We start from the raw sequence: 125531 nt of genomic DNA, 5'->3' as shown, positions 1-125531 counted from the left end.
GTCGCCCGGCTAGTTTTTTGTTTTTTTTTTTTTGTTTTTTTTTGAGACAGAGTCTCGCTCTGTCACCCGGGCTGGAGTGCTGTGGCCGGATCTCAGCTCACTGCAAGCTCCGCCTCCCGGGTTCACGCCATTCTCCTGCCTCAGCCTCCCGAGTAGCTGGGACTACAGGCGCCGCTACCTCGCCCGGCTAGTTTTTTGTAGTTTTTAGTAGAGACGGGGTTTCACCGTGTTAGCCAGGATGGTCTCGATCTCCTGACCTCGTGATCCGCCCGTCTCGGCCTCCCAAAGTGCTGGGATTACAGGCTTGAGCCACCGCGCCCGGCCGCCTGGCTGTATTTTTAGTAGAGATGGGGTTTCACCACGTTGGTCAGGCTGGTCTTGAACTCCTGACCTCAGGTGATCCCCCTAGCTCGGCCTCCCAAAGTGCTGGGATTACAGGCGTGAGTCACCACGCCTGGCTGTATTTTTAGTAGAGACGGGGTTTCACCTTGTTGGTCAGGCTGGTCTTGAACTCCTGACCTCAGGTGATCCCCCTGCCTCGGCCTCCCAAGGTGCTGGGATTACAGGCGTGAGCCACCACGCCTGGCTGTATTTTTAGTAGAGACGGGGTTTCACCTTGTTGGTCAGGCTGGTCTTGAACTCCTGACCTCAGGTGATCCCCCTGCCTCGGCCTCCCAAAGTGCTGGGATTACAGGCGTGAGTCACCACGCCTGGCTGTATTTTTAGTAGAGACGGGGTTTCACCTTGTTGGTCAGGCTGGTCTTGAACTCCTGACCTCAGGTGATCCCCCTGCCTCGGCCTCCCAAGGTGCTGGGATTACAGGCGTCAGCCACCACGCCTGGCTGTATTTTTAGTAGAGACGGGGTTTCACCTTGTTGGTCAGGCTGGTCTTGAACTCCTGACCTCAGGTGATCCCCCTGCCTCGGCCTCCCAAGGTGCTGGGATTACAGGCGTGAGCCACCACGCCTGGCTGTATTTTTAGTAGAGACGGGGTTTCACCACGTTGGCCAGGCTGGTCTTGAACTCCTGACCTCAGGTGATCACCCTGCCTCGGCCTCCCAAGGTGCTGGGATTACAGGCGTGAGCCACCGCGCCTGGCTGTATTTTTAGTAGAGATGGGGTTTCACCTTGTTGGTCAGGCTGGTCTTGAACTCCTGACCTCAGGTGATCCCCCTGCCTCGGCCTCCCAAGGTGCTGGGATTACAGGCGTGAGCCACCACGCCTGGCTGTATTTTTAGTAGAGATGGGGTTTCACCACGTTGGTCAGGCTGGTCTTGAACTCCTGACCTCAGGTGATCCCCCTGCCTCGGCCTCCCAAGTGCTGGGATTACAGGCGTGAGCCACCACGCCTGGCTGTATTTTTAGTAGAGATGGGGTTTCACCACGTTGGTCAGGCTGGTCTTGAACTCCTGACCTCAGGTGATCCCCCTGCCTCGGCCTCCCAAGTGCTGGGATTACAGGCGTGAGCCACCACGCCTGGCTGTATTTTTAGTAGAGATGGGGTTTCACCACTTTGGCCAGGCTGGTCTTGAACTCCTGGCTTCAGGTGATCCCCCTGCCTCGACCTCCCAAAGTGCTGGGATTACAGGCGTGAGCCACCACACCTGGCTGTATTTTTAGTACAGATGGGGTTTCACCTTGTTGGTCAGGCTGGTCTTGAACTCCTGACCTCAGGTGATCCCCCTGCCTCGGCCTCCCAAAGTGCTGGGATTACAGGCGTGAGCCACCACACCTGGCTGTATTTTTAGTAGAGATGGGGTTTCACCACGTTGGCCAGGCTGGTCTTGAACTCCTGGCTTCAGGTGATCCCCCTGCCTCGGCCTCCCAAAGTGCTGGGATTACAGGCGTGAGCCACCACGCCTGGCTGTATTTTTAGTAGAGATGGGGTTTCACCACGTTGGTCAGGCTGGTCTTGAACTCCTGACCTCAGGTGATCCCCCTGCCTCGACCTCCCAAAGTGCTGGGATTACAGGTGTGAGTCACCACGCCTGGCTGTATTTTTAGTAGAGATGGGGTTTCACCACGTTGGTCAGGCTGGTCTTGAACTCCTGACCTCAGGTGATCCCCCTGCCTCGGCCTCCCAAGTGCTGGGATTACAGGCGTGAGCCACCACGCCTGGCTGTATTTTTAGTAGAGATGGGGTTTCACCACGTTGGTCAGGCTGGTCTTGAACTCCTGACCTCAGGTGATCCCCCTGCCTCGGCCTCCCAAGTGCTGGGATTACAGGCGTGAGCCACCACGCCTGGCTGTATTTTTAGTAGAGATGGGGTTTCACCACTTTGGCCAGGCTGGTCTTGAACTCCTGGCTTCAGGTGATCCCCCTGCCTCGACCTCCCAAAGTGCTGGGATTACAGGCGTGAGCCACCACACCTGGCTGTATTTTTAGTAGAGATGGGGTTTCACCTTGTTGGTCAGGCTGGTCTTGAACTCCTGACCTCAGGTGATCCCCCTGCCTCGGCCTCCCAAAGTGCTGGGATTACAGGCGTGAGCCACCACACCTGGCTGTATTTTTAGTAGAGATGGGGTTTCACCACGTTGGCCAGGCTGGTCTTGAACTCCTGGCTTCAGGTGATCCCCCTGCCTCGGCCTCCCAAAGTGCTGGGATTACAGGCGTGAGCCACCACGCCTGGCTGTATTTTTAGTAGAGATGGGGTTTCACCACGTTGGTCAGGCTGGTCTTGAACTCCTGACCTCAGGTGATCCCCCTGCCTCGACCTCCCAAAGTGCTGGGATTACAGGTGTGAGTCACCACGCCTGGCTGTATTTTTAGTAGAGATGGGGTTTCACCACGTTGGCCAGGCTGGTCTTGAACTCCTGGCTTCAGGTGATCCCCCTGCCTCGACCTCCCAAAGTGCTGGGATTACAGGAGTGAGCCACCACACCTGGCTGTATTTTTAGTAGAGATGGGGTTTCACCACGTTGGTCAGGCTGGTCTTGAACTCCTGACCTCAGGTGATCCCCCTGCCTCGACCTCCCAAAGTGCTGGGATTACAGGCGTGAGCCACCACGCCTGGCTGTATTTTTAGTAGAGACGGGGTTTCACCTTGTTGGTCAGGCTGGTCTTGAACTCCTGACCTCAGGTGACCCCCCTGCCTCGGCCTCCCAAGGTGCTGGGATAACAGGCGTGAGCCACCGCGCCTGGCTGTATTTTTAGTAGAGATGGGGTTTCACCACGTTGGTCAGGCTGGTCTTGAACTCCTGACCTCAGGTGATCCCCCTGCCTCGGCCTCCCAAGGTGCTGGGATAACAGGCGTGAGCCACCGCGCCTGGCTGTATTTTTAGTAGAGATGGGGTTTCACCACGTTGGTCAGGCTGGTCTTGAACTCCTGACCTCAGGTGACCCCCCTGCCTCGGCCTCCCAAGGTGCTGGGATTACAGGCGTGAGCCACCGGGCCTGGCTGTATTTTTAGTAGAGATGGGGTTTCACCTTGTTGGTCAGGCTGGTCTTGAACTCCTGACCTCAGGTGATCCCCCTGCCTCGACCTCCCAAAGTGCTGGGATTACAGGCGTGAGCCACCGCGCCTGGCTGTATTTTTAGTAGAGATGGGGTTTCACCACGTTGGTCAGGCTGGTCTTGAACTCCTGACCTCAGGTGATCCCCCTGCCTCGGCCTCCCAAGGTGCTGGGATAACTGGCGTGAGCCACCGGCCTGGCTGTATTTTTAGTAGAGATGGGGTTTCACCACGTTGGTCAGGCTGGTCTTGAACTCCTGACCTCAGGTGACCCCCCTGCCTCGGCCTCCCAAGGTGCTGGGATTACAGGCGTGAGCCACCGGGCCTGGCTGTATTTTTAGTAGAGATGGGGTTTCACCTTGTTGGTCAGGCTGGTCTTGAACTCCTGACCTCAGGTGATCCCCCTGCCTCGGCCTCCAAGTGCTGGGATTACAGGCGTGAGCCACCACGCCTGGCTGTATTTTTAGTAGAGATGGGGTTTCACCACGTTGGTCAGGCTGGTCTTGAACTCCTGACCTCAGGTGATCCCCCTGCCTCGGCCTCCCAAGTGCTGGGATTACAGGCGTGAGCCACCGCGCCTGGCTGTATTTTTAGTAGAGATGGGGTTTCACCACGTTGGCCAGGCTGGTCTTGAACTCCTGGCTTCAGGTGATCCCCCTGCCTCGACCTCCCAAAGTACTGGGATTACAGGCGTGAGCCACCACACCTGGCTGTATTTTTAGTAGAGATGGGGTTTCACCACGTTGGTCAGGCTGGTCTTGAACTCCTGACCTCAGGTGATCCCCCTGCCTCGGCCTCCCAAAGTGCTGGGATTACAGGCGTGAGCCACCACACCTGGCTGTATTTTTAGTAGAGATGGGGTTTCACCACGTTGGCCAGGCTGGTCTTGAACTCCTGGCTTCAGGTGATCCCCCTGCCTCGGCCTCCCAAAGTGCTGGGATTACAGGCGTGAGCCACCACGCCTGGCTGTATTTTTAGTAGAGATGGGGTTTCACCACGTTGGTCAGGCTGGTCTTGAACTCCTGACCTCAGGTGATCCCCCTGCCTCGACCTCCCAAAGTGCTGGGATTACAGGTGTGAGTCACCACGCCTGGCTGTATTTTTAGTAGACATGGGGTTTCACCACGTTGGCCAGGCTGGTCTTGAACTCCTGGCTTCAGGTGATCCCCTTGCCTCGACCTCCCAAAGTGCTGGGATTACAGGCGTGAGCCACCACACCTGGCTGTATTTTTAGTAGAGATGGGGTTTCATCACGTTGGTCAGGCTGGTCTTGAACTCCTGACCTCAGGTGATCCCCCTGCCTCGACCTCCCAAAGTGCTGGGATTACAGGCGTGAGCCACCACGCCTGGCTGTATTTTTAGTAGAGACGGGGTTTCACCTTGTTGGTCAGGCTGGTCTTGAACTCCTGACCTCAGGTGACCCCCCTGCCTTGGCCTCCCAAGGTGCTGGGATAACAGGCGTGAGCCACCGCGCCTGGCTGTATTTTTAGTAGAGATGGGGTTTCACCACGTTGGTCAGGCTGGTCTTGAACTCCTGACCTCAGGTGATCCCCCTGCCTCGGCCTCCCAAGGTGCTGGGATAACAGGCGTGAGCCACCGCGCCTGGCTGTATTTTTAGTAGAGATGGGGTTTCACCACGTTGGTCAGGCTGGTCTTGAACTCCTGACCTCAGGTGACCCCCCTGCCTCGGCCTCCCAAGGTGCTGGGATTACAGGCGTGAGCCACCGGGCCTGGCTGTATTTTTAGTAGAGATGGGGTTTCACCTTGTTGGTCAGGCTGGTCTTGAACTCCTGACCTCAGGTGATCCCCCTGCCTCGGCCTCCCAAGGTGCTGGGATTACAGGCGTGAGCCACCACGCCTGGCTGTATTTTTAGTAGAGATGGGGTTTCACCACGTTGGTCAGGCTGGTCTTGAACTCCTGACCTCAGGTGATCCCCCTGCCTCGGCCTCCCAAGTGCTGGGATTACAGGCGTGAGCCACCACGCCTGGCTGTATTTTTAGTAGAGATGGGGTTTCACCACGTTGGTCAGGCTGGTCTTGAACTCCTGACCTCAGGTGATCCCCCTGCCTCGGCCTCCCAAGTGCTGGGATTACAGGCGTGAGCCACCACGCCTGGCTGTATTTTTAGTAGAGATGGGGTTTCACCACTTTGGCCAGGCTGGTCTTGAACTCCTGGCTTCAGGTGATCCCCCTGCCTCGACCTCCCAAAGTGCTGGGATTACAGGCGTGAGCCACCACACCTGGCTGTATTTTTAGTACAGATGGGGTTTCACCTTGTTGGTCAGGCTGGTCTTGAACTCCTGACCTCAGGTGATCCCCCTGCCTCGGCCTCCCAAAGTGCTGGGATTACAGGCGTGAGCCACCACACCTGGCTGTATTTTTAGTAGAGATGGGGTTTCACCACGTTGGCCAGGCTGGTCTTGAACTCCTGGCTTCAGGTGATCCCCCTGCCTCGGCCTCCCAAAGTGCTGGGATTACAGGCGTGAGCCACCACGCCTGGCTGTATTTTTAGTAGAGATGGGGTTTCACCACGTTGGTCAGGCTGGTCTTGAACTCCTGACCTCAGGTGATCCCCCTGCCTCGACCTCCCAAAGTGCTGGGATTACAGGTGTGAGTCACCACGCCTGGCTGTATTTTTAGTAGAGATGGGGTTTCACCACGTTGGTCAGGCTGGTCTTGAACTCCTGACCTCAGGTGATCCCCCTGCCTCGGCCTCCCAAGTGCTGGGATTACAGGCGTGAGCCACCACGCCTGGCTGTATTTTTAGTAGAGATGGGGTTTCACCACGTTGGTCAGGCTGGTCTTGAACTCCTGACCTCAGGTGATCCCCCTGCCTCGGCCTCCCAAGTGCTGGGATTACAGGCGTGAGCCACCACGCCTGGCTGTATTTTTAGTAGAGATGGGGTTTCACCACTTTGGCCAGGCTGGTCTTGAACTCCTGGCTTCAGGTGATCCCCCTGCCTCGACCTCCCAAAGTGCTGGGATTACAGGCGTGAGCCACCACACCTGGCTGTATTTTTAGTACAGATGGGGTTTCACCTTGTTGGTCAGGCTGGTCTTGAACTCCTGACCTCAGGTGATCCCCCTGCCTCGGCCTCCCAAAGTGCTGGGATTACAGGCGTGAGCCACCACACCTGGCTGTATTTTTAGTAGAGATGGGGTTTCACCACGTTGGCCAGGCTGGTCTTGAACTCCTGGCTTCAGGTGATCCCCCTGCCTCGGCCTCCCAAAGTGCTGGGATTACAGGCGTGAGCCACCACGCCTGGCTGTATTTTTAGTAGAGATGGGGTTTCACCACGTTGGTCAGGCTGGTCTTGAACTCCTGACCTCAGGTGATCCCCCTGCCTCGACCTCCCAAAGTGCTGGGATTACAGGTGTGAGTCACCACGCCTGGCTGTATTTTTAGTAGAGATGGGGTTTCACCACGTTGGTCAGGCTGGTCTTGAACTCCTGGCTTCAGGTGATCCCCCTGCCTCGACCTCCCAAAGTGCTGGGATTACAGGAGTGAGCCACCACACCTGGCTGTATTTTTAGTAGAGATGGGGTTTCACCACGTTGGTCAGGCTGGTCTTGAACTCCTGACCTCAGGTGATCCCCCTGCCTCGACCTCCCAAAGTGCTGGGATTACAGGCGTGAGCCACCACGCCTGGCTGTATTTTTAGTAGAGACGGGGTTTCACCTTGTTGGTCAGGCTGGTCTTGAACTCCTGACCTCAGGTGACCCCCCTGCCTCGGCCTCCCAAGGTGCTGGGATAACAGGCGTGAGCCACCGCGCCTGGCTGTATTTTTAGTAGAGATGGGGTTTCACCACGTTGGTCAGGCTGGTCTTGAACTCCTGACCTCAGGTGATCCCCCTGCCTCGGCCTCCCAAGGTGCTGGGATAACAGGCGTGAGCCACCGCGCCTGGCTGTATTTTTAGTAGAGATGGGGTTTCACCACGTTGGTCAGGCTGGTCTTGAACTCCTGACCTCAGGTGACCCCCCTGCCTCGGCCTCCCAAGGTGCTGGGATTACAGGCGTGAGCCACCGGGCCTGGCTGTATTTTTAGTAGAGATGGGGTTTCACCTTGTTGGTCAGGCTGGTCTTGAACTCCTGACCTCAGGTGATCCCCCTGCCTCGACCTCCCAAAGTGCTGGGATTACAGGAGTGAGCCACCGCGCCTGGCTGTATTTTTAGTAGAGATGGGGTTTCACCACGTTGGTCAGGCTGGTCTTGAACTCCTGACCTCAGGTGATCCCCCTGCCTCGGCCTCCCAAGGTGCTGGGATAACTGGCGTGAGCCACCGGGCCTGGCTGTATTTTTAGTAGAGATGGGGTTTCACCACGTTGGTCAGGCTGGTCTTGAACTCCTGACCTCAGGTGACCCCCCTGCCTCGGCCTCCCAAGGTGCTGGGATTACAGGCGTGAGCCACCGGGCCTGGCTGTATTTTTAGTAGAGATGGGGTTTCACCTTGTTGGTCAGGCTGGTCTTGAACTCCTGACCTCAGGTGATCCCCCTGCCTCGGCCTCCCAAGTGCTGGGATTACAGGCGTGAGCCACCACGCCTGGCTGTATTTTTAGTAGAGATGGGGTTTCACCACTTTGGCCAGGCTGGTCTTGAACTCCTGGCTTCAGGTGATCCCCCTGCCTCGACCTCCCAAAGTGCTGGGATTACAGGCGTGAGCCACCACACCTGGCTGTATTTTTAGTACAGATGGGGTTTCACCTTGTTGGTCAGGCTGGTCTTGAACTCCTGACCTCAGGTGATCCCCCTGCCTCGGCCTCCCAAAGTGCTGGGATTACAGGCGTGAGCCACCACACCTGGCTGTATTTTTAGTAGAGATGGGGTTTCACCACGTTGGCCAGGCTGGTCTTGAACTCCTGGCTTCAGGTGATCCCCCTGCCTCGGCCTCCCAAAGTGCTGGGATTACAGGCGTGAGCCACCACGCCTGGCTGTATTTTTAGTAGAGATGGGGTTTCACCACGTTGGTCAGGCTGGTCTTGAACTCCTGACCTCAGGTGATCCCCCTGCCTCGACCTCCCAAAGTGCTGGGATTACAGGTGTGAGTCACCACGCCTGGCTGTATTTTTAGTAGAGATGGGGTTTCACCACGTTGGTCAGGCTGGTCTTGAACTCCTGACCTCAGGTGATCCCCCTGCCTCGGCCTCCCAAGTGCTGGGATTACAGGCGTGAGCCACCACGCCTGGCTGTATTTTAGTAGAGATGGGGTTTCACCACGTTGGTCAGGCTGGTCTTGAACTCCTGACCTCAGGTGATCCCCCTGCCTCGGCCTCCCAAGTGCTGGGATTACAGGCGTGAGCCACCACGCCTGGCTGTATTTTTAGTAGAGATGGGGTTTCACCACTTTGGCCAGGCTGGTCTTGAACTCCTGGCTTCAGGTGATCCCCCTGCCTCGACCTCCCAAAGTGCTGGGATTACAGGCGTGAGCCACCACACCTGGCTGTATTTTTAGTACAGATGGGGTTTCACCTTGTTGGTCAGGCTGGTCTTGAACTCCTGACCTCAGGTGATCCCCCTGCCTCGGCCTCCCAAAGTGCTGGGATTACAGGCGTGAGCCACCACACCTGGCTGTATTTTTAGTAGAGATGGGGTTTCACCACGTTGGCCAGGCTGGTCTTGAACTCCTGGCTTCAGGTGATCCCCCTGCCTCGGCCTCCCAAAGTGCTGGGATTACAGGCGTGAGCCACCACGCCTGGCTGTATTTTTAGTAGAGATGGGGTTTCACCACGTTGGTCAGGCTGGTCTTGAACTCCTGACCTCAGGTGATCCCCCTGCCTCGACCTCCCAAAGTGCTGGGATTACAGGTGTGAGTCACCACGCCTGGCTGTATTTTTAGTAGAGATGGGGTTTCACCACGTTGGTCAGGCTGGTCTTGAACTCCTGGCTTCAGGTGATCCCCCTGCCTCGACCTCCCAAAGTGCTGGGATTACAGGAGTGAGCCACCACACCTGGCTGTATTTTTAGTAGAGATGGGGTTTCACCACGTTGGTCAGGCTGGTCTTGAACTCCTGACCTCAGGTGATCCCCCTGCCTCGACCTCCCAAAGTGCTGGGATTACAGGCGTGAGCCACCACGCCTGGCTGTATTTTTAGTAGAGACGGGGTTTCACCTTGTTGGTCAGGCTGGTCTTGAACTCCTGACCTCAGGTGACCCCCCTGCCTCGGCCTCCCCAGGTGCTGGGATAACAGGCGTGAGCCACCGCGCCTGGCTGTATTTTTAGTAGAGATGGGGTTTCACCACGTTGGTCAGGCTGGTCTTGAACTCCTGACCTCAGGTGATCCCCCTGCCTCGGCCTCCCAAGGTGCTGGGATAACAGGCGTGAGCCACCGCGCCTGGCTGTATTTTTAGTAGAGATGGGGTTTCACCACGTTGGTCAGGCTGGTCTTGAACTCCTGACCTCAGGTGACCCCCCTGCCTCGGCCTCCCAAGGTGCTGGGATTACAGGCGTGAGCCACCGGGCCTGGCTGTATTTTTAGTAGAGATGGGGTTTCACCTTGTTGGTCAGGCTGGTCTTGAACTCCTGACCTCAGGTGATCCCCCTGCCTCGACCTCCCAAAGTGCTGGGATTACAGGCGTGAGCCACCGCGCCTGGCTGTATTTTTAGTAGAGATGGGGTTTCACCACGTTGGTCAGGCTGGTCTTGAACTCCTGACCTCAGGTGATCCCCCTGCCTCGGCCTCCCAAGGTGCTGGGATAACTGGCGTGAGCCACCGGGCCTGGCTGTATTTTTAGTAGAGATGGGGTTTCACCACGTTGGTCAGGCTGGTCTTGAACTCCTGACCTCAGGTGACCCCCCTGCCTCGGCCTCCCAAGGTGCTGGGATTACAGGCGTGAGCCACCGGGCCTGGCTGTATTTTTAGTAGAGATGGGGTTTCACCTTGTTGGTCAGGCTGGTCTTGAACTCCTGACCTCAGGTGATCCCCCTGCCTCGGCCTCCCAAGTGCTGGGATTACAGGCGTGAGCCACCACGCCTGGCTGTATTTTTAGTAGAGATGGGGTTTCACCACGTTGGTCAGGCTGGTCTTGAACTCCTGACCTCAGGTGATCCCCCTGCCTCGACCTCCCAAAGTGCTGGGATTACAGGCGTGAGCCACCACGCCTGGCTGTATTTTTAGTAGAGACGGGGTTTCACCTTGTTGGTCAGGCTGGTCTTGAACTCCTGACCTCAGGTGACCCCCCTGCCTTGGCCTCCCAAGGTGCTGGGATAACAGGCGTGAGCCACCGCGCCTGGCTGTATTTTTAGTAGAGATGGGGTTTCACCACGTTGGTCAGGCTGGTCTTGAACTCCTGACCTCAGGTGATCCCCCTGCCTCGGCCTCCCAAGGTGCTGGGATAACAGGCGTGAGCCACCGCGCCTGGCTGTATTTTTAGTAGAGATGGGGTTTCACCACGTTGGTCAGGCTGGTCTTGAACTCCTCACCTCAGGTGACCCCCCTGCCTCGGCCTCCCAAGGTGCTGGGATTACAGGCGTGAGCCACCGGGCCTGGCTGTATTTTTAGTAGAGATGGGGTTTCACCTTGTTGGTCAGGCTGGTCTTGAACTCCTGACCTCAGGTGATCCCCCTGCCTCGACCTCCCAAAGTGCTGGGATTACAGGCGTGAGCCACCGCGCCTGGCTGTATTTTTAGTAGAGATGGGGTTTCACCACGTTGGTCAGGCTGGTCTTGAACTCCTGACCTCAGGTGATCCCCCTGCCTCGGCCTCCCAAGGTGCTGGGATAACAGGCGTGAGCCACCGCGCCTGGCTGTATTTTTAGTAGAGATGGGGTTTCACCACGTTGGTCAGGCTGGTCTTAAACTCCTGACCTCAGGTGATCCCCCTGCCTCGGCCTCCCAAGGTGCTGGGATTACAGGCGTGAGTCACCGGGCCTGGCTGTATTTTTAGTAGAGATGGGGTTTCACCTTGTTGGTCAGGCTGGTCTTGAACTCCTGACCTCAGGTGATCCCCCTGCCTCGGCCTCCCAAGTGCTGGGATTACAGGCGTGAGCCACCACGCCTGGCTGTATTTTTAGTAGAGATGGGGTTTCACCACGTTGGCCAGGCTGGTCTTGAACTCCTGACCTCAGGTGACCCCCCTGCCTCGGCCTCCCAAGTGCTGGGATTACAGGCGTGAGCCACCACACCTGGCTGTATTTTTAGTAGAGACGGGGTTTCACCTTGTTGGTCAGGCTGGTCTTGAACTCCTGACCTCAGGTGACCCCCCCTGCCTCGGCCTCCCAAGGTGCTGGGATACAGGCGTGAGCCACCGTGCCTGGCTGTATTTTTAGTAGAGATGGGGTTTCACCACGTTGGTCAGGCTGGTCTTGAACTCCTGACCTCAGGTGACCCCCCTGCCTCGGCCTCCCAAGTGCTGGGATTACAGGCGTGAGCCACCACAGCCTGGCTGTATTTTTAGTAGAGACGGGGTTTCACCTTGTTGGTCAGCTGGTCTTGAACTCCTGACCTCAGGTGACCCCCCTGCCTCGGCCTCCCAAGTGCTGGGATTACAGGCGTGAGCCACCACACCTGGCTGTATTTTAGTAGAGATGGGGTTTCACCACGTTGGCCAGACTGGTCTTGAACTCCTGACCTCAGGTGACCCCCCTGCCTCGGCCCCCAAGTGCTGGGATTACAGGCGTGAGCCACTGCACCGGCCAATCACCTTTTTCTTTCTTTCTTTCTTTCTTTTTTTTTGCGACGAAGTCTTACTCTGTCACCCAGGCTGGAGTGCAGTGGCGTGGTATTGACTTACTGTAACCTCCGCTTCTTGGGTTCAAGCAATTCTCCTGCCTCAGCCTCCCAAGTAGCTGTGATTTCAGGCATGCGCCACCATACCTGGCTAATGTTTTTTTTTTTTTTTTTTTCAGACGGAGTCTGGCTCTGTTGCCCAGGCTGGAGTGCAGTGGCGCAATCTTGGCTTGCTGTAACCTCCGCCTCCTGGGTTCACACCATTATCCTGCCTCAGCCTCCCGAGTAGCTGGGACTACAGGTGCCCGCTACCACACCCTGCTAATTTTTGCATTTGTAGTAGAGACGGGGTTTCACCTTGTTGGTCGTGCTGGTCTTGAACTCCTGACCTCAGGTGACCCCCCTGCCTTGGCCTCCCAAGGTGCTGGGATAACAGGCGTGAGCCACCGCGCCTGGCTGTATTTTTAGTAGAGATGGGGTTTCACCACGTTGGTCAGGCTGGTCTTGAACTCCTGACCTCAGGTGATCCCCCTGCCTCGGCCTCCCAAGGTGCTGGGATAACAGGCGTGAGCCACCGCGCCTGGCTGTATTTTTAGTAGAGATGGGGTTTCACCACGTTGGTCAGGCTGGTCTTGAACTCCTGACCTCAGGTGACCCCCCTGCCTCGGCCTCCCAAGGTGCTGGGATTACAGGCGTGAGCCACCGGGCCTGGCTGTATTTTTAGTAGAGATGGGGTTTCACCTTGTTGGTCAGGCTGGTCTTGAACTCCTGACCTCAGGTGATCCCCCTGCCTCGACCTCCCAAAGTGCTGGGATTACAGGCGTGAGCCACCGCGCCTGGCTGTATTTTTAGTAGAGATGGGGTTTCACCACGTTGGTCAGGCTGGTCTTGAACTCCTGACCTCAGGTGATCCCCCTGCCTCGGCCTCCCAAGGTGCTGGGATAACAGGCGTGAGCCACCGCGCCTGGCTGTATTTTTAGTAGAGATGGGGTTTCACCACGTTGGTCAGGCTGGTCTTAAACTCCTGACCTCAGGTGATCCCCCTGCCTCGGCCTCCCAAGGTGCTGGGATTACAGGCGTGAGTCACCGGGCCTGGCTGTATTTTTAGTAGAGATGGGGTTTCACCTTGTTGGTCAGGCTGGTCTTGAACTCCTGACCTCAGGTGATCCCCCTGCCTCGGCCTCCCAAGTGCTGGGATTACAGGCGTGAGCCACCACGCCTGGCTGTATTTTTAGTAGAGATGGGGTTTCACCACGTTGGCCAGGCTGGTCTTGAACTCCTGACCTCAGGTGACCCCCCTGCCTCGGCCTCCCAAGTGCTGGGATTACAGGCGTGAGCCACCACACCTGGCTGTATTTTTAGTAGAGACGGGGTTTCACCTTGTTGGTCAGGCTGGTCTTGAACTCCTGACCTCAGGTGACCCCCCCCTGCCTCGGCCTCCCAAGGTGCTGGGATACAGGCGTGAGCCACCGTGCCTGGCTGTATTTTTAGTAGAGATGGGGTTTCACCACGTTGGTCAGGCTGGTCTTGAACTCCTGACCTCAGGTGACCCCCCTGCCTCGGCCTCCCAAGTGCTGGGATTACAGGCGTGAGCCACCACACCTGGCTGTATTTTTAGTAGAGACGGGGTTTCACCTTGTTGGTCATGCTGGTCTTGAACTCCTGACCTCAGGTGACCCCCCTGCCTCGGCCTCCCAAGTGCTGGGATTACAGGCGTGAGCCACCACACCTGGCTGTATTTTTAGTAGAGATGGGGTTTCACCACGTTGGCCAGACTGGTCTTGAACTCCTGACCTCAGGTGACCCCCCTGCCTCGGCCTCCCAAGTGCTGGGATTACAGGCGTGAGCCACTGCACCCGGCCAATCACCTTTTTCTTTCTTTCTTTCTTTCTTTTTTTTTGCGACGAAGTCTTACTCTGTCACCCAGGCTGGAGTGCAGTGGCGTGGTATTGACTTACTGTAACCTCCGCTTCTTGGGTTCAAGCAATTCTCCTGCCTCAGCCTCCCAAGTAGCTGTGATTTCAGGCATGCGCCACCATACCTGGCTAATGTTTTTTTTTTTTTTTTTTTTCAGACGGAGTCTGGCTCTGTTGCCCAGGCTGGAGTGCAGTGGCGCAATCTTGGCTTGCTGTAACCTCCGCCTCCTGGGTTCACACCATTATCCTGCCTCAGCCTCCCGAGTAGCTGGGACTACAGGTGCCCGCTACCACACCCTGCTAATTTTTGCATTTGTAGTAGAGACGGGGTTTCACCGTGTTAGCCAGGCTGGTCTTGATCTCCTGACCTTGTGATCCGCCTGCCTCGGTCTCCCAAAGTGCTGAGATTACAGGTGTGAACCACCCCGCCCGGCCGCCTTTTTCTTAAGACAAGGAGAACGACCCCGTCTTTTTCTAGCTCGGACGTGCACTCCTCGGGTCTTCTCTGTTGCTTTTTCTCCCAAAATTAAGCCCAACTGGCTTGTCCGTGCGTTTGTATGAGGAACTGAATTGTTGTTTGTATAGACAAATGAGAGACTGAGTTTTCTCAGCTCCAGAAAGAAAGGCATTTTGCTCCTCCCAGCTGAAAGGCGCCCCTGGGCGACTGAGCCAAGCGGGTGTGTCTTGTGGGCTGATCCCCCTGACATGCAGCAGCCCCCCCCGGGCCCCCAACGCAATCAGTTTAAAGGCTCATCCAGGAGATGCAGGCAGGAGCTGCTCACTCCGTGTTTTGAGTCCTCTCAGAGGTGTTGGACTTATAGAGAGAGAAACTGAGACACGTAAGAGGGCGAGGATGCCTCAGTGGTGACACACTGTGGAGTCCCGCCCACGACCCGTCCACAACCGGCACCCTCAACCCGCTCCACAAAACCCCGGGCCACAGCCCAGTTCCTCCTTTCAAGAAAAAAAAAGTGGGAAATAAATAATGTAAGGCTCAGGAAAGACAGGGAACGCCCTCCTTCCAGTCACCTGCCGGTTTTATGGCGCCTCTACTTGCAAGTGTTGATGTAAAACTGAAAATGTCAAGGGCATGCTGGGTTTCCTAGTGCCCCAGCTGGCTTCATATTATGGTCTTTTGGGGCACATTTTAAACTGACGGGCAAATTCCATCCAGGAAAATTTCAGAGCCTAAAGGTCAGCCTGCAGCTACAGAACTACAGAGTTCCTGGCCAGGTGCGGTGGCTTACCCTGTAATCCCAGCACTTTGGGAGGCCAAAGTGGGCGGATCACCTGAGGTCAGGAGTTTGAGACCAGCCTGGCCGACAGGGTGAAACCCCATCTCTACTAAAAATACAAAAATGAGCCGGGCGTGGTGGCTCACACCTGTAATCCTAGCTACTTGGGAAGCTTAGGCAGGAGAATAGCTTGAACCTGGAAGGCGGAGGTTGCAGTGAGCCAAGATCATGCCATTGCACCCCAGCCAAGGCCACAAGAGCAAAACTCTGTTTCAAAAAAAAAAAAAAAAAAACTGTAGAGTTCCTAAGTTCTCTACCTCTCTGTTTCCTTTGCTGCCTGCTTTAAAGTTGCTGTTATTTTTTTCTTTTTTGAGACAGAGTCTCACTGTGTCACCCAGGATGGAGTGCAGTGGTGTGATCTTGGCTCACTGCAACCTCTGCCTCCAGGGTTCAAGCTGTTCTCCTGCCTCAGACTCCCAAGTAGCCGTAGCCGGGATTACAAGTGTGAGCCACCATGCCTGGCTAATTTTTGTAAATTTAGTAGAGACGTGGTTTCACCATGTTGGCTAAGCTGGTCTTGAACTCCTGGTCTCAGGCAATCCGCTCGCCTTGGCCCACCAAAATGCCAGGATGACAGGTGTGAGCCACTATGCCCGACCAGTTGTTACTTTTCTTTTTTTTTTGAGACGGAGTCTCGCTCTGTCGCCCGGGCTAGAGTGCATTGGCCAGATCTCAGCTCACTGCAAGCTCCGCCTCCCGGGTTTACGCCATTCTCCTGCCTCAGCCTCCCGAGTAGCTGGGACTACAGGCGCCCGCCAACTCGCCTGGCTAGTTTTTTGTATTTTTTAGTAGAGACGGGGTTTCACCGTGTTAGCCAGGATGGTCTCGATCTCCTGACCTTGTGATCCGCCCATCTCGGCCTCCCAAAGTGCTGGGATTACAGGCTTGAGCCACCGCGCCCGGCCCAGTTGTTACTTTTCTACTGAGATGACATCCACAGTTTGCATCTAGATGTTTCTTTCTGTTATTGTTTTTCTAACCAGTGACTTTGTGTTGATATGTCATGGTTAGAGGTGTAAAGCAAAAGCTGTAGGATTTGTGTATGAGTGTGTATGCGTGTTCAGATATGTTTATGTGTACGTACGTGGATTCTGTTATATGTTTTGTGGCCATAAGGTACCAAATTGGCTTAAGTTAAGGAGTACTCATACATTTAGTACATAATAGCAAATTTCACGTGACTTAAGTAAAATCTTTTTTTTTTTTTTTTTTTTGAGATGGAGTCTCGCTTTGCCCCCAGGCTGGAGTGCAGTGGCATGATCTCGGCTCACTGCAAGCTTTACCTTCTGGGTTCAGGCCATTATTCTGCCTCAGCCTCCTGAGTAGCTGGGACTACAGGCGCCCGACACCACACCTGGCTAATTTTTTGTATATTTTAGTAGAGACGGGGTTTCACCATGTTAGCCAAGATGGTCTTGATCTCCTGACCTCATGATCCGCCCGCCTCGGCCTCCCAGAGTGCTGGGATTACAGGCATGAGCCACTGTGCCCAGCCAAAAGTATTGGTAAAGTAATATAAAAAGTGTCTTTAAAACTGTCAGCATACATTTTTGTTTGCATTTATTGATTTATAAGGGGTCAAAACTTGACATAAGCATTATAAAACTCTAAACCCAGCTGAATGCCACGCATGGTGGCTCATGCCTGTAATCCCAGAACTTTGGGAGGCTGAGGCAGATAGATCACCTGAGATCAGGAATTTGAAACCAGTCTGGCCAACATGGCAAAACCCCATCTCTACTGAAAAATAAAAAAATTAGCCAGGTGTGGTAGCGCATGCCTGTACTCCCAGCTACTCAGGAAGCTGAGGCACGAGAATCACTTGAACCTGGAAAGGGGAGGTTGCAGTAAGCTGAGATCGAGCCATTGCACTCCAGCTTGGGCAACAGAGTGAGACTGCATGTAAAAAAAAAAAAAAAAAAAATTATAGGAAAACGTTCTTTCTACAAAATTTCTTATTAAAAGGTAAATAATTTTGTCTAATTCAAAGCTTATTTAAAGTTTATGTATAAAATGAAGTAAAAACAAGAAAATAAGGGAGACTGAGGAAAGTTATAGATATAAAGAGGTCTTTTTGTTAAGTAAGGTTAAAAGAAAAATAATTTTATATGAGAAAGAATCTTGTATGGTAAATGTCCTTAAATAAATGACTGGTTGTTTTGAAAAAAGGGATGTTCAGAACAAACTAGAAAGTCCACATGTCGTGAATGGTCTGTGTAAGCTGCAATACATTTAGTAAAAAAGGAATTTATAAAAATGTTACATGATAGATTGGACATGGTGGCTCACGCCTGTAATCCCAAAATTAGCTAGGTGTGGTGGTGCATGCCTATAGTTCCAGCTGCTCAGGAGGCTGAGGCAGGAGACTCAGTGGAACCCGGGAGGCGGAGGCTGCAGTGAGCCGAGATCAGGCCACTGCACTCCAGCCTGGGGGACAGAGTGAGACTCCATCTAAAAAAAAAAATTGTTTTAAGGGGTAATGAATGCCGGGCCATGTCCATTCCTATCTGGCCTAGAAATTTTAATGGGCTGTAAATCTTTTAACTATAAGTCCCTGGGTCGTAGGGAGTCCTACTGAGGGGCAGGATTGACCCAGGGTAGGCAGCCATAGCAGCCCAGCAATGCTGTGAGACACAATAAAGATTTGGTAGCCATTGATGTTGCCTCTGGCAAAGCTTGGCCAGAAGGGGTGAATGCAAACCAAAAATTAAACCCTAAGGCTCCCCAACCATCCGCATGGAGCCCTCCTCTCAGCCAAGGACATTCCAATGTTAACCTGGAAACTTGCTCAGGCCATGGTGGGAGGGGGTCGTAGGTCATGCCTCCTCCCTTTTGGAATTCAGGAAAAGCCGACCAGCATTAACATCAACATAGGCCTTAAGTCTGATAGCAAACATTTACAAGGTATTCTCTCTGAAGCTGGAGACCCGAGGCTTCAGCTGCATGGAAAACCACAAACCCTTGCTGAAACCCAGACATTCCTTTCTGTTGATAATAACTCTTTCAACCAACTGTCAATCAGAATCATTTTGAATCTACCTATAACCTAGAAGTCCCCCCACACCACCCCAACTTATCCTGCCCTTTCTGATTGAACCCGTGTAAATAAATCATGTCTCCCTAACATGTATAAAAGCAAGCTGTGCCACAAGCACCTTGGGCACCTCCTGAGGCTGTCATGGGTGTGTTCTTAACCGTGGCAAAACAAACTTTCTAAAGGGACTGAGACCTTCCTCAGATGCTTTTGGGTTTGCACCCTCCAGGTTGGGATTCTCTGTCCCTCAAGCCCCCGCCGGCCAGCCAGTCCCTGCTGTTCAGAGGCAGCCAAGGCTTTCTGGTCCGACCCTGGGGGCTGGAGGAGGTGGGGGCAGGAGGTGGCAACTGGGTTGGGGGATGTTTCATTGGGTCCCCAAAGCAGAGGGTGCCCCCCACTGCCCAAGATGCTGAGGGTGGTCCCTGTTGTCCTATTCCTGAAGCTGCCAGAGGAAGCCCCTCCTGAGCGCCGGCCCACAGCAGAAGGGCTGCTCCTGCCCTGGGAGGGCAATCTCAGGGTTGAGAAGGTTACAGCCACCATCTGCCACCAACCTGGCTGCTTGTGCCAATCCCACTGGCTAAGGCCATTGGCTCTTTGGCTAGAGGCCTGGGCAGCCTGTGTCTTGCTTACCAGAAGGCCACAAATGCGGGTGGGTGGGGTAAGGGCCATGGTGGGGTCTTGGCAAGACATGCTGGCCACACCTGTCCCGGGCCCCTTCTCCCTGGGGTGTGACTCAGCCATGCTCCTGAGCAGGATCCTCTGAGCTGAGCCTCACTGCCGCCTTCCCACCTGCAGAGTCCCCAAAGGTGCGCTCTCATCACACACTACTGAGGAACAAAGAAAGCAGGGCGGGCCTCCATCTGCCACGGGCCACAGCTGTGAGCGTGCCAGCGAGTGGACATGCTGGTGCCTGTATCTGCAGCCGGTGTGGCTTCCCTTACATAACTTTCCATGCTGTAAAAACAGCTCGGCCCGCCCTGCATGGGAACGGCAGAGGCCTGAGAGGAGGCAGAGGAAGGAGGCTGGATGCTGAGCTGTTTTCCGAAGGTGGTGCCTGTGACGTGCGGAATGGAGGCAGGCTGGATTCCCACGGGCTGAGGCTGCGTGGACATTCCTCCTGGCTTCTGCCCCAGGACCTGCAGCAGCGTCTCAGATCCCCACCAAGGTGTCTGGGAGGGGCAGAGTCAGGCTGAGCATGGACACAGCCTGCCCTCTGCCCGTAGCCACAGCGGGACCGACCCTCAGTGTTCAGCCACCTTGCTGACCTGTGGTTGTCCCTGAGAGGCCATCAGGGTTGGGGCAAAGGACAGGGCCACAGGCAGCCAGTTGGCGAGGTCCACCTCCCGATCCCCCACCAGGGGACTACCCTCAGCTCCCCGCTGTCCTCAGCTGCCTCTCGGGGAGGCGGTGGGCTGTGTGCCTGCCCTCAGCGTCCTACCCCAGCGCCTGGCCACCTACGGCTCCCTCCCAATGTGTCTGGGGTCAGAGAGAGGTGGAGAGGACGCCGCGCCCCGCGCTTTCTGCAGTCTGTCCAGAGGGAGGTCAGGGGCGTCCCGGGGCTGGGCCAGGCACCTGCAGGGGGAGGGTGCTGGGGCGGGGGCGTCCCGGGGCTGGGAAGGCTCCCGCAGGAGAGGGTGCTGGGGCGCGGACGTGGGTTGCAAAGCGATCCCACGCGTGTCACTCTCGGGTCCCTGAACGAGCCAGGCCTCCAGGCGCCCGGGACGCTCCACGCCGGGGCCGCGCCGCGCCTCCTCTAAGGGCCGGGTGGGGTGTGGGAGCGGAGGACAAGGCGGGAGCCGGGAGGCGGGAGGGTCGGGGTCCTTTCTCCACCGGGGTCGCCCTCAGCCGGGCCTGCCGCCCTGGGCCGTGGCACGTGGGGACGTAAGCACGCGGCTTCAGGGGCCGGGGCTCTAGCGCCCACTAACGGTGCCCGGAGCCGCCCGCCAGTGCGCACGCGCCGACCGCCCCGCCCTCCCCCCACCCCTCCCTCCCCCGCCCGGCGCCGGCGGCGACAGAGAGTCGTGGGCGCGGTCCTCCAGGCTGCCTAGAGCGGCCCCCTCCCACCAGGGACCGCGCACCGGAAGCAGAAACTAGGCTGGTTCCGCCCCGCGAGCGGCCATCTTGGAGGTTGAGGCGGCGGCGGCCCTGCGACGGGTTCGGTGGGCCCAGTCCCGGCGCGGTGTGGCTGTTTCGGGCGCGGGCCCCGCTTTTCCGCACCCTGCTCCGGCCTCGACCACGGCGAGCCTGAGCGCGGCGGCGGCCCACGCGCAGCGACAGGGAGAGGTGAGCGCGCTCGCAGGACTGCGCCGGGTCCTCGGGCCCGCTCGTTCGCCCCGCCGGAGCCGGCCACAGCGGCGGCCCGGGGGTGCGGGAGACCCTGCGCGACGCTTCTCCGTTCGCGCCCGCCGCCCGCGGGGCCCTGGCCCTAGCCTGCGCGGAACCCGAGGTCGGTTACGGCGGGTTCCCGGAGCTCCGGGTCAGGGTCAGGTCGGGGACTTGACCACTAGGCCGGGTCTCCCGTCAGTTGGGACACTTGGCGGCTGCCCCAGGACCGGCAGCCTCGATCCTGGTTTGTCAGTGGATCCCGGGAGTCTGTGTCGGGGGAGGGCTGCCGTTGAGCCCGCCGCCGCCTCGCCCTGAACTGTTAGACCCCACACTGCCCCATAGACACGAGCGTGCCCGGGACGGTGCTCAGGGCCAGCGTTTCTGGGAAACCCGGGCGGTGACAGTGGGAGACCGGAGTCTGGCTCCACCGCCGGCCGGCGGGAGTAAGACACGAGCCCGGAACAAGTCCCTGAGCTGCACCGGGCCTCGCCGTCCACACCTGCCAGTTCCCCGCATCCTCTCAGCCCCTGGCCAGGTGTCACCTCCTGGCCTCCTTTTCAATGCGTGCCACTCAGTGCGTGTGTATTTAACTCAAGTCCGGTTGCCACCCTCTTGCCAGACCCAGATAGGAAGCGGCTGAAAGGTCGGGCCTCGGTCCGGTGGGAGGGCAGCGAGGAGTGCACAGCAGGCTTGGCTGGGCAGGTCGGTGGCCCCGCGTCCTGCCCCAGGGGAAACAGACGGTGTAATCTGGCGTCCGAAGAAGTGAGTATCTCGCTTGATCCAAAAGTCCAGCACCTCAGCCTAGGGCGTGGTTGGGTCTGGGTGCCCGGAACTCGCAGTCCGTCATCTGCACGGCCTGGCACCGCTGACCTCCTTAGCAGCTCTGCTCTAGGCAGGTACATGTGCGAGTGACAGGCAGGTGAGTGTCCCACCTCCATCGGCCCGGGTTTCCATCCAGCCTTCGGAGCAGTCTGGTGGAGAAGGCAGAGACTTCCGTGGCAGTTCTGGACCTGGGCGTGCCACGCGCCTGGCGGATGGGTCAGGCTAAGGTTTCCTGCCACATCCCTAAGCAGGAAAGAGCTGTCCAGACAAAGAGGGATGGGTGAGGGATGCTGGGCAGCCACTGTCTCAGCGCCTGGGCACAGCTGCCGTCGGTGATTCACGCTGCTTTAATGCAGTTTCCATGTAAACGTTTTTTTCTGTACCTTTTTGTTTTAAAATCGCCAGCTCTTTCTCTCAGCAGGATGATGTGCTTGGTGCCCCTTGTCTGTGGGGATGTTTGAAGGGAACCCGAGGCACATATGCTTCAAACTCTGTTCGCACAGTTTGCTTCCTTTGTGGATTTTTTTTTTTTTTTTTTTTTTTTTTTTTTTTGAGACAGGGTCTCTGTTGCCCTGGCTAGAGTGCAGTAGCATGGCATGATCTCAGTTCACTGCAACCTCCGGCTCCCGAGTTCAAGTAATTCTCCCACCTCAGCCTCTAGAGTAGCTGGGATTACAGGTGCCCATCACCACACCCAGCTAATTTTTTTTTTTTTTTTTTTGAGATGGAGTTTCACTCTTGTTGCCTGGGCTGGAGTGCAATGGCGTGATCTCAGCTCACCACAACCTCCACCTCCTGGATTCAAGCGATTCTCCGGTCTCAGCCACCCGAGTAGCTGGGATTATAGGCATTTGCCAGCACGCCTGTCTAATTTTGTATTTTTAGTAGAGACAGGGTTTTACCATGTTGGTCAGGCTGGTCTCGAACTCCCGACCTCAGGTGATCTGCCCACCTTGGCCTCCCAAAGTGCTGGGATTACAGGTGTGAGCCACCGTGCCCGGCCTCTTTATGGATTTTTATTTTCCTTGTCCTTCCTGCTGTCATATTGGGATGAGATCAATTGGGGGAAATAGCCCCCTGGCCCTCTGGGGGACGTGAGAACGCTGTTCTGTGTGAGGCTCAGGAAGGGTGTCTGGGGAAACAGCAGTTGAATTGTGAACATGATTTTAAAAGCCTCTCCAAGCAAGTATGGGAGGGAAGCTTGCTTGTGACTGACTTGATGGAATCTATTTTATTTTTGCGTGGCTGTCCATGAACTTTCATTAAACCTGCAGCCTGGCCACTTAGCTAAGCCCAGACACACCTGTACTTGAATTGTCCAGTGAGTTATTTTGTATATGGCAGAGTGTTAGCTTCAGGGTGAGCGTTTGAAAGGACGGCCTGTGTGGAGGTGCTGCTTGGGGTCATTGCTGTGTCCATCACCAGGTGTTGGCCTGAGGGGAGATCCCTGGCCCATTGGCTTCTTGAGCCAGGAGCTGGGGATGCCACTGTGTGGAAGCACCTCCTTCCCGGGCAGGACTGGAACCCCGTTCCTAGTAAGGGCCCTCCTGGGGAGGCACTCCTTAGGCAGAGGAGCCCGCCCTTGCCTCTGCTGGGGCCCGAGAGGGCCCTGCATGGTGTGTGGGGTCACATGGAGGCCCGTGATGTGTGACAGAGTGGGAGGCATTTGGCAGGGAAATCAGGGAGGCCTCTGAAGGCGGTGGCCCAGAAGGGCCTAGGGGAGTTTCCAGTACAGTCTAGGCTGGGAAGCAGCTGTGAGAAGGAGTGTGTCGGTCAGGGGTTTGGAGTGGGGCCTGGGCTGTGCTGGGTCTTGGGAGTTGGAAACGAGGAGGGCTGACTGGGGCTGCTCTGTCAAGGGGCTGGCAGGCAAGAGGAGGTGTTGATTTTTCTTTGCTTGGCTGTGGAGTATCCTGAAGGGTGGTTGGGGGAGTGGGTGATCAGAACAGTGTGTTGACTTAGGAGTACAAGAGGGCCTTGAGATGGGAAGAGACTAGAAGCTCAGACCTTCTGGACTCACGGAGGAGTTGGGAGGCTGCTGTGGTGCTGATGGAAGAAGTGACGCCATTCTGCATTAGAGAGGATAATGGGAGTGGGAAGGATGTGGTGAACAAGGATTGCAAGAGTCGGGGACCCCAGAACAAGACGCAGGGTCAGGGGTGGTGCTTCGGCTACACATTTGGGAGCACGCTGTGGGTGCCCTGGCTGAGCTCTGCACTCCAGGCCCTGGGTGTGTGGGGTGAGCAGCCAAGCCCTGGCCATCGCCATCCTCAGGTTGGGAACAGACACTGAACAGGCCACTGGTGATGATTCGCTGAGAAGGAATAAACCAGTCAGAGAGTCCAAGTCTGGAGATCTCTGGCAGGCGGAGACTGAAGGGAGGTAGAGTGTGTGGCTGTCGGCAGGTGTGTGAGTTGGTTCTCACGCTGCTATAAAGACGTACCCGAGACTCAGTAATTTATAAAGAAAAGGGGTTTAGTGGACTCACAGTTCCGCATGGCCAGGGAGGCCTCAGGAAACTTACAATCATGGCGGAAGGGAAAGAGGCATGTTTTACACGGCAGCGGGCGAGAGAGTGGGCAAGAGCAGCGAACACTGCCTTGTAAACCGTCAGCTCTCCTGAGAACGGCTTGGGGCAAACCACTTCCACGATCCAATCACTTCCCACCAGGTCCCTCCCTCAACATGGGAGATTGTGGGGATTACAATTCAAGATAAATTCCCACCAGGTCCCTCCCTCGACATGGGAGATTACGGGGATTACAATTCAAGATCAGATTTGGATAGGGACACAGCCAAAGCATATCAGCAGGGAGGCTGGTGGAGTCAGCTTCAGGTTTGTGGGAACTGGGAGGTCAGGATGGAGATCACTGGTCACTGGCCATTATTGATGACCAGGGACTTTATTAAAGCGTGTGGCCGTGGCTGGGCACAGGGACTCACGCCTGTAATCCCAGCACTTTGGGAGGCTGAGGTGGGCAGATTACCTGAGGTCAGGAGTTCGAGACCAGCCTGACCAACATGGTGAAACTCTGTCTCTACTAAAAATATGAAAAAAAATTGCCTAGTGTGGTGGCAGGCGCCTGTGATCCCAGCTGCTTGGGTGACTGAGGCAGGAGAATCGCTTGAACCTGGGAGGCAGAGGTTGCAGTGAGCGGAGATCATGCCACTGCACTCCAGCCTGGGCAATGAACAGTGAGGATTCTGTCTCAAAAAAAAAAAAATAGAAATAAAAGAGATTTGAGTTGGAGCTAGTCTGATGCAGCAGGGAGTCCTGTTTTCATCACCACCCCTCTCCCCAGCCTCGGGCATGGCTGAGGGGCCTTGGGGTCCCTGATCCAGCCTCTTCTCTTGCATGATGGTGCCTCACGCTCCGTGCTCGGCCTGCAGTGCTGTCTGGAATGTCCCACCTGGAGCCACCAGAGTGACCTTCCTAACAGAAGATACGATCTGCCTTAAGGCTTGGACCCAAAACCCCTGCGGGGCCCAGGTTGCAGTGGCTCATGCTTGTAATTGTAGCACTTTGGGAGGCTGAGGCGTGAGAATCACTTGAGGCCAGGAGTTTGAGACTAGCTTGGGCAACACAGTGAGATCCCATCTCTACAAAAAATAAAAAATTAGCTAGGCGTGGTGGCACGCGTCTGTAGTCTCAGCTACTCAGGAGGCTGAGGTGCTAGGATTGCTTGAGCCAAGGCGGTCAAGGCTGCAGTGACTCCAGCCTGGGCGACAGAGCAAGACCCTGTCTCACAAAAAATAAGAAAATAAACCCTTATGCCCTGGCTCCGCCTCCCTGGCCAGTCTTATCCCTGCCCTCACTGTGCTTGGACCACTGCACACTGCACTTTCTCAGGTGTGGCCTGTTCACCTGTGGCCCCCTTCTACCAGGAAGACAGCTGCTCCTCTGCCCAGCGAGTGCCTCGGAGTCTCCAGAGTCTTCGTCACTCCAGCCGCAGAGGCTCCCCCATTCTGCGACTCCTTTTGCTTGTGGCCAGTGGTAAATGTTGGGCAGCAGGCTTCTGGGTGCAGTGGAGGGGCTGGCGGTGGTGCCTGCCCATTTCCATGGTGTGGATTCTCCATCAGTGAGAGGTCCTTGAGCTCAGAGTTGGAAGGTGCGAGTAGCTGCCCTCAGGAGCTGGTCTGAGGCTGTGGCCTTAGCACCACGTCAGGCCCCGTAAGTGTATACCTATGTGAGTTCTTTGAGGACGGGAGCCAGGCTTTGGGTTTCTCCTCATCTTTGTACCTGAGCTGTACGTTGTGTCAGTGAAGGCGGTGGCGGGACAGATGGGAAAAGAGAAGCCGCAGGGCCTCTGGGTATCTGGGCGGGTGGCAAGTCAGGGTGACCTGTGAGCTGTGACTCTGGGTGACTGGGCTGAGGTGTGTACATTACGGCTGGGCCCTGAATGAGTGGTGGGCTGCAGAAACGGCAGTGGAGCCGCGTTGGGGGGAGAGCTGTGGCCAGCACCACTTTTCTTCGTCAGTGTAGACATTGTTTTTAACAGATGAGCAGCACCAGCAATAAGAGGGCTCCAACCACAGCAACCCAGAGGCTGAAGCAGGACTACCTTCGCATTAAGAAAGACCCGGTGCCTTACATCTGTGCCGAGCCCCTCCCTTCGAATATTCTCGAGTGGTAAGGCTCCGCGCCACTGATCACCCTGCACTGACTGTCGCTGCCACGCAGGCCTCTGCTGGCCTGGCTGGGTGAGCCTGGTGCCCCAGTCATGGCATTGGCAAGGTGCTCCTGCACCTTCCCCAGGGGTGAGTGGGTGCCCAGGGGCCGGTGGACACTCTCCGGTCTTCTCCCAATGGATGCATGCTGGGGACATCACAGAGCCCTGCTTGACTCAGTCTGGGGCTGGAAAGAATCTCCCGTGTGGGGTCCTTGAGGGGGCAGGGTCCAGGTTGCCTCAGGTTGGGGCTGGAGAGAATCTCTGGTGTGGGGTCCTTAGGGGAGGGGTCCAGGTGTGCAGGGCTCACAGCTGCTGCTGATGTGTGCTCCAGGCAGTTAGAGGAGAGACTGCCTTTCTAGACTCTGGTCTTTGCTTCTGGATACGGGAATTAGCCTATTTTGGCTTGGAGTATTTGACAGGACTAGGGTCCGATACTCCTGTCCCTGGCACTGGCATGGGCCTGGTGCCCCGACCCTCAGGCTGACAACTTAGTTTACCTCATGGTGACTCTCCCCCTTGTTGAAGTATAGAGTGTGAGAGTGCATACCGCTCTGTGGAAACACTGCCGTGACAGGTCTGCTAGTAATTTGGTAAGAAATAAAGTGTGAGAGGCCGGGCATGGTGGCTCACGCCTGTAATCCCAACACTTTGGGAGGCTGAGGCGGGTAGATCACCTGAGGTCAGGAGTTTGAGACCAGCCTGGTCAGTATGGTGAAACCCTGTCTCTACTAAAAATACAAAAATTAGCTGGGCGCGATGGCATGCGCCTGTAATCCCAGCTACTCGGGAGGCTGAGACAGGAGAATCTCTTGAACCTGGGAGGCTGAGGTTGCAGTGAGCCAAGTTCATGCCACTGCACTCCAGCTTGGGCAACAAGAGTGAAGCTCTGTCTCAAAAAAAAAAAGGAAAATGTGAGGATGTTTTATATTTTGAGCTTTAAAAAAAATAGTTAGTTATGGCCGGACGCGGTGGCTCACACCTATAGTCCCAGCACTTTGGGAGGCTGAAGCGGAAGCGGGCGGATCACGAGGTCAGGAGATTGAGACCATCCTGGCTAACATGGTGAGATCCCGTCTCTATTAAAAGTACAAAAAATTAGTCGGGCGTGGTGGCGGCGCCTGTAGTCCCAGCTGCTTGGGAGGCTGAGGCAGGAGAATGGCATGAACGCGGGAGGCAGAGCTTGCAGTCAGCCGAGATCGTACCACTGCACTCCAGCCTGGGGGACAGAGTGAGATTCCGTCTCAAAAAAAAAAAAGAAAAGAAAAGTTATTTATTTATTTTTTAATTATTTATTTATTTTTTTGAGGCAGAGTCTAGCACTGTCGCCCAGGCTGGAGTGCAGTGGTGCGATCTTGGCTCACTGCAAGCTCCGCCTCCCGGGTTCACGCCATTCTCTGGCCTCAGTCTCCCGAGTAGCTGGGACTACAGGTGCCTGCCACCATGCCCGGCTAGTTTTTTGTTTTTGTATTTTTAGTAGAGACGGGATTTCACTGTGTTAGCCAGGATGGTTTCAATCTCCTGATCTCGTGATCCGCCCGCCTCGGCCTCCCAAAGTGCTGGGATTGCAGGCGTGAGCCACTGCATCCAGCCTTATTTATTTTTTTGAGACAGAGTCTTGCTCTGTTGCCCAGGCTGGAGTGCAATGGCATGATCTCGGCTCACTGTGACCTCTGTCTCCCAGGTTCAAGCAATTCTCCTGTCTTAGTAGAGATGCGGTTTCACCATATTGGTCAGGCTGGTCTCAAACTCCTTATCTCAGGTGATCTGCCTGCCTCAGCCTCCTAAGGTGCTGGGATTACAGGCATGAGCCACCATGCCTGGCCTAATTTTTTTTTTTTTTTTTTTTTTGAGACGGAGTCTGGCTGTGTCGCCCAGGCTGGAGTGCAGTGGCCGGATCTCAGCTCACTGCAAGCTCCGCCTCCTGGGTTTATGCCGTTCTCCTGCCTCAGCCTCCCGAGTAGCTGGGACTACAGGTGCCCGCCACCTCACCCAGCTAGTTTTTTGTATTTTTTAGTAGAGACAGGGTTTCACCGTGTTAGCCAGGATGGTCTCGATCTCCTGACCTCGTGATCCACCCGTCTCGGCCTCCCAAAGTGCTGGGATTACAGGCTTGAGCCACCGCACCCGGCCCCCTGGCCTAATTTTTTTAATTCCAGAGAAAAGATACTTCAGTGAGTTGAAAGGAAGTGTGTTTCTGCTTGGTCAGGGGTCCACCTTCTCTGGCTCACAGAGGAGGCCCAGCCCAGGCAGGTGGAGGATACCCAGGGTGAGGCAGAGCCCCTTGGCCACCAGAGTGCTCTCTGCCCCCAGTGGTGAAAATCAGATGCGGCTCCCCAGGACATTGCTGGCAGGTGCGAGGGACAAGTTCCACGGTAGCCGCCGCCTCCCTGGTTGCGAGGACGCCTTCATTGTGTGGGGAATCGTTTCCCACAAGTCTGTGGGTCAGGCATCCCCAAGACCCTGTGCAGGTTGGATGATTCACAAAGAATACTCACCATTAACATTACGGAGAGAAGCTGGATGCGGGGGCTCACGCCTGTAATCCCAGCACTGTGGGAGGTCGAGGCAGGTGGATCACGAGGTCAGGAGATTGAGACCAGCCTGGCCAACATGGTGGAACCCCTTCTCTACTAAAAATACAAAAAGTAGCCGGGCATAGTGGCGTGTGCCTGTAATCTCAGCTACTTGCTACTTGGGAGGCTGAGGCAGGAGAATTGCTTGAACCCAGGAGGTGAAGCTTGCAGTGAGCTGAGATCGTGCTAGTGTACTCCAGCCTGGAGAGAGCGAGACTCCGCCACACACACACACGCACACACACGCACACGCATGCACACAAACAAATTATGGAGAGAAAACAGCAGTCAGCCAGTGAAAGAGGCACGTGGGGCAAAGTCTCTGTGCTCCATTCCCAGCAGCAGGCTTGGGTTTGGACGGCACGTGTGGAATGTTGACCAGAGAAGCTCATTGGAAACTGAAACCTTTTAGGGGAAGGCCCAGGGACTTTATGGGGCTGGTCCTAGGCGTCCTCTGCCTGGCACCTGCCAAAATACCAAAATACCGGACTTCCAGGAGAGCAGGGGCTCAGCATAGACCACGTTGCATGTACTGTTGAGGCAGTAAGCCCCTGTTGTCAGGTGGTGGCACCTGACCCGGGACAGCAATGTCAGTGTCAGGCCTGTGCTGCGGGAGCTCCTGGCAGGGCCTCAGCAGGTGTCTCTCCCCTCCCTGAGAAGCTGCCTTCACAGAAAAGGCCTGTGGGGTGCGCTGTGGGCCACATGGATCCCATCTTGTCTTGGCTGCCCCAAGGCTCTGGTCTCTGTCTGAGGAAGAGAGCAACTTCTTTATTTCGTCCCAGTGTTCGCAGCTTGGGCACAGGAATTGGGTACAGGAACAACTTAAGGCCACACTCTTGGGTGCATCGTGTGCTGAGCTCGGAGTCCCTGGGTTCCTGGGCCACTGACACATGATGATGGCATTTTTTGAGGAAAACATATCAGCTGGCAGATGGCATGCATCACATCATCCCATTAGTATTTTCTTTTGAGTATTTTTGTCACTCAGGCTGGAGTGCAGCGGCGCGATCTCGGCTCACTGCAACTTCCATCTTCCAGGTTCAAGCAATTCTCCTGCCTCAGCCTCTCGAGCTGGGATTACAGGTGTGCGCCACCATGACCAGCTAAGTTTTGTATTTTTAGTAGAGATGGAGTTTCACCATATTGCCCAGGCTGGTCTCGAACTCCTGACCTCAGGCAGTCCGTCTGCCTCGGCCTCCCAAAGTGCTGGGATTACAGGTGTGCGCCACCGCGCCCAGCCTAATTTTTGTATTTTTAGTAGAGATGGAGTTTTGCCATGTTCACCAGGCTTATCTCAAACTCCTGACTTCAGGTGATCCACCCACCTCGGCCTCCCAGAGTGCTGGGATTACAGACGTGAGCCACTGAGCCTGGCCCCTGTTAGTTTTAAAGTGATGGCATGTCCTGGGGGAGAGCAAGGGGAAGATGATGGCTGGTGTTGGCAGTCGCAGCTGTGTCTGCTTTCTGGCATTTCTGGTTTTACTCTCATCTCTGCGCGCTTCTGTTTGGTTTGGGAATCTGTAAAGCCCAGACACCTCTTTACGTGAAGCAGAAGCCTTATTTATTTGTGTGGAGGAGTGTATAGTCGATAATGCTGCTGCCCCTGGGCTGAGGGTGAGCTCTGTGTGGGGACTGTGGTTTTGGGGACAGTCACGGTAGTTCCTGTTCCTTCTGCTCCAGGACAGCTGCTTAAGTCACTTATGGTTTTTCTAGGAGCATGAAAAACGGCTGGGGCACAGAGCCGGCCCCACATCACTAGCTGTGTTCTGTTTAGCCTGCGTGTGTGATACCAGAAAACACATTATGTATAAGTACATTTAAGAATATACATTTTAAGGCCGGGCGCAGTGGCTCAAGCCTGTAATCCCAGCACTTTGGGAGGCCGAGACGGGCGGATCACGAGGTCAGGAGATCAAGACCATCCTGGCTAACACGGTGAAACCCCGTCTCTACTAAAAAATACAAAAAACTAGCCGGGCGAGGTGGCGGGCGCCTGTAGTCCCAGCTACTTGGGAGGCTGAGGCAGGAGAATGGCGTGAACCCAGGAGGCGGAGCTTGCGGTGAGCTGAGATCCGGCCACTGCACTCCAGCCTGGGCGGCAGAGCGAGACTCCGTCTCAAAAAAAAAAAAAAAAAAAGAATATACATTTTAAAAGTACATGGTTTTTTCCTTGGAGATAGGGTCTCACTCTGTTGCCCAAATGGGATGTGGTAGCAGTCATAGCTCACTGCAGCCTGAAACTCCTGGCTCAGGCATCCTCCCGCCTCAGCCTCCTGAGTAGCCGGGACCACAGGCATGCACTACCACACCTGGCTGTTTTTTTTTTTTTTTTTTTTTAATAAAGGTGAGGTCTTGCTATGTTGCCTAGGCTGGTGTCAAACTCCTGGGCTCAAGTGATCTTCCCACCGTGCCCTTCCAAAGTGCTAGGATTACTGTCTTCAAGTACGTCTTAGTAACGTACTGTGAAATTAAAATTTATTTAAGATTTCAGTTGTTAATAATTAGGATTAGCTTCGTGCATGTTATATTGTAGAAACAAAGGTATTTTATGATAAACATATAGTCTTTAAGATCTTGTTACAAAGAGACTAAAAGCACCCACAGTAGAAGAGACTGGGAGCTTTGAAGCTCTGTGGCTGTGTGACATTTCACCTTCATTTGTTCACTGCCTGAATATGAATGTAATTTTGACTGGGTCCTATAAACCCCAGGCTTGGAATGCTTCAGGTTTTGGAGAATTTGCTGTCCCCAAATCCCAAGTAATTTTCTTCTCTCCCTTAGGCACTATGTCGTCCGAGGCCCAGAGATGACCCCTTACGAAGGTAAGAATTCTGTACTTGGGTAGAAGAACACCAGGCAGTTTTTATATTCTGAATCAACCTTGCCTGTTCAACATCTTTTATTTGCAAACAGCAGCCTTTCTACTTTGGATGTGCGCTAGTTAAATTGGCTTAGTTGGAACTCATCCTCGTCTGCTTCACGCGCTGGAAGTGTTGGCTCTGCTGATGTGTCTCAGCCTGCAGGGCCTCCTGTAGCGTCTGTGTTCACCAGCCTCTGACACCATAGGGCCACAGCCGAGAAAACCAGACTGGGGTAAACACTGAAGCTGGCCTGTTCTACTGTTTCTTTTTTTTTTTGAGACGGAGTCTCGCTCTGTCACCCAGGCTGGAGTGCTGTGGCTGGATCTCAGCTCACTGCAAGCTCCGCCTCCTGGGTTCACGCCATTCTCCTGCCTCAGCCTCCCGAGTAGCTGGGACTACAGGCGCCGCCACCTCGCCCGGCTAATTTTTTGTAGTTTTTTAGTAGAGACGGGGTTTCACCGTGTTAGCCAGGATGGTCTCGATCTCCTGACCTCGTGATCCGCCCGTCTCGGCCTCCCAAAGTGCTGGGATTACAGGCGTGAGCCACCACGCCCGGCCTTCTACTGTTTCTTAAGATCTGGTGCATATCATCAAAGGAAAGACATATGTATTCAATATGCCCTTTGTGCTGGGTGCCCCCAGGGTCTCGTGATCCCCAGGACGGTCTCTGAGCTAAGCGGAAGTACCCCTGTGTGGTGGGATCTGGGGCTTTGGGAGGCTGCAGGACCTGCCCAGCACCTCAGTCCTTCATCAGCTACCAAGGCCTATCCAGCAGCCTGACCCCTCCAGGTCAGCAGACACCACCTAGAGTCCTGGGTGTCATTTACAGAGTAGATGCTGGAGCTGTCAGCAATTTCCTTGGGCCTTTGGCGGAGGCGCGCCAGCCTTGGTCTGGGCCAGGTCAGGAGTCAGCGTGCCCGTGAATACTGTCCCACCGGCAAGTGCAAGGCACAGCAGGGCCAGGTCAGCAGTTGGCTGTCCAGCCGCAGGGCGCCAGCTTCAGGTGGCTGGAGCAGCAGGCTCTGTTTGCCTGTGTGTGGAGGCTTTGGGTGAGATTTCACTAGAGGAAAGTGCTGCTGCTAGAAGAAGGTTTGCAAACCCCTGCTTTGGACTGTCGGGAGGGTTGTGGGTGGGTAAGAATGAAAAAGGCTCTCCTGGCTGGCCGCGGTGGGTCAAGCCTGTAATCCCAGCACTTTGGGAGGCCGAGACGGGCGGCTGACGGGGTCAGGAGATCGAGACCATCCTGGCTAACGTGGTGAAACCCCGTCTCTACTAAAAAATACAAAAAACTAGCCAGGCGAGTTGGCGGGCGCCTGTAGTCCCAGCTACTCGGGAGGCTGAGGCAGGAGAATGGCGTGAACCCGGGAGGCGGAGCTTGCAGTGAGCTGAGATCCGGCCACTGCACTCCAGCCTGGGCGACAAAGCGAGACTCCATCTCAAAAAAAAAAAAAAAAAGGCTCTCCTGAAGGCACTTTGGCCGAGTTCTCACAGCCACACCCGTGGACTCTCCTTTGGCCCAGGAATCCCAGTTCTGGGTTCATCTGCAACCAGGGCAGCCGGCAGGAGCCCATCTGTAGGGCAGGCACTTGATCCCAGTGCCATGGACCGTGACCAGCGCTGGGGATGCCAGCAGGCCATGGCAAGATAAGGCCCGGGAGCAGTGTCCAGGGCGTGTTACTTGTTAGGATGCATCTGTGTGCCTTCAGCTGATTTGAAGAATCAGCCACTGCTGGGCGGCACGGTGGCTCACACCTGTAATTCCAGCACTTTGGGAGGGTGAACCGGGCGGATCACCTGAGGTCAGGAGTTCGAGACCAGCCTGACCAACATGGAGAAACTCCATCTCTACTAAAAATAACAAAATTAGCCGGGCATGGTGGCTCATACCTGTAGTCCCAGCTACTCGGGAGGCTGAGGCAGGAGAATCGCGTGAACCCAGGAGGCAGAGCTTGCAGTGAGCTGAGATCGCGCCACTGCACTCCAGCCTGGGTGATAAGATCGAAACTCTGTCTCAAAAAAAAAAATGAGTGGTGGTCTTTGACAAGCAAAATTATGCCAGCTTTACTTTTGTTTTGTGATTTTAGTTTTTTTGAAATAAATAGTGAATATTAATCTGTATCTACACCTGGCCTCTCTCAACATCACCGGCCAGGTCAGTTGCTGGTGGAGATAAGCTGCTCCCCCGACAGGGCTGGACACAGTTGGGAGAAGAGGGGGAAGCCCCTGGGTGTGGTGGGGCCGTTGCTGGCCCCAACCCTGTCACTTGTGCTCTTATCCTGGTCCCTTCCCATCCCTTCCGTTGTGTGGCTCTGTGCTGGTCCTGGGTCTAAGGAAAGCCTCGCTTCAGAGGCAGAAGGTGTGTTCCTACTGCCCCTCCCTTTTCCCCTCTATGGCACTGCTGCTGCCGCCATCCCTGCGGCCCTCCCCCCTCACTGGGGGATGCCTTCTGCTGTTTGCAGCCCTGCCCTCTGCTCTCTTTCAGTCTCCAGGGAACCCCTCTGAATTGCCACTTGCCAAGGGGCTGTTCTCAGTCCTCAGTTTCTTAGCCTCTGGTATCTGATGCTGCTGACGATGGCTTCCTTCCTGACTTGGGGATTTCTGACCCCTCTTCCTACCTTCTTGGTGGCTCCTGTGCCAGGTCCATGTCTTTCTGGCCTGGCGTACATTAGCTGTGTCCCCTCTGTGCACTGGGCTCCGTGGCTGTTCTGCCCAGGCATGCCCACTCTGACAGTTCAGAGCTGACTTCCTGCAAATGTTGCTAAATAATTCCCCTTGAGTTAATCTGTAGATTTCACACAGTCCTAACAAAATCTGTTTGTGTATACTACACAAGCTTATTCTAAAATTTACATGAAAAGGCAAAGGACCTAGAATAGTTAAAACAATTTTTCTAAAGAATAAAGTGGGCCAGGCGCGGTGGCTCAAGCCTGTAATCCCAGCACTTTGGGAGGCCGAGACGGGCGGATCACGAGGTCAGGAGATCGAGACCATCCTGGCTAACACGGTGAAACCCCGTCTCTACTAAAAATACAAAAACTAGCCGGGCGAGGTGGCGGGTGCCTGTAGTCCCAGCTACTCGGGAGGCTGAGGCAGGAGAATGGCGTAAACCCGGGGGGCGGAGCTTGCAGTGAGCTGAGATCTGGCCACTGCACTCCAGCCCCGGCGACAGAGTGAGACTCTGCCTCAAAAAAAAAAAAAAAAAAAAAAAAAAAAGAATAAAGTGGAATCTGTGACTGGGGGGGCTCTGTGGTGTGGTCACGCTGTGACTGGGGGGTTCTCTGCAGTGTGGCTGCCGTGCGGCCACACTGTGACTGTGGGGGACTCTTGCTTTGTGGCTGCACAGTCCATGTGGGGCGTGGGGCCTGTGGGAACACGGAGGGGTCACCAGGGGACAGTGCATAGCATGGGCGTCTGGGTGGATCAGCTCGAGGAAGGGGGATGTGAACTGATAATTGTCCTGGGTGACAGCCCTGCTTCTTTCTGGTCAGAGAAAGTCCAGCCAAGATTTAGAGTGGATCCCGAGGTGGCCTAAAATGATGAGAGTTCTCTGCAAGATGTGAAGCGCCCTAGGGGCAGGAGTGCTGCATCCTACACAGGGTGGCTCTGGAGCAGAAGAGCCCGCGGCGATTTGGGAACTCGCATTGGGGCAGGGTTGTGCACGGGGAACCTGAAGGGAGGACAGAGGCCAGTGCTCCTCAAACCTAATGGCATGCACATGCACACACATACACGCATGTGTCCTGATGGCATGTACACACACGCACGAATCCTGATGACACGCAAACCTGCACACATGCGTCCTGGTGGCATGCACACGCAACACATGCACGCACACGTGTCCTGACAGCATGCACACACACACACACAGACGTGCACACGCGTCCTGACAGCATGCACACGCATAGACATGCGCGCACACACATGCAGGTGTGGCCGGGGAGTCCTGGCTCATGCACTTCTGCTCTGGTTGGGGTTGGCCCCAAGCTCTGAATTTCCATCCAACTCCAGGTGCAGCCTGGGCAGCCAGGGTGTGGGCCTCGGGCTGGGGCAGGGTGTCATGAGGCAGCTTGTGGAGGGTCCTGGAGCAGGGCCGGGGGAGGCCATGCAGGGTGTGCGGATCTAGATTGATTTGAAGGTGGAACCAACAGGATTTGCTCATTGTGTAGGTGTGGTACCAGGAGGATGGAGTTGCCAAGTTGCCATTTGGTGGAAGTGGCCGGAATTCTGTCCTGGATGGGGGCGTCTGGGCGCTGTGCTGTGGACAGTCAGTGTAATGGCCTGGAGTGTGCAGGGGGCCCCTGGGTGCACCGTGGGGGCAGTGGCTGATCAGCCATTCCAGGGCTTCTGATGGGAGGCCGTGAAACTGGGGCGACCCCAGGAAGATGCTAGGACTGAGAGGAGAGCACCCTGTGCTTGGGTGGGTGAAGAGGGGCTGGCTGGAGTGGGAAGAGTGGGTGGGGAGGGAGGAGCTAGACCAGGGTGGGGCTTTGGAGAGGCAGAGCCAGGAGTGGCCCCTGATAAGGCTATGCCGTTGGGTGGTCAGAAACCAGTGGGAGGGCCGGGCGAGATGGCTCACGCTTGTAATCCCAGCACTTTGGGAGGTCGAGACGGGCGGATCATGAGGTCAGGAGATAGAGACCATCCTGGCTAACACAGTGAAACCCCGTCTCCACTAAAATTAAAAAAAAAAATTAGCCAGGCGTGGTGGCAGGTGCCTATAGTTCCAGCTACTCAGGTGGCTGAGGCAGGATAATCGCTTGAACCCGGGAGGCAGAGGTTGCGCCACTGCACTCCAGCCTGGGCAACAGAGCGAGACTCTGTCTCAAAAAAAAAAAAAAAAAAAAAAAAATCCTCCACTAGTGGTGGTGGTATGTGTGGGTGACCCTGAGGTCGACCTTCAGGTCAGGTTTGGTAGAGCAGGGAGAAAGCCTGGTCAGGTGGATTCGAGAACTTGGGAGGGGAGGACGTGGGAATAGCCATGGATGAGGCCCGAATCCAGGGGTTCAGGTCAGGGCAGGGGGCGTTTGGCAGAACTTGGAGGGGGGTGTGGTGGAGAGTGGTGTGTTTGAGGTGGGTTTTGCTGGCTTTTGGGTGCAGTTGGTCGGGGAAGCGAACAGTGCTGGAGAGTCGCTGGGTCTGGACCTGAGTCCTGGGAGGGGCGGCCTCAGCTGGGCCTGGAGCTCCTGATGTGCTGGGGGTGTTGCAGGGAGGCCTGCCTGCCTCTTCCGACCCTCTGCTCTTGGTGTGGGTGTGTGTGGGACACTCCAGGGGGAGAGGTGTACGGTAGCTGTGGGGGTCTCGAGCTCCCGGGGAAGTGGGGGGTCTGGGTCCAGTCATGTGGTGGGTACGGGTAGGGTGGGGAGGGGCATTGGGTCTGGGTGGTCATGACAGTGGGTGGGTCGTGACAGGAGTGGCAGTGGAGAGTAAGGTCAGTGGGGGACTGAGTCTGGGAGCCGGCTCGGCACGGAGAGGGCAGTGAGGACTCGGGCTGAGCTGGGGGGCGGGGTGATGTGGGGATGGGGACAAGGTCTCCAGGAGCCCCGCTGTGGAGGACGACAAGGCTCTTTATGTTTTGTTTCCATGTAGGTGGCTATTATCATGGAAAACTAATTTTTCCCAGAGAATTTCCTTTCAAACCTCCTAGTATTTATATGATAACTCCCAATGGAAGATTTAAGTGCAACACCAGGTAAGGTGCCTGGAGGGTGCCGTGGAAGCTTTCTGGCCGCAGTGGGGAGTGTGCACTGACAGGGCCCCCGTTTCACAGGCTGTGTCTTTCCATCACGGATTTCCACCCGGACACGTGGAACCCAGCCTGGTCTGTCTCCACCATCCTGACCGGGCTCCTGAGCTTCATGGTGGAGAAGGGCCCCACCCTGGGCAGTATCGAGACGTCGGACTTCACAGTGAGTATTCGAGTGCCTCTGCCTTGTGGGTCATCCGCCTTGGGTCTGGGGCTGCGTTCTGTTCCTGAGCTGCAGCTGCCTTCTCAGCAGGCCGGGCTGGGTGGAGTTCCCGCCTTGTCCCAGGCACCGTGGTGGAGACTGCTCTGCTCTGTGGCCTGGTGTTCCCCACCACCTCTCGGTCTTGCTTTTATTCACCTTCAGCCTCATCCACACCCGCCAGTGGTTCCTCCTCGGGATCTTGGGGTGGGCCGAGGCAGTGCCAGTCGCACAGACGGCAGGGGCCTTTTCAGCCGGGAGCACAGTGCTTTTGTTAGCTGGTGTTTATTTTTCTTTTTTTCTTTTTTCTTTTTTTTTTTTGAGACGGAGTCTCGCTCTGCCGCCCAGGCTGGAGTGCAGTGGCCAGATCTCAGCTCACTGCAAGCTCTGCCTCCTGGGTTTAGGCCATTCTCCTGCCTCAGCCTCCCGAGTAGCTGGGACTACAGGCGCCCGCCACCTCGCCCGGCTAGTTTTTTGTATTTTTTAGTAGAGACGGGGTTTCACTGTGTTAGCCAGGATGGTCTCGATCTCCTGACCTCGTGATCCGCCCGTCTCGGCCTCCCAAAGTGCTGGGATTACAGGCTTGAGCCACCGCGCCTGGCCTATTTTTCTATTTTTAATAGGAATCAAGTGTGGTATCATTAATTGATGAGAAGATTAAGAAGCCTTTATAAGACTCTTAAGTTTGCTGTGAAGAGTGTGCTTATTAAGTGCTTTCTGCAGCATGAAGACTGTAGCCCTTGACTTTGAAATCTGCTTTTATAATTTTGAAAGAATTGAAATTAGTTTTCTGGCTGATTCCCTTCTCTTCCTTCCTAGAAAAGGCAACTGGCAGCGCAGAGTTTAGCGTTTAATTTGAAAGATAAAGTCTTTTGTGAATTATTTCCTGAAGTTGTGGAGGTAAGAAAGAGAAAGTCGGAAATGGGTTTCGCCTTCCCCCGTGTTAAAACACTTCAGTTTCACCTCTTTCCAAAGAGTAACATCTGGGTCCTGAAGCTGCAGACCTCCTCAGGGTATGGCTCCTCTCCCCCAGGAGCCCCGAGGCAGGGGAGGCAGAAGGCTGGGCCCTGGGGGGTGGCCTGCGGACAGCTGTGCTGGTGGGCTGGGAGCTGGGCCTTTTCCACAGGGGTATGGAGCTCCTGGGCCTGAGTGGCCACCTGGGTGGTCTGGGGATGGCTGGGAGGCACAGCAGCTGCCATGTGGGACTGGAGTGCTCCCTGGTCTTGGCCTCTGTGGCTCAGCCTTGCTCTGGTCTGCCTGAGTGCAGGGGCCAAGAGGCACAGGGGCCAGTGAGGCACAGGGCCAGTGAGGCCAGCCACGCTCGGGCCCTCATCTGTGAGATGGGGTCGGGATATGACACCGTGGCCTAGGGCTTGGTTCTTGGTGGTGGACCGTGAGCTCCTGAGAACCGGAGTGCAGGTCCTGAGGCGCTGGTTGGAGACCAGCTGCGTTTCTCGTGTTTCTCTCTTAGGAAATTAAACAAAAACAGAAAGCACAAGACGAGCTCAGTAGCAAACCCCAGACTCTTCCCTTGCCAGACGTGGTTCCAGACGGGGAGACGCACCTGGTCCAGAATGGGATTCCGCTTCTCAACGGGCATGCGCCGGGGGCCGTCCCCAACCTCGCAGGGCTCCAGCAGGCCAACCGGCACCACGGACTCCTGGGCGGCGCCCTGGCGAACTTGTTTGTTATCGTTGGGTTTGCGGCCTTTGCTTACACGGTCAAGTACGTGCTGAGGAGCATCGCGCAGGAGTGAGGCCCAGGCGCCGAGACCCAAGGCGCCACTGCGGGCACCGCGCACCAGAGTGACCTGGGCAGGCGGGACACACGGCCCAGCACAGGCGGGCCCAGCACAGGCGGACTCAGCACAGGCGGGCCCAGCACAGGCGGACCCACCGGGCTCCTGGGTTTAGCGTTTAAAAGCCTGAAAGGGGAAGCAGCAGCCAAAATGTGTGACTGGGCTTTGGAGGAGGCTGGAGACAGCCCTGCCCCGGCCTCCGCCGCTGGGGCTGGCGTGGATGGGCCGCTGGTGTGCTGGATTCGTAGCTTATCTTCCGTGTTGTCTTTGGACCTGTTTTAGTAAACCCGTTTTTCATTCTGTTAGATGTGGTCACTTAGAAATACAGACTCGCTGCTGACCGCGGGCTGCGCGTGCGTTCTTAGAGCTCCCGGCGCCGGCGGGTGGGAGCCGCGGGCCGGGGTGGAGCTGGCGTCCGCCGTGCAGGTCTGGCCTGGCCGTGGGGTGACGAGGCTTAGCGGGGCCAGCGGCAGGCGTAGCTCAGGATCCAGGGAGACGGGCTTTGGTCTCAGCATTTACAAACGTGTTTACAGTCGGGTGAAACGCATTCCTTCTAGAGAGCGCGCGGGGCCTTCGGCTGTCCGGGGAGCCGGGAGCCTGCCCGCTCCGACCACAAGGTGTCGCCCTTGGCGGCGGGGCCGCGGGGCGGGGCGGGGCCTCCTGGGCGCCGCTGGGGGCTGCAGGCGCGGGGGCCTCGGGGGCCTGCAGAGCCTCTCCCCTGAATTCCTTAAGTCCGGTGGCCCAGAAGCCCGTCCTCCGGTGCTGGTGGAAGGCGAAGGACCGGAGTCCCTGCGGGAGGCCCCCACGGCCGGCAGGCTGGCCCCGTGCACTCGGGGGCCTCCCTCACATCCCTGCGCGCGCCCCTGCGCGCGCCCCGCCCCCGCGCGCCCCCGCGCCCCCCGCGCCCGCCTTCACAGTAGGTAACGGCTCCGGCCCGGGTGTTCGCTTTCCACGGAAGATGGCAGAGGGGGACCCCGGCCCGGGAACGACGCCTGAGCCGGCAGGGGCTGTTCGGGCCCCGTGGCTCCCCGGGTCCGGCCGTCTCCCCTCTTCTCCGTCTGTTCCGTGACTTCGCCCGGGTGGGATGTGCCGCAGGTGCATCGCGTGGAGGTGGGTCACGGCCGCCGGCAAGAAACCCACCCTGTCCAGAGGCGGGCGGGAGACAAGCGCAGCCCAGCCTGCGCGCGCTCATCTTTCTTTGTTTTTTCATCAGTTTATTCAGAATTGCTCTATAATTTACCAATTGTATGTATTTAACCTATTGTGGAAAACAAAAAGTCTTTCATTATATCTTTATTTCTGAATTTCATGCTGCTTGTGTCTCTGTGGGCCGGGACATGTGTCCGTCTCTGCTCAGGGCTGGGGTGGCCCGTGACCAGGGGTCACACCTGCTGGCCTGGGGTGGTGTGGCAGCTGCAGGGCAGGTGGGTCCCAGTGGGAATCGCGTCGCTGGGGCCGTGGTGTTAAGCCCTCTGCAGGACTCTGTCCCCATCCCGTACTGGATGCCAACCGTGCCCTGATCCCCAACGCTTCCGTGACTGCCTGCATCACTTCCGAAGCCTGGTGTTTCCCGAGGCTCATGGGAGGTGGAATGCTAACGAACAGAGTGTTTACTTAACACGCCTTACTGCCGGGTGCGGCGGCTTCCGCCTATAATCCCAGCACTTTGGGAGGCTGAGGGGTGGATCTCTTGAGCCCAGCCTGGGCAACATAGTGAGACCCCATCTCACAAAAAATACAAAACACTACCTCGTGTGGTGATGCACACCTTTGGTCCCAGCTACTCAGGAGGCTGAGGTGGGAGGATTGCCTGAGCCCAGCAGGTGGAGGCTACAGTGAGCCATGATGGAGCCACCACACTCCAGCCTGGGCAAGGGAGCCAGATCCTGTCTCAAATGTTTTCTGTATGTGAAATCTCAACTTTTTTTTTTTTTTAATGGAGATAGAATCTTGCTCTGTTGCCCAGTGTGGAGTGCAATGGTGCCATGATGACTCACTGTAACTGTAGGGTCCAGCCCTACTGGGCGTGTGGATTTTTCTCCTGGTGTGTGGAGATGAGAGATCGTAGAAATAAAGACTCAAGGCCGGGCGCGGTGGCTCAAGCCTGTCATCCCAGCACTTTGGGAGGCTGAGACGGGCGGATCACGAGGTCAGGAGATCGAGACCATCCTGGCTAACACGGTGAAACCCCGTCTCTACTAAAAATACAAAAAACTAGCCGGGCGAGGTGGCGGGCGCCTGTAGTCCCAGCTACTCGGGAGGCTGAGGCAGGAGAATGGCGTGAACCCGGGAGGTGGAGCTTGCAGTGAGCTGAGATCCGGCCACTGCACTCCAGCCTGGGCGACAGAGCGAGACTCCCTCTCAAAAAAAAAAAAAAAAAAAAAAAAGAAAAAGAAATAAAGACAAGACAAAGAGATAGAAGAAAAGACAGCTGGGCCTGGGGGAACCACGACCACCTAGACGCGGAGACCGGTAGTGGCCCCAAATGCCTGGCTGCGCTGTTATGTATTGGATACAAGACAAGGGGGCAGGGTGTGGAGGGTGAGCCATCTCCAATGATAGGTAAGGTCACGCGAGTCACGTGTCCACCAGACAGGAGGCCCTTCCCTGTTTGGCAGCCGAGGCAGAGAGAGAGGGCAGCTTATGCCATTATTCTATGCATTTCAAAGAGTTTAGTACTTTCACTAATTCTGCTACTGCTATCTAGAAGGCAGAGCCAGATGTACAGGGCGGAACGTGAAGGCAGACCAGGAGCGTGACCGCAGAAGCACAGCATCACAGGGAGACGCTCAGGCCTCCGGATGGCTGCGGGCGGGCCTGACTGATGTCAGCCCCTCCACAAGAGCTGGTGGAGCAGAGTCTTCTCTAAGTCCCCTGGGGAAAGGGAGACTCCCTTCCTGGTCTGCTGAGTAACGGGTGCCTTTTCTAGGCACTGGCACTAGCGCTAGACCAAGGTTGGCTAAGTAGCGGGCGTCTTCCCAGGCGCTGGCATTACTGCTAGACCAGGGAGCCCTCTAGTGGCCCTGTCCGGGCGTGACAGGGCTCATGCTCCTGGCTTCTGGTCACTTCTCACTGTGTCCCTCCAGCTCCTGTCTCTGTATGACCTGGTTTTTCCTAGGTTATAGTTGTAGAACAAAGATTATTATAATATTGGAATAAAGAGTAATGCTACAAACTGTGATTAATAGTATATGTAATATCTATAATCTATTTCTAGTATATTCTTTTTTTTTTTTTTTTTTTTTGAGACGGAGTCTCGCTCTGTCGCCCAAACTGGAGTGCAGTGGCTGGATTTCAGCTCGCTGCAAGCTCCGCCCTTTGGGTTCATGCCATTCTCCTGCCTCAGCCTCCCAAGTAGCTGGGACTACAGGCGCCCGCCACCTCGCCCAGCTAGTTTTTTGTATTTTTTTAGTAGAGACGGGGTTTCACCGGGTTAGCCAGGACGGTCTTGATCTCCTGACCTTGTGATCCGCCCATCTCGGCCTCCCAAAGTGCTGGGATTACAGACTTGAGCCACCGCGCCCGGCCTAGTATATTCTTATTGTGTATATTTTATTATACCGGAACAGCTTGTGTCCTTGATCTCTTCCCTTGGCGCCTGCGTGGCTTGCCTTGACCTCCTGGGCTCAAGGGATCCTCCAAACTCAGCCCCCTACGTAGCTGGGACCACAAGTGTGCGCCACCATGCCCGGCTAATTTTTGTATTTTTTGTAGAGATGGAGTTTCATCATGTTGTGCAGGCTAGTCTTGAACTCCTGAGCTCAAGGGATCCACCTGCCTTGGCCTCCCAAAGCGTTAGGATCATGGGCGTGAGCCACCACACCTGACTAAAATCTCAATTTTTTTTTTTTTTTTTGAGACAGAGTCTTGCTCTGTCACACTGGCTGGAGTATAGTGGTGTGATCTCGGCTCGGTGCAACCTCTGCCTTCCGGATTCAAGTGATTCTCCTGCCTCAGTCTCCCAAGTAGCTGGAATTACAGGTGCCCACCACCACACCCAGCTAATTTTTGCATTTTAAGTAGAGACGGGGTTTCACCATATTGGCCAGGTTGGTCTCAAACTCATGACCTTGTGATCTGCCCGCCTCGGCCTCCCAAAGTGCTGGGATTACAGGTGTGAGCCACCGCGCCCAACTGAAATCTCAGCTTTTAGCGACCCTTGGTCAAGCAGTGAAGGCGGTGCCCATGACGTGTTGTCTGCACTGGCCCAGAATAAGAGATGATGTTTGACCTGTTGGGCAAGGCACGTCTGACCCTTTGTCCCCATTTCCCGTAGAGGAATCGTGAGCCCCTCTGTTCTTGTCACCAGTGGGGGCCGTCCTTGACCTCCCCCTGGGAGCACAGTGTGTCCCCTCGCCATGCAGACCACACTGTGAAGTCTTTTAATGAGGAGAGAAAAGCCCCTGAAAGGTTGATATTCTGCAGACACGTGCAGCACGTGGGCTCGGAAGAAGGCGTTTCCCGTGTGTGCTGGCAGCCTCGAGCTTCTCTGTGAGCGCATGCCCAGGCCGGCCTGAGCGCTGATTAACCAGCTGACATGGCAGAGCACTCCGGGTCTGAGGGAGCCACTCTCCCTGCAGCAGGCGGGTGGGCAGGGCACCGTGGTCCTTTGCCATTTTTCCATGGCCTGGGGGTGTCAGGGTGTCTGGGTTGTGGGGTGCAGGGGGTAAGCAGAGCCAGCACCTGCACCTGAGCCTCCCTGTGGGGGCAGCTCACAGCTGTGGCCCAGGGTACCCCGGAGCCTTGGTGGGTGACCCAGAGGGTGGGGTCCTCTTGGTCGTTTTCTAGAGGGAGTGTGGGGACTGAGTGTTCCCGCCTGGGTGCCAGGCTAAGCTCATTTTAAAGGTGCCTGGGGATGGGAACAAGAAGCCACATCCTTCCCAGTTAGGCCCAGCTGCACTCTGTCCAGCCTCCCAAGGCTGCCCATTTTCCTGCCTGTAGGGCAGAGTTGGAGGTCCAGCCTGTCCTGTCTGGAGTCACAGGGGAGCACATTGCTAGTGGGGGACACAGAAAATTTGGATGCCCTGCCTGTGAGGAGGGGTCTGGTAGCCCTGGGCGGGGGTCTCCTTGGCCAAGGCACCTGCCCACCCCTCCCCTTTGCCCCAAGTCTGGATTGAGGGGTGTTGGGCTGCCTTTCCCGACCCATGCTGGATGCAGGCCACACCTGCGGGCGTCCGGCAGGGCTGGTACTGTGTGGGCGCTGTGCCATGTCCCCAGAGTCCTCCACCACCTTTACCAGCGGACACGGGGCTGAGAGGCTTCCACAGTGCGCTCTGGAGGTGCCAGTCAGGCAGCGTCGAGAGCCTGGAGGGGTCGGGGGCAGCCGGGGTCCCTGGCGGGTTCCTGAGCGTCATCCCCATCCCAGCCTGGTCTCCGGTGGCTCTGTCTGTGGATGTGGCCTGGGGCTGGGGTCTCGGTGTGGCTGCCTTCGTGTCTGGCAAGAGGGGAGGGTCTGGAGTGTTCCGAGCTGTGCATCAGGGCTGGCATGTTACCTTCCTGTTTCTTTTGGGGCCACTGTTAGCCTCGGCCAGGACCAGGCGGCTGGAGGGTCTTCCAGCCCCACCTGGCCACCCCCTTCCTCCAGCCAGTGAGCCCAAGGGGTCTGTCGCCATGATCTGGCCTCACCTTTCCCCCGAGTGGGGCCCCAGCCAGGCCCGCCAGCACCCCCAGGACCCTGGGCCGGGGCCGTGAGTCAGGGCGGGGCACCCGGGAGGGCCTGGGTGAGGAGGTCCTGGGAAGGGGCTGGGGCTTTGGCTGGCTGGTAGGTGCCCTCCTGGTGGCTCGCTGCAGAGGCTGGTGTGAGGGGAGCCGCGCTGAGCTCAGCTGGGAGGGAGGGCGAGGAGGCAGGCAGCTGTCTTCACGGTTCCCAGGATGAGGTGGACCTTTGGGGAAGCAGTGGGGGCAGGGCGGGTTCTGGGGAGGGGAGGCAAGGAGCAGAGGCAGGGGTCAGTGGGGGTCTCCGCCCCGTCTCCTCCCCTGGCCGTCGGGGCGCCCGGGGGCTGGCGGATCACCCAAGTGTGAGCCCCCCTTGAAGCCCGCGAGGTCTGGGGAGGAGGAGGCGAGGGGAGGATTTACTGGGCGGCAGAGTGAGAAGGCCAGAGAGGACTGGCTGGGAGCGGGGACCAGAGCGGGACCCCAGCGGGACCTGAGTGCCGTCGCGCCGCCGTTCCGGGCAGGTCCGCGCAGACATGCAGCGGCGGAGACCGGGCGCGCCCCTGGGCCTCGCCCCCGCGCGGGGGCTCTGAGCGCCGGCCGCCCCCATGACTGCGCCCTGGCGCCGGGACTCGCCACGCTAAGCCGCCTCGGGACGGAGCCATGCGGCGCTGGGCCTGGGCCGTGGTCGCGGTCCTCCTCGGGCCGCAGCTCGCGCTCCTCGGGGGCCTCGGGGCCCGGCTGGAGGCACAGAGGACGCAGCAGCCTGGCCAGCGCGCGGATCCCCCCAACGCCACCGCCAGCGCGTCCTCCCGCGAGGGGCTGCCCAAGGCCCCCAAGGTACGCGGCCGGGACGCGCGTAGTCCCTTGTGGGGCGACTTCGGAGCTCGGATCCTGGGGCGTCATCCCCCAGCAGGCTGTGTCCCCGCCGGCTCTGCCTCGGGGTTGCCCTTTTTGAGGCCTCGGCCACGGTCCTGCCTCGGGAATCTGGGAAGCCCTCTCCTCCTTTGCAGCCCGGACCTGGCCCCCAGCTGGCCTGGGGTGGGTGGGTGAAGGGGGGCTTCCCGCAGGGGTTGGGGGCCACAGTTAACCCTTCGAAGCCTGGGCCTGCCACGCCCTGAGGAACCTGTTGCTATTAAGTTAATTGCTGACTTGGGGGTGGGGAGGGGCTCTGGCAGCTTGCTCGATGGTTTACCAGACCCCCTGGGAGCCCAGCGCCCCATGACTCCTGCGGCTGGAGACGCCATGGTGAGCCTGTCCCTTGTGCTTTCTAGGGGTCCTGTGTAGCCAGCACCCCCCCTTGCAGGTTAAGTCCTCAGGCCCCAGCCTGGCCGAGTGTCTTCACAAAGACAGAAGGTCCCGAGCTCACCTCAGCCCCGGGCTTCCTCTCTCCTGCTCAGGGTCTCTCCAGGGGTCTTCGAGGGCAGGCCTTGCCGCTGCCGTCGGGGGCCCCAGGACTGGGAGGGGACCCGCAGTTGCCAGAGCAGCCCCCACCCCCAGCCCTCACACCTTTGATGCTGGCCTCCCTCCTCCTGAGGCCGGCCGGCTCTGCCGCAGCCAGCCCGGCTGCCTCTCAGCCCACGCGGTCCCTCTGGAGCCCGAGGCCCCGTTTCCCAGATGGGCAGGCTGAGGAGGGTTGAGGCCCGGCTCTACCAGCTCAGGAAGAGTGGGCTGGTTCCCAGCGCCAGGGCCAGCCTGGCAGTGCTGGCAGGGGTGGAGCAGAGGGGGGATCTTCAGCAGTCGCGGCCAGTCACCGGGGAAGGGAGGGGGCACCCCACTGCCCAGGGCCACTGCTCCAGAGAACCTGCAGGGTGGCGGCCTCCCTCGAAAGGTGCGGGCTGGAGGGCTGTAAGGTGTGTGCTCAGGCTGCCCTCCAGGCTTCCAGGGTTGGGCGGTTCTCCTGCAGTCTGCTCTCTGCTGCCTCTGGCCCTCAGCCCCCAGATGGGTTGATACACAGGCCCCTCCAGGGCACCGGGTCCCTCCAGCACACTGTGGGGGTGATGCCAGGAGAGCAAGCAGATAGTGGATGCCTGAGGAGTAGGGGGTGGAGTTGGTTGGGGAGGAGTGGGGAGAAGAGTAGGGGGAGGAGTGGGGGAAGGAGGGAGATAAGGAGTGGGGGGGAGAGTGGGGGGAGGAGGGGGAAGAGTGGGGGGAGGAGAGGAGAGGAGTGGGGGGAGGAGGGGAGAGGAGTGGGGGAGGAACGGGATAAGGAGTCGGGGGAGGAGTAAAGGTGAATTTGAATGCTCTTGGATTGTTTCTCCCTGGGTGGGCCCAGGTCTGGGATGGGTTCACGCCCACCCTGCCTGTCCTCCACCCCCCATGGTAGAGGCCTGTCTGGTCCACTGGGAGGACCCACCTGCCATGTCTGGTCAGGAGGCTGAGGCTGTCCTCAGAACCCAGCCCCGCTGTGTCGGGCTAGGCCAAGTGCAGGACGGGACTCTGTCCCGGGCCAGGGTCCCTTGGCTCACCCTGCTCCGGGGAGGGGCTCCCTCCTGGCCCGGCTGCGCACTTCCTATCAGAGTCCTGCACGCTTCCACCTGCAGGCCAGGCTGTCCCCAGCCCAAACCTCCTTAGCACATCTTCTCTGAGTATGGGGGCTGGGGTGGCTTAAGAGAGGGTGATTGGAGGGCTGGAGAGGGTGGCAGGCCCTGTCTGACCCTTGCTTAAACTGGGTGGGCTGGCCCCAGCTGCCTGGACCTGAACCTGAGGACTGGGGTGAACTGGAAGGCAGAGGGTCCTTGGAGCGAAGGTCCGTGCCTGCTGCTCCCCTGTCAGCAGCCACTCTTGGCCTGGTGTCTCTGGGACTCTCAGGCTGGTGGAAAACCCTCTCCTGTCCTGTCCACATTGTCCCGTCCGTGTCCCTGCCTCAGCCAGGACCAGGCCCCTGTCGGGCTCAGGGCATCAGGCTCTGGCTGCATCCACAGAAGCCCTGTGTGCGTGCACTGCTGGTGCCCCCGGCATTGGAACGTCCGGGTTCTGAGTCCCCCAAGGGCGGCCATGGGTCTTTCTCATGGCTGGTGATGCCTTCCCTGGGTCTGCCCTGAGTGCCCCCCACTGCCCTGGGTTCCCAGATCTCTGCAGGGCACAGCCTCAGTGTGCTAACCCCGTCCCATCCCTTTAGCCATCCCAGGCCTCAGGACCTGAGTTCTCCGACGCCCACATGACATGGCTGAACTTTGTCCGGCGGCCGGATGACAGCGCCTTGAGGAAGCGGTGCGGAAGCAGGGACAAGAAGCAGGTGAGCCCCGCCCGGGCTGCTGCAGGGTCTGAGCCTGGGACAGGGTGTGGTGGTAGCTCCCACTGGGTCCCACTGGGACCCTCACCTTCTTCTGTCTCCCCCCAGCGGGACCTCTTGGGTCCCCCAGGACCTCCTGGGCCCCCTGGTCCCCCAGGACCTCCAGGTGCAGAAGTTACCCCAGAGACTCTGCTTCGCGAGTTTCAGGAGCTGCTGAAAGGTCAGCCGCCCCGCACTGCCCAGAGTCCCGACGTGCCTGGGCCCCATGCTGACCCTGTTGGCGGCCTGTGCCCTCCTCCCCACAGAGGCCACGGAGCACCGGTTCTCAGGGCTCCTGGACCCACTGCTGCCCCAGGGGGTGGGCCTGCGGCTGGTGGGGGAGGCCTTTCATTGCCGGCTGCAGGGCCCCCGCCGGGTGGACAAGCGGACACTGGTGGAGCTGCATGGTTTCCAGGCTGTGAGTGGGGCCAGGAGCCCAGAGGGGGGCACTGGGTGGAGCCCCACAGGCAAGACGGGACCACCCACACTCTGACACTCACGGGGCACCCACGTGAGTTGGGAGTTGGGGGCGGGGCTCGGAGGGCGAGGGGCTGCCTCGGGTGAGGGTTGGGAGGCCCTGGGGCCCCAGACCACACCTTATGCCCAGACTGAGGAGACCGTCCTGGGTGTGGACTCGAGGGTCAGTCCTGTCGGTGCCCGCAGTGAGAGTGAGGGTCCTGGGGAGTCCTGCTCCGAGTGAGGGGCTGTTGGTTGCAGGCACCTTCCCCAGGCGGGGTCTGTGGGGTGGGGGCCAGGCCCTTCACTGGCCGCTCACCCACTGCCCCTCACAGCCTGCTGCCCAAGGTGCCTTCCTGCGAGGCTCCGGTCTGAGCCTGGCCTCAGGTCGGTTCACGGCCCCCGCGTCCGGCATCTTCCAGTTCTCTGCCAGTCTGCACGTGGGTGAGCCGGATGGGGCTGGCTGTGCCGTGTGCTGTGACGGGGCTGGGGCTGAGCTTTCTGGGGGCACCTGGCATCGCCAGCCCCAGGCGCGGGTCCCATTAGAGATCTGCCCCTTGCCCCATGGGGGCCTTGGACTGGGCATGGGGTCCCTGCTGCACACCCGGCCTCAGGCCTCCCCTCCCCCAGCCCCAGGAGCCACTCCTGGGCCTGTCCTGGGCAGTGTGCCCTGAAGCCCCTCCCCACTGGCCCCCACCCCGCCCCCCATGCACCACCCTCCCCAGGGCTGTCTCCGCAGACCACAGTGAGCTGCAGGGCAAGGCCCGGCTGCGGGCCCGGGACGTGGTGCGTGCTCTCATCTGCATTGAGTCCTTGTGCCAGCGCCACATGTGAGTGACCTCAACCCCCGCTTCAGGCGGCAGCCCCCAGACCACTCTTGGGCGGGACTCACAGGCCACACAAGTCTCTGGGCACTGGGGGGCGTCTTGGCCCCCTGGACCTGCAATGCCTCCTCCTTGCCCTGTGGGGCTGTGTTCAGGTCCCTGGAGGCCATCTCAGGCCTGGAGAGCAACAGCAGAGTCTTTACGGCACAGGTGCAGGGGCTACTGCAGCTGCAGGTGAGGCCGGGCCTGGTGTGAGCAGGAGGGTTCGGGTGCACTCAGGGTGCAGACCTCTGGGGCCTCGGCACCTCCTAGTGCAGGGCAGGTGGGCAGACGTTGGCCGCCGGGTGGCTGGGCTGTGGCCGCGGTTGTGACGTCCCTATGCTTCTTACAGGCTGGACAGTACGCTTCTGTGTTTGTGGACAATGGCTCTGGGGCTGTCCTCACCATCCAGGCGGGCTCCAGCTTTTCCGGGCTGCTCCTGGGCACGTGAGGCGCCGAGGGGGGCTGGGCGAGGAGCTGCCGCAGGATCCCGGGGACCCTCCCACTGATGCCTGTGGTCACCACAATAAAGAGCCCGCCGCCCTCGGGTGCTGCCTGGATGTTTCACTGGGGGTGGAGGCCAGGCTGCCGAGGTCGGTAGGGGATGGGTGGGGGCAGAAGGGTGCTGTTCACATGAGAGCCTGGTAGTCTGGAGTACGGGCTGTGGAGCCTCCTTCGGGGCCAACTTGCCTGGCCTGGGGTTATGGTGATGGCCAGAGGCTGGGCTCTGCCCTGGCAGGCCCTGCAGGGGCCACACCAACCCTGAGGACAGGGACCACTGTCCATGCCAGCCCCACTCAGCTCTGCCCACAGCCTGTCCAGCCTTTGGGGGTCAGCAGGTCGTGGGGCACTGGAAGCACCAGAGGTTGGGGAGCAGCACAGTTCTGGGCCCTTGGGAGATCTGCGTCCTGTGGGGAGTCTGTGCAGAGCAAGAGGACGTGCAGGCCACACACAGGACTGCGTGCTTGTGTGCACTGGCTGCCGCAGGCGTGTGAAGCTGAAAGGCACCCTGCAGGCTCAGGTGCACCCAGATGGTGCCGTGCCTGGGGCACCCAGGTGGAGCAGGGCTGGGACCACTAGGCTTCTCCTCGCCTGCCCTAGGGACGGCCGCACCCTAACGACCAGGGCCCCTCGGGGGCCTTAGGGGCCAGAATTGCCTCATGGAGGGTGGGATGGGTCCCATATGCTATCCCCATGCTGCTGCCCCCTGGCAGGTCCTGTGGATTTGGGCCTCGCCCCCACCCCATTTTGGCTCTGGCAAACCCAGACCAAAGAGTGCAGATCGGCCTCAGGATGTCTGGGCCTCTGCTGAGCTGCGGAGATGCCGTCTCTGGTTGGCCCTTGGTGGCTGGTGGGGTCTGGGAAGTTGGAAGAGGCCGGAGCCCACGGCTGTTACCCCTCCCCTGGGACCTGGACCTGCCTGGCACTGGCAGAGAAGGGGCCCTCCCCAAGGCCTGCTGGGCAGTGAGGCAGGACGGCCCAGCCTGGTGACGAGGTGTGTGGGCAGACGCCAATCAGCACAAGGTGGACTTGGCTGCTGACCCATCCCCACCTCTCTCCCTGGGACCCCCAGGGTGGCGTCAGGGGCTGGGGCTGTCTGGAAGGGCCTCTGCATCACTTGCCAAGGCTGTGGTCACCACCTGGGGATGTCCAGCCGGGCAAGGGCCGGTGTGGGGCACTATCCTGGGGCCCCCAACAGCTCCTACACCACCTCTCAAGTCCTGAGGCCCTGATGTGGGGCTGCGGGATACCAGGCCAGATGCAAAAGCCCCGGCTTGGGGCTCCTCTCTGCTCCCCACCTGTGAGCACGGCCTGCCCCTGGGGCCTGGATCCAGAACGGGGGTCTCCCTTCTGCAGCCCCTGCCCTGCTTGGCCACAGTACTTGGTAGTGCTCCCTTCCAGAGAGTCAGGCGGATACCCATCCACACAGGGAACGGAGGCTGTGCCGGGCCCTCCTGGAGCTGGGTCAGCGGGACAGCCGTGTGGGGACCCCGAGGAGGCAGGGGCAGGAGGGTGGCCTGCACCTTCCCGGTTGGCGTGAGCCCTGGGCCACGGACTCCCCCGTTTGCTTCCAGTTTTCAGTGGCTCCTCCCCCACCTGGTGGGCCAACCCTGGGCAAAAATGGGCCGGGGGCAGGCACCCAGGATCAGGCAGCACCAGCCAGGCCCTTCTGAGCACCGCTTGGGGCCTCACCATCCGGGAATGGGGGCTCTTAGGTTCTTCAGCAGCAGCCAGTCCCCAGCCCCGGAGGTGGGGGCTGCGACGACAGACGGAGACGCCAGAAATGGGACCCAGGGCCGCGCAGAGCCAGACAGAGACGAGACAAAGAGACGTGGAAGAGGGGGCGGGGTGGGGGCCGGGGCCGGGGTGAATGGGGGTAGTGGGGGCTGGGGCGGGGACCACGGCCGGGGTGAATGAGGGAGGGGCTGGGGGCTGGGATGAGGGTGAGGATGAAGCGGGGCCGGGGCTAGGGTGAATGGGGGGATGTCCTGGAGCCGGCACCACCTCTCTGGCCTCTGCCTCCTCTGCCACCTGGTTTCTGCCCCAGTTGGAGGTGATCAGCCACTTAGCTGCAATTCCCCTGGAATGTGCTGTCTCCAGCCTCTGTGACTGGGCACCCAGGAGCAAAAGAATGGACAGGTCGGGGTGGGGTGGGTGGTCTCGCAGGAGGGTCCAGGTCCCCAGCCCACCCAGCCCAGGCTCCGTCCTCTGGCCCAACCCAGCTGCACCCCTTCATTCTCTCTCAGCCTCATCTCCTGGGCTGGACCCACACTGCAGTGGTTGCCACAGAGGGGACCCTGGACTCTTGATGGGGTGGGAGATGCCTGTCACCCAGCCAGGCGGAGCGTGGGGTCCCCGGGGCAGGCACAGGTCTGCCAGAGCTGCTGTTGCTCAGGGCCTGGGCTGGCTGGGGGACCCGGGGAGCCCAGGGAAATGGACCCCTTCAAGCCTGTGCCCCCTGGTTTGGGAGCTGGGGTATTGAGTGTCCCAAGTGTCTGGCGGCTTCCTGGACCCTGGCAGGAGCAGAGCCAAGGCAGCCAGCTCAGTGCTGGAAGGCCTCAGCCTGACCCCCGACCCCATGCCCTGAGCGGCGGGGAGCTGCCGGGTCCTCCGTGACCTTCACCGGGGCTGACTTTCCAGAACTGCAGGCCGACCTGATGCTTGGCCGGGGCTGGGGGCGTCGGAAGCTGCTGCTGTGGGCTCCCTGCCATCCTGGGAGGGGCCGTGCCTGGTGTGGGGACACTCCCCCCACCAACCCTCCAGCTCCTGCACTCACAGGACCGGCCCTTCCCTAGAGCCCCAGCTGGAACTGCTGGGCCCACCCTGCCCAGGGCTGCCTCGGCTGGGTCGGAGCCAGTATTCCCAGCTCTGGTGCTGGCCTGGTCTTGAACGGACAGAAATGCGGACGGGAGCTCAGGGCAGCCAGAAAGTCCTCTTGGGGCCAGGTGCGGCAGCCACCCCGAGGGGCAGCAGGAGCCAGGGAGGCAGGGCTGGGGGCTCCTGGCTGTGAGGAGGAAGCTGGGCCCAACCCCAGCCCTGCCAGTCAGGTGTGGACATCATTGCCCATCTGTCCCCGGTGCCTCGAGGGCCCCACTCTTGGGTACGTGGGAGATGTGGCTGCCCTAGCCTGGCCCCTGGGGGCACCTGGGTGTGGACCCTGGGGCTGCAGTCAGGGCAGGCAGGCACTGGAGGCCCAGCTTTGGCATCTGACTTCACCTCCTTCTCCCCGCCTCTGCTGCTCCTGCCGCCCCTGCTGCCCTGCAGCTGGGAGGGTGTCTGTTCCAAGGGCCCCTTGGGCTGCCTTCCAGCCTCTCTGGAGTAAGCTCAGGGCGTTCCTGGGGCCTGTCCCAGGCCACAGACCACACCACACGTTGTGACCACTGTCATCTAGGCCTTGGAACAAGCGTGGCCTGGGGGCATGTTGGGGGCATCTGGGGGCTGTGTAGGGGGGCGTGTGGGATCCAAACAGACCTGCCTGGCCTCCTTTTTAAAAATCTATGTGCCAGGTGCCCTGTGTTGACCCCGGGTTGACAGCTGTGTGTTCCTGTGGCTGGTGCGTGCGTGCCCATGTGTCTGCACGTCCGTGTGGGTCTCTGTCCCTGGGACTGGGACTCTGCAGAGCCAGCAGCACGGTCCCCGCCGTGGGAGCAAACCCAGGGCAGCCGTCCAGAGCCCCAGGGCCCGAGCCCTTGGCCGGCCACTCAGTGCCTGGAGCAGGCGTGGCCGGGGTCCCTGGGCTCCAGGAGACCACATAGCCTTGGTCCCACCAGGGACAACACAGGGGCCCACGGAGCTGTGACGGCTGCTTCGGCATTTGGGGCTCCCCAAACTGGGTGAAAGGGTCCAGGGAGGGGTCCCACACCCAGCTGGGGGCTGCTCAGCACACTGTCCTGACGGGGAGCTCTTTCCTGCCTGCAGAGCGCTGCCCTGGGGTCTGCTGTGCTTGGAGGCTGCTGGGGGCTGGAGCTGGGGTCAGAGCTTGGCGCTGCATCCTGGGGCCGTCGCTCACGGGCTGGGCTTGGCCAGTCTGCCTTGGACTCCTAGTTCAGGCCACTCTGAGCTGTGGTGACCTCAGGGCCTGTCCCCCAGGGGTCTACCTCAGCCTGACCCTGGAACGGCAGTGTGTCCGGGTGAGGAACACGCCCTGGCCCTGCCTGTGCCTGCTGAGCCACCGGCGTGTCTGTCTGCCTGCACATCTGACTGCTGCACAGGTGAGCCTGGCACCAGAGGCCTGGGGACAAAGGGTCTTTGTTTGGGAGGCCGGGGGCAGCCCCTGCTCTGGGGCAGTGACTCACGGGTGCCTCGGTGTGATGACAGCCGTGTGTCATGCGTGTGACCCAGCCCAGCAGGGCCTCCTGCCCACCCCACGCCCACGGCCCTCACGAGGGGGTGACGAGAAGCGTGACAGGTGAGGGCTGGGCAAACCCTGTCTCCACCCTAACCCTAACCCTAACCCCTCGGGCCCCCAGCCCACATGCCCAGGCCTCTCCCTGCCACACGGGGGTGCAGGACACCTCTCCGCAGCAGGAGGCCCCACGGCCGGACTCAGGCCCTCTGGACGGGTGCTTTTTAGGCTGAGTTCAACTGTCCTGGGTCGGAAAGTCTGGGCGGGGCTGGTCTGCAGAGGCAGTCGAGGGTGAGGCACCGTGACCCTGTCACCCTGGTGGGAATTGGGCCTGGCTCCGCTCATCCATCCCTCTCTCTCCGGTCTGAGGTGGGCGGTTGTGGGTGCAGGGCCCCTGGGGAGGCTGTGGCCGCTGAGACCTTCAGACGCCACCGGAGGGAGGGCCGGAGCTTGGGTTTCCTTCTGCTCGGGTCACCGGGCTGGGTCAGGCCCCGGGTCAGCGGGGAGGGGAGCTGGACTGCGGCCTTCCTGGGCTCCTGTCCTGCCTGCCCGGCTGGCCCTGGAAGATCTGTGGTGTTTACACTGAAGGATGCAGCTGAGGAGGTCCCAGCAGGGCCACACTCGTAACCCCTGGCTTCTCAGCCGTGGGTGCAGTCTTGCACCCTGGCTAGCTGAGTTAAGGGGCCTTTGCGGCATCCGTGGCCCCGACCAGGGCAGACTGTCTGAGCCCCAGTCCAAGGAGAGGCCTTGCTGGGCAACGCGACCAGAGCAGAGGCCGAGGCTGGATGGGTGGGGAGCGCCTGGGGCCTTCCAGATCCCCCTTCCTGGCCCTCCCGCCTCCACCTCCCTTCAGCTCCTCGGCTGCAGTCGCCCCTCCTCGGACCACTCATCCACTGTCTACCTCCGCTGGGAACCCCGGTGAGGGAGGCTCAGACCCTTGGGGAGGGAGGCAGGGATGGGTCTCAGAGACCTTCCGAGGAGGAGCACGCAGCCTGGGACGGGGTGGGGCCAGATCTTGGTTCTTCTCCTTGTGTGGTTCTGACTTAGCCGGTGCGGTGCAGTGTGGCCATCGGGGCAGGGTCGGTGGCACCAGTCTCTGGCAGGGAGGGTGCGGAGAGCAGGGAGGCCAGAGAGGGAGGGGCTGTGAGTGCTGGGGGTGGGACCCACCCTGGCCCTGAGGGAAAGGAGTGTGGACACCCACAGAGGCCACCTGGACGGGGCAACATGGGCTTCAGCTCCCAAGGCTGTGGGAAGGTCCTCTGGGTGGGGGCTGGGAGGAGACCTCAAGGGGAGGCCCAGGAGTTTGGGCTGTGCCCCCTCAAAAGCCTCTTGAGGACCCTGAGATTGGCCAGGCCTGTGGGATGCACACAGAGGTCTTTCCCCTCAGCCCACAGTGGGAGGGGGAGACCCCAGCTCACTCCAGAGTAGGAAACCAGGAAAAAGAGCCAAGCCCTTCCCAGGCCCCTGAAACCAGGGAGCAGCCCCCGTGGAGCTGGAAACTCCTCTTTCACTGGCTGTTGGTGGGCCCAGGAAGCAGGGCCTTACGTGAACAAGGGGCTTCCTCTCTTCTCCGGGCCCCGCTCTGGGTGCAGAGGGCCGGGTGCGTGCCTGTCTCTGGCCACCTGCTCCCCAGGATTCCCCAAGCCGTCTGGGCAGCTGGGGCTTCCATTCCTGCACTGTCAGCCAGTCTCACGGTGCCATAGCTGGGGAGCCTGGGCAGGTGGGGCTGCAGAAGGGCCGTGCCCCTCTTAGACCTGAGGACTTGGAGCTGGGACAGTCGGCCAGGGAGAGGGTGGAAGAGTCTGGGGTGACCCAGGCCGCAGGGGCAGCCCTGCTGCAGGCTGGACTGATGAACACCTGCCGGGAACAGAGTGTGTGCTGAGCCCCAGGAGGAGGAGAAGATCTGGGCCCAGTCAGTGCTGGACGTCTGTGACACCGCAAGGTTGCAGGAGCCCCTGCCCGCGTCTGCACCGAAGAGTGCCAGGCACAGGCAACTGGGCTGGCACCCTGGGGCTGCTGGATGGGGTGTCTTCCCTCGCAGCCCTGGAGGCCATGCTCCTGACTCTGGGTAGAGCCCTTCCTCGCCTGGTGGGGTGCTGGGGGGTCCTCAATCCTCGGCCTGCAGAGGTGTCACCTGGATATCTGTGGCCACACAGCGGCTTTTTCCGGGCCTGTTCTGATAAGGACGCCAGTTCCGTCGGAGTAAGGCCACCTTGTCTTAACGCGATTCCACCTGCAGAGACCTGACTTCCAGACAAGGTCAGTTTGTAGCTGCTGGGTTAGGGCTTGGAATATCTTTTAGGGGGCACAATTCAGTCCCTTAACAGGAGCCTTGACCGCCACGATCCCAGCCAGGCACAGGTGGGCAGGTGGAAACCTGGAGGCCTCGGGTGGGGGTGCCTCCAGACGCAGGTAGCACTTGGCATTTTGGGGGCGACCACCCAGGCCACAGGCCCTGTGGTTACCCAGGGCTGGCCCAGAGAGCTGGAGCCAACGTCAGGTGCCTGCGTGCCAGTCATGCGGGGCAGAGGGGCAGGACCAGGGTCCCCAGGAGGGCAGAGGGGGGTGCTCCCCTCCTGGGGGATCCTGAAGGGACCAAAGCCCACCCTCTTGGCTTGACCCACATTCCCTGCCGGCCACGTGCCTCCTGGGGGCTGTGTGCGTGCGGCTGCCCCGTGCCTGCACAGCCCTGACACTGTCCCCTCCATGGTGGGCTCTCGGGGCCACTAGAGGAGAAACATCCGTGTGGCGGAGAAGAGTCGGTTGTTTTGTATCCCAGGTTCCCACATGGAAATGAACTCGGTGACTCCCCATCTCCCGAGGACCTCCTGGTTTGGCCCTGGTCTCTGGGAACTGAGTACCTGGGTGGGTGGGGAGCTGTACAAGCCAAGACCAGGGAGAGACGCCTGGGGGAGGGGATGCCACGGCATGTCCGTGGTCAAGCGGAGTCGCGGGGCAGGGAGACGCCAGTGAACAGAGAGGATCTACAGGGCAAGTTCGAGGTGAGACCAGAAAGAGCTGTAGCTGCCCCGGCTCTGGGAAGCCCCCAGCCCTCCCGAGGCCCAGCCTTCAGCCCACGTGTCCTCTGAACCCGTTCACCACGGCACGGTTGGGGAGGGTCGGCCCAGGGCAGGCTTTGTTCTGATATGAAATTTAATGTCTTAGGCTGAAAAACACCAAATTGCCATTTTTTTGTAGGCCAGAAAGGGTTGCAAACTGGATTTTTAGACTTCCTATTGGGAGTCTTGGACATCTGCACCGTTTTCCACAGGGGTCAACTCTTTGGAGCCACGAAGAACTCGGCAGTGCAGGCCTGAGGTGTGGGAGTCCAGCCGTTGGTTTGAATCCCGCTCTCCACTGTCCATGGGATCCTCAGCAAGTCCTCTGGCCTCTCCAAGCACACACAGGGTTCCTCAAGTAATTCCGAACTCCAGAGAAGACATCCCAGGTAAAATCGGATGGCAGGGACCTGGGACACCACTGTGATGGGCAGCCCCTGGGCTCGAGTCTGCGACCCCATAGGAGGGCAGGGCCCCATCCTGCTCACACCGGGGTCCCCAGCCCTGGATCCTCACGAGTCCGTGTCCAAGAACAAACTGTGCACAAAGGGGCGGTCAGTCTTGTATTCAAGGTGACCCATCGGAGCTTGAACTCATCTGCCTGACCTAGGGACGCCTCCAGTCCCACCCTTACCTGTTGGAGGTGGGAGAGTCACTGTGCAGGTCACTGACCCACTGACCACAGATCATCACTCCCCTCCGCCCCGGCTGTTTCCTCCTGAGACCATTGCTGCCTTCAAACAGAAATAACCCAAACCTGCTCCTAACCCCACAACAAGACTGACCTGGAGCCTAATCCAACCTTCAGCCGAGCCTGCTCCAGACTGGACCCCAGACCGGCCCTGGCTCCAAAGTGGGGCAACAAAGATCACAGCGAGGACCGCCCAGGTCCCCCAGACAGAAAACCCGTGTTGGACTTCAAGGGGCTCACGGTCACCCCTTGTCCTGGGGCAGCTTTATTTTATTTTGGCAAGGACCGCAGTGTTCACTCTTCTCGTTAAATGAGAGGATTCCAAGGATGTGTTAAGGTAGGTGAGAGGCAGGCCGGGTGCCGGCTGGTCCTGTTTTCCTAAGGCGGAATTGGAACCGCATCAGCACTCCGGGGTTCGGATTCCTGGAACGTGGGGCAGAGTCTGAAATAAAGCAGCGCCACGGACCCACGGGAAGCCTTAAAAGGAAAATCTCTTCAGAAAGAAGCAATGGGTCCCATGACGTGTACACTGAAAAGATAAACGGCCAGTTTTAAAGTTCTCCTGCCTTTAAACACACGCAGCAGCGGGGCCGACGGTACAGGCACCAAGTTCTGACATACAAGTGTTTTCTGAAATCATGTAAAAAACCCAAGACCTTCACATTGCCAACTGACACTCACATCGACACAAACTTACAATATTTATAAATAAGTTACAAGCAAACACTGAGTTATATTTACCACGAAGTCACTGGACAGAGACCAAAATCCCATGAAAGCGGACTGATGTGAAATCACGTTAGATCTGAGACATGTACATGAAAAACGCCACTGATAAGAGACACGGAAGATCGGGGCCCAGCCCCGTGAGCCGGCTGGGGACAGCACGGGGTCAGCGCGCGGCCGGGCCCTGCTTAGGCTCGCTAAGGTCCAGGAACCGGCACCTCCACCGGGACACGGCGCGCTGTCCCGGCAACCCCCAGGGGTCTCCCAAACGCAGGCCGGGAGGCAGCGACCACGGGCGTGGCCGCGGGACGGGGGCCTTGGGGCCCGGGCATGGTGCGCCCGCTGGGCATCTGCCCCAAGGCGCCGCTGGGTGAAGCGGGTGCTCCGGAGGGCCAGGCCGCGGCGGCTCAGGGGATGCCCTCCCTTCTCTGGCAGCACTGCGAGGGCGGCGCCGACCAGTCGTACACGTAGGACAGGCGCAGCTGCACCTCGCGCTTGCACAGGCGGCCCTCGCGCGCCAGCGTCGCGTGCTTCTCCAGCATGTCCTCCAGGCTCTGCTTGTGCGTCACCAGGTACTGGTTGCTGCAGCCGCGGGACCGGTACTCCGTGTCGAAGCGCGGGTCGTGCTCGCGCTGCACGTCCACCGGCGCCAGCCAGGCGCCCAGAGACACGTCCTCGCTGTGCCAGGCGCGCAGGTAGTCGCGGCTGAGGCGCAGGTAGCGCACCAGGTCTGCCGAGAGCACGTAGCCGCCGCCCAGCGCGTAGGGCAGGTAGTAGTCGCAGAGCTGCCAGGAGGCCTCACGCCAGCGTCCCCCGGGCTTGACGCGGCCGCGGCCCGAGAAGAAGCCCCAGTAGAGGCGGCGGCGGCGCGCGGGGTCGCGGGCGCGCAGCTCCGCCAAAAGCGCGTCCAGCCGCGCGAAGGAGTCGTCGTCTGCCTTGAGCACGAACTCGAAGGCCACGTGCTCGTCCAGCCAGGCCAGCATGGCCAGCACCTTGGCCGTGAGGTTTTCGTAGGCGTCGCGCAGCGCGGGCAGCAGCAGCAGGTCCCCGTGCCGCGCCTGCTCCCGCTCCAGGGCGCGCCGCTCCTCGGTGCCCAGGCCGGCCGTGCCCACCGCGAAGCGCGCCCACACGTCGCCCGGGGCCCCGCGCCGCGCCAGCCACGTGCTGCGGATCACGCTGCGGCGCTCGGCGGCGCGGGGCGCGCTGGCCACTAGCACGGCCAGAAAGGCGGCGGCGCGCGCGGGCGCGGGGGGCGGGGGGCTGCGGCCCGACGCCGTCCTAGGGCCCCCGGGCTCGCCCGCGCAGCGCGCCAGGTACAGCAGCGCCGCCCCGCACAGCGCCAGCGCGCCCAGGCCTAGCGCCGCCCGCCGCCGCCACGCGCGCCGCAGCAGCTTCATGGCGCCCGCGCCGGGCCGGCGGCCCAGGCCGGACGCGCGAGTGCGCAGGCGCCCCCGGCTCGGGGCGGTGCGCGTGCGCACGGCGCTCCCGAGAGCGCGCCGGGGCCTTCTGCGGACGCCGAGCTCGGGGGCGCTCGGAGGCCGGCAGCTCCAGGAGCGCCTGTCACGTGGCCTCGGGCACCCTTCTCATTGGTCAACCTCGCAACCGCTTCCGCCCGAAGGAGAGATGGTGGCTCCGGCGTCCCCTCAGTGAGGTCGCGCGCGTTCGCACCGCCTCCGCCCGCAAGAAAGATGGCAGCGGCCTGATCCGGGCCCGTTGACGGCGTCACGGGCGCTTCGCTCCGGTCCTCGGATCCCGGGCGCGGGGAGGCAGGCCGGTGAGTGAGGGGCCCGGGGCGGCCGTTGCAGGCCGCTGGGCCAAGTGTCCACGCCGGCCGGACGGCGAGGGCGGGTCTGGAGGCCGCCGCCGTCTCCCGCCCTGGGCTGGGGCATCGTCCGTCCGCTCGGCCTCGAGCCCTGGCGAGACTTCGCCGCCACCGGGGCTTCCGGGACTCCGGGGGGCAGGGACGGGCCGACGACGCGGGCCTCTCCGGCCGCCGGCACGTCTGATCTTCTATTGGCCAAAACCTACGAGTGCCACCGCGAAACGGAGGCCAAGGGAGTCTGGCTGGACTCGCGTTTATCGGCGAGGCGACCTTGGACAAGCTGTCGCTCTTCCCTGCGCCTCCGCTTCCGCTTCTGAACCTCGTGGACCCTCATCCCCACTTAGTAGGATTTGGAGATGCGAAGTCGGCTGCGTGGAGCCCTTGGTGCCTGGCTCAGAGGCGGTGTCATGAACCCTGTCGAGCTTTTGGAATCTAACCGTGTGTGTTAACCGCCGGAAGTAGCCGCGTTCCACCCGAGCTGAAGCCCGGGGATGGCAGAGACATAGCGTCTCTGCCTGAGCTGTTCACCACGTCCGCTTCGCAAGGGTGTGTTGGCTCCTTGCTGGGAACTGAGCTGCTGGGGGATGGCGAAGCGGAAACCCCATTCGGGTGGGACAGGCCCGCCCCGCTGTGCTGCGAGCCTCGCTCACCGTGATGGATACTCTGAAGCCAGGGGAGGAAGCGCCACTTGATGGACTCCTGATATTTATAGTTATTTTGGGGTTACTTTTTCCCACCTTTTTCGAGACAGGGTCTCATTTTTTTTTTTTTTTTTGAGACGGAGTCTCGCTCTGTCCACCAGGCTGGAGTGCGGTGGCCGGATCTCGGCTCACTGCAAGCTCCGCCTCCCGGGTTCAGGCCATTCTCCTGCCTCAGCCTCCCCAGTAGCTGGGACTACAGGCGCCCGCCACCACGCCCGGCTGATTTTTTGTATTTTTTGGTAGAGACGGGTTTTCACCGTGTTAGCCAGGATGGTCTCGATCTCCTGACCTCGTGATCCGCCCGCCTCAGCCTCCCAAAGTTCTGGGATTACACCCGCGCCCAGCCTTGTTTTTGTGTTTTAAAGAGACACAGTCTCACTGCGTTGCCCAGGCTGGTCTCACCGTCCTCCTGCCTCAAGTATACCGTGTAACTCATCAAGATAAGTAGAATCAAGAACTAGCTTTGTTCTCTCAGGAACAAAGTACAGTCTCTTTGCTTTGTACAAAATGTGTTTTATGACTGTAGTTAGTGGAGTCAGCACCAGGAGGAGGTATCTTGGTTCTTACCCAGGACACTCCCCTGGTCAGGCGAGCTGGGACAACAGGAACGGAATTATACCACCACTAGGGAAGGGAAAAGCCCTCAGCCATGTTCAGAAAATCAGGCCGGGTGCGTGGCTCACATCTGTAGTCCCAACACTTTGGGAGGCCAAGGCAGGAGAATCACTTGAGGTCAGGAGTTCGAGGCCAGCCTGGCCAACATGGCAAAACCCTATCTCTGCTAAAAATACAGAAATTAATGGAGCATGGTGGCGGGGCCTGTAATCCCAGCTAACTGGGAGGCCGAGGCAGGAGAATCACTTGACCTTGGGAGGCGGAGGTTGCAGTGAGCCGAGACTGCACCACTGCACTCCAGCCTGGGCGACAGAGTGAGACTCTCTCAAAAAAAAAAAAAAAAAAATCAGACGTGAGCCCCTCACCTGGGGTTTCCTTCCTTGGGTGACCCCTCCCTGTTGGTTTGTGGCAGAGACTGCACTGACTTCAGGGCCACTTTCATGGTGGCCCCACTGGCGTTTCTCGGTGCCTGGAGGCAGCATTTCTCCGTCTAATATTACACAAGGTAGCATTCGTTGAGCGCCTACTGTGTGCAGAGTGGCAGGTGCCAGGACAGTGAAGCTGAGTAAGACGGCCACAGGAGCCTCAGTCCATGTGTGTTCAGGGAACAGCTGCAACACGGGTTGGGGGGCCTCAGCGGCACCCGGAAAGACCCACAGGTGTTTGCCGGAGGAGCAGACTGTGAAAGTAGCAAGCTCGTGGGTGGGAAGGGCCCCGAGTTTCCTTTGGGATACATGAGGCATGAGGCCCTGCGAGCCCCTGCTTCCCACCAGGACTGGCCATGCCTCGACGCCAAGACAGGCTTCTGGGCTCCACAGCCTTGGCATTCGCTTACGAGTGTGGGCAAGGGCATGTGTGTGTAATATGTGCATGCATGAGTGTGGATGTGTGTGTGCACATCTGTGTGTGGGGGCTGTGTTTGCGGGGACCAGGCCCTGACACCCTCTGCCCTTAGGGTTGACTGTCTTCGCAAAGCCGGGGGGCAGGGGGGAGCCTCCTGTTTCTTAGTGAGAAGCTGAGGCCTGGGAGGCCACATGATTTAGCTAAGGTCATAGATCTCAAGAATGTTCAAGTCAGGGTCTGGAGAGTGACCGTAACCCCATGGGTCAGTGGCATGATGCCAGGAGGGACAGAGCCGGGCCCCACAGGAAGGCTGTGCTGTAGGTGTTGGGCGGCGGGGACAGGTTAGCCCCTGGAGGTGTTGACAGTTCAGGAGAGAGCTGGAAAGATGGAGAGACAGGGCTGAAAACTCAGTGTCTGTAAAATAGGGAAAAAAGACTAGGCACAGTGACTCATGCCTGTAATCCTAGCACCTTGGGAGACTGAGGCAAGAAGATCACTTGAAGCCAGGAGTTTGAGACCAGCCTGGGCAGTACAGCAAGACCCATCTCTGCAAAAGAAAATAAAAATAAATTAGCCGGGCATGGTGGTGCGCGCCTGTGGTTGCAGCTGCTCGGGTGGCTGAGGCGAGAGCATCACCTGAGCCCAGGAGTTCGTGGTTGCGACGAGCCGTGGTCGCCACTGCACTCCAGCCTGGGCAACAGAGCAAGACCCTGTTTCTAAAAATAAAGGAAAAAATACCACGTGTGGTCTGGGGAAAACAATGCCACATGGGGTCTGGAGAAAACGGTGCCACGTGTGGTCTGGATCCTGTGAATTGAGGATGTGTTTCATGTTGCAGAATAGACGTGCTTGGGGAAGTCTTTGCTAGTCTCACTAATGACATGTCTGTGTCTCTCTGCAGACCGTGAGCTTCTCGTCCCAGCCTGTAGCTGTCCTGGGGACACAGAGCCCTCTGTGGTGCCTGGGGCTTGGATTGGAGCCAGGACCTCACTTCCTCCTCTGCCCCTGCCCCTCCCAGCACCTGGCCCACACCCTACAGCCCACCCCATGGTCTGGTCCTGGGTGGCGATGGCGTCCAGGTGGGGTCCCCTCATCGCCCTGGCTCCACGCTGCCTCTGGCTCCTGGGGGCGATACTTCTGATGGATGCGTCAGCACGGCCTGCCAACCACTCGTCCACTCGAGAGAGGGCGGCCAACAGGGAGGAGAACGAGATCCTGCCCCCGGACCACCTGAACGGGGTGAAGCTGGAGATGGACGGGCACCTCAATCGGGGCTTCCACCAGGAGGTCTTCCTAGGCAAGGACCTGGGGGGCTTTGATGAGGACGTGGAGCCGCGGCGGAGCCGGAGGAAGCTGATGGTCATCTTCTCCAAGTAGGTGCCGCGTGTGCCCAGGCTGGGGGCCGCTGCATGCTCTCGCCCGTGTGTTCCTGTCCTGGCTTTGCGCAGCGGGGGGCGCCACATCCTGCGTCAGGACCTGCCGGGCTGCGAAGGCGTGCCGGTGATCAGCGCCACTTCCAGCCTGCTGTGTTTGCACTGAGGCCTGTGCTGGCAACACGGAGCGGCTTCTTGAAGGCCCTGGGTCCGGTGAGGGCTCAGAGGGCCAGAGTGGGCTGCGTGGCTGTCCCTAGGACAGCCTGGAGGAGGAGCCCACCCAGCACTGCGGTGGTCAGTGTCCTCCATGCTGAGGGGCAGATGCTGGCCACGGGCAGCCTCTGCAGGCTGCAGCACCAGTTGGACGAGGCCTGGCTGAGGAGTGAGGGGCAGCCACAGGCAGCTGGAGAGCTGGTACAGGGTGCTCTGGGCTCCTCCTGACACGCCCTCTACCCTGTGTGTCTGGAGTCCCTGTCACACTGGGCAGTGTGTCATATGTGGGCTGGGGGTGTGTGGGGTTGGCTTGTTTTGCTGGCCTGTTCGAGAGCAGAGCTATGCTGTCAGTGGCCCATCCTTGGCCATCACTGCCTCCGCCCTGCCAAGTCCCCGAGGCGCTCTCGCTGCCTCTGTGCCTAGTGCCGAGCTTTCTCCCCCGACCCCATCCTCGAGTCTCGGGAGCCTTGTGTAAGGGATCTAAGATGAGTCAACCTGACCACTCACCCACAAGGAGCCAGGTCCTGCACGGGAGCTTTACTCCTTGTGGCACAGCCAGGGTGCCCTGCGGTGTGGCCCTGGAGCCCATGTGCACTCAGCGCTGGCCTCACTCCTGGAGGCAGAGCAGGGTCAGGATGTGCCTGTGAGTCCTCCAGGCCAGCTGGGGTGCTGGGCAGGGAGCCAGGTGCAGGTGAGAGAACACCCTGGGCCTCCTGGGACCTGTGGGACCCAGACATACGGAGGCAGCCCCTGCCACAGGGCCTGGCCACAGGCTCACCTTCCCGCAGGGCCTGGTGCTCCAGGGCCAGTGCAGAGGGGCAGGTGGCAGAGCTGGTGAGCAAGGGGGTCGGACAGGGCTGGGGCCCAGGGGTGCAGGTGCAGGTAGGGAAGGTGTGAGGACTGGCCTGGCTGTGCCAGGGCCCTGGGCTGAGGGCCAGGCAGGAGGGCCTTGAGGATCCGGGTTTTTGGGTGGAGCACAGGTGAGCTGGTGGGACAGAGGCATGGTGCCAGCTGGAGGACCTGGGCGCCAGGTGTGGCGTCCCTTTGCCCCTCTCCCCAGATGGCGTGGTTCAGGGATCCTTTCGCAGCCTGAGTTCACTTGGTGGTGACCTGACCAACCATGAAGAGGTTGCTGGTGCTCCCTGGGGCCTGTCAGGTTCACTACCCCTGAGCTCACGAAGGCCTGGCTCACGGTGTCACGGGGGGAGGGTCCCCGTCCCTGCTCGGCCAGTGCTGGGGGTGGGCTGCATGCCTGGGTGAGGGGAGTTGAGGCGTCTGCTTGGTGCATCTCCGGCTGGACTGGGCTTTCTTTTTTGTGCCTGTAACGAAACCCGGAGCCGTCTCGTTTGAGGAGGAGGCGGGCGTGGAGGGTGGGACGTAGCAGCAGGTCTCCGGGTGTCCCTGACACCAGCGTCGAGCGGCGACAGCGGCCACCATGGGTGTTCAGACTTCCCTCCCCAGCATGCGGGTCCCTTCTCGCCCTGCTTCTGCGCAGGGCCCTGTCCCTCCAGGACCTATGTTCACTCAGCTGTCCTGTCTCCTCTGCCTCCTCTGGGCTGGGAGGGCATCTCAGACTCCTGTGTTTTTGTGGACGTAACAGTTCGGAGGAGGACTGAGCAGGAGGTTTTAGAATGTCCTTCAGTGGGATGTGTTTCCTCCTGACTGTACGGCGTTGAGGGTTTTTGGAAATAACCCCCAGAGGGGAGGTGCCCTGTCCTAGGGGCTTTTGAGCTTCACTTTCCTTCCCGCTTCCCAGCACCGTGAGATGCTCCAGGCTTTCCTTCCCGCTTCCTGGCACTGTGAGGTGCTCTAGGCTTGCCTCTATGCCGCCTGCCCCAGTGCAATAGCTGCCGCCTTTCCAGGGAGCCCTGGCTCCTGTGGCTGGAGCTGGAAGCCAGGGTCTGGGCACTGGGCATCTTGCCCTTGTCCTCTCAGGACTCAGAGCTCGATAACATGCGTGTGTACCAGCCCAGTCACGTCTGTGTGCTGCCAACCCTGTTCATGTGTGTGTGCTGTGTACACGCGGGTACTGGCCTGTGTACCTGCATGTGTGTATGCCAGTCCATGTACATGCACCGCCCTACAGCCATGTTTTCAGGCACCTGAGTTTGGATGACCGACTCCTCACTGACATCTTGACTGGAATCCTGCGCCACGTGGTTCTTTCCACCTTTTTGTTCTGCTCGTGTGCACCTATGTCTGTGGCGCATGTGGAGCATGTGGTGTCTGTGGCGTGTGTGGAGCACGTGCAGCGTGTGGCCCGTGTCTGTGGCACGTGTGGAGCATGTGGCCCGTGTCTGTGGTGTGTGTGGAACGTGTGGCATCTGTGACCCGTGTCTGTGGTGCATGTGCTCTGTGTGGAGCATGTGGCCTGTATCTGTGGCACGTGTGGAGCGTGTGGCCCATATCTGTGGTGTGTGTGGAGCGTGGCTGGAGCAGTCGTGGATGCTGCTGTCCACGCGAGGCTCCCCAGGTGCCCCACCTGCCACACGGCCATCCAGGCGGCACCCTCCCCGGCCGGTGTGCTGTGGGGACTGTGGAGCCGAGGGTGCCTCCCATGCCCATCCATCTCTGGGCTGCTGCGGCTGCTGAGGGAGGAGCGCTTGTGAGCGGTGGCCTGGCCGCCTCCTGTGGGGATGTCTGCCCAGTGCCTCTGAGCCGTGCCTGCGGTGTGTGCACCATGGAAGCTGGCCTGGCCCAGGTCCCAGAGGCCACACCCACCCGACGAGGGCCTGTTTGCCACCTGGTAACGTGGCTGTGGCTGCCCCTGAGTGGAGCATAGAGGCAAGGGGCCAGGGCACCCTACTCTCAAGGACACTTCCAGCAAATGCACCAGCCAGGGTCTCGAGACCTTGCACCTCTGGAAGCCCTGCCTCCCAGCGCTGTTGACCTGCGGGTTAGGTTTCCAACAGGTGAGCTCAGGACACGTGCAGCCTCAGCAGGGGCAGGTGCTTGTGGCTTCCACGAGGACATGATGGTAAAGCCGAGCTCTGTGAAGCTGGGATGGAAGTGACTTGTCCTGGGGCTTGTGGCCTCCTGACCTGGCCTGTGCTGGCCCCGTGTCCTCAGTCTGTGTCCCTGTCCCCCAAGTCTTTGGACACAATGTTAAGTCCCCACACGCTCTTTTTCCTCAGTCTTATCACTTGACGTTTATATGAAGGGTTTTGTTTTGTCTTGTTTCGAGTCAGGGTCTTGCTGTGCCGCCCAGGCTGGAGTGCAGTGGTGTTATCACAGTTCGCTGCAAGCCTCCATGCCCCAGGTTCAGGCGGTCCTCCCATCCCAGCCTCTTGAGTAGCTGAGACCACAGATGCACGCCATTGCACCTGTCAGATTTTCGTAATTGTTTTTTGTAGAGGTGGGGGTCTCCCTATGTTGCCCAGGCTGGTCTTGAACTCCTGGGCTCAAGTGATGCATCCGTCTCGGCCTCCCAGCGGGCTGGGATTATAGGTGTGGCCACTGGGTCCGGCCTGTATGAAGGTTTTTCTGTAGCCACACGCGAAGCATCTAAAATAAAACATGGGCTGGGCCTGGTGGCCACACCTGGAATCCTAGCACGTGGGGAGGCTGAGGTGGGCGGATCATTTGAGGTCAGGAGTTTGAGACCAGCCTGGCCAGCATGATGAAACCCTATTTCTACTAAAAATACAAAAATCAGCCCGGCGTGGTGGCGGGCCCCTGTAATCCCAGCTACTTGGGAGGCTGAGGCAGGAGAATCACTTGAACCTGGGAGGTGGAACTTGCAGTGAGCCGAGATTGCGCCATTGCACTCCAGCCTGGGCGACAGAGTGCGACTCCGTCTCAAAAAATTAAACGTGAAGAGTGTGACTTTTGGAAGCTGTGGTTGGAGAGCGGGGTCTGGTGGTGATTCTGTGTGATGGAGGGGGAGGGTCCATGCATCCCCCTGGGGAGGGGACCGTGGCATCCACCTTCCCCAGTGTCTCTGGCGTGCCCCCCACCCCGGCTCCCACGTCCCAGATGTTTCTTGCGTCGTCCGGTGGAGCCTGTCACCATTGGTGGCAGGTTCACACTGCCATGGAGTACTGGGCTGGTGGCGTCCATCTGGCTGTTCAGGGTCCTGGGGGCCCAGTCTGATGGCCGCCTGCCCATCTGCTGTCCTGCAGGGTGGACGTGAACACCGACCGGAAGATCAGTGCCAAGGAGATGCAGCGCTGGATCATGGAGAAGACGGCTGAGCACTTCCAGGAGGCCATGGAGGAGAGCAAGACACACTTCCGTGCCGTGGACCCCGATGGGGATGGTACTGCGGCCTGGCCGGCGTGGGTGGGGCGGTGGGTGGGACGGGCAGGGCCATGGGCCTTGCCTGGTGCCTGGAGGGCAGACAGGCCAGTTCTGAGGGATGGGCGGCAGGGAAGCATCAGCCGGAGACCCCGAGGTGCGGTGGGGCGCGTGAAAGCTGGGTTCGTGATGCCAGAATCTTGGTGACAAAGACATGAGCGCCAAGCACTGGGCGTGGCCCATGGAAGTTGCCTCTTAGGACTTTGGGGCCTTCACCTGGTGGTGTCTATGCCTCTCGGTGGCCCCGAGGCATAGACATTCCCAGCTGGCCTCACAGGTGAGGAGGCGGGTGCGGGGTGCTGGCCGGGAACTTGGGGCTCCAGACACTGGCATCCTGCCGCCTCCAGCCTGGGCAGCAGAGCAATACCCCATCTTAATGGAAAAAGAAGTTCGGCTCAGTGTCAGACATCCTGACAGGCGTGACCTGCTCTTCCAGGCCACGTGTCATGGGACGAGTATAAGGTGAAGTTTTTGGCGAGTAAAGGCCATAGCGAGAAGGAGGTTGCCGACGCCATCAGGCTCAACGAGGAGCTCAAAGTGGACGAGGAAAGTGAGTGCTCAGCCAGGCTCCTGCCGCAGGCCTGAGGCCTCCCATGCGTGCGTGTGTGCGTGTCGTGTGTACGAGTGCACCGTGCATGTGCGTGTCGTGTGTACGAGTGCGCCGTGCATGTGTGGGTGTGCTTGTGAGTACATCCGGGTGGCTGTTTGTGTGTGCTCGTGAGTACATGCAGGTGAGTCGCCCTCACGCCCATTGTATGTGCTCATGCACACGTGTTCATCCTAACTGTATGGCCCAACCTGAGTGGTGGTGGCTGTCAGAAGGGAAGTGGATGAGGCCATTTCCGACCCAGGCGCCACCCAGGGGTTTGGTGGGGAGCGTGTGAGCTGTGCCTGGGCGGCTCTCAACTCTGCTGGTCACGGCACCTTCACGGCCGTTGTTCAGTTAGGTCCTGCAGAGAATCTGAGGCTGTGCGTCTGGGGTGGGGCCTGCCCCATACTCCGAAGGCCACCTGAGGCAGAGTTTCCCAGGGAGCGGGCATGGCCTGTGCCTAAGGGCTTGGCCCTGTGGTTTGGGTCTGCTGGAGACATCTCTGTGGCCGTCAGGTGGTCACCAGAGTGGTCAGGTCCCGGGGGGAGGCTCTTCCTTGGGTCTGGGGTGTGGCCGTTGGTCGGCAGGGCAACCTCAGCCCTGGGCGGGTCTCAGCTGGTGCCTCTGTGTGAAGAGGGTGGGGCCAGGTGGGGCCCGGCACCCGGGCTAAGGCCAGGCGAGGGGAGAGCCAGGCCACCCTGCACAGGGGCAGGTCTGGGGGCGCTGTCCAGGCAGAAGCCCCTGCTGGCTCAGTCGTGAGGCACAGTTGAGCGGTTCTGCGGCTGCCACCCTGGGGCTCTGCGTGCCCTTCCTGGTTGTGCCTGTTGTCTGGTTTGGGCTTTGTGGAGAATGTGCGGTGACACCTGTTCCATCGCATCTTGGCTTCCTGGGGCGGCATCTCTGCTGCCTGCGGGGCTGGTCACGTGATATGGGGCCGCTCCTGGCAGGCTGGGCGTATCTTACACCTTTATTTTTTGTGCCTGCTCAACCTATCAGTAGCACACATTTCCTCACCAGAGTCTGAAGGCAAACCACCCCTTAATTTATTTCTTTTTTCTTGAGATGGTCTCACTCTGCTGCCCACCCTGCAGTGCAGTGGTGCAGTCTCAGCTCCCTGTAGCCGTACCTTCCCGGGCTCAAGGCGATCCTCCCACCTCAGCCTCCCAGGGGGCTGGGACCTCAGTCACCATCACCATGCCGGGCTGATTTTTGTATTTTTTGTATGGACGGATTTTGCTCTGTTGGCCAGGTTGGCCTGAAACTCCTGGACTCAAGTGATCCGCCCACTGCAGCCTCCCAGAGGGATCGGCGTGAGCCACTGTGCCTGGTCTTAACCTCTCTTTTTTTAATTTTTAATTTTTTATTGTTTGAGAGTGAGGGTCTCACTGTTGCCCAGGCTGGAGTGCAGTGGTGCAATCTCGGCTTTCTGCAGCCTCCACATCCTGGGCTCAATCTGTCCTCCTTGGAGAATAAAAAAAGTAAAGGTGTAAGATACGTTCCTGCCAGGAACGGCCCATATCATGTGACCAGCCCCCATGGCGGGGCGGCCTCCTGAGTAACTGGGACTACCAGTGCATGCCACCATGCCCCACTGATTCAAAAATATATGTTTTGTAGACACAAGGTCTCCTCACGTTGCCTTAGGCAGGTGTCAAACTCGGGGTTTGAGAAGGTTCAAGTGACCCACCCGCCTCGGCCTCCCCCCGTCCTGGGGTTGCAGGCATGAGCTCGTGTGCCTGGCCTTGACCTTCTAGAATGATGTGGAGACTTTTGAGCCTGTTGGCTCTGCCTGTCCTCCCAGTTCATGTACTCTCATCTGGAGTTTGGTCGTGTCCTTTCTAAATTTTACCAATTGGACGTTAAAAAAACTAAAAAAGGCCGGGTGCAGTGGCTCACACCTGTAATCCCAGCACTTTGGGAGGTCGAGGCAGGCGGATCACGAGGTCAGGAGATCGAGACCATCCTGGCTGAACACGGTGAAACCCCGTCTCTACTAAAAATACAAAAACTAGCCCGGCGTGGTGGCGGGCGCCTGTAGTCCCAGCTACTCAGGAGGCTGAGGCAGGAGAATGGCGTGAACCCGGGAGGTGGAGCTTGCAGTGAGCTGAGATCGCGCCACTGCACTCCAGCCTGAGTGACAGAGCGAGACTCCGTCTCAAAAAAAAAAACTAAACTAAAAATAAGAGGATCTCCCTGCGTTGCCCAGGCTGGTCTCGAACTCCTGCCTCGGCCTCTCAGCATGCTGGGATTATAGGCACAAATCCCAGTACCCGACCAAATTGTATGTTGTTATTTCCTTTCCGAAAGAGTGGTTTACATTTTCCTCACCGCACACGGTTTGTGCCTCCACTCCGGGTCCCGCATTCCCTGCCGTCCTGCCAGCACCTTTAACCTTCGTCCCGTTGGTGAGCTTTGGCGCAGCAAGTCCAGCCTGTTGGTGATGTGCTGGGGTGGGAGGCCCTTGTGTTTGCCCGCCCCCCAACTCCGATTGTGTCTGTCTGTCCTTGGTGCCATTTTCTGCCCAGGACATGTCCCACCTGGACCTAGAGCTCTGTGACATCCCTCTGAAGCCTTCGTCTGCCTTTGGGGCTCAGCAGAGGTGTATTTAGAATTCACTCTGCGTTCTGGAGGTCCCCGTGCGTGCTGAGGTGCCGTTCCCTGCCCAACCGTGTCTGATCCGTCTTGGCCCCCCCGACCTCAGGGTGCCTAGGACCCCCCCACCCCTTCGAGTATTTGGTTTCTGGCTCGGGAAGAGCAGCTGCCGGGTCCTGGAGGGAGGGCCTGGGAAGCACTGGCAGGCGTTGCTCCTGTGACCTCCGACCCCTCCCTGCATGGCTCCTGTGAGGGCCATGGCATGAGTCCTGGGGCTGCTGTCCTTGCGCTGCAGACCTGATTCTGGGGACTGTGGTGAAGGCGTGGCAGGCGGGCATCGCCCCTGTCCCCCGCCTCCATTGCTACATCTCTCTGGGTCTGAGGTTGGGGCTGGGCGGCGGCTGTGAGAATCCTCTGCTGGAGAAGGCAGCTCTCAGCTGGCCTGTCTGGGGCATCTGTGCCTGTCCTGAGTGAGTCTCAGTTCGGCCCCGTCCATCCCTCCCAGGAGCTGCGGTGGAGCAGACAGGGAGGGGTGCCCCAGGACCCACAGCCCCGTCACTCCTGTCTTCCTTTAAGTGAACTGGTCGTGTAGGAGGAGGTTGTTCAGAAAGGGATAAGAGGAGATGGCAACTGGGCTTCATCCTCCTGCAGTGACTGTGACCCAGAGGCTGCTGGGTTTGTGGCAGGGGCTGCGGCCAGGGCAGAGTTGGGCCTCACTTGCAGGGGCTGAGCCTCAACACTGGACTTGGCCACTGACCACAGCGAATCCCAAGATGGGGCAGGAGGTTGTGTTTCTGCCCTGGAGACCGAGACAGGCCCGGGCTGAGGGTGGCATGGGGCCCTTGGGATGCGTGGGGACCTCGGGGTGAGGAGGTCGTCAGGGCTGGGAGGGCACAGCGGGAGCGCGGGGGCCACACACCCAGAGGCAGCACCTGTGTCCCAGCCGGGAGGCTCTGCTCAGCCCTCGTCTCAGTCATTTCTAGAAACTGTGTTTTCCTCCCTGTGACGTCACGCATGAAGGAAACGGAAAGGGCAGTGAGTCCTTCGCCCTGCAGCAGCCAGGGCAGCGCCTGCGTGCGGGTGATTCGCTCCTCTGGAGGGGCAGATGCGGGTGTGTGTGTGGGGGGCCCAGGCCCATCCTGAGGGGTCCCGGGCATGAGGGGGTCTGAGCTATGTCCTGGGGGGTCTGGGCTATGGGGAGGTTCTGGATCATGTCTTGGGGTATCTGGGCTGTGTAGGGGGTCCAGGCCATATCTTGGGGGTCCAGGCTGTGTGGGGGTCCAGATTCTGACTTGGGGGTCTGGGCTCTGTCCGTGGGGAGTCAGGGCCATCCATGTATTGGGGGGTCTGAGGTGGGGAGTCCAGGCTGTCTTGGGGTGTCTGGGCTGTGTGGGGGCTCCAGATTCTGTCTTGGGAGTCTGGACTGTGCCCGTGGGGAGTCATGGCCATCCATGTATTGGGGGGTCCCGGGTAGGGGGTCCAGGCTGTCTTGTATCTGGGCTGTGTGGGGGGGTCCAGACTGTCTTGGGGTGTCTGGGCTGTGTGGGGGTCCAGGCTGTCTTGGGGTGTCTGGGCTGTGTGTGGGGGGGCCTGGGTTATATCTTGGGGGGATCCAAGCTATGTCTTTGGCGATCAGGCCTGTGGGGGGCTCTGGGTTATGTCTTGGCGGGGGGGTCCAGGCTGTGTCTTGGGGGTCTGGGCCATGTCCGGGGGACCTGTGAATCCTGGAGGGTGGGGCCCCGGTCTCGTGGGTGGCTACGTCCCTCAAGTTCAGGCAGCACCTCTCGGAGCTTTCTGGATTTGCGTGCTGGCGTCTGTCTGCCTCAATGCCCACAGGCTGCGCCCCTCTCAGCACAGGAAGTCCTGGAGAACCTGAAGGACCGCTGGTACCAGGCGGACAGCCCCCCCGCGGACCTGCTGCTGACAGAGGAAGAGTTCCTGTCGTTCCTCCACCCCGAGCACAGCCGGGGGATGCTCAGGTTCATGGTGAAGGAGATCGTCCGGGACCTGGGTGAGGCTGGGTCCAGCCTGGCTGGTGCGCCAGGGCCCGGGGACCAACGGCAGGGGCCGGGGATCGCCGGGAAGTCGGGTCAGGTCCTGCGGGAGCCCCAGCCTGGGTGTGGGCTGATTCATTCCCGTCTCGCAGACCAGGACGGTGACAAGCAGCTCTCTCTGCCTGAGTTCGTCTCCCTGCCCGTGGGTACCGTGGAGAACCAGCAGGGCCAGGACATTGACGACAACTGGGTGAGAGACAGAAAAAAGGAGTTTGAGGAGCTCATTGACTCCAACCACGACGGCATCGTGACCGCAGAGGAGCTGGAGGTGAGCCCTGGCGCAGCCACGTCCCGGAGCCAGCCCTGCGAGGCACTATGCGCGGAGGGGCCGGCGGATCTGGGCCTGAGACAGGAGGCCATGCTGGTGTCCAGCCTGAGACTCCCCCGGGCGGGTCACTGGGGCGTTTGCTCAGTGGCGTCCACCAGACCGGGTGGCCATGGTTGGCGTTTAGGTTCGAATGGATTAGAGACAGGCTAGCCTGGCCGGGCTCCATCTTCAGGTTCTCACGGCCCCTTTTGAACAGGACCACAAGGGGAAGCTCCTGCTGGGCCCAGCTTGGAGGCAGGTGCAGGTGGGTGGGGCGGGCTGTGCCACATGCCTGGAATTTACCACCTTCCTTTGAAGCGTTTTCACTGGTATCATGTGTAGGCTTGTTTGTCTCCCACTGCTGAATGAGTCATCTTGTTTTTATGTAGAATCCTGTGATCCCTGGCGACAGCCAGTGAGCCCGGCCCAGGTTAGGGATCCTTCAGAACTGGGGTCCAGGCCGGTGTAGCCCCTGTGCCCCGTGAGCCCTGCCGGCCATGGGCAGGCCTTCCAGGGCCCCGGCTTCTCCCTGCCCTGTGCTCTTCTCATTTGTGCTGCCTCCCTTCGGGAACCTTCCAGAACATGCCCACACTCCTGCTGCAGCCAGCAGGCACCTTAAATAGCCACTTCGTGTGGATGACCGCGGAGCTCGGGCCCAGCTGTTCCTCCCCTGAGCGGAGCCCGGAGGGCCTCCCGGGTGGCTGGCACTGGGAGGGGGAAAGGCGGACGCTGACCTGTGTGCCCCGCTCGCCCGCAGAGCTACATGGACCCCATGAACGAGTACAACGCCCTGAACGAGGCCAAGCAGATGATCGCGGTCGCCGACGAGAACCAGAACCACCACCTGGAGCCCGAGGAGGTGCTCAAGTACAGCGAGTTCTTCACGGGCAGCAAGCTGGTGGACTACGCGCGCAGCGTGCACGAGGAGTTCTGAGCGCCCAGCCGCGCCCCACGCCGCCCCCCACGCACCACCAGAGCGGCCCCGTGGGTGACTCCAGGCGCCCTGGCTGTCCCGGACCCCAGCCCCTCCCTGCCACCCACCACCGGCCGACCGTGGCCGCCCCAGTTGATCAGCGACGAGTCCCCCCACAGCGCGCACCCCCGCGAGGCTCAGCGAGGCGTCCCCTCCGCAGCGCGCACCCCGGCGAGGCTTCTGCTGTGATGCGGCCGGGGTGCGGGGCTAAGCTGCGGCTCCGCGTCGCCTCCTCCTCCCTGGTCCCTCGAAATCGCTGCATCTCACTTCTGAGAACGAAATCTCGCTTCAGTCACTCTGTCAAAGGCGCTGACCACATCGCGGCCGGAACCCCTGGGCCCGGCCCCTCCCAGGGCCACCGCTCCGTGGGAAATAACAGCTTCTCCATTTCCTTGAAAACTGAACGATTATTAAAAATAGATTAAACTTCGCTGGAAATGAGTAGCCAGGAAGTTCAGGGGAGGGCGCCTGGTCCTTCCCGGCCTGGCAGGTTGGAGCCACCCAGGTCCCACAGCTGCCACCGAGAAAATGCGAATATTTGTTGAGACAAGAATCACATTAATTTACTGTAAACATAGTTGCCTTTTTTGGTCAGCTTCATTCTTTGGGTGTGAAACAAAACACAACACCAGCGTGGCACATTTGTGGTCAGAGTTTCCACTGGAGCGCTGGAGGCTGGTGCTGGGTCAGGCGGAGGTCGTGGTCCGTTGGAGGTGATTCTCCTGGCCGGCAGGGATGGCAGGGGCTCTGGGAGGACAGAGGGCAGCGCTGTGTGTGTGAGCAGGGGTCCTGGGGGCAGCAGAAGTGTCCATTCAGTTTGGGGTTTGGACATTTAAGGCAGGAGCCAGAGCCACCTAGGGGAGTTTTGGGTGGAGAATGGCAAGGCCTTCAGTTGCAGAGGAGCGGGCCCAGCCCCGGGAGGGGCAGAGAATGGGGGGTGTGAGGACGGCTGGTGGGGGTCCTGCCCTGTGGCGTGTGGGGGCCCAGGTTCTTTCCTGGCTTTCCCGGCGGGAGCTCAGGGAAGCCAGGAGTGCCCCCTCCTCAGTCTGCCCTACAGTGCCTGTGTGGCCTCTGCCCAGAGCCCACCTGCCCAGGGGACCCTACGGGGCTGAGAGGGCAGGTTGGCACCTGGGCTGGTTCCCAGGCAAACAGGATTCACAGTGCCATGGCCAGGCAGGTGTTGGGAGGAAGGTCCCACGCCCTGCTGGAAGGGGCTGTAATTCCCTGGAGCCAACCTTCGGTGGCCTGGACTTTGCCCTTCCCCATCCATGGCCCCAGGCCAGAGCCAGGGACCATCACAGCCACAGCAGCTGAGGGCCGTGCACCCACCCATAAGTGGGAGGTGTGAGCTGAGATCATGCTGGACTGGACATGAGGGCGGGGGGACAGCTGGGTGTGTGGTGGCACCTGACCCCTCAGAGGTCCCGGCCACCTCCAGTCTGGTACTAGAGGAGCAGTGGCCACCCACAGGCTGCCCTGGGCCGCCCGCGACACCACTGTGCGGAGTGGGGAGCCCAGCCCCCGGGGAGGCGGTTTGAGCTGCAGGCTGCCTTGCAGACCTCGGGTGTCCTGAGCTCTGGGTTGGTGTCCAGTCTCCTGTGGCCACTGACATCCGGTTCCGTGGACACAGTGGGGCTTTCTCGGACCTGTGACCTTCAGCCCAGGACAAGGAGACCTAAGCTTCCTGGGCAGCTTCAAGCAGGAGGCGCCATGCCCTACCCTGGGGCCACTGCAGGTGCCAGCAACGTGCTGCGGGTGCCCTCTCCATGGTGCGTGGGCCCCACTCACTGCACTTATGGGCAGACGTGGCCACTTAGGCCCCAGGAGAGCAGTGTTGCCCACCAAGACCCCCAGCTCACCTGAACCTCCAAGAAACCAATTACAAATATAAGCTTTTTCTCACTGTCGGTGGGAAACCCATGTGAACGCTGGGTGGAACCTTCCAGAAAATTCCAGAACTTTCCTTTTCTGCCCACCTGGGTTGGGGTGTGCACATGCATACACAGGCACTGTCTGGGATGCTCTGAGCCCTTCCAGGATCCTCTCTACTTGTGGGGGTATGGGGATGGTGACCAAGTTAGGGACCCTCAGTACGAGGGTGGGTGGCCTCTCCCTCCACCCACTCCCACTCCAGGCCCAGCGGCCTCCATGGCTGGGAATTTCCCCACAGGTGGGCCGAGGGCAGGCAGCTGTTTCCTGTGCTCCTGGGAGCCTGGGAGGAGGGGATTTCCAGCCCCTTCCCTGCTGCTCTGTTTCCCCTAGAGGCACCTCTCCACTTGGCAACTTTAGAAATGAACTTTTGGATAATCACAGGCTGGTCACAGTTATTTGAAAGGTACAAAAGGGGCCCAGGGAGCCTCCAGCCCCGCACCTGCTTCCCAGCTCTCCAGGCAGTTCTTGTTCTCTGGGCAACCCGTGGAACCTGAGAGCTGTTTGCATAGAGGGCAGAAACCTGCCTGCGTGTCCATGTGTGCCAGGTCATCCAGGACCCACCCTCATGACCTCCTCGGAGGCCTGTCTCCAAACACTGCCACATGGGGGTTAGGGCTTCCACGCAGGAATTTAAGGGGCACAGTTCAGCCATAGACACCTGCCATGCTCAGGCACACTCAGCGTGGGCCCTGGTCACAGGTGTCTTTTTTTTGAGACGTAGTCTCGCTCTGTCGCTCAGGCTGGAGGGCAGTGGCACGATCTCAGCTTTGCAACCTCTGTCTCCCAGGTTCACGCGATTCTGCTGCCTCAGCCTCCCAAGTAGCTGGAATTACAGGCACCCACCACCACGCCCAAATAATTTTTGTATTCAGTAGAGACGGGATTTCGCCATGTTGGCCAGACTGGTCTTGAATTCCTGACTTCAGGTGATCCACCTGCCTTGGCCTCCCAAAGTGCTGGGATTACAGACATGAGCCACAGCACCCGGCCGTGGGTCTGTCTTACCATGGCTGTGGTCACTGCTGCTCAGAGCTAGTCTTGGGCACTCAAGGGGGACCATGGTCCAGCAGTGCCACAGCTCCGAAGGTCCAGACTGAACAGTTGCCACTCGTGACTCAGTGCTGCTTCAGTTTACTCACATGCTCCATGAACCTTTTTGCTGAGGGTTGAGCCGCAGGCCAGGCCCTACTGTGCCCTGGGGTCTGAACATGGTGGTCTTGTGCAGAAGAGGGCAGAAGGCAGAATAAGCCAATGCTGGGGGTGTCCAGACCCCGCCTTTGTGCCCGGCCCACAGCTAGGGTCCCCAGCCTGCCACCTACCTCCTCCCGCCTCCTCTGCCCTCCTCCCCTCTCCCCTCCCCTCCCCTCCCCTCCTCCACAGTCCTTATAGCCACACCCCGCAAGGAAAACCCAGACTCTGGCGACAGCGGAGACGAGGATGTGTGTGGGGGCTCGGCGGCTGGGCCGGGGGCCGTGTGCGGCTCTGCTCCTCCTGGGCCTGGGGCTGAGCACCACGGCGAAGCTCCAGTGTGTCGGGGACACCTACCCCAGCAACGACCGGTGCTGCCAGGAGTGCAGGCCAGGTGAGGCCCACCCTCAGGGGGGTCTGCCACCCACGGGGCACTCCAGGGACTGGGGGCTGGGGCAGGGATGGGCCAGCCAGGAGGCTGGTCCTGGGGAGGGGGCAGGCGAGGGGCCGGCCAAGCCTGGCAGAGGAGCCGTGTGGGGAGTCCACGGGCGCAAGCCCAGGGCCTGACCGCTGCCTGACGCCGGCCTTTGCTGCAGGCAACGGGATGGTGAGCCGCTGCAACCGCTCCCAGAACACAGTGTGCCGTCCATGCGGGCCTGGCTTCTACAACGACGTGGTCAGCGCCAAGCCCTGCAAGGCCTGCACATGGTGCAACCTCAGTGAGCTCCCACCTGGCCCCACAGCCCCACCCAGCACAGGGGGCGGCAGCCTGGCAGCCACATTCCCACGCAGCAGCACGGGGCCCCCACAGCCGCAGAAACGAACCTCAAACCACAGTGGGGTCTGCTCCGCCACGGGGTCCTTTGAGGAGCTGAGGCATCTCCCGGGGGCACCCCCACTCCTTCCGGGGCCCAGACTCGGCCCAGGCCACGTGGAGTCGGGGAGACCACTCTGGCCATGTGGCCTGGCCTTGCTGGCCCGAGCAGTGAGGCTGGGGGGTTGGGCCATGGAGACCCTGCCTCAGGCAGGGCTGGCGGCTGGAGGTGGTGGAGGGGTAGGGAAGGGTGGCTGGGGCTGCCACAGAACCAGCCCCAGGTTGTGGCCCGGAAGGGAGGGCCTCGGGGGCTGTAGGGGCTCCACACCTTGGGGGAGGCTGCAGCCCCCGCCCATGGCCCTCTGTGTGGTGGGGAGGCCAACCTGTCCTTCTTGGGGACCCTGTCCACAGCCCCCACCTGATAACCCCCTCTCCGGCCCCTGCTCAGGAAGTGGGAGCGAGCGGAAGCAGCCGTGCACGGCCACACAGGACACGGTCTGCCGCTGCCGGGCGGGCACCCAGCCCCTGGACAGCTACAAGCCTGGAGTTGGTGAGCTTGGTGGCTGCGGCCGGCAGTTGGGGGTGTCATAGCGGCTGTCTGTGACGCAGATGGGCCGTGGGCCGCAGGGAACTGGCTCCACTGGTGCCTCCTCTGGCATCCTTAAGATGGGGCTCCCGGGTCAGGGCCCACGGGTGGGATGTGGGCAGGGAGGGCTTCCAGAAGCCAAACCTACCACCCGGCTGTGGGGGGTGAGTGGCAGCCCACAGGCTCTGCCCCATGTTCCCAGCACCCAGGCCTGTGGGCAGCCCCTGACCACCCTATCTTTGTTGCAGACTGTGCCCCCTGCCCTCCAGGGCACTTCTCCCCAGGAGACAACCAGGCCTGCAAGCCCTGGACCAAGTGAGGGGCTGGGGGTGCTGGGGGTCCTAGGGGGCGGGGGTGCTGAGGGGGGTGGAGGGGCTGGGGGGGACCAAGGGTTGTGGCAGGTGCTGGGGGGCTTGGGGGGGTGGAAGGGATGGGAGGGGGGCTGGGGGAGTGGGTAGTTAGGACAGAGGAGGGGCCTGGACAGGGGCTGGGAGGGGCTGGGGGGACCTGGGCCAGGCTGGGGGATTTAGGAGGGCAGAGGGGCTGGGGGGCTGGGAGGGATTGGGGGGCTTAGGAGGGTGGAGGGGCCTGGCCAGGGGTTGGGAGGCTGGGAGGGGCTGGGGGGCTGGGAGAGGCGGGGGGCAGGTGGGGAGAGGAAGGGGAGGTGCTGGTGGCCCTGGGGGCCTGGCTGTGTGGCTGGACCTGGTTGGGGAGCAGGACGCTGCTGCCTGGGGCAGCCTCTCCCCATGGGTGGAGCTGGGTGTGTGGGACCCTCACCCTGTGCAGCTGGGAGGCCCTGGGGGCCCAGGACAGGGAGGTGCCGGTGGGGGGTGTAGATGTGGGAGAAGGGCGTGTGGCCTTGGAGGCCCCTGTGGAGGGCACGTGGGTCTGGGCAGGGCCCTTGGCTGCTACTGGCCTGGTGTCTGTGGTAGACGCTGCCTGAGGCTGGCCAGCACGGACCCTGTCATCCCCACTGCATCTCCCGGGTCCCAGGGCGTTTCTGGCCTGAGCAACACGCGCTGCTCCCCACAGCTGCACCTTGGCCGGGAAGCACACCCTGCAGCCAGCCAGCAATAGCTCGGACGCCATCTGTGAGGACAGGGACCCCCCACCCACACAGCCCCAGGAGACCCAGGGCCCCCCGGCCAGGCCCACCACTGTCCAGCCCACGGAAGCCTGGCCCAGAACCTCACAGAGCCCCTCCACCCGGCCCGTGGAGGTCCCCAGGGGTAAGGGCGCCTGGCCCAGCCCAGCAGGGCCCCCAACCCAAATAGGAGGAGGGGAGGGCGGCATGGGGGCCCCTCCTGTGGACCCCACCCAGCAGACCCCTTCCTGCAGGCCCTGCGGTTGCTGCCATTCTGGGCCTGGGCCTGGCGCTGGGGCTGCTGGGCCCCCTGGCCATGCTGCTGGCCCTGCTCCTGCTCCGGAGGGACCAGAGGCTGCCCCCCAATGCCCCCAAAGCCCCTGGTGAGTGCCTCGTGGCCCTGCCCCACTGCTCCCACGCGTGAGGCCCACCCACCAATCTCTCCCTTTCTCCTCCCCAGGGGGAGGCAGTTTCCGGACTCCCATCCAAGAGGAGCAGGCTGATGTGCACTCCACCCTGGCCAAGATCTGACCCGGGCCCACCAAGGTGGACGCTGGGCCCCGCCAGGCTGGAGCCCGGAGGGTCTGCTGGGCGAGCAGGGCAGGCGCAGGCCGCCCGCCCCGCCACGCTCCTGGGCCACTCTGCGCCGTTCTAGGTGCCGCTGGCTGCCTCCGGTTCTCTGCTTACGTATGCCATGCATACCTCCTGCCTCACGGGGCCACAATAAAAGCCTTGGCAGACGGGAGTCTCTAACTGGCACTGTGGGCTGCGCACCTGTGGCAGGGAGGCTTGGGCCGTGCCCGCCTCCAGCTGGAGAAGGGTCTTGGGCCAGGGTGGAGGGAGCAGGTAGTGGGGTCAAGTGGGACCCTGGAGGTTGGTCCCTGGGTGCAAGTTCTAGATTGAGTGGGGAGCCGGGGGAGTGACTGGGAAGGCTCAGGTCCAGGGCCGCCTGGCGTGGGGGTTACTGGCCAGCCGCTGACAAGGGTCGCCCTGAGCCCCGGGTCACCCAAGGAGCTTGGGAGCGGCTGACCCCGGGCCTCTGTGTCCTGGAAGGAAGAGTGTAGAGACCTGCTTCTCTTCCCCTCCACACCTACGCCCACCCCCTGCTGCAGCTGGGAGGGGGTCCCAGGGCCCCTGAACACCCCGAGGAGTCCCTGCAAGGGCCCCTAGGTCCCTGCCATGGGTGTCCAGGGGGACAGTCACCTTGGAAGCCATGGTTTCTGCTTGAGCCAAACTTCTGTCCACCCTGAGGCCCGGCTATGCCACTCCTGTGCACCTGCCCCACCACCAAGAGGCCTGGGATGTGCACGAGAACGTCCACAGCGACTTCACATAACGTGGCCCCACAGTGGAGAAACCCAGGCGTCCGCCAGCAGCGTGGATGCATGAGTGCTGGCGTGTTCAGATGAGCTCCCAGCTCCCCGGCCCACACTACAGGTGTCCAAAGAAGGTCCCGAGGCCCCAGAGACATCCCTGGCCATGTGGGAATCCTCTCGAGCCAGTGTCTGGGAGTGGGGTGTCCTTTGAGCCGGTGTCTGGGAATGGGGTGTCCTCTCGAGCCGGTGTCTGGGAGTGGGGTGTCCTTCGAGCAGCACAGAGGCTGCTCCCCTGAGCGCCAGTCACGCCCGAGGCCACAGCTCGGGAACAAGGCAGGAGCGGCCCTGCAGGCTTCCCACACAGAAGACACCCCGGGCGTCCGAGCGACATCTGTGTCCTTCAGGAGGTGGAGGTGCCTGTTTGCCTCCATTGTGCTTAACAGCTGTCAGGGGCAGAAGTGAGACCCTCCCGAGGGCTAAGAGGTCTCACTCCATTTTTTTTTTTTTTGCCAGAGTCTCGCTCTGTCTCCAGGCTGGAGTGCAGTGGTGTGATCTCGGCTCATTGCAATCTCTGCCTCCTGAGTTCAAGCAATTCTCCTGCCTCAGCCTCCCGAGTAGCTGGGACTACAGGCGCCGCCCACCACGCCGGCTGATGTTTGTATTTTATTAGAGACGTGGTTTCACCATGTTGGCTAAGCTGGTCTTGAACTCCTGACCTCGGGTGATCCACCTGCCTCAGCCCCCTAGAGTGCTGGGATTCCAGGTGTGAGCCACCGCGCCCGGCCCTCACTGCACTCATGAATGAGAAACGCGGCCAAGGCCGGGCACAGCGGCTCAGGCCTAGAATCCCAGCACTTTGGGAGGCTGAGGCAAGAGGATCAGAAGTTTGAGACCTGCCTGGGTAACATGGCAAGACCCCTTCTCTATGAAAAATAGAAAAAATCAGCCAGGTGGACCATGCCTGCGGTCCCGGCTACTTGGGAGGCTGAGCTGGGAGGATCACTTGAGCCCAAGAGGTCAAGGCTGTAGTGAGATGTGACTGAACAAATAATAATAAAATGAAATTTAAAAAATTAATTAAGAAGAAACACATGAAGCCTCATGGAAGGTTTTGCTGAGGGCCTGGCACAGTCTGGACGCTCCAGCCGCCGTGGCTGGTGTGGTCCAGCCCTGCAGCTGCACCTACTGCTGCACACAGCGTCCCTGGGCCAGCCTTCCCTCTTTCTTCGTCCTCCATCAGCACGCGCTGCCCACGGCTGTCCAGGCTCCCTGTGCCTGGCGGACGGCTCCCCTCTCCACCGATGTTGTGGAAGTGGGGAACCACCTCAGGGGTGCACAATGGGAGTGCCACGCACCACTCACAGCAGCCCAAGGTGCCGGGACCACAGCGGGCTGTAAGAAAGATGCCCATCTCTGGCCTTGGGCTGCCCCAGACCCCTCCTGCCTCTGCAGCTGGTTTTCTCCCCCCGTTTCTCTCTCTCTCCTCAAACCTCTGTCTTCCACCCACTCTCTGCCAACCACAAGCCTCCCCCTGCTACACAGGGAAGTCAGAGGCCATCCTGTCCCCCACCCAGCACCTTCACTGAGTTCCCCGGGTTCCTGCACAGGGTTCAACCTGCAGGCCCTGCACGGGGTTGGGGCCGTGCCTCTGAGAGCCTGTGGCCCCCCGCCCGTGGGGCAGGCCAGGCCAGGACTGCAGGCAGGATGGCGGGTGGGTGGGGAAAGGGGTCCGGTGGCCAGGACTGGAGCAGCCAGATCCCATGGGGCTGGCAGGTCGAAGGCTGTGGGAAAGGGGCCTCTTCCCAAACCTGGCACCCACACCCATCGCTTCCTGTTTCCTCTCCTCTGGGCACAGCACCCCCCAGGCCCTGTGGGACTTATTCCCCAGCCAGGACCCCCTGCTGCACCCCCAGATGGACAAGGGGCCACCTCCTCTTGGTCTCTGTGCTCACCTCCCCCCCCGCCCCCTCACCTGACACCATCTCTGCTGGCAACTCTTGCGCCATCTGCGCCCCAGGCTCTGCCTGAGCTCTGGCCCGGTGCCCATCTGCACCCTCCCCCTGGGGCCCCACAGTTGCCCTTCTGGATGCACGCAAGGGCTGTCCCTCGCCCGGCAGCCACACCACCCTGTGGGCCGCTCTCCTGCGTGAATGCCCCGTCGTTTGTGTCACTGGCGAGGTGCTCACAAAATACCGGAAAGTAAGATGAACAAAATCACCTCCAGCCTCGCAGCCCAAGGACAGAAGTCATGGGGAGCCAGTGAGGGGTCTTCTGCAGCGAGAGGGACAGGAGGCAGACATCACACCCCTGGCAGCCCCTCCGGGGACCACCGTGTGGGAAGCTGCTTGGGCTGTGCCATGGGGCGGGGGGTCCTCTGCCCGCTGGCCGCCTCCCACTTGGCCCATAAACTGCTCGCCCTTCTAACTCTGTCCCTGCCTCTAGAAGGACTTGCACCGTGTGGTTGATGAACATTTATTTTTTTGGGACAGTCTTGCTGTCACCCAGCCTGGAGTGCGGTGGTACAACTGATAGGCATTATTTACAGGGGACACATTGTGTCTTCTCGGGCTGCCATCTACCGGCACTCGCCAGGACTGGGGGTGAGCCCAAGCTGGCGCAGACCTCCCGGGGTTTTGAAACGGGCAGCGGCGCAGCCCAGCCTGCCCCGGGTCTCCTCCCTGAGCACCTTCGCCTGGCGTCCGGGTCTGACGGCACCTCTTTCTATCCAGGGGCCAGAGCCCCTCCCAGGCTAGGGGCGGAATGAAGATCTTCAGGCCCCTCAAAGGCCCCCAGGCCCAGCTGGCCCCACCCCTTTCCTTCTGAGTGTCCGGGCAGCCTGGAGCCGCAGAGACCCCTTCCTTTTCTGCAGTGTCTGAAGACGGCCTCTCCAAGGCAGGCTCCTCCATCTTGGATCTGAGAACTCCAGGGCGTCACAAACAGCTAATTCCCGTCATTTACCCTGGGAAAGGAGGAACCACCTTAGGGGGTGAGGTGGTGGCTGCAGGTCTCAAACGGGTGTCTAACCACATCCAGCCGTGGGCACAGCCACGCTCAAGTTCCCGAGAGCCCCCGCCTCCAGCATTCCTGGGGGTCTCCACTGTGCTGGACGGCACAGAAGCAGGGCTGGGCAATCCAGGGAGGCTTCCTGGTGGAGGCAGGGTCCCAGAACCCTTCAGTACCCACAGGGGAAACTGAGGCTCAGAGAGCCATAGGACAGCCTCCCAAGAGCGCTGCGAGGGGCTCTCCCTCAACCCCCTCCAGGACCCGGATCTGTCTGGTCTGATGGATGAAGATGGCTCCAGAGAGATCTGGGTGGGAACCTGCCTGAGACACTGCAGACCCGGCAGGTCGCTCTGCCCTGGGCCTTGGGTGCCCTTGGGGGCGGCTGACACTGACCCGAGGAGGCACCACGCACCCTCTCGTCTCCCCACCAGCTCCTCCTGGTGCCCCTCCCAAGCCCTGGGGAGCTTCCTGGGTTGGCAGCTGAGGGGGGTCCTGGGGAGCTGTAAGCAAGGGGGACGGGAACCCACAAGCCTGCAGCCCATGGTGTTTCACGCCCAGAGCCGGCCAGGTGGGGCATGCTAAGCTGAAGGGCCCCGTCCCCGTTCTGTGGGGTTCCCCAGCGCTGGGCTCCGTGGCTGAGGCTCTCTGGGGGTGGCCAGGGTTTGTGGAGACCCCGGGGTCTCACAGACACCACCCAGAAGCGGTGGGATGGAGAGGGTGATTGGCTGAGTCCCACTCTCCAGGTAGCCCCCATGGACAAGCTGCGGAATGCCGCCCCTGCGCTGGGGCCCGCCAAGGTGGCCGCAGACGTTGCACAGAAAACCTTTTTGATCCCCGCCAGCCCGGTTTCCCCGCCCCTGCCGGCAACCTGCTGCGGATCAGGCTATGTCTGCAGTGTCCACACCCCCTCCTCACACGCATCTCGCCTGGGTCGGAACTCTCGGGTCAGGAACAGTCCCAGTCACCTCCGGACAGGGCGGGTGAGGACGGGGACGGGGCGTGTCCAACTTGCTGTGGCCCTTGAAACCCAAGCGTGGCACGGCACGGGGCGATGTGTGCGTGCGGGACCCTGTGCTGCCTGGCGCTGCTGTGTGCGGCCAGCCTGGGTCAGCGCCCCACCGGGGGTCCTGGGTGCGGCCCTGGGCGCCTCCTGCTCGGGACGGGAAAGGACGCACGCTGCTGCCGCGTTCACCCGACGCACTGCTGCCGCGATTACCCGCGTAAGTAAACTGCGTTTACTTAACGCGGACCGGACAAGGCGCGGCGCGGGAGCCAGCATGGGCGGGCGCCCCCTTCCCGTGCTCAGACCCGCACTGCTGAGGTCTAAGGAGGGTGGGCACAGGGCTGCCAGCGGCCAGAGCCTTCCGGAGGGAGGCAGGATCCCAGAGAGAGGTGGAGGCATGCCAGCTCCAGCCAGTGGTCCCGGCGGTGAGGAGCAGGGGCGAGCCGGGTGGGAGCGCCCTCAAGAGGGGTCTGGGGTCCCAAGGTGGAGGAGGGCTGTTCCAGGTCCTGCTGGGTGGGTCGTGAACCCTCGGCCATCGCCCACCTCCCCCTGCTCAGTTGGGGGCCCCCCTGCACCGCGTCTGGCCTGCTGCCTGCCTCTGACCTGCACCTGGGGGTAAGGGTTCAACGGACACGGCTGGCCTGGAGAGCAAGCTGGCAGGAAGTCACCTCAGAGCTTCTTCCTCCAGGGTTGGGAAGGGAGGCTCTGTCCGGAGGCCCAGTGTGGCCTGGGTCCCACAGGGGCAGCCCCTGGTGGCATGTGCAATCAGCTCCTGGGCAGAGGCAGCTGTGGGGTGCAAAGGGGGAGTAGCCCCAGGCCACATGATCCCAGGAGAAAGAGACACCTGGATGAAGCCAGAGTCTGGAGTTCCAGCCAGGAGCCCTCTGCTTCCTGGAGCCGACTGTGGGTGGGGAACAGACAAGCCGGCTCCCCTGGAGGGCCGAGGAGGGGCCTCAGCCCAGCTGCTGGGGGCCTGGCTTGTCTCCTGCCCAGGCGAGGAGTGCTGTTCCGAGTGGGACTGCATGTGTGTCCAGCCTGAATTCCACTGCGGAGACCCTTGCTGCACGACCTGCCGGCACCACCCTTGCCCCTCAGGCCAGGGGGTGCAGCCCCAGGGTAAGTCCTGGAGGTGCCTGTGAGTGTCCACACAGGCCAGGGGTTCCACTAGGGCCCGAGGCAGAACTCGTGGGCGCAGGTGTCCGGCATGTGTGGTGTGTGAGGTCCTAGGTCCTGTGAGGCCGGGCAGGCCAGGCCATGCTCAGGCACCATGGGCCATATAACTGCGGGAGTCTCCTGTCCCCCCTTTCTCGGCCTGGGCTTTTCCATCCAGCACGAGGACTGTGAGAACCCTGCGGGGGGTGGGGAGCTGTCTGGCTCTCAAGCCTGGGACACCCATCCTGTGTGTCCTCACCGAATACTGAAAGAGCCTGCCTTGTGCCCCCCAGAGTCCTGTCTGGGCCCTGGGGCTACACCTCTTCCTGGAAGGAGCAGCTCAAGTCCTCTTAGCAGCTTGTTTACCTGACACGAGGGGCCAGGCTGGGCACATGGGGGCTGTGAGGAGGTAGAACTGGGGAGGTTGTGTGAGGTTGGACAGGGCAGGGTCTGGGGTCAGCTGGGACCCAGCCTCACTCTTTCTGGGACCCTCTGTTCTACTGTCTGCCCTCTGTTCTACTGAGTCCTGCCTGGCCTCTGCCCACCCTCAGCCCCCAGTGGGCAGGCCCAGTGCACTCTGTGCTCCTCCCCCAGGTGCCCTCCCCAGGTCCCACCCCAGATGCCCCATCTGGGATGGGCAGACACGGGCACTGACATCCAGGGCCCCAGTCCTGGGCCATCAAGAACTCTGTTGAATGGATGATGTTGGGGGGGCATTCGACTCAGCAGCCAGACCCCAGATGGACCCCTGCACTGGCCTGACTCCATCCTCATCCATCCCAGCAACTCCAGCAGCTTCCCTCCCTCCTTCCCTCCCCAATCCCCCGACCCCGCACCAGGGAAATTCAGTTTTGGCTTCAGGTGTGTCGACTGTGCCTTGGGGACCTTCTCCAGGGGCCACGACGGCCACTGCAAACCTTGGACAGAGTGAGTCCTGGGTAGGCCCTGCCGGCGGCTGGGTGGTCCAGGCTCACTCTGAGGAAGGGTCCTCTCCTGTCCCTTGCACTGTGGCGAGCCCCAGACAGCGCCGAGGACAGCAGCCGGGGGCTGACTAGGGGCTGTGTCCGCGTATTCCAGCTGCACCCAGTTTGGGTTTCTCACCGTGTTCCCTGGAAACAAGACCCACAACGCTGTGTGCGTCCCAGGGTCCCCGCCGGCAGAGCCGCCTGGGTGGCTGACCATCGTCCTCCTGGCCGTGGCCGCCTGCGTCCTCCTCCTGACCTCGGCCCAGCTTGCACTGCACGTCTGGCAGCTGAGGAGTCAGCCCACGTGGCCCCGAGGTCAGTCACAGCCTGGTGGGGGGAGGTGGGGGCCTGGCTGCCCGCTGACCGTGGCCCCTCTGCAGAGACCCAGCTACTGCTGGAGGTGCCGCCGTCGACCGAAGACGCCAGCAGCTGCCAGTTCCCTGAGGAGGAGCGGGGCGAGCGGCTGGCAGAGGAGAAGGGGCGGCTGGGAGACCTGTGGGTGTGAGCCTGGCCATCCTCCGGGGCCACCAACTGCAACCAGCCCCTCCCTAGGAGCTCCCTGGGCTCCAAATTCTGCTCTGGGCCGGGCCCTGCTCCCCTGGCAGCAGAAGTGGGTGCAGGAAGGTGGCAGTGAGCAGCGCCCTGGACCATGCAGGTCGGCGGCCGCGGCTGGGCCCTGCAGGAGGGAGAGAGAGACACAGCCATGGCCCCCTTCCTCCCTTATGGCCCTGCTGGGGTGGGGTCTTAGGACGGGAGACTGTGCCCATGGGTGTGCAGTGCCCAGGATGGGACCTGGCTGCATGGGGCCTTCAATAAACACTGGTCCAGTGACCTGAGTGGATGCATGCTGGGTGCTGGGGGAGGACAGGGCACCCGGGGCTGGGCTTTGGGGCACCGTGCCCATGCCTGGCTGTGGTCCCCTCCACAGGGGGCAAAGGGGAAGGCAGCCAGGGCCCATTCCGGGAACTCCGGGCTGGGTGGGGTGGGGCCCGAGGAGGGGCCATTCCAGTCCTAGGCCCAGTGATCCTCAGGGATACAGGCTCAGCGGCTTCCCCAGTTAGGGGGCTCTTCTCTGGTGCCCCTGGATCTCTGGTTTCTGGCCACACAGCCTGCCAGCCCCTGGGTGCCCAGAGCCCAGGACTCACATCCAGCACTTTCCGGTGGTGGGGGCCCCGTCTCCAGGCCAGCCCTCTCTCCTCACCACCCCCCCCTTGGCCTGCCCAGCCTCCTGCTCCAGGTGAGATCTGATAGCAGCTCGCTCAGCTACCGGGGAGTGGCGGGCAGGCCGGTGCAGGCTTCTCCGCAGCATCCAGGAGGCACCGCACACCTGGGCCCCAGCTCAACTCCCAGTGGGCGGCGGGCCCAGCTCACAATAGGTGGATGGGGCAGAGGCGGCATCAGCACCCACCCCACATGGGTCCCAGAGTGTGGAGAGCCCAAGGGTGGCACAGGGACACCGGGGAAGGTGCCCAGCCCTGGAAGCAGGACCTGGCCTTTCCGCGCTGTGGCGTACTGGGCTCGGGGCTGGGTTCTGGGCTCGGGGCTGGGTGCTGGGCACTGGTCTCCGTGCGCTCCTCCCGTGCGCGCCCTGCCCCGCGCACTCCTGCCTGCAGCCCGGGTTCCCCCGCCCGGCCCCGGCTCCCCTCACGCGTCCCCCACACCGGGGCTGTCCCGCACCTTCCCCAGAAAACACCGGCGGCCCGCGCAGTGCGGGTCCCGCGGGGCTGACTCAGCGCGGAAACTCCTCGTGGGCGGCTTCGCGTGGGCCTCGGCGCGGAAACGTCAGCGCGGGGGCGGCGCGGCTGACGCACAGCGGCGGGCGGGGGATTCCGCGGGCTGCGGGGCGGGCTCTGGGCGGGGTCTCCGGCTCCTCCCGCGCCCGCCCACGAGCTTTACCTGGAGCGCGAACCTCCGGGCCTGGCGGGGGCCCCAGCGTGCGCCGCGGAGCCCGGGGGAGGCGGCGGAGACTCGCGCGTGGGGGCGGGTGCGCCTCCGGGGGTCTCCGTGGGGGAGGCCGAGGCCAGCGCGAGTCCGCCGCGGAGGGGGTCCCAGGGGCGCGGAGGGTCGGGCGGGGCCGGGTGCGGATCTCGGCTCCCCGGGGAGGGGAGGGGAGGGGCCCCGCTCTGCTCCACCTGGAAGCCCGACCCACTGGCACAGGGCGGCCTCCCTCTGCCCGGAAACCGCAGCCGCCCCAGCCTCCCGCTGGGTCGGACTTTTGAGAAAAGGGCCTGAGGCCACCTCCGTTCCCAGAAGCGCTTCCGGCCGCCGCGGAGCCTCCCCTCCCAGCCAGCCCCTCCCCACCCGCCACTGAGAGCTGGACTCGGCGAACCCCCGCAGCTGACAGAGACACCCATGGCGGGAGCCCCTTCCCAGACAGAGCTGGACACAGCCTTTCCCAGCCCTAGGACAGGTGGGGGGTCCTTGAGGGACAGGTGGCCCCCGGCTGCCCCAGCTGGGGGTCTGTGGTCTGACCAGGACCTGGGTCATCACTGCTGTCCCCTCCGATGCTGGGTCAGCTCTGAGGACAGCACAGGAGAGGGCTCGCTCCTCTTGGCCAGTGACCCTCATGGGAGGCCGTGGCGCCTGGCGTCGGGGAGGAAGCAGACCCCCGCCTCCCACACATCTCATCTTCCCGGAAACTCCAGGAACTGGGGGTCTTTCCGGAGTTGGTAATTCGGTTGTCCTGGTCCGGGTCTTAAAGACACACCCAGGGGAGAGGGGCTGGAGGGGGCGGGGGCACAAGGGGCCCCATGGACACGCAGCTGAAACAGGCACGCAGGCCCACTGGCCCTCAGCTGACCCCAGGCTCTGGCTGCTGGTGAGGGTCTGTGCTGGCCAGGCCCCCCGATGGAGGCTGTGGGGATGGAGGGTGTGTGGCTGTGCCTGGGTCCGAATGGGGGGAGCTGAATCCCCCACGCCTTCCCCTTGAGTCCCCTACCTGGCAGCAGGACCCAGGACTCACCTGTGGAAGGGGGGGATGTGGGGGGCGTCAGCTGTCAGGAGCCTCTACCTTGGATCCCAGGCTCCAGCTTGGCGTCGTCTCGGGGAAGCGCCCCAGCCCTGCCTGAACTCCTCATGTCCCGGAGGGGTTCTGATGCCTTTCCTGTGGCCCCTGGCTGGTCACTTCACTTGAATATTGGGGAGCACCTTGTACTGCCAGATACTCAGGCACCCACAGCCCCCCTCTGCCTGGTGGTCCATGCCGTTCTGGCCTCGAAGATGAGCGCTTATGGGCTGGGTGGCGGGGATGTGGCCGTTGCTCCTGGGTTCTCTGGAAACCTTGTTTATTCATTGACCTTCGGGCTCTTTGGGGCACCAAGGACTCCTGAGCAGCATCTGGATCCTCAGCTTAGGCCTTTGGGGGACCTTGGGTTGCAGGGGGTGGGGCTCGGTCAGGACAGGGCAGGCCACTGCCAACGTGCACCCTCTCATGGGTTCTGGCAGTGACACATCCAATCAGAGCCCAGGGACGACAAAGGCTCCGTTGTCCCCTTGGGCTCAGGTGACCTCTGCTGACATCTTGGGGCCCCTGAGCCTGGGGGTGTAACCCCACCCACCACAGGGAGGGGAGCTGGACAGTTCCAGTGTCACCAGGGGACGTAGTCCTGACCTGGGATCGTGGCACCACACAGCACTAGGCATGTGGGGCGGATCCGGGGACAGAGGCCGGAAGGCACAGAGGCCCCAGGGACATCAGGGTAGCAAGAGCAGAGGGCAGCGTCGGGAGGACCCCCAAGTGATGTGGCCATGTAGTGGCCTTGGAAGCCGGCCGGCAATGTGGCCCTGACCCCTAAGAGCAGGTGTGAACTTACCAAGTCCTGGGTGCTTGACCAGCCATGGAAGCTTCACCCCTCCCAGGCCCCTCCTGCTTCACCCCTCCCCAGCCTCGGTGGGCTGCAGAGCAGGCTGCTGCTGCCCTTGGCCCCCTAGAGGGTCCAGCAGACCTGCTGGGAGGAGACTGGGGGCCCCATCACAACGCCAGGTGTGTTCCCAGCCTCTCACCTGGGAACCCCCACTCCAGGCCCTACCGGCAGGACCATGTTGGTGGGGGCTGCCCCTGGCTTGGGGTGGTTCCCCACTGGCTCTGAGACCTGGGGCCTCTTTGGCCTCTGTGGGCCCCAGTTCCCTCTGTCCCGTCTTCTCCTCTCCCTGGCACCCTGGCTGTGCCCCACCTGCTGTGCTGGCCAGAGACCACAACCGACAGTGCATTCTAGCGGTGCGTGGGCTGCCGAATCCCAGGGAATGGAGCTGCCATTCCCATGGAGCGCAGGGTGGCCGCGGGGCCAAGGCTGACTCTGCTGGTCCCTTGGTCCCCCGTGGCTGCAGTGCAGCGCGGAAGGAGGAACCGGCGACTTGGCCGTGACCCTGTGGAGTTGGGGGCAGGGCATGCAGGGGGTGGGCCTGGGGGAGGGACCCCCAATCCTCAGGTCTCGACTTGGGGGGGCACAGGGGACTTGAGCCAGCCATTGGGAGAGGCCTGTATACTTTAGCTTTCTGGGTGGGAGGTGGCTGAGGGGGTGGGTAGGGTGGACGCCTGAGGCCCTGGGCTGCCAGAGCTCTCCTCGCAAAACCCCAAGCCCATAGGGAATAGAACCATCGACGGCCACACAGGGCTGACTGGGGCCTGGCCAGTGTGGGCTCAGCATGTCTTCCGTGGGACCCTCCTGTCGGGGCCAGCTGCCCTGTGCCCCTCACCCCTGGCTGAGTCCTGGGGCCACTGTAGGAAGGTTGGGGGCTTGTGGAGCTGGAACGCCAGGCCTGGGACTTGAAGGCCCAGGAAGGTTCTGTGCCGGGCGGGCTAGGGCGAGCCCTGTGGGTGCCCATGGCAGCAATCCTGGGCTCAAGGAGGGTCCTCCTTTGGAGCTCCAGCAGGGTTCAGAGGGGCCCATGGGGTCCAGACCCTTCCGGGGGACACTAGGCAATGGCAGATCGCAGGCCAGGCCATGGGGGCCGTGGGGTCACAGGGCTGCAGGAGGGTCCTGGTGCTGAGGGGCTCAGGATGATGGGCGGGAGCCCAGGATGGGGCAGCCCGGGAGGGAGCGTAGGCCAGTTGTGGGGACCCCTCTACCTCAGGACAGCCCCCCAGGACTGGGCCCAGCCATGGAGACCCCCCTCCCTCAGCACTGTCTCAGGGACAGGGCCCAGCCATGGCGTAGGGGCTAGTGGGGCCTGGGGGCAGGGCCTGGGGGCTGGGGAAGTCCCAGGGAAGCATCTTTAAGGCCAGTGCTGGCACGGCGGGGAGCAACCCCGGTGGGCATGGGCTCAGGGGCGCTGAGGTGGCAGGACTGCTGCAGAGACTGTGTTTGTAACAAAGTAGCCTTTATAGGTCCCTGATGGTGGACAGTGTGGCTGGGGCGTGGGGTGTGGGGCGTGGGTGGCCGCCCCAGGGCCTCGCGTTCTCAGGCTTCTTGCGTTCCTCCGTGGCTGTCCCCGGGGAAGGCTCTTGGTCCGGGTGCCTGTCGCCTGTGCCCGACTGCTCCTTGCCCAGGGCCTGGGGCTCGCCCTCGTGGGCACTGTCCGGGTCAGGGCTGGGGCCGGGCAGCTGGGGACGCTGCGGTGCCAAGGGAGGTGGCGCAGACCTGCGGGCGCCCGGCTGGTCTGGGGCACGCAGCGTGGGTGGCCCGGAGGACTTGGCCTGGCGGGTGGGCGGGGGCAGCCGGCGGCGGAGGCTGCAGGAGCCCCCCAGGCGTGGCCACACGTCGGCCTCTCCGTTGTGCAGGAGCACGAAGCGATGCTGGGACAGCAAAGGCAGCATCTTCTGGCCGCGCAGGCTCTTCTGGAAGGTCTCCAGTGCCAGGTCTGGTGCAGGTGGGGGAGAGAGGGTAAGTGGGGGGCAGAGGCTGGGACTGGGAAGAGCAGGAGGGGCGGAGAGGGTGTGAGGGTAGGACTCAGGTGGGCTGAGGTGTGGGAAGGTGGGGGCAGAGGGTGGCGCTGCCACACAAGGTGGAATAGCCCCATCTGTGGGGGTCTGAACTTGGGAAGAGGGTGGGTGGGAAGAAGACTGGGCAGGCTGTGGGAGTGTGGGGTGGGGGCTTGGAGGGCTCACCCAGGGTCTCGATGACCACACCTGGGATGACCTCCTTCAGGACCTTGCAGTTGGTGTGCAGGGCTGGGTTGGAATTCATCTCCAGCAGCCATACCTGCGCCAGACGCCAGTCAGACCCTCCCCACCCCGAGCCCACTGGGCCAGCAGGGCAGAGGCCCTGGTCCTCATTCAGCCAGGTGGCTCTGGGAGATGGCTTCCTTTCTATAGCGTCGCTCTCCTGTTTGTCCACTGAAACTCTGAGGGTCTGAAGCCCTGGCCTGAGGGGCTGCCCTTAGAGGGGGTGCAGGTCTGTCCCAGCTGCATAGGAGGTGAGCCTCGTGATACACCCATCCCCAGGGCTGCATGCAGGCAGGGTGGGGGCTGACTGCAGAGTCTGCCTGGGGCCTGCCAGTGTGGTTGGGGTGTGCAGATGGCCCCTGCCTCCTTTTATCTGCCTCCCGTGCCCCCGCCACCCAGGACAGCACCTTGAAGTTGTCATCAATCAGGAAGTCACAGCCAATGAGGTCAAAGTAACCCAGCTTGCACTCCAGCTTGGCCTTGGCGGCCAGAAAGCAGTGGGCCATGATCTGCTGCATCCGCTTCTGCAGGGAGACAGGGAGGCATCCTGGCTGCGGCCTACAGGCCCTGATCACACCCCAGGTCTGAAGAGTCACACCCACATCCCTCACCGGCACTCCCATCTGAACCCACACCTGTACAGCCACACCTGCCCACACGTTCGTGCACTCAGCATCACAGGCTCACAGCCAGAAACTCATTCAACAAACTCCTGTAGCTCCTACCCTGTGCCAAGCCCTGGAGATACACGAGTGAGCAAAACTCACAGGAAATCTCTGCCCTTGAGCAGTTCTTTCATAGCAGAAGAGACGGATAGCAAATGGGATACATAAAATCTCAAATCTTGGTAAGAACGGTGAATTTTATCGTATTTTAATGTGCTCTGGTTTCATCCTCTGCTCCCCAGCTCAGCCGTAGCCTCAAAAAACAACGGCGTGCATCCCCAGAACTGGAGATAGCAAAATAGACTTCATTTATAAAAAAAAATTGTAATTATTTGTTTTCTTTTTTTTTTTTTTGAGACGGAGTCTCGCTCTGTTGCCTAGGCTGGAGCGCAGTGGCGCGATCTCAGCTCACTGCAAGCTCCGCCTCCCAGGTTCACGCCATTCTCCTGCCTGAGCCTCCCATGTAGCTGGGACTGCAGGCGCCCGCCACTGCGCCCGGCTAATTTTTGTATTTTTAATAGAGACGGGGTTTCACCGTGTTAGCCAGGATGGTCTCGATCTCCTGACCTCGTGATCTGCCCGTCTCGGCCTCCCAAAGTGCTGGGATTACAGGTGTGAGCCACCACGCCCGGCCGCATTTGTTTTCTTTTCTTTTTTTTTTTTTTTTGAGACGGAGTCTCGCTCTGTCGCCCAGGCTGGAGTACAGTGGCCGGATCTCAGCTCACTGCAAGCTCCGCCTCCCGGGTTTACGGCCATTCTCCTGCCTCAGCCTCCCGAGTAGCTGGGACTACAGGTGCCCGCCACCTCGCCCGGCTAGTTTTTGTATTTTTAGTAGAGACGGGGTTTCACCGTGTTAGCCAGGATGGTCTCGATCTCCTGACCTCGTGATCCGCCCATCTCGGCCTCCCAAAGTGCTGGGATTACAGGCTTGAGCCACCGCGCCCGGCCCCTATTTGTTTTCTTATGGGATCTTTGGAAGATCCCACTTGAAAGGACTAACAGAAAGTGTGAGGGCCAGGTGTATGGCTCACACCTGTAGTCCCAACATTTTGGGAGGCCGAGGCAGGAGGATCACTTGAGCTCAGGAGTTTGAGACCAGCCTAGCCAACATGGTGAAACCCCATCTCTACTAAAAATACAAAAATTGGCTGGGCGCATAGCTAACACCTGTAGTGCCAGCACTTTGGGAGGCTGAGGCGGGAGGATCACTTGAGCTCAGGAGTCTGAGATCAGCCTGGGCAATATAGCGAGACCTTAGCTCTACAAAAAAATTAACAAAATTAGCTAAGCATGGTGGTGTGTGCCTGTAGTCCCACCTACTTGGGAGGCTGAGGTGGGAGGACTGCTTGAGCCCAAGAGGCAGAGGCTGTGGTGAGCTGAGATTGTGCCACTGCACTCTAGCCTGGGTGACATAGTGAGATTGTCTAAAAAAAAGAAATATGAGGATGATGTCTCCTCACATAATAGAGAATATTGGTGAAAAGAGAAAAACTATAAAAGAGAATCACATAGAAATTCTGAAGTTGAAAAGTAGAACAAATAAAAAATTCACTAGACGGGCTCAACAGCAGATTTGAGTTGTTTGCAGATAGGCCAATTGAGATTATTTCATCTGAGGAACAGAAAGAAAAAGAGGCCGGACGCAGTGGCTTCACGCCTGTAATCCCAGCACTTTGGGAGGCCAAGGCAGGTGGATCGCTTGAAGTCAGGAGTTTGAGACCAGACTGGCCAACAGGTGAAACCTCGTCTCTACTAAAAATACAAAAATTAGCCAGGTGTGGTGGTGCGCGCCTGCAGTCCCAGCTACTTGCGAGGCTGGTGGGCCAGATGATTGCTGGAGCCCAGGAGGAGGAGGCTGCAGTGAGCTGAGATCGCACCACGGCACTCCATCTTGGGTGACAGAGACCCTGTCTCAAAACAAAAGAAGAAAGAAAGAGAGAGAGAAGAAAAATAAAGTCTCAGAGACTTGTGGGTGGGACACCGTCAAGTGGACTAACATATGCATAATGGGAGTCTCAGAAGGAGAGAAGAGAAAGGAGCAGAAACAATATTTGAAAAAATAACAGCTGAAAACCTCCCAATTTAATGAAAAACAACCAACACATTCAAGAAGCTAAATGAACTCAAAGTAGGATAAACTCAGAGATCCACCACCTCATCAGCAAACTTCCAAAAGACAGAAAACGTCGAAATCAGCAGGAGAGAAGCAGCTTGTCATGTACGAGGCATCCGCAGAGAGATGACCAGTTTCTCATCAGAGAATGGTGAGGTGGGCAGGCAGTGGGATGACATATTCAAATTACCGAAAGGAAAAAAACTGTTGACCAAAAATTCTACATCTAGTAAAAGCTGCTTCAAAAATGAAGGGGAAATTAAGACAGTCCAGATAAACAAAAGCAGAGGCCGACCTGCCCTACAGTCCTTCAGGCTGAAACGAAACGACACTAGACAGTAACTTGAATTCATGGCTGGAAATAAAGAGCCCCGGTAAAGGTCATTGTGTGATTAAATAAGAGACAGCATAAATGTATTTTTGTATGTGATTGTCTTGTCCTAAAAGACAACTGTATACAACAATAATTATGAATCTATGTTGATGGACACAAACACACCCCGCTGTAATTTCTGGCAACAGCATAAGGGAGGAGCAGGGCTGTGTAGAAGCAGTGTTTTTGTATACTTTTAAATTAACTTGGTATTGATAAAAACGGAATTGTTTATTTTAAAACATTTTTTTATTTTAGAAACAGGGTCTTGCTGTGTCGCCTACGCTGGGGTACAGTGGTTTGACTGTGGCTCGCTGCAGCCTTGACCTCCTGGGCTCAAGTGATCCTCCCATCTCAGCTCCCTGAGTAGCTAGGACCGCAGGTGCACACCACGATGCTGAGCTAATTTTGTTTTTTAGAGATGGGGTCTCACTATGTTGTCCAGGCTGCTTTCAGACCCCTGGACTCATGTGATCTTCTTGCCTCAGCCTCCCAAAGCACTGGGATTATAGGCATAAGCCACCAGACTCACCCTAATTGTAGTAAATTAAGATATGATATTGGCCAGGCGCGGTGGCTCAAGCCTGTAATCCCAGCACTTTGGGAGGCCAAGACGGGCGGATCACGAGGTCAGGAGATTGAGACCATCCTGGCTAACACGGTGAAACCCCGTCTCTACTAAAAATACAAAAACTAGCCGGGCGAGGTGGCGGACGCCTGTAGTCCCAGCTACTCGGGAGGCTGAGGCAGGAGAATGGCGTAAACCCGGGAGGCAGAGCTTGCAGTGAGCTGAGAACCGGCCACTGCACTCCAGCCCGGGCGACAGAGTGAGACTCCGTCTCAAAAAAAAAAAAAAAAAAAGATATGATATTAATGGCAATCCTCAGAATAACCACTAACTCAAAAACATATGGTAAAATAAATGACAAGGTAATTAAAATGCTACACTAAGCCGGATGTGGTGGCTCATGCCTGTAATCCCAGCACTCTGGGAGGCTGAAGCAGGTGGATCACCTGAGGTCAGGAGTTGGAGAAAAGCCTGGCCAACATAGTGAAACTCCGTCTCTACTAAAAATACAGAAAATTAGCTGGGCGTGGTGGCAGGTGCCTGTAAATCCCAGCTACTAGGGAGGCTGAGGCAGGAGAATCGCTTGAATCCGGGAGGCGGAGGTTGCAGTGAGCCAAGATCACGCCATTGCACTCCAGCCTGGGCAATAAGAGTGAAACTCTGTTTCAAAAAAAAAAAAAAAAAAAAAAAGGTACACTAGAAAATATCTCTCTGAAACAACTTTCCAATTAATAGACATTGACGGGGTGCATTAAAAAACATGATATACCATCTACAAAAGATACTTTAGTTTCAGAGACAAAAATAGGTGGAAAGTAAAGGGATGGAAAAAGATATACCATGCAAATGGTAACCAAAGTGGAACTGGAGTGGCTCTAAAATGTCAAAGAAAATAGACTTTACAACAAAAATTATTACTACAGAGTAAAAGAAAAGTTTTATAATGATAAACCAAGAAGATCTAATAATCATAAACATACACGAACCCAATAACAGAACCTCAAAACATACAAAGCCAAAAACTGACAGATCTGGAGGGAGAAACAGACAACTGAATATCCCACTTTCAGTACAGAGACAGAAGACTAACAAGTGAATAGAAAACTTGAACAACATGATAAACCAAAAAGACCTAACAGACACCCACAGAACCCTCCACCCAAAGGCAAGACACACATCCTTCCCCAGTGCACATGGATATTCTCCAGGAGAGACCATATGCCGGGCCACAAACAAGTTTCAAGTGGTTTTTGTTTTTGTTTTTTTAATGATTCACTTAATGAATAGTAAGTTTGTTTGTTGTTTTTTTAAAGATGGGGTTTTGCTATGTTGCCCAGGCCGGACTCAAACTCCTGGGCTTAAGCAACGTTTCCATCTCAGCCTCCTGAGGACCTGGGATCCCAGGTATGTGCCGCCACACCAGCTCCAACAATTCTTCAATACTTTTTTTTTTTTGAGACGGAGTCTCGCTCTGTCGCCCGGGCTGGAGTGCGGTGGCCGGATCTCAGCTCACTGCAAGCTCCGCCTCCCGGGTTCTCGCCATTCTCCTGCCTCAGCCTCCCGAGTAGCTGGGACCACAGGCACCCGCCACCTCGCCCGGCTAGTTTTTTGTATTTTTTAGTAGAGACGGGGTTTCACCGTGTTAGCCAGGATGGTCTCGATCTCCTGACCTCGTGATCTACCTGTCTCGGCCTCCCAAAGTGCTGGGATTACAGGCTTGAGCCACCGCGCCCGGCCTCTTCAATACTTTTTAAAGGGTTGAAATAATGAAGTATGTTCTCTGACACAATGGAATGAAATTAGAAGTCAATAACCGAAGGAAAATTGGAAAAATCACAAATATGTGGAAATTAAATAACATGCCCTTAAGCAACTAATGGGTCAAAGAAAAGTTCACAAAGGAAACTTAAAAATACTTTGAGGTTAAGTGTCGTGGCTCACGCCTATAATCCCAGCACTTTGGGAGGCCGAGGCGGGCGCATCACGAGTTCAGGAGATCGAGACCATCCTGGCTAACATGGGGAAACCCCATCTCTATTAAAAATACAAAAAATCAGCTGGGAGTGGTGGCGCTCACCTGTAGTCTCAGCTACTTGGGAGGCTGAGGCAGGAGAATCACTTGAACCTGGGAGGCAGAGGTTGCAGTGAGCCGAGATTGGGCTACCACACTCCAGCCTGGGTGACAGAGTGAGACTCCATCTCCAAAAAAAAAAAAAAAAAAAAAAGAAAAGAAAAGAAAAAGAAAAAGAAAAACAAACCAGACCAGACTAAAGATTAGAAAATCTGAATGGACCTATAGCAGGTAAAGATTGCAGGAGTATTAGTAATAATAATAATAAACTTTCCTACAGAGAAAAACCCAGGTGGCTTTACTGGTGAATTATTCCAAACAAAGAACACCAATCCTTCACAAAGACTCCAAAAATAAAAGGAAAGAACACATCCTAACATGCTATGAGGCCAGTGTTACCTTAATACCACCCCAGTCAAAGACGTTCATGAAAAGAACGCTACAGACCAATACTGCTTATAAGCACAGACACAAAAATCCTCGTTAAAATACTAGCAAACCAAATCCAACAGCATATTTACATTTAAATGGTTCAATACTATCGTCAAGTGAGGTTTGTCATATGAAAGTTAATCAATGCAATACAACACATTAATATAATGAAGGGAGAATAAGACATGATCATCTCAGTGGATACAGAGAAAGCATTTGACAGATTTCAACATCCTTCTATAATATTAACAAAAACCACTTAACCAATTGGGAATAGAAGGCAACTTCCTCAACCTGACAAGGGTATTTATGAGAAACCCATGGCCTTCCTTCTCAGATCAGGAACAAACAAGGATGCCTGCTTTTGCTACTTCTTTTCAATATTATTCTGGAAGTAGCCAGCAATATGTAAGAAAAGAAATAAAATGCATATACATTTGAAAGGAAGAGGTAAAGCTGTTTCTATTCCCAGATGACATGATCCTTTTTTTTTTTTTTTTTTTTGAGGCGGAGTCTCGCTCTGTCGCCCGGGCTGGAGTGCAGTGGCCTGATCTCAGCTCACTGCAAGCTCCGCCTCCCGGGTTTACGCCATTCTCCTGCCTCAGCCTCCGGAGTAGCTGGGACTACAGGCGCCCGCCACCTCGCCCGGCTAGTTTTTTGTATTTTTTTAGTAGAGACGGGGTTTCACCGTGTGAGCCAGGATGGTCTCGATCTCTTGACCTCGTGATCCGCCCATCTCGGCCTCCCAAGGTGCTGGGATTACAAGCTTGAGCCACCGCGCCTGGCGACATGATCCTTATATAAAAATCTTGAAGAACACACACACACACGGAGCTAATAAGTGAATTCAGCAAAGTTGTAGGATACAAGATCAACACACAAAAATCAGTTTTATTTATTTATTTATTTATTTATTTTTTTTTTGAGACGGAGTCTCCCTCTGTCGCCCAGGCGGGAGTGCAGTGGCCAGATCTCAGCTCACTGCAAGCTCCGCCTTCCGGGTTCACGCCATTCTCCTGCCTCAGCCTCCCGAGTAGCTGGGACTACAGGCGCCCGCCACCTTGCCCGGCTAGTTTTTTTTGTATTTTTTAGTAGAGACGGGGTTTCACCGTGTTAGCCAGGATGGTCTCGATCTCTTGACCTAGTGATCCGCCCGTCTCGGCCTCCCAAAGTGCTGGGATTACAGGCTTGAGCCACCGCGCCTGGCCAGTTTTATTTTTATACACTAGCAATGGACAATCCAAAAAGGAAATTTAAAAAATAATTCTATTCACAAGTGCCAAAATAATAAAATACCTGGGAATAATATTTACCCTAGGTGACAGACTTGTATGCTGAAAACTACAAAGCATTGCTGAAAGAAATGGAAGAAGACCTAGAAAAATGGAAAGGTATCCTATATTCATAGATCAGAAGACTAAATATTGTTAAGATGTCATTACTACGTGACCTACAGATTCAACACAATGCCTATTAAAATTTCGATGAGGCTGGGTGCAGTGGTTCACACCTGTAATCCTAGCACTTTGAGAGGCCAAAGTGGGCAGATCGCCTGAGGTCAGGAGTTTGAGACCAGCCTGGCCAACACAGTGAAACCCAGTCTCTGCTAAAAATACAAAAATTAGCCGAGCGTGGTGGTGGGTGCCTGTAATCCTAGCTACTAGGGAGGCTGAGACAGGAGAATCTCTTGAACCTGGGAGGCAAGGTTGCAGTGAGCTGAGATTGCCCCACTGAACTCCGGTCTGGGTGACAGAACGAGACTCTGCCTCAAAGAAAAAAAAAGAAAAATTTCAATGGACTTTTTCACCAGAAATGAAAAAGCCAATCTTAAAATTCATATGGAGTTGTGGAATTGTAAGGGGCCCCTGAATAGCCAAAATAATCTTGAAAAGGAGCAATATTGAAAGATTCACATATCCCAATTTCAGGACTTATTACAAAGCTACAGCAATCAAAACTATGTGGTACTGGCATAAAGACAGACATATATGCTAATGGAATGGAACTGAGAGTCCAAAAATAAACCCATGCAGCTCTGGTCAATTGGTTTCGGATGCTGTGCCAGGACCATTCCATGGGGGAAAGAATAGTCTCTTCAACAAATGGTGCTGGAACTACTGGATAGCCATATGCAAGACAATGCTGTTGGATCCCTAACTCACACCATATACAAAAATTAACTGAAAATGGATCCAAGAACTAAATGTAAGCGCTAAAACTATAACATTTTAGAAAGAAACATAAGTATAATTTTCACACTGTTGGATTTGGCAATTTCTTTTCTTTTCTTTTCTTTTTTTTTTTTTTTTTTGAGATGGAGTCTTGCTCTGTCACCCAGGCTGGAGTGCAGCAGTGCAATTCTCCACTCACTGCAACTTCTGCCTCCTGGGTTCAAGTGATTCTTCTGCCTCAGTCTCTCGAGTAGCTGAGACTACAGATGCATGCCACCACATCCAACTAATTTTTGTATTTTTAGTAGAGATGGGGTTTCTCCATGTTGGCCAGGCTGGTCTCAAACTCCTGACCTCAGGTGATCCACCTGCCTCAGCCTCCCAGAGTGCAATGGATTTTTATTTTTTATTTTTATTTTTATTTATTGAGATGGAGTCTTGCTCTGTTGCCCAGGCTAGAGTGCAGTGGCATGACCTCAGCTCACAGCTACCTCCACCTCCTGGGTTCAAGCAATTCTTCTTTCTCAGCCTCCCAAGTAGCTAGGACTACACGCACCCACCACCACGCCTGGCTAATTTTCGTATTTTTAGTAGAGATGGGGTTTTACCATATTGGTCAGGCTGGTCTTGAACTCCTGACCTCAGGTGATCCACCCACCATGGCCTCCCAAAGTGCTGGGATTACAGGCGTGAGCCACTGCACCTGGCACAATGGATTTTTAGATATGATACTAAACGCATGAGTAACCAAAGGAAAAAGTATGGATACATTGTATTTCGTGAAACTAAGAGCTTTTGTGATCAAAGGACATTATCAGAAATGAAAAGACAGCCACAACATGCGAGAAGAATATTGGCAAATCATATGTCTGATAAAGGCCTAGTGTTCAGAATATGTAAAGAACTTTTGGCTGGACGCGGTGGCTCACGCCTGTCATCCCAGCACTTTGGGAGGCCGAGGCAGGCAGATCACGAGGTCAGGAGATCGAGACCATCCTGGCTAACATGGTGAAACCCCGTCTCTACTAAAAATACAAAAGAATTAGCCGGGCGAGGTGGCGGACGCCTGTAATCCCAGCTGCTCGGGAGGCTGAGGCAGGAGAATGGCGTGAACCCGGGAGGCGGAGCTTGCAGTGAGCTGAGATCCGGCCACTGCACTCCAGCCTGGGCGACAGAGCGAGACTCTGCCTCAAAACAACAACAACAACAACAACAACAACAACAACAACAACAACAACAAACCTTTACAACTGGACAATAAAGACCAGCCACAGCGTTTGAATAGACATTTCTCTAAAGCATATACACAGCTGGCCAGTGAACACATGAAGTTATTTGTCATTAGCAAAATGGAAATCGAGCCCACAATGAGGTATCCCTGCACCCAGACTGGACGGTGATTTTTTTAAAAAAGAAAGGAAAATAACAAGTGTTGGCAAGATCTGGAGAAACTGGAAAAGTGGTTCATGGTTAAGTTAAAGTGTGTTACCCTGTGACCCCACGACTCCATTCCTGGGTATTTTCCCAGGAGAACTGAAAATATATGTTCATACAAACAGCATTTCATAATAGATCAATAATACAACTCAACGTCCACCAACTGATGACAAAATATGGTCCATCCATATGAAAGAATGTTGTATGAAAGGGATACATGGCCTGGTGCGGTGGCTCACGCCTGTAATCCCAGCACTTTGGGAGGCTGAGGCGGGCAGATTACGAGGTCAGGAGATTGAGACCAGCCTGGCCAACACAGTGAAACCCCGTCTGTACTAAAAATACAAAAATTAGCCAGGCATGGTGGCGCACGCCTGTAATCCCAGCTTCTTGGGAGGCTGAGGCAGGAGAATCGCTTGGACCTGGGAGGTGGAGGTTGCAGTGAGCTGAGATTGTGCCATTGCACTCTAGCCTGGGCGATGGAGTGAGACTGTCTCAAAAAAAAAAAGAAGGCCGGGCGCGGTGGCTTAAGCCTGTAATCCCAGCACTTTGGGAGGCCGAGATGGGCGGATCATGAGGTCAGGAGATCGAGACCATCCTGGCTAATACGGTGAAACCCCGTCTCTACTAAAAAATACAAAAAAATTGGCCGGACGCGGTGGCTCAAGCCTGTAATCCCAGCACTTTGGGAGGCCGAGACGGGCGAATCACGAGGTCAGGAGATCGAGACCATCCTGGCCAACACGGTGAAACCACGTCTCTACTAAAAATACAAAAACTAGCTGGGTGAGGTGGCGGGCGCCTGTAGTCCCAGCTACTCGGGAGGCTGAGGCAGGAGAATGGCGTAAACCCGGGAGGCGGAGCTTGCAGTGAGCTGAGATCTGGCCACTGCACTCCAGTCCGGGCGACAGAGCGAGACTCCACCTCAAAAAAAAAAAAAAAAAATACAAAAAACTAGCCGGGCGACGAGGCGGGCGCCTGTAGTCCCAGCTACTCGGGAGGCTGAGACAGGAGAATGGCGTGAACCCGGGAGGCGGAGCTTGCAGTGAGCTGAGAGCCGGCCACTGCACTCCAGCCTGGGCGGCAGAGCAAGACTCTGTCTCAAAAAAAAAAAAAAAAAGGAAAGGAAAGGAAAGAAAAGGATACGTGGACTTCGTGGATGAACCCTGAAAACACCACGCTAAGAGAAAGGAGACAGGAGAGAGAGAAGGTCCATCAGTGGTGGCCAGGACTGGCCAGCAATGTAGCTGTGATAGCTTGTTAGTACAGTGTTTCTTTTTTGGGGTGATGAAATGTTCTGGAATTGGTGGTGGTAATTGCACAACTTTTGAAATACTAAAAACTACTGAACTGCATACTTTAAAATGGTGAATTTTGTGTTCTGTGAATTATCACAAGAGAGAATTTGGGAGATGTGAGGAAAGTAACTGGGGGCTCCTCTGAGTGCCGCCGTCCCAGCCACAGTGACACGCACCTGTGGGTGAGGAAGGACCGTCCCTGGCTGCCGCTTCCGGGGCCTGGCCGAGGTGACCAAGACAGATAAGGAGTCCTTCGGCCAAGCCCCGTTTTAATCCCAGCCTCACACCATGCTGCTCAAGGGCTTTTGCTGCCAGGGTTGTTTGAAGTACCCCACAGGTACCCCATGGAAAGGAACCTTGCAAAATGAGGACACCCCACGGCACACGGCCCTCAGCTAGGAGAGTCCAGCCTGCATGGAGGTACCCCATGGAAGGGAACCTGCACGGGCTGCTGCTGCTCCAGGACACCTGGCCGGGGGCTGCTGTCGGCCCTACCCTGCCAAGTGGAGGATCTGAAAGGAACAAAGACTCTTCACACGGTGGCTGCCACTGAAGCTGAGCTGTCCCCTGACCCTACAGGGAGGCTGCTCAGAGGGACCTGTGCAGACAGACCCCCGGCTGGGCGTTCCATCTGGGCCTTTGCTGGCTGCTGGGGACAGGCGCTACCAGCTAAGTGAGTGGAGACGCTGGAAGGGTTTGGTTCCACACGGTCAGGTCACGCTTTAGCGCAGCCGCCCATGCACGCCAGGGACGTCTGTGTGCCTGGTGCCCAGCCCGGCCATGCCCCCCACCCCGAGGGATCTCACCACCAGGCTGGAGGGCACAGTGCACCCACCGTGAGGGTGGTGAAGACCCAGTCCTTGGGGAGGCCCCGGGCTTTCCAGAACGTGTTGTTGATGTATCGGTTGAGGTGCTCCATGCTCCACACCGTGTCCTCCTTCAGCAGCATGTACAGGGGGCTCTTCTTCTGCATGAACTGGGGGCAGACGGTGCCTGGAGACTGGCTCCCAGAGTGTCCAGGGCATCTGTCCTCATGGGGGTCCCCAGGAGAACTGCCCCCTAACCTAGAGGGCCTGTTCCCTGGGGGTTCCCTGAGAGCCTCCCTCAGCCCCACCATGACCTGCCTGCAAAGACCCTCCCACAAACACCTTCATCTGCTGAGACCCCCCTTCAGCTGTGAAGACCCCACAGATCCTCACAGAAGGCCCCTACCTGGACTCCCATGAAGGTCCTTCCCCGGAGACCTCTGCCCACAGGGCCCCTCCTCTGACGGCCTCAGAATCCCCTTGGTTCCCATGCCCGCCCAGACCCCATCCTCAGAAAACCCAGCTGCAGCTTGGGAGCCAGGCTGTGCACTGGGAGCTGCAGGGCTCTGAGCCCTTTCCCCAGCTAACGGGGTCCCTGCCACGCCCTTCTTCTGCTGTGCGCAAAAGAGGGAGGTGAGAGGCAGTGCTGACTGCTGGCGGGGGGCAGCCCAGGCTACCTCCAGGCCTGGGCCACCTCCATCTGTAGCCACACCCCCTCTGCATCCCCTAGCAGTGAGAACCTCCCTCTAATCTCATCCCAAGGCCACAGGGAGGGCCCTCACCTACGGCAGACTCTTACCTGGTTGGTCAGGTGGCCGCTGAGGTCGCTGGAATGGGGGTCGTAGAGGCTGAGGGTGAGGCGGGCATAGCCGTGGCTGAAGAAGATCATGTAGGGTGTGGTACAGGCGATGAGCAGGTAGGAGCGCACGTCAAACTTCCTCCCGTCCAGCAGCAGCGGGTTCTGGATATACCTGGGGGCACCACATCGGGGCTGCTGGGCTGAGCCGCGGGGCTGGCCTGCGTCCCCTGACACCCCACCCCAGGCCTGGGCCATTTCCTCAGCGCCCCGCCTCTGACCCAGGTGTGATCTCTAGAGAAAGGGGGCATTTCTGGGCCGGAATATGTCAGGGGAATTGGGAGGAAGGGCCTGGCACCCTGATCGGTGCCCCAGGGCATAACCGCAGTAGGAGCCGGGAGGGCTGCCTGGAGGAGGAGGAGGGCATGAAGTGGCTTTGGAGAGGAAGGGAAGGCGCATGCCAGGCAGTGGCGCAGGCCATGCAGGAGAGGGACGGCCCGGACCCTGATCGCATAAGGCTGCTCTCGAGCAAGGCTCAGAGCCCTCTGGATGTTGGCAAGGCCACTTCCAAGGCCTGTGCAGCAGGTGGCGCTGGTGGGCTCTTCTGTATCGCTGGAATAATCTATGCTATTTTGCTCTGCATTTGGTTGATCATATATATGCAGACAACTATTGGAGGGGATTCACGGTGAGGTCTGGGGAGTGTTACTCATTCGGTAATAGTACTGCCCACCCCCACTCCAGATCTTGGAAAATGGGGCAATACCCATGAGCTGGAAAGATAGAAGAAAAATCTTACCACATTACCCTCGGAAAATTTGGCCCTGGGCCTGTCCCTACAATATGGGTTAATGGCCAGTGGGGGTATGTGATGGGAACACATAAGGGAAAAAAGGAAATATGGTATTCCCCTAAAGGCAAAAATTCTATGCAAAATTTGTCATGGTTAAGCTCCCAACTTATTTCATATTCTGAGAATTATATAAATGGTGAAAAAATGGTGTGGATAGATGGGAGGTTATTTCTATGAAAAGATTTGAGTTTGTGGGACACAGTAAGACGACAAGGATATTAAATTTGGTGCCCTAAACAAAAATGAAAAGTTAAATACTAAAATTAGAAAAAAGAAAAATTGTTATACATAGTTATATAATCAATGTTAAAGTATAACCTTGCACTTAATAGAGACTGCTGTGCCAGTTCTAAGCCTATAACCAATTGTGCTACACTTGTCCCTATGACCATTTCCTCAGAGACCACACAATGGTCCCGTCTAGCACCTGTAACCGCAAGAGCCACCAAGTCTAATATAAGACTTTGTTATGTTAACCATTAAGCTTGCTTATTCCCCAAAAGGGTAACCAAGGAAAGAAGAACAAACTGACCATCTATGAAGAGAACTGTTCTTGATGTACTTCTGAGACTATCCTAATAATCAATATATAATTATGTAATCACCTGATGCTCTGCTGATTGACAATTGTTCTATAAGATACTATATAAGCCTATAGTAAAAATCATTCGGGGCTGTCAGCCCTCTGCTGGGCTGCAGCCTTGTCTGTGTCCTCTTGCATGTTGTGTCTGGTGTCTTTATTGTCTTTCGCCACCTTGCCTCTCCCCTTTGGGGTACCTTGGACACGCTAGGGCTGGACCCCGGCAGATTGGCGCCCGAACAGGGACCTGAAGGGGTAAGTATAATATTGAGGTGAGATTTCGGGGCAAGGTTGGACTTTACCTCAAGGGTTCTGCAGGCCCCCTGGAAGTTTCCGGTAGAGAGAGGAGGTAAAAAGTACAAGAACATATTACTGAGAAGCTAGGTGCCATGGGAAATTCCCATAGTTCAGATAGAAGCTTATATGTAGATATTTTGAAATATACCCTGAAAAGGGTAGGTATTAAGGGTAATACACATCAATTAGTAAAATTTCTGCAGTTTGTGCAAAAGGTAAGTCCTTGGTTCCCAGAAGAGGGCACCTTAGATGAAGAAATATGGGATAGGGTAGGAAAAAATATGTCACAGTGGTATCAGACCAATGGTGGGAAAGACATGCCTATTTATGCATTTTCTTTATGGGGTATTATTAAACATGCATTGTTTTTGTCTAAAGAGCCTAGTGATCTTAAAGATCCGCCTTCTTATTCAACTTTCCCTAGTCCAAACACTGAAGATGAAAAGGTGCCATTAATATCAAAACCGCCCTTCGTAGCAGGGTTGGTCAAGAACAAAGAACAAAAACTTTCTCCTTTGAATAATTTAATGGCCGCAGCAACCCACATCCTCTCGAGTTTTGACTCAGGAGGCTAAACAAGCATTAAGGATTATAGAACAAAAGTTAAATAACCTAACCTTGCTACGTCTGGACTATACTAAACCATTTTCTTTAATTTTGTTAAATACAGAATATACCCCTACCGGATGTCTATGGCAGGAAGGGCCTCTAGAATGGCTACATTTGCCAGTAGCCCAAAAAAGAGTGTTAGCTTCATATCCAGATTTAGTTGCGTTATTATTATATAAGGGAAGACAAAGAGCTAAAGAATTGTTTGGAAAAGAACCTAATAGTATAATTGTCCCTTATACAGCTCAACAACTAGATATGTTATTAATAAATAATGATCAATTGGCAAATTTGTTATAGTAATTATAAGGGACAAACTTTATATCATTTGCCAAATCATCCCTTGTTACAATTTATCAAAACACATCCAGTTATCTTCCATAGAAAATTTAGTACTACCCCTCTGCCACCTCCAGCTAGTTTAGTTTTTACGGACGGTTCCTCTAACGGAACCGCAGCTTATATTATAGCTGGGAAACAGTTTTCTACACAATATCCTAAGCAATCTGCTCAAAAGGTAGAACTATTAGCAGTTATAGAAGTATTTAGTAAACTTACAGAAAAAGAATTTAACTTGTATACGGATTCCATGTACATTGTAAATCTATTTCCTCATATTGAATCAGCTCCTCTTTCTCCTACAAAAAGCACTATTCATAATATGTTAGCACAATTACAAACTGCCATTACACAAAGAGTAAAAAGGTTCTTTGTGGGTCCTATTAGAGCTCATAAACAGTTACCAGGAAGTCTCCAAGAAGGGAACACTATGGCAGACAAATTAACACAGCAAGTATTTTCCGTGTGGAAAGAAGCCAAACAAAGTCATGCTATACATCATCCAAGTTCTAGAGCTTTAGCACTGCAGTTTCAACTAACTAGGGAACAAGCTAGACAGATTGTAAAGCAATGCCATATACGCCCTCAATAGCACCCTTCCTTACCCATGGGAGTAAATCCCAGGGGACTAAGGGCAAATTCTATTTGGCAAATGGATGTAACACATATAACTTCGTTTGGAAAATTATCTTATGTACATGTAGTTATAGACACATTTTCTCATGCTGTGTGGGCTACAGCCAGAACTGAAGAAGCTGTAAAGGATGTTATTCATCATCTTTTTGCGAGCTTTGCAGTTTTAGGAAAACCCCAAACTTTGAAAACAGATAATGCTCCAGCTTATACAGCAAAAGGTTTTAAAAATTTCTGTATACAAATGTCCATTAGTCATGTCACAGGAGTTCCTTATAACCCTCAAGGGCAAGGCATTGTTGAAAGAGCACATCAAAACTTGAAAAACCAGATTCACAAGTTACAACAAGGAGAGTATAAATATTCCTCTCCCCATCACGTTCTTTCTCATGCTCTCTTTGTGCTAAACCATCTTAATGTCAACAATGAGGGCACAACAGCCTTCGAGAGGCACTACTTAAAAGAAAGTAAACCAGTCACTCTGGTTAAATGGAGAGACTTATTAACAGGACAATGGAAGGGACCAGATGTGTTGTTAACCTCGGGTGGAGGATATGCTTGTGTTTTTCCCCAAGATTCGGCCACTCCAATTTGGATACCGGACAGACTAATCAGACATCATAATCTCCCGTCGCCAACAAAACCCACCATACCCAGGAAACGGTTTCGACCACGGAAAACCCGGCCGCCACCACACGCGACGAGTCATCAGATACCTGAAGTTCAACTTTCTTCTCTTTTTGCTTCCCTGAATCTGACTCAATTCCGTCTTGCGGCTTCTACAAGAAAAAGGAACTTACCAACTTGGGGTGATATAAAAGCTCTTACCACTTCTGCTTTAGCCTTGGTGGAGGGAGAACGCAAACCTGTTACTCCTGAAACTGTCTTTATTGCTATTCTTGCTCTCCTCACAGTCCAGGTAAGTTCTGCACCTTTGCCTATGAACAATCTTGTAAACAATACTTATTGGGCTTATGTTCCTCGTCCTCCGTTGTTTCATCTTGCTTCTTGGGATGGCGAAGAAATTCAAGTTTCTTCTCGCTACTTTGAAATTATGGGAGGTGATTCTAATTCGTATACTATACCGCGAGTTTCTGCGCCCTTTGATTTCTATGCTACTACTCATCATGTTCCTTTATGCTTCTCTAAAGATAATACTCCTCCTATGCCACTGTGTATCTCACTGGCCATGCGCACAGCTGTCGCTGATTCACCCCTCAATGATAAAAAGGCTACTCTTACCTCAGGTCAGAGCAATGATGCTCATTCTCGTTACTTATGGTTCTTATCTTATCTTTCTATTAATGAATACAATTCTTCGGTGAAAACCACCGAACCTTTTACTACTCTACCCTCCTCTATAAGATTATGTAAAAATGCCCACCAAGTAGATCATTCTTGGGATCCAATTTCTTACCAAAATGGGCAACCTTTATGGTACAATTGTGCATTTTATAATAAAACTACCACCTTTACTCTTTATAATAGTTCATATAAAATTTATGATTGGTCAATTTCCGGTGTAGGATATGACTACAGAAATTATTTAAATCATAATCAAGGCCATACGTTCATTAACTGGGTCAACAACAAGTTAATTAAAACTAATGAAATTATAGACACTTGGTATTCTCCGGGATGGGTAACACCTATTTGGATATTTAATCACAAAAATAACAAACCTCAGTCACAACTATATAGACTAATAGCTGCACTTAATAAAACCACCTTAACTAGACCTACTAATGAAGAGGTAATTAATAATCAAGCTTGTGTACGCTCCCCTTTCTCTATTTTAATATATGACAATATTACTCAGTTACAAGTTTCTTATCAAGATAATCTATATACAGTAAATTGTGCAAGATGCAAAATAACTAACTGCCTTAATACTGCATTTTCTCAGTCTCATTTCTATGTGTTAAAGCGTCCTACTTACATACTATTGCCTGTAAATGTATCTGAAGGATGGTACACGGACCCCGGATTAGCAGCTTTGCAAGTTATAAAACAAGCCTTAACTAGACCTAAACGATTTATCGCTGCATTAATTCTAGGAATCACTGCTTTAATTGCTATTATTGGATCGGTTGCTGCCTCAGCGACCGCCTTGGTACAAGTACATACTGCTCAACATGTTAATCATCTCTCACTAAATATCTCTAAGGCTTTATTTTTACAAGAAAGCATAGACCATAAATTAATAGATAGAATAAATGTCTTAGAAGAAGCAGTTTTATGGCCGGGCGCAGTGGCTCAAGCCTGTAATCCCAGCACTTTGGGAGGCCGAGACGGGCGGATCACAAGGTCAGGAGATCGAGACCATCCTGGCTAATACGGTGAAACCCCGTCTCTACTAAAAAATACAAAAAAAAAAAAACTAGCCGGGCGAGGTGGCGGGCGCCTGTAGTCCAGCTACTCGGGAGGCTGAGACAGGAGAATGGCGTGAACCCGGGAGGCGGAGCTTGCAGTGAGCTGAGATCAGGCCACTGCACTCCAGCCTGGGCGGCAGAGCAAGACTCTGTCTCAAAAAAAAAAAAAAAAAAAAAAAGAAGAAGCAGTTTTATATTTAGGGCAAGAAATTCAAAATATTAAAGTACAATTAACTACAGCTTGTCATCATAATTATAAATGGATTTGTGTAACTCCCCTTCCTTACAATCATACAGAAGTAACCTGGGAACAAATTCAGTATCACATTACAGGATTATGGAACCATTCTCTCACCTATGATATGCAATCCCTACAACAACAAATTACTGACATTTCTCATGCACACTTATCTACAGTTTCCCCTGCAGATGTCGCTCAAAGCATAGTAGATTCTTTCCATACCATGGTAAATTCAAAAATACTATCAACATCATTCTACCATATAGCTGCCTTTGCATTTATAATTATTTTGTTTATAATTTTCTTTCCAGTGCTCTCCCGAAGACTCTTCGCATCTGTGAAAACCCTCCAACAAGAAATTATTCGTTTTAAACTACAAAATAAAAAAGGGGGAAATGGCGCAGGCCATGCAGGAGAGGGACGGCCCGGACCCTGATCGCATAAGGCTGCTCTCGAGCAAGGCTCAGAGCCCTCTGGATGTTGGCAAGGCCACTTCCAAGGCCTGTGCAGCAGGTGGCGCTGGTGGGCTCTTCTGTATCGCTGGAATAATCTATGCTATTTTGCTTTGCATTTGGTTGATCATATATATGCAGACAACTATTGGAGGGGATCCACGGTGAGGTCTGGGGAGTGTTACTCATTCGGTAATAGTACTGCCCACCCCCACTCCAGATCTTGGAAAATGGGGCAATACCCATGAGCTGGAAAGATAGAAGAAAAATCTTACCACATTACCCTCGGAAAATTTGGCCCTGGGCCTGTCCCTACAATATGGGTTAATGGCCAGTGGGGGTATGTGATGGGAACACATAAGGGAAAAAAGGAAATATGGTATTCCCCTAAAGGCAAAAATTCTATGCAAAATTTGTCATGGTTAAGTTCCCAACTTATTTCATATTCTGAGAATTATATAAATGGTGAAAAAATGGTGTGGATAGATGAGAGGTTATTTCTATGAAAAGATTTGAGTTTGTGGGACACAGTAAGACGACAAGGATATTAAATTTGGTGCCCTAAACAAAAATGAAAGTTAAATACTAAAATTAGAAAAAAGAAAAATTGTTATACATAGTTATATAATCAATGTTAAAGTATAACCTTGCACTTAATAGAGACTGCTGTGCCAGTTCTAAGCCTATAACCAATTGTACTGCTACACTTGTCCCTATGACCATTTCCTCAGAGACCACACAATGGTCCCGTCTAGCACCTGTAACCGCAAGAGCCACCAAGTCTAATATAAGACTTTGTTATGTTAACCATTAAGCTTGCTTATTCCCCAAAAGGGTAACCAAGGAAAGAAGAACAAACTGACCATCCGTGAAGAGAACTGTTCTTGATAAACTTCTGAGAATATCCTGATAATCTAGATATAATTATGTAATCGCCTGATGCTCTGCTGATTGACAATTGTTCTATAAGATACTATATAAGCCTATAGTAAAAATCATTCGGGGCTGTCAGCCCTTTGCTGGGCTGCAGTCTTGTCTGTGTCCTCTTGCATGTTGTGTCTGGTGTCTTTATTGTCTTTCGCCACCTTGCCTCTCCCCTTTGGGGTACCTTGGACACGCTAGGGCTGGACCCCGGCAAGGCAGGCGGCGAGGGGGTGCCAGGCAGTGTGTAGGGGGGCGCGCTAGGCAGAGGGGGTGCGCCAGGTGGAGAGAGGGAGCACGGCAGGTGGAGGGAGCACGCCAGGTGAAGGGACGTGAAGGAGGAGCCGATGGAAGCTGGGGACAGTGGACAGCAGCTGTGGCCAGAGCGAAGCTTTACAAGGGGCAGGGGTGAGGTCGGCAGGTCTAAACCTTGAGCCTCGTGCAGCCACAGGGCTTTCTGGAGGAAGCCCTCCCACTCAGGGAAGGGGTGGTCAGCTTGGCCATAGGCCTGAAGGCTGCAGCTGCTGACTGGGCTGGGGAGTAGGGGGGCTGGCAGCCGGGAGGCCACCCAGGCCAGGCCACCTGCAGGACAGAGGGGGCCCCAGCTGAAGGACAAACTGACCAACCCCTCAATCCTGGATCGTGTGTCTGTGACCCCGGCCTGGTGTGACCCCTCCCCTCTGCTGACTACACGGGGCCCGTCTGTGGTCTGCACAGGGGCTGGTGGAGCGGCTGCCTTCCACGGCCAAGGGCTCCTCGGCGGCCCTGCTGACTGCACCAGTAGGGCCCGGGTCAGCCCGCCCAGACCCTCACCCCTCTGGGCACCTGTGGCCGCACCTCTGCACCACCCTCGCCTGAGGCCCCCGGAACGGCGTCTTCTGGTGGATGGGGTCGTCCTCCACGCTCCGGGTCTTGGCCTGCAGGGCGGCAACTTCCTCCCGGTTCCGGAGCAGGAAGATGCCTTTGCCCTGGTTGGAGGCGGTGGGCTTGCAGATCCAGATCTGGGTTTCTGCAGAGAAGATCGCCTGAGCCCTGGCCCCGCCCACCACCCGCCCCAGCCCCCAGCCCGACCACGCCCCTCCTAGTCCTCCTAAGGCGCGGCCAGGACCCTCTTCTCCCGGCTGCGACCCTAGGCCCCGCGACTCCAGCCTTGGCCCTACGCTAACCACACGCCTGGCCCCAGCTCCTGCCCTTGCCTCGACCACGCCCACCAGGACCAAGCTCCAGCCCTGGCCCCAGTGCCCTCATACCCCAACCTCCAGGAAGGCCAGACCCTCCCCTTTCCAACGCCTCAGCCCCCACCAGGCCCAGGCCCAGCCCTGGCCCCTTCCTGACCACATCCTCTCGTTCCAGCCCCACGCAGCCCCTCCAGACCCAGCCCTGCCGTCACCGGCCCCCACCTTGGTCCAGCCCTGACCCTGTCTCCCCAGGGCCAGCCTGGTGTCCCGCCAGCCGCCTCTCACCATCAAACAGGGTGAAAAAAGCCTCCCTCTCGTGCTTGAGGTCCAGGCGGTAGGTCTCTGGGAAAAACTCTTCCATTCTCAGGACTCTGCAGGGCAGGGAGGCAGGAGGATGAGCTGCTGGTCCTTCGCCCCAGGATGGGTGGGCAGTTTGAGGCCCAGTCTGGCCCGGCGGGAGGGAGCGAAGGCACTGGCACCTGGCGTCCTTGCCGTTCTCCTTGTGGGGACTTTGCGTTTCCTGCCCCTTTGCAGGCCCCCCCACGGGCTGTGCTGCTGGCCGCGTCCTTCCGGCCCCACCTGGGACCCTCCTGCTGGCTGCTTTTTCCCTCATGTTTGCCCTCCCGGCTGGCGCCATCTCAGCCATTTATGAGACACCAGCTTATGGCAGCGTCCTCACGGCTGGGATGGGCAGAGCGCGTGGCCTGAGCCCCGGCCCCGCCCAGCTCTGCATTCACCGGCCGGTCAGCGTGGATCTCTGCCTGGCCGGGCTGAACCTCTGACTCTAGCTCGTGGTTTTCCTTTGTGTGGGACCCCCTCCCCGCTTTCTCCTTTTCAGACTACACCAGGTTTAGGTCTGAACTTCGGTCTGAAGGGCCCCTCCCAGCTGGGCTAAGTGAGTCTACCTCTGTGGCCGGAGGTGTCCTGGGCTTGTCCACGGGAGGTCCTCCAGGGTGGGCGCTGCTGCGTCCTTTCCCAGCCTGCAGCCCAGGGGACAGAGGGCCTGGGCCGAGGGGCCAACTCATGGTGCTTGGAGTGGGTGGGGACTGGGGGATGGGGCACGGGTGGTGAGTGGGCGGGCACGTGAGGGTTTTTTTTTTGTTGTTGTTGAGACGGAGTCTGCCTCTGTTGCCCAGGCTGGAGTGCAGTGGTGCAGTGGCACGATCTCAGCTCACTGCAGGCTCCGCCTCCTGGGTTCACACCATTCTCCTGCCTCAGCCTCCCGAGTAGCTGGGACTATAGGCACCCGCCACTATGCCTGGCTAATTTTTTTGTATTTTTAGTAGAGACAGGGTTTCACCATGTTAGCCAGGATGGTCTCAATATCCTGACCTCGTGATCCACCTGCCTCGGCCTCCCACAGTGCTGGGATTACAGGCGTGAGCCACCGCGCCTGGCCGGACACGTGAGTTTTGATGGAAGGAGGCGACTGGGTAGACCGCGGTGCCTAGGGGAAACAGCCGTGTTGTTCTAGGCTGGAAGTGGACGCTGGACGTGGTGTAAGGCTGACGTCATGGGTAACCGGGAGCGGGGGGTGCAGATGGAGGCAGCTGTGGTTGGCTGGGTGGGTGCTTGGTGCAAAAATGGGCCAATGAAGTGGGGAGGGATGGGTGGGTCCATAGAAGGGCAGTGGGTGGGGCTGGGAGCAGGAGGACGAGGTCGCTGGGATGGATGGCCCAGACTTGGGTGAGCGATGGATGGCCTCCCTCAGGGCACCCACGGGTGACGGTGGCATGGTGTGGGATTTTGGATGGACGGGTGTTTGGGGTGAAGGCACATTGACAGGTGGGTCTGTGAGACGGACGGGTGGGTCTGAGACGGACGGGTGGGTGGTGTCAGGCCCAGTGGGCTGGGGACGTGTGGGATCTTCCCTGTTTAGCCGCGGGGAAGAGGGTGGGTTTATGGGATGGGCGTTTGGCCCTCTAAAGGACAGGTGGAAGGTGGATTCAGGGTGCTGATGGGTGGGGGCTAGGGCCAGCCTGGGAGCACAGGTGGGCAGGGGCAGGGTCAGGGATGGGGCAGGGATGGGGCAGGGGCAGGGGCGGGGGCAGGGGCAGGGGCAGGGGTGGGTGCAGGGGCAGGGATGGGGCAGGGTCAGGGGCAGGAACGGGGCAGGGATGGGCAGGGGTGGGGGCAGGGAGAGGGCAGGGATGGGGCAGGGGCAGGGGCGGGGGCAGGGATGAGACGGGGCAGGGGCAGGGACGGGCAGGGGCAGGGACGGGCAGGCGCAGAGGCAGGGCCAGGGGCAGGTGCAGGGGTGGGGGCAGGAGCAGGGGCAGGGGCAGGGAGGGGGCAGGCTCAGGGGCAGGGGCAGACTCACCTGGCCTGGGTCCCCCCCGACGCCTTACTGGCCTTGCTCATGGCCCATGCCCGCCCCCGAAGCGTGCTGAGCAGCCCGATCTTGGTGGTGAGGAGCTTGTTGTTGGGAAGCTGGTACAGCAGCTGCTCTCCTGGAGGTCAGAGGCCAGGGCACGTGTGGAGGGCGTGCAGGACCTCGGTCCCCACCCCTCCAGTCTGCCCTGTGCTCCGGCCCAGGAGGCCCCTGCAGGCTGCCCGCCTGTGGCGCCGGCTCCCGCTACCTTCCCGGAAGCTGCCGTAGCTGTCTCGGCTCTTGACCTCACACCACTTCAGCATGTAGTCCCCCCGACGGCTGTCCTGGATGCGCTGCCAGCCCTTGCTTTTGCAGTAGGAGCTGATGCTGCAGGGGGGCCGGGGTGGGGGTGACTTGGGGGCCCAGGTGAGGGGGTGGGGCCGGCGGGCGGCCAGCGGAGGCCGGGCTGGGCCCTGGGAGCAGGAGGTGGGTATTCAGCGGGACAGGGCTGCCCAGGCCGCTACTCACATCGCAGCCCCGTTGTTGCCTCCGACGTAGAAGAAGGGCCCCGGACGGGGGCTGGGGGGTGATGGCTTCCCACCCCCCAGCAGGAGCCCCTCCAGGAGGGCAGCTGGGGGCCCGCTGGCATTAGTGTCATCCGAGTCTGCAGGCGGGTGGCTGGTCAGGAGCCCAGGGGGTCCGGGCGTGGCAGAGGCTCTTCCTGCCCCCTCCAGGTCCGGCCCACAGTGCCCACCTGCGTCATGGTCTGGCTGGCTTGGCTGACACGGGAGTCCCTCCTCCTGGCTGCTCCCCATTGGCCTCTCATGGGCCGGGCCTGTGAACGGGGTGGGGTCCCACCCGGGTGGATATGGGAGCCGTCCACTCAGCCCGGACATGGCTCAGTTCACTCTCAGCCCATTTCTCCAAGACCCTGGACAATCCCCCTGGCCCATTTGGGGCTCAAGTTCAGCCCAAGCTCCAACCCAACCAGGCGGCCTGGGGACTGCTTACACCTGGGGAGGCGCTGCGACCACCCTCCAGGGCCAGCCTTCCTGCCGGGGTGGGGAGCTTGGAGCAGGGGGCAGGGAGGTCGCCCCCCACCCTCCTCACCAACAGGGAAGTGGCCTGGTGCAGGGCAGGGGCCAGGCTGTGAGGCCAGTACTGGGTGCAGACGTGACACAGGGATGGTCCCAGGAGGGCAGGGGTCACAATGTCCATGATGATGTCACGGGTGACCCAAGGGGCCATTGTCAGGTAGGGGAGATGAGGGGCTGCCCTTCTCGGAACAGGCAATGCTGCCCAGCGGCTGCCCATGGGGGTGACGCCAGCCAGGCAGAACCCTGGGCCGCGGAGTGCGGCCTCTCCCCTCTGCCTGCAGAGCCCGGCGCCCATAGCTGGTTCCTCTCTCGGAGCAGCAGGGCATGGCCGTGTGTGGGTCCTGCCCCTGCCCCGTGAGACCGACTGACTTCCTTGGGGATAGAAGTCCGTCCCAGGGAGGCCTTGGCTTTGGAGAGGAAGGAGGCCACTCAGGGCTGCTCTATTCACCTGGGACTCGAGCCCGAGGCCGTCGCTGGATCGCTGGTCTCTTGCCTCTCTTGGAGACGGCTTGGGTCCGAGTGGACGGTCCCCGGCGATGGATGAACCGGGTGCAGCTGTGGGCCATTGGCCGGGGGGCGCCAGGGCGAGGGCCTTGCAGGGAAGATGCTGCTTTGACCCTCCTGTGGGAACTTCGGGCAGCCCGAGGCCCCAGCACTTGGATGGAGAAAGCAGTCAGGCCCACCCTGCCCAGGAAAGGGCGCCTCCCAGGGCCGCGGACTTGAGCCTCTGCAGGCGGCTGGCTCCTGCCTCCGTGGCAGCTGTGGGGCTTGGCGCCGTGAGGGGCCGAGGCTGTCTCTGCACCCTGTCTCTGCCGGGCGAGTCCTCCCCGGCCGGAGCTGCTCCTCGGGCGTGGCTGAGCTCGGCCTGGGTGCCAGCTGGAAGGAAGGACAGCGTCAGGCCTGCTGGGTGAGGCGCCTGCCTGAAGAGTGGAGGGTGGGAGGACTCCCTGGCCCGAGCAGGGGTCTCCTCTGTCTCCGCTGCTGATCCCAGAGCCCAGTGTGGGCTGTGTGCAGCCGCCTGGTACCTGCCATCCGGGTTCCTCTGCGGCCGCCCCCGGGCGCCAGGCCCGACCCCCAGGACACTGTCCCCAGCACCTTCCTGTGTTGTAACTCAAGAACATCTCAGGAATTTTCAGCCAGTTCCTTGACAGATCCTTCTACCGCTGTCTCCAGCAAACAAAGCCATCTTGGGGCTGCTTGGGAGGTGAGGACTTTTTTTTTGTTTGAGACGGAGTCTCGCTCTGTCTCCCAGGCTGCAGTGCAATGGCGCGATCTTGGCTCACTGCAACCTCTTCCTCCCAGGTTCAAGCGATTCTCCTGCCTCAGCCTCCTGGGTTGCTGGGACTACAGGCGCCCGCCACCACGCCTGGCTAATTTTTTGTATTTTTAGTAGAGACAGGGTTTCTCCATGTTGGTCAGGCTGGTCTCAAACTCATGACCTCAGATGATCCGCCCGCCTCGGCCTCTGAAAGTGCTGGGATTACAGGTGTGAGCCACCGTGCGTGGCTTAGGTGAGGACTTTCAAGGGTTTGAAGGAACTTGCCCAGGAGACGGGAGCACACGGCAGTGGAGGCTCTGAGGCTAGAGAAGGCTGGAGCAGGCCTGAGGCTCCAGGCTGGGGGCAGAGCTCTCCAAAGGCAGCCCCTGCAGCTCACCTGACCTGCAGAGGCGGCGGCATCGCTCTAGGCCGCACGAGGCCTTTGTGTCTGCCCCTCCCTGCCTCACCTGAGTGACAGGAGGGAAGGAGACAACCAGGAAGCCCACGGGCAGGGGAAGGCGGGTAAACCGAGGCAGCCGTTCGCACGATGACCCAGCTGGGTGGGGCCACTGGGGCCTGTCCTGGGGGAGGAGCAGGACACAGACTGGGCCCCACACCTGTGGCCGGGAGAGCCTCACGCCCTCTTCCTAGGGTGGGCTGGGCAAGAATGGAAGAAGTTGGGAGCTCTGAGACCCCTCCCCGCTCAGAACAGGAGGACTTTTGGAGGAGGCTGGACCCTGCGCTGACATGGAACAGGCATGTGCGTACGATACTCTGCCTTCAACGGGAGACCTCAGCTCCTTCTCATGGGTTCTCAGCTTCCAGGAGTCCTACTGGGGAAGGGGATCCTCTAAAGTTCTGACTCACAACCAAAGGGGCTGCCCAGGCCCGACAGGCATCATCAGAGGGACTCCCAGGTGTGAACGAGAATGACAGGTCTACACACACACACACGCACAGACACGTCTACACACACATCTACACAGACACACAGACACACACAGACACACACACCTACACACAGACACACAGACAGGTCTATACACACACACGCACACAGACACGTCTACACAGACACACCTACACACAGACACACAGGTCTACACACACGCCCACACACACAGACACCCCCCCCACACGCTGACACACACAGACGCACACACGCAGACACACACAGACACACGGACACACACAGACACGCAGACACATGCAGACACACACGGAGGAAGAGGAAAGGGAAGAAACAGAAACAAACCCACCTGGAAAAGGCTGGGGTGGTGGAGACAGGACCCTTCAGAGAGCCATATGCTTTTAAAGCAAAGGCATAGAGAATACAAAAGAGCCGATGGGAATTAAAAATGCAACACCAGGGTTGGGATTTAAGTCAAGGAAATTAAGTCAAGGAGTGCAGTGGCGTGATCTCGGCTCCTTGTAACCCCCACCTCCCAGGTTCAAACGATTCTCTTGTCTCAACCTCCTGAGTATCTGGGATTACAGGCGCCCACCACCATGCCCGGCTAATTTTTTTACTTTTAGTAGAGATAGGATTTCTCCATGTTGGCCAGGCTGGTCTCAAACTCCAGACCTCATGATCCGCCCACCTCGGCCTCCCAAAGTGCTGGGATTTCAGGTGTGAGCCAACACCCCGGCCTGAAATTAAAGGTTTCTTAAGCGGCTGCCCGCTGTGTGTGGTGAACCTGGGGCCAGAATGCAGGTGCGACACAGCCTTCTGAGCGTCAGAAGGCGCTGGCTCCACACGCCTGTCCGTCTAGTAAACGCGCTTTGGAGTCTCTGACGGACGCGATTCTGAATCCGGAAAGAAAGCGTCTCACTCCGAGATGCTGACCGACGCGTCCTTTATGGCGGTGGGACTCGGGAAGCAGGTGGCGCCCAGAGTGCAGGATGGTCGTGACGCCCCTCGATGGGGACACGGTGTAAAGGCGGCGTGGAAACTCAGCTCATGACCTTACGATAAATTGTAAAATAAGCTTTTTACCTGGTGAGATGAAAAGACCGGCAGGAGACTGCACCCCGGTAGGATGAACAGAAGAGACTTTTAAACCTGAAGAAATCGTCCAAAAAGCGACCACACGTTGGTGTCCTGCCGCGAGCTCCCCCCAAGAATCCAAGCTTGGCCACCTGGGATCCCAGGAAGGTACTGACATTGTTCGAAGAACCGGTGCCTCCCGGCCGGAGCCGCTGTCTGGGGATGCACGCCCTGTGGTCTCAAGCAGTCGTCCGTCCAGGACTTGCTCTGGGGAAGCAGATCTGGTCCCAGGCCACAGAGCTCGTCCCAGGGCTGCCCTGCCCTCCCACCCCGCCCAGGTACACACACTGTTCCCTGGCCTGGCCTGGGCCCGAGCCTCTCACATGGTGGCGCTGGGTCTGGGACCCGAGTGTGGCCTCCGCAGAGCAGGCTCAGCCTGGCCCCACCCTGCCCCATCCCTGTCCAGTCCCCTCCTCAGCCTGCTTCTCTCCTGGGCAGCCTCCCGAGGGGACCTGCAGGCAGGGCATAGGAGGGCGGGGCTGAGCCCACTGGACCCCGGCAGATGGCCACGGGCACCTCTTACCTGCCCAGCCCACAATGTCCTGGGCACCTGGGCCAGGAAACAACAGTGGTGACCTGGCAACCATCTCCTGGCAACCACCGTGGCAACCGTCTCCTGGCAACCACCACGCAGCCCGAGCCCAGAGGTGAGTAAGGGTTTTCGAGGACGGGGAGGGGCTGCTGAGGGGCGGGGCCAGCCTGGGAAGCAGGGCTGGGGGCTGCGGCTGGAGAAGGGGTCTCATGGGCAGTCTCTGCTGGGCCTGAGCCCCAATTGCTGCCCCTCCACCCGGCCCTCCCGAATGGTCCCTGAGCCGTCTCTCAGGCCTCACCCATGCTCAGCACTCCAGGACCTGGCCCGAGCCGGGCTCCCCTGTGCACCCTGGCGATGTTTGCTGAATACACAGCTGCTGATGCCTGAGCATTCTCTGTGCTTCACGCGGTCAGGTCCCTGTTCTCTCTCCACAGTCCAGGACGAGGTGCTGCTGTGCCCTCCTCTGCAAACAGGAACCGGGGGCTCAGCGAAGTCCGTGCCCCCCAGCGGGGGACTCACACCTGTCGGTCCAAACTGCACCATTCTGTAAGCCCCTCGCCGTGTCACAGACCTCGGCGAAAGTGAAGCGTTCAGTAGGGGTTTGGGCCGTGAGGGACAGCCCACCCAACCTGACTTGATCACACTCTGCTGGGAAAACTCCAAGAATATCACGATTACCTTCTGCGGGACCACGGCCATCATGAAGCCCCGCGGCCAGGCCCTCCCACCCACCTACAGGCGCCCCAGCCCATAGGCAGCGGTGGGCTCTGGCATCAAGCCGGTCCCCCGCCTGGCAGGTGTTTGCAGTGTACCTGTGTTGCTGTAAAGCTGCCCTTTCTCTATCTGTGTGTGTCCTTGTTTAACCCTCACCTTCTCTGTTTTTTTTTTTTAATATACAGAGTCTCACTCTGTTGCCCAGGCTGGAGTGCAATGGCACAATCTCAGCTCACTGCAACCTCCGCCTCCCAGGATCAAGTGATTCTCCTGCCTCAGCCTCCCGAGTAGCTGAGATTACAGACAACTGCCACAGTGCCCGGCTAATTTTTTTTTTTTTTTTTTTTTTTTTTTTGAGACGGAGTCTCGCTCTGTTACCCAGGCTGGAGTGCAGTGGCATGATCTCGGTTCACTGCAAGTTCTGCCTCCCGGGTTCACACCATTCTCCTGCCTCAGCCTCCCGAGTAGCTGGGACTACAGGCACCCACTGCCACGCCCAGCTAGTTTTTGTATTTTTATTAGAGACGGGGTTTCTCCATGTTGGTCAGGCTGGTCTTGAACCCCTGACCTCAGGTGATCCACCCACCTCAGCCTCCCAAAGTGCTGGGACTACAGGCTTGAGCCACTGCACCCGGCCTGCCCTCACCTTCTCTTTAAAACACGGAATGATGCCGGGTGCCGTGGCTCAAGCCTGTAATCCCAGCACTTTTGGAGGCCCAGACGGGCGGATCACGAGGTCAGGAGATCGAGACCATCCTGGCTAACACGGTGAAACCCCGTCTCTACTAAAAAAAAAAATACAAAAATCTAGCTGGGCGAGGTGGCGGGCGCCTGTAGTCCCAGCTACTCGGGAGGCTGAGGCAGGAGAATGGCGTAAACCCGGGAGGCGGAGCTTGCAGTGAGCCAAGATCGCGCCACTGCACTCCAGCCCGGGCGACAGAGCGAGACTCCGTCTCAAAAAAAAAAAAAAATACCAAATGATATCAGGTCTGGGAGTCCTGGGCTCCTGGCAAGACCCCTGGCACAGTCTGATCCCCCCTGCCTCAAACCCTGAGCCTCCAGCCATGTGTCCCTTACCCATCCATGTCCTTCAGAGCTTTGCGTGGGTCACAAGGGCCTCTCTGCTTAGGGTCCCCTTGCAGGGGGCTGGTGGTGCCCCCAACAGACAACCACATCCTAGCCCAGAAACCTCAAATGTGATCTTATTTAGAAGAAGGGGCTTTGCAGGGGGTGACGTCAGGATCTCTGGTGTGAGAGCCCAGGGTTCCCTGGGCAGGCTCTGAATCAATGGCCACTGCCTGCCTGAGACGGAGGCGGAGAGAGGAGATGCAGACGTCGGGGAGATGCCGTGGGACCGGGGGGCAGAGATGGGCGACACAGCCACAGCCGCCGACGCCTGAGCTGGCAGGGGCTGGGGAGGCAGACAGCGTCCTCCCCTGGAGCTCCCAGAGGGGTACAGCCCTGCCGGCCCCGTGGCTTTGGAGTTCTGGCCTCCAGATGCGGGCATGAGCGTCTGCTGTTGTGCCTGCCTGCGTGGGTTTTTCAGCAGCTGGGAGGAGAAGGCACCTTGCTAGAGTGTGATGCCTGCTCCGGAATCACCTTCCCGACCCACACCGGGGCTGCAGCCTGGCGGGCTCCCTGCTCCCGGCCCTGGAGCCTGAGCTGTGGGGGAAGAAGGGGCCCCACCTGTCCCTGGGGAGCCCCTGGAAGGAAGAGGGAGCTCTCAGAGGTGGGGCGGTGGGGGGCATCTCCCACCTGTCTTCCTGGTTCTGTCCAGCTGGGAACCGTGTCCTCGCCCCTCCCTGCACTCCCACCTTGTGCCAGGTGCTCAAGCTTTGGGATGGTCCCTCCAAACCCTGGTGCAGAGCAGACCCAGGAGGCCCCTCTGCCCTCTGGGAGCCTCAGGTCAGGCGGCAGGTGGGGCTGGG

General features: G+C 58.3%; 7 protein-coding genes across 22 annotated transcripts; 5 read left to right on the top strand and 2 right to left on the bottom strand.

Moving 5' to 3' along the window:
• Positions 1 to 20442: 20442 nt before the first annotated feature.
• On the top strand, positions 20443 to 40655 carry UBE2J2 (ubiquitin conjugating enzyme E2 J2). 6 transcript variants are annotated; one of them, XR_004060460.1, is made up of 8 exons: positions 20443 to 20643; positions 26004 to 26134; positions 31529 to 31569; positions 37195 to 37297; positions 37376 to 37514; positions 38370 to 38450; positions 39022 to 39391; positions 39422 to 40655. XR_004060460.1 is itself a non-coding variant. In XM_030942854.1 (8 exons), the coding sequence occupies exons 3-8, from the start codon at positions 26004 to 26006 to the stop codon at positions 39304 to 39306; spliced, it is 780 nt and encodes a 259-aa protein (XP_030798714.1). In that variant the 5' UTR covers positions 20469 to 20643; positions 21305 to 21447; the 3' UTR covers positions 39307 to 40655. The 6 variants fall into 6 exon arrangements, 5 of the variants coding, with proteins under 5 accessions (XP_030798713.1, XP_030798716.1, XP_030798714.1 ...); XM_030942854.1 differs by adding an exon at positions 21305 to 21447 and having other exon boundaries at positions 20469 to 20643; positions 39022 to 40655; XM_030942853.1 differs by having other exon boundaries at positions 39022 to 40655.
• A 4673-nt stretch (positions 40656 to 45328) lies between these two features.
• C1QTNF12 (C1q and TNF related 12) lies at positions 45329 to 50124 on the top strand. Of its 6 annotated transcripts, none has more exons than XM_030942852.1 (8): positions 45329 to 45840; positions 48122 to 48238; positions 48344 to 48455; positions 48690 to 48785; positions 49066 to 49174; positions 49456 to 49560; positions 49710 to 49788; positions 49946 to 50124. In XM_030942852.1, exons 1-8 carry the CDS (start codon positions 45664 to 45666, stop codon positions 50042 to 50044), a joined length of 894 nt encoding a protein of 297 aa, XP_030798712.1. In that variant the 5' UTR covers positions 45329 to 45663; the 3' UTR covers positions 50045 to 50124. The 6 variants fall into 6 exon arrangements, with proteins under 6 accessions (XP_030798712.1, XP_010375486.1, XP_030798710.1 ...); XM_010377184.2 differs by having other exon boundaries at positions 48541 to 48692; positions 49470 to 49560; XM_030942850.1 differs by having other exon boundaries at positions 48541 to 48692.
• A 7450-nt stretch (positions 50125 to 57574) lies between these two features.
• On the bottom strand, positions 57575 to 60368 carry B3GALT6 (beta-1,3-galactosyltransferase 6). The gene has a single exon (XM_030941820.1). The coding sequence runs from the start codon at positions 60310 to 60312 to the stop codon at positions 59323 to 59325; it is 990 nt and encodes a 329-aa protein (XP_030797680.1). The 5' UTR covers positions 60313 to 60368; the 3' UTR covers positions 57575 to 59322.
• A 183-nt stretch (positions 60369 to 60551) lies between these two features.
• SDF4 (stromal cell derived factor 4) lies at positions 60552 to 75893 on the top strand. 6 transcript variants are annotated; one of them, XR_004060338.1, is made up of 9 exons: positions 60552 to 60689; positions 63798 to 64269; positions 68604 to 68740; positions 69215 to 69328; positions 71675 to 71772; positions 72980 to 73070; positions 73817 to 73970; positions 74106 to 74281; positions 75078 to 75893. XR_004060338.1 is itself a non-coding variant. In XM_030941817.1 (9 exons), exons 2-9 carry the CDS (start codon positions 63944 to 63946, stop codon positions 75252 to 75254), a joined length of 1278 nt encoding a protein of 425 aa, XP_030797677.1. In that variant the 5' UTR covers positions 60552 to 60689; positions 63798 to 63943; the 3' UTR covers positions 75255 to 75893. The 6 variants fall into 6 exon arrangements, 5 of the variants coding, with proteins under 5 accessions (XP_030797677.1, XP_010375484.1, XP_010375485.1 ...); XM_030941817.1 differs by having other exon boundaries at positions 73812 to 73970; XM_030941818.1 differs by lacking the exon at positions 60552 to 60689 and adding an exon at positions 61066 to 61283 and having other exon boundaries at positions 73812 to 73970.
• A 2302-nt stretch (positions 75894 to 78195) lies between these two features.
• Positions 78196 to 81656, top strand: TNFRSF4 (TNF receptor superfamily member 4). The gene is made up of 7 exons (XM_010377181.2): positions 78196 to 78807; positions 79010 to 79132; positions 79676 to 79777; positions 80062 to 80128; positions 80846 to 81042; positions 81152 to 81280; positions 81358 to 81656. Exons 1-7 carry the CDS (start codon positions 78663 to 78665, stop codon positions 81426 to 81428), a joined length of 834 nt encoding a protein of 277 aa, XP_010375483.1. The 5' UTR covers positions 78196 to 78662; the 3' UTR covers positions 81429 to 81656.
• Positions 81657 to 86130: 4474 nt separating this feature from the next.
• TNFRSF18 (TNF receptor superfamily member 18) lies at positions 86131 to 89168 on the top strand. The gene is made up of 5 exons (XM_010377180.2): positions 86131 to 86436; positions 87213 to 87335; positions 88211 to 88298; positions 88449 to 88651; positions 88717 to 89168. The coding sequence occupies exons 1-5, from the start codon at positions 86268 to 86270 to the stop codon at positions 88839 to 88841; spliced, it is 708 nt and encodes a 235-aa protein (XP_010375482.1). The 5' UTR covers positions 86131 to 86267; the 3' UTR covers positions 88842 to 89168.
• A 4477-nt stretch (positions 89169 to 93645) lies between these two features.
• TTLL10 (tubulin tyrosine ligase like 10) lies at positions 93646 to 119618 on the bottom strand. Its single transcript, XM_010377179.2, has 13 exons — positions 119497 to 119618; positions 119066 to 119142; positions 118484 to 118790; positions 118224 to 118342; positions 117965 to 118094; positions 116550 to 116624; positions 115930 to 116015; positions 115304 to 115475; positions 107173 to 107344; positions 106403 to 106543; positions 94847 to 94963; positions 94383 to 94476; positions 93646 to 94135 (listed from the first exon to the last, which is right to left on the bottom strand). The coding sequence occupies exons 1-13, from the start codon at positions 119616 to 119618 to the stop codon at positions 93657 to 93659; spliced, it is 2091 nt and encodes a 696-aa protein (XP_010375481.2). The 3' UTR covers positions 93646 to 93656.
• Positions 119619 to 125531: the final 5913 nt, after the last annotated feature.

Source organism: Rhinopithecus roxellana, chromosome 12 (assembly GCF_007565055.1).
Source record: "Rhinopithecus roxellana isolate Shanxi Qingling chromosome 12, ASM756505v1, whole genome shotgun sequence".
In the NCBI taxonomy this organism is placed as follows: domain Eukaryota; kingdom Metazoa; phylum Chordata; class Mammalia; order Primates; family Cercopithecidae; genus Rhinopithecus; species Rhinopithecus roxellana.
This window is presented reverse-complemented; position numbering and strand designations above follow the sequence as displayed.

What these genes read in the sequence shown, in the direction of transcription:
- UBE2J2 (XM_030942853.1), top strand. Translation starts at nt 26,004, where the DNA reads ATGAGCAGCACCAGCAATAAGAGGGCTCCAACCACAGCAACCCAGAGG. An exon ending in AGAGATGACCCCTTACGAAG is followed by an intron (nt 31,570 to 37,194) that starts GTAAGAATTCTG and finishes GTTTCCATGTAG; the next exon opens with GTGGCTATTATCATGGAAAA. An exon ending in TCGAGACGTCGGACTTCACA is followed by an intron (nt 37,515 to 38,369) that starts GTGAGTATTCGA and finishes CTTCCTTCCTAG; the next exon opens with AAAAGGCAACTGGCAGCGCA.
- C1QTNF12 (XM_030942848.1), top strand. Translation starts at nt 45,664, where the DNA reads ATGCGGCGCTGGGCCTGGGCCGTGGTCGCGGTCCTCCTCGGGCCGCAG. An exon ending in GGCTGCCCAAGGCCCCCAAG is followed by an intron (nt 45,841 to 48,121) that starts GTACGCGGCCGG and finishes CCATCCCTTTAG; the next exon opens with CCATCCCAGGCCTCAGGACC. An exon ending in CTCTGCCAGTCTGCACGTGG is followed by an intron (nt 49,175 to 49,455) that starts GTGAGCCGGATG and finishes CACCCTCCCCAG; the next exon opens with GGCTGTCTCCGCAGACCACA.
- B3GALT6 (XM_030941820.1), bottom strand. Translation starts at nt 60,312, where the DNA reads ATGAAGCTGCTGCGGCGCGCGTGGCGGCGGCGGGCGGCGCTAGGCCTG.
- SDF4 (XM_030941817.1), top strand. Translation starts at nt 63,944, where the DNA reads ATGGTCTGGTCCTGGGTGGCGATGGCGTCCAGGTGGGGTCCCCTCATC. An exon ending in GCTCAAAGTGGACGAGGAAA is followed by an intron (nt 69,329 to 71,674) that starts GTGAGTGCTCAG and finishes CCTTTCCGAAAG; the next exon opens with AGTGGTTTACATTTTCCTCA. An exon ending in GGAGATCGTCCGGGACCTGG is followed by an intron (nt 73,971 to 74,105) that starts GTGAGGCTGGGT and finishes CCCGTCTCGCAG; the next exon opens with ACCAGGACGGTGACAAGCAG.
- TNFRSF4 (XM_010377181.2), top strand. Translation starts at nt 78,663, where the DNA reads ATGTGTGTGGGGGCTCGGCGGCTGGGCCGGGGGCCGTGTGCGGCTCTG. An exon ending in CTGCCAGGAGTGCAGGCCAG is followed by an intron (nt 78,808 to 79,009) that starts GTGAGGCCCACC and finishes CCTTTGCTGCAG; the next exon opens with GCAACGGGATGGTGAGCCGC. An exon ending in GCCCGTGGAGGTCCCCAGGG is followed by an intron (nt 81,043 to 81,151) that starts GTAAGGGCGCCT and finishes CCCTTCCTGCAG; the next exon opens with GCCCTGCGGTTGCTGCCATT.
- TNFRSF18 (XM_010377180.2), top strand. Translation starts at nt 86,268, where the DNA reads ATGTGTGCGTGCGGGACCCTGTGCTGCCTGGCGCTGCTGTGTGCGGCC. An exon ending in CTGCTGCCGCGATTACCCGC is followed by an intron (nt 86,437 to 87,212) that starts GTAAGTAAACTG and finishes TCTCCTGCCCAG; the next exon opens with GCGAGGAGTGCTGTTCCGAG. An exon ending in CACTGCAAACCTTGGACAGA is followed by an intron (nt 88,299 to 88,448) that starts GTGAGTCCTGGG and finishes CGCGTATTCCAG; the next exon opens with CTGCACCCAGTTTGGGTTTC.
- TTLL10 (XM_010377179.2), bottom strand. Translation starts at nt 119,618, where the DNA reads ATGGCCCACAGCTGCACCCGGTTCATCCATCGCCGGGGACCGTCCACT. An exon ending in TTTTTTCACCCTGTTTGATG is followed by an intron (nt 115,476 to 115,929) that starts GTGAGAGGCGGC and finishes TCTTCTCTGCAG; the next exon opens with AAACCCAGATCTGGATCTGC. An exon ending in GGGTCTTCACCACCCTCACG is followed by an intron (nt 94,964 to 106,402) that starts GTGGGTGCACTG and finishes GTCTCCCTGCAG; the next exon opens with AAGCGGATGCAGCAGATCAT.